Source organism: Natator depressus, chromosome 5 (assembly GCF_965152275.1).
Source record: "Natator depressus isolate rNatDep1 chromosome 5, rNatDep2.hap1, whole genome shotgun sequence".
Lineage (NCBI taxonomy): Eukaryota > Metazoa > Chordata > Testudines > Cheloniidae > Natator > Natator depressus.
In genome coordinates this window covers 16,121,489-16,230,388 of record NC_134238.1, presented here as the reverse complement: position 1 = coordinate 16,230,388, position 108,900 = coordinate 16,121,489, and the positions used below count along the sequence as shown (strand labels likewise).

The following is a 108,900-nucleotide window of genomic DNA, read 5'->3' as shown; positions in this document are numbered from 1 at the left end:
ATTACTTGCAAGCAGTTGAGTATGACTTGTCTCAGCCAGACTTATCTGTGGACACTAATCAGCAAATTTCTGAACAGGAGAGATTCAGAAGAGGTGTTTGATGAAATATCAAGTGAAGCCATTACCATAGCTTCAGAAAATGATTTGAAGCCACCTGAAGTTTGGGGAGTTCACAGTTGTGTACAATAGTTGCCTAAAAAACTTCAGGAAAGCATTTTGACTGAAGTAGTGTCAAGTGAAGAACATCCCCTTTTAGACAAAGGAGACTTCAGGAAACATGCCTTTTTGCTAGTGCTTAATCAGATAACTGGAGAACTTCAAAAGATTTTCTGAAAATAAATCTATTTTTATTGGTCTCAACTGCCTCAACCCAAAGGATGAGAACTTTCTTGACTTTCTAAAATTAAAGCCACTCACAGAACACTATGGCTGCAATATAGACAGTATGGAGACCGAGATAAAACTCTTGCCAAAAGTAATTGAACACTGTGAAGAACAGAAGAAATCCAACACTGACAGTTTGCTGCAGCTGCTAATTTTCTTAGATAAATACAAACTTGCCTTCTATAAACTGCATGCATTATGTGTGATTGGTGTGCGTATTCCTCTGTCAAGTGTTGCATGTAAAAGAACATTCTTATGCCTTGGACAGGCGAAAGAGTACCCGAGGAACTGCATGAGAAGTGACTGGTTAAGGGACTTGGCTCTCATGGCTATTGAAAAAAAAGTTGTTTAAGTCTCTTGATCGGAAGAAAGTTGTCAACAGATAATTTGCGGCTGCTCACAACGGCAGGCGTAGCCAGCTTCAATAAGGTCTTCATCACCCCTTCGTTTCCCCGAGCTAATTATTCTAGCATTGCCACTGCTCTCACTATGTCCCACCTGCAGATGTGGTGCTACCTCTTGCTGCTGCTAGCCACAATGCCTCTGATCCTGCTTTGGCATCTCTCATCTCACCACTCTGGTCACATAGAACCATGACTGCCTGGAGCAGCATAGCTCTAGTCATACTTCTAGGACTGCTGGGTATGAGGTACCGTGTTGCTGTGTCATTCACAGCTCAGCCTCAGTGGTGGATTAATGATTTTGCCGCCCCAGGCCCTGAAATAATTGCCGCCCCCATCTGAACTTGTTTTAGTTTTTTTACAAATTCGTTTGAACTAAAATGAACCTAAATATCATTAAAATAATTGAACATTTACAAGTTTTATTATAAATAAAATTACAAGTATATCAAATATTTATTTTTTATTTTATGTAGATACAATAAAAGAAATAAAAGTATGTGAGTAGTAAGTAGTTACATTTGTTTACGCCTATACTTTTGAGCGGCAAATTTATTAATTCTGTATAATCCAGAGAAGTTGTTAGATCCTTTTCAATTGTCAGGAGAGAAAGGGAGTTTAATTTTTCTTCACTGAGATTAGCCCTCAAATAGTTTTTCACCCTTTTCATTTTCCCTTTCTTTCTTTTGTGTTGCATTTTTTTTGAACTGAGAGCTGCTTAATTTCTTCCTTCCGGTCATATTATTAACATTTCTTCCTTCTGGTCATATTATTAGGATTGTCGCGAGTATGTTGACTAAATGGCATTGCGTCATCATTGGTATTTTCAAAACGCGCTATGATTGGTCGAATCACGGCGTCACTGATGCTTCAGTTTGGTGCGCAGTTACAATATGAACAAACAACAACACAGGCCTCCAACAGACCATGGGCTTGTGCAAAAATGCCACGATTACAAAAATGCTGCTATTATAAATTTGCCGCCCCTGCAGATTTGTTGGCCTACGCGATAATACGCCATTGCTCAGCCGGTCTGGTCCAGTCATGCAGTTTCATGAGCATCTAGCCCTGCTCTTAGGGATTACAACTCTAATTCACTGCTGCCACCTCCTCTGCTTTGCCTCGCACCACAACACCGTCTTCACCCCAGGTCTAGGGCTCTACCCTAGACCAGCTGTTAGTAACTTCTACTACAGTGATCACTGGGGAGAGAGAAAAGTCTCTCCGCTGAGTCTATTCAACCCTGTCTTTACGCTCTAGGGGGAAGGAGCATTGTGGTCGCTATATATATTATAAACCTCATCCAAGACAGAGCACAGTTGTGCCGGGTGTTGTACACCCACATATTGATACAGTCTGTGTCCCAAGGAGATGACAATGTAAATAGAGAAGACAGACAAGGATGGGAGGCGAAACAGAGGCAAAGCGACTTGCCCACGTTCAGAGAGCAGGTCAGTGGCTGAGCTAGGAACAAAACCCGGAGCAGCCAAGTCCCAGTCTATTGCTCTTCCCCATTAGGCCAGGCCCCACCATTGCATGACAGCATTGTGATATGGATATTTGTACGTTAGACTGAGACAAAAGCACTTTCACTTGTGACTTAAACTGGTGCTCTGTTGGTGGCAGTTTGTTGCATTAAGTCAACTTGCTACTAACAAGCCCAACCTATGAATTTCTAAACGAACTTCCGTGTGTTGCTGAAGAAATGCCAAAATCCCAGAGCTTCCCTGCTGACAGCGGTTTTCAGAATCAGGCTGCTTCAAATAAGAATGCTTTCCTGCAAATTGAAGGATAGACTTTTAAGTACCCGCGCTCTAGCCTTTTGGGCCTTACATGGCTGTATCCAAGTTCAGAAAACATGAATAAGTTACGACTCACCAGCTAAGTTCTTTTGTCACAAGCCCCTTTGTGCTATGCAGTCACAGTCTGCATTGCCACTGGAGTGGTAGCATCAAACCAGCAATCCAAATTCCCCTTTAGGGCTAGGAGAGCTTTGTCGGTACATGTAATAGCTCCTCTCTTTCAAAAACAGATTGCTTTTATTTCAGGTCAACACAAAGGTTAGTCTGATGATATTAATGCTTAAAAATAGATAGAGTGGGAGAAAGGAGACTTCCTAATTAGTTCAGCTTTTGTTAGTGACATTTCCTTTTCCCCTCACACCTAAATGAATTCAGAGCTTGTAAATGTATGGAATAAAAGACTTAAAGAGCCTGATCCTGCAACCCTTAATCTCATGTGCTTTCTCGCTGATGTAAAGCCTCTGGGCCAGATCTTCAAATGGTGTAAACTGGTGTCGCTCCTTTGAAAATAGTATGGCACTAGGGTAAGATTCTGTGCTGTGCCTCTGAGAGCTCACAGCCCAAGGAGAGGGAAGAAAGGCTCAGGTGCCTTTACACCACCTTTGTGCCCTCCCAATCCTGGGCTGCTGTGTGGGGTGGAGAAGCCCCTGGCATGATTTCCAGACCTGAGAGGCCTGTATATATCACAACAGCCTGCCTGGGCTGCCCTGTGTGCTGCAGTGTGGTCCACAATCTCCAGTGCTGCCTGCTGCAGCCCTGCCCATGACACACCCACCCTTGCACATCTCCTACATCAGGACTTGCAAGGGGCTCCTTGGAAGCCAGCCTTATGGGTATCTTCAAACAGTGCCTGCGCCAGTTCCTCCCTCAGCCAGCACTGGGATTTGTAGGGCCTCTTTCTGCTGCTCTGACCCCTTTACCTGGTGTAAAGGGGCTGGAGCGGGGGTTAAAGGGGTAGGGAATTTCATCACTAGCTCCTGTAATAATGACAGTTCAGTGAGCATAACATCACTTGATTGGGATGGGTGGTCAATACCTCCATTGTTCAAAATAAACAATCTGTCCACAATATCTACGGAGGTATTTACCACCATAGTGTCCCATCTGAGAACTTCCCAAGCGTTAAAAAAGAAGGAACAAACAATCTGCTTGTCTTCTTTCCCTGCTGGTAGGATTAAAATGAACAGTTGGTAGATTTTTTTAAAATGTTTTTGAATTATGTAAAGCAGTGGTTCTCAACCTTTTCAGACTCCTGTACCCCTTTCAGGGGTCTGATTTGTCTTGCAGACCCCCAAGTTTCACCTCATTTAAAAACTGCTTGCTTACAAAATCAGACATAAAAATACAAAAATGTCACAGCACACTATTACTGGAAAATTGTTTACTTTCTCATTTTGTCTATATGAAATTTTAGTTTGTACTGACTTCACTAGTGCTTTTTAAGTAGCCTGTTGTAAAACTAGGCCAATATCTAGGTGAGTTGATGTACCCCCTGGAAGACCTCTGTGTACTGCCAAGGGTACATGTGCTCCTGGTTGAGAGCCACCGATGTAAAGAAACTCCCAAAGATAAAGCCACTGGCAAGAAAAGGACAAAGCGCACACAAGCCTGATCAGCTATGCTACCCCTCCCTCACTTGGTCACCTCTCTCTCCTCCCCATTGCTTTTGAGTGGTATTTTCAAAATACCCCCCAAAAATTGTCTTCACAGACCATCAAAGAAATAAAGGGGCAATTGTCCACTCCAACCATTTTAACTCATCTTTTTGACCCAAACCAACCTCAATCTTCTCTTGAGAGGAAATCAGTACCTCTCTGCATCAGAAAGCCAGAGCTCTCCACTTCGGAAACAAACAAAACCCTCACAACTAGAGGCGGATGACAAGGGGAGGGCAAGGTATAGAAATAGATACAGCTTCTGCTGCCTTTACTGTACTTGTGCTAGGAACAAACAAAGCCCTTTCACTTCCCTGGCTGTCCAACCTGCAAGTACTACATTAATTTTACTTTGAAGTATTCTGAAAAGTGGCTCTCTGGACATGACGAATTTGCATTCTCTCAATGACTCCAAATCAAATTCGCTCAGTTTATAAGCCAAAACGTGATATTTTTTCTAACTGTCAGGGCTCCAAACTCCACCTAGGACCCGAAAAATCTAGCAGAGTTCTTTCTGCTGTTTACCCCATCATTGGTAGCAAAGATCTTGCAATCCTTTGTTGTTGATGCACGAGGCAGAGTTGAACCCAGTTCGCTCTTCTGTAGCTGTATTGGCTCTCCAGTGCTAACAGTCATACACTTTTATAGTTCCCCCAGTAAAAATAGCTTCATTTTGCAGAGCACTTTCATGTAAACAGTATTCCAGAATGTGCTTTATAAAGCTAATAAATAAAGTGGTTACATGGCTGAACTAAGAAATGACAGAGCAGTGGGAAGAAATTAGAAATAGAGCAGGGGCGGGCAAGGAAGATAAAATGTGTTTGTTGCTATTCAAGATGAGATGAACTGCAGAGGAGAAAGCTTTTGCAGGAAAAGTAGGAGAGTTGAGGAGTTGAAAAGTGTCATTTTTAGACCTGTTTCTGGCTAAAGCTAGACGTTACAATTTTTTTGAGAAGGAAAGTTCCCAAGTGAAATAGTTCTATACAGGTTTTTATTGCAACTGTATCACCATGGTATCTGAGTGCCTTCCTGCAGAGCATTAAGGGAAGAGACTGATTCCTGTCACATGTGGTTCATCCTCTCCCCAATGGAGTGTTTTGGTAGGGACTTGGGAGGGAGCTTTTTTTTTTTTTTTTTTTTTTTTTTGAGGTATATGGCTTCTTTGTGTTAGAAATGGTAGGTCAAAGACATGCTCCTTGCATTTGGAAAGGAAAATGAGGTTTCTTAACTATACAGAGAAAGCCAGCATTATGAAGCATCCACTATTCCTGTTATGGGACAATATGAAGGGAAATTCTATCCATGATGTCAGGAGGTCTTGGGGCTGCTGTTTTTCCATCACTGTCCAGTGATTTCATCGAGGGGCAGAGCTGGGTGGATTCGAAACATGAGTGCCTGCTGGTGAGTGGCTTAGTGAGGAAAAGGAGAGCTGTGATGGGAAATGCGGGGCCAAAATATCAAAGCAGCCTCGAAACCTGGGCAGAAACATTAATTCGGAGGCAATGGCTCATGGGAGCAAATGCAGCATTGTCAGCATGAACACATTTTTGGAGGCAAGATGTCTAATGGTTAGAGCACATGCCTGGCAGTCAGGAGCCATGGTTTCTATTGCCAGCTTGAACACTAACTCCCTGGGTGGCGTTAGGCAAGTAATTTAACCTCCCTGTGATTCAGTTTCCCATCTGTAAAGCAGAGATAACAACAATTATCCACCTTTATAAAACAGTTTGAAATCTTCACATAAAAATAGCACAATGACAGACTCCTTCTAAGACCCTCGCTAAACTAGGTGGCTGCTGCAGGAGTGTAAAGTATTATTAATAATTCCAAGGTCTCTTGTGACAATATTTGATATTTCAAGGCTATGCTCAGAGTGCTCAGCCTGTACAAAGGACAGCACCACCCTTTCCCGAAGGAGCTTACAGTTGGAGATATGCATGTGGCCCCATTACCACACTATCTGAGCACCTCCAAATTTTCATTGCATTTAGCCTCACCACACCCCTGCGAGATAGGGCAGTGCTGTTATCCCCATTTACAGACGTGGAATTGAGGCATGGAGAGGCTAAGTGACTTACTGAAGCTCACACAGGAAGTCTAAGGCAGAGAAGGGCTTGAACCCTGGTCTCCCAAGACGGAAGCTAGTGCCCTAATCAATGGACTATTCTTTCACCACTCTGGGTGGCTGCCGTCTTCCTTTTGCCATATAATCATTTAAGCTTCTGTAACCCTTCTGCCCGTCAGAATTGGCAGCAACAAGGGATGGGTTTGGTATCTAGGGGCTCCCTTTCAACAATACAACACAAAACCATCTTGAGCCCCAACCCAGTGACTTGGCACAATTACACACCACCCCCTGGGCACCTCTAAGAGGCAATACTGCCTCTCTTACAAGCACACAGTCTGAGTGTAGCAAACAAACTTTTAATAAAAAGAGGGAAGTAACTCAGCATTAATTTGGGGAAACACCACAAACAGGGCTCATAAACATAAACCATGAGCAAAAGACTCACCCCTAAGTAAGTTGGGCAGTGTCCTTTTCCCCTCTGGTTCTTAAGTCCAGCGACCTAAAAGTCCCTTTAATGTGCCTGTCCCTTCTCTGCACCCCACTCACAGTTGCTGTCCTTGGACAGTGCAGACCCAGAGTTCAGAGGTGCACCTGCAGAGTTCACCTCCCACCCTGGGTGGGGTGGGAGAGGTAAGGAGGCCCCTTACTCGCTCTGCTGCTCGGGCACTCACTCACCGCCCCCCTCTGCGGGGCTCAACTCTGCCTCTCTCCACCAGCCGCCTGGCTGGCCGCTCACAGCGCCTCTCCACTAGCCGCCCTGCTGGCCGCTCGCTTGCGTCTTCAGTGCCCACCACTTAACACAGCTCTCAGTGATTTCAGTTGTTAGTGGGGGAGCCTCGCTGCTGGTGCACACTGGGCAGTCTCTTGCATCAGAGACACCGTCCCAAAGCAGGTCTAATACTTAGACCTAGGTATCAGTGATTTCAGCTCTACAGCGTGGAACAAGACACTCAATTGAGTCTAAATAGCTCTATTATTACACAGAGGAGAGAGGAAGGGTCAAATGGTGTCTGGGGCCCTTAGGCAGGGCCCACAGTACCAGGTACAAGCTCACACTCCCTGAACAGTTTTTCCTTATACATGATTAATCTACTGCAGGCCCCTCTGCAGTCTCTAGCATCAGCCTGGATGCCCCAGCTCGCTGCTGCTGCTCTCTTAGCTCAGGAGCCTGTTTAAATTTTAAGTAGAGTGTATACATACACATTTATACACACAAAGCTCCTAGCGGACGTGTTGCCATGGTCTTTCTTCAACAATAAGAAAGATTCACTCTGAAGGTAATTGTTCTATCAGCAGTTCTCCTGCCACTAGCCGGTCTGCTTAAATGTCAGCCCCAAAGCGCCAGCATTTAACGAGCATATTATTCACACTCCACATAACTGAACAAAAACACCAGTTAATAGTCCAAAGTCATGAAAGGAAAAAATGGGCATATTTTTTCATTCACAGGATTTTAATGACTCAGTGACATTGCTATTCTTCTCATTTATTATCCATTTATCAAGTTGGGAGAGAAAATCCTGGAATGTGTCTAGCGATTCCTAAATTTTACCTGACTAGGGGAAAGCAAACATGGAGGAACATTGAATTGTTGACAGATGTAGGGAACACATATACACTGTTACAAACATCTATGCCACGTGCACTGGATATTTTGCACTTCCCCCACCTGTTCTGGAGGCTTAGCACGCATGCTGCAATCTAACCTGCCTGAAGGCATGTGTTCTCATTAGGTGCAAGAGGATTTGCGTCATTGCAATAATGATGCTGTCATGCAACATACACACATTTTTACTGCAATATTTTCCAATTAATAGGAACTTTAAAATCCAATTGGTGCTGCCTGTAGGGCTTACGTGGATGAGGTGGTGTGACACAGAGGCAAAAGGTTGAGGCAGTGCAGCCTACTGGATAGAACACTGAACTGGGACTTAGGAGATCTAGGTTCTATTTCCAGCTTGGGCACTGGGCGAGTCATTTCACCATTATGTGCCTCAGTTTCCCAGTGTGTTAAATGGAGCTAATGATGCTGACCTCCTTTGTAAAGCACTTTGAGCCCTATTGGTAAAAAGTGCTATAATTGTTATTTTATTTGATGGCCACATCAGTCCTGAATGCTCCCCAAGAGTGGTGAGATGCCCACATCATTCACCACTGCCACCCAGAGCACCGATAAAACCATGCCACGCTGCCCCACGTTATAGTCAGTACATGCCATATATTGTACAGAGATTCTATTTTAGGATTATTTAAGAGAGTTTGAAAATATTTTTACTGGGACTATTTTTGCATCCCTCCATCTGAAAAGCCAGTTGTTTTATTTCGTTAACATAAGTCCAGCTGTACAGAGTTTCTTACGGGTTAATACATTCTCCAAAGCAGATACAGAGCAACTATCCTGACATTTAATAACACAACTTTAAAGTCGAGTCGCAGTGTCCAAAATTATGCTATTCAACAATGGGAATGGTGGGGACTTTACTCCTTAAACCCCTTACCCCACAATTACTCAAAGGGAAAAAGGGAGCATGTGGAAGAAAACCATGCTAGAATGAGAGAGACTAAACATTCGACAATAAATATATTTCCAACCTGTAATAGACTCAGCATATTATTTAATTAAAAAAACCCTATTAAGATCACTGCAATTTCCCGGGGGGGGGGGGGGGGAATATTTAAATTGGTTAAGCAGCTTACACTTTGCAGCAGCTACTATAATCCAACAAACAAGTTCTGTCCCAGGCACTGAGATCAATTGAGAGTAATGATAGGATTAATATTTCTTTATGATACTCCTCCCCTGAAGCCAGCTTACGGGGTCACCAAGCAATCTAGATCACATTCACGGCATTTAATTATCCGAGCAGGCTGAAGAATTTCACGGTCTATAGCCTATTTACTCAGAAATGTTTAAATAACTAGCCCCAGCAACACATTTACGGGGGAGGGGGTGGAAGAGAGAGAGAGAGAGAGAGAGAGAAAATGAAGTATTGTATAAATCTAGAAAATTGAGTGAGCAAATTATAAAAACAATTTGATTTTAATTATGTCTGATGCTATGTAATGCTAGAATGAAAATATGCATTGTGATTTCATATACGTGGTTAAATTTAATATCTATCCTTATTCATTCTATTTCTCAAAGATGCATGGGACACAAGGGAATGAGTTTTAAAAGCTATGAAAATAAGGTAACTACTCAAGTTTGAATTAAAAACTCCATTGCGTTCCTCTTCTGTTGGTTTCATAACCTGCATTTCTTACTTCATTATAAGGAAAGGAAAATCTATTACTTAGCACAGAGATCTGTGGCTGAGGTTGTCTTGGGTTGATGCTGCCTGGAGAGACACGTGCTTACCTGTAATTGGAACAGATAGTCTAGTGCAGTGGTTCTCAAACTTCTGTACTGGTGACCCCTTTCACATAGCAAGCCTCTGAGTGCGACCCCCCCTAATAAATTTAAAACACTTTTTTATATATTTAACACCATTATAAATGCTGGAGGCAAAGCGGGGTTTGGAGTAGAGGCTGACAGCTTGTAACCCCCCAGGTAATAACCTCACAACCCCCTGAGGGGTCCTGACCCCCAGTTTGAGAACCCCTGGTCTAGTGGACTGATCTTGGAGTCGGTAGACCTGTCTTTTCACAACTCTGCCAGTGATTCGCTGTGACCTCAGAAAAGCCGTTTAGCCTCGCTATACCTTACTCCCTCCCTCTGTACAATGGAGACAATGCATGTCAACTTTGTCTTGCACTTTGAGGTCTATGGATGAAGGCTCCATATGAGTGCAAATTATTATTGATCATTGCCAAAAGGTGGTACTTAGAAATGACCCACATCTTCAGTTTGCTTTGAGATTCATAGATTCCAAGTCCAGAAGGGGCCATTGTGATCATCTAGTCTGACCTCCTGTATAGCATAAGCCATAGAACTTCCCCAAAATAATTCCAAGTAGATCTTTTAGAAAAACATCCAGTATTGATTTAAATCATGTCAGTGACAGAGAAATCACCATGGTGACCCTTGGTAAATTGTTCCAATGGTTAATTACTCTCACTGTTAAAAATGCACACCTTATTTCCAGTCTGATTTTATCTAGCTTCATCTTCCAGGCATTGGATCATGTTATAGCTTTCTCTGCTAGGTTGAAGAGTCCATTATTAAATATTTATTCCCTATTTAGATACTCAGACTGTGATCAAGTCACTTCTTAGCTTTGGGATGAATTTCAAAGGGATTTTGAATGAGATGCATGAACAATAAGTCTACCCTCTGTTTTTGCTATTATCCTGTGATATAAAATTCTGATAGAGGAGAACTGGAGGAGTTTTCCTCCCAATAAATACCCAGGATGAAGGTGCCGATACAGAGAGAGAGAGAGAGAGAGAGAGAGAGAGTGTGTGTGTGTGTGTGTGTGTGTGTGTGTGTAGATAGCTTGCACTGCATTTACCAAGTCTTTCTCCAGGCTAGCCCCCAGCCTACCTCAACACTAACATGGGAGGGATCTCCAGTAGGGGGTAGAAGATATTTTTGAAGCTATCCTGCCATTCAGTCCTGGTCGCTGAGGCTGCCAGCAAATATTCCAATTAAAGGTGGTGATCTTAAAATCCTGTTCATTAGAAACTGAACTGAGCTCACAATCTCAGCCATAGGCTGCCCACCAGCACACAAGCTGAGGCTACTAGACAACATATATAGGCCACCAGCCAGCCAGCACTGTCATGACTGCACTGGGCTGGATTTGATAGGCATCTGGAGAAAATGACTGAAATGAAAAGGACATAGTTGAGGACTTATATTTCAAGTCTCAGTCCCATCTCTATTCAAATAGTTAGGAGGGGAAAAAATAATACTGTGTAGACATAGCCTTTTATACTGGATGCTGACTCAATGGAGGAGCTACTGGGACAGTTTGGGAATGGAAAATCATATTTCTTTCATTCTTGTATTATACTTTTTCAAATGGTTCTCAAACCTTCGATCTATATTCTGCCAGGTTTCTGGTACTACAAAGTCAATCACATTCTTTCCTGCAGGAAGCAGATTAGTTACCAACTAAAGGCTCTTACTTCAATATTTGTCTTATAGCTGTATAAACTTCTGGATAATAGTATTTATCACCACCAAGACACTCACCAACAGGATTCTACAGAGAAGGAGAGGCAGATGGTAAAGGCTAAAGGGATCTCTTCTTTGCTGTTATTTTGGGAGTGCTCTTAAGGTGAAGAGGACGACATTTGAAAGTTAATATAACAGCACTAGAAACTGGACGTCCACATGCCAGACACAGTCAGACTGAGCTGAGTTAAGGAAGCATGATGTACTGATTAGAGACTAGGTCGAGGAAAGCAGGAGCACCTTAGGTTCTAACTGTAACAAAAAAAATTCTCAGTCTGAGCGCCGAGGAGGTTTACGTAGTACACTTCGCCCAGCTGTAATTGAGAACGAAAGCAGATCAGGAATACAAATCAGATGCTTTCTCTATTCTGGGAGTAAGGGAGACACACAGTCACTGATCGATGTGGCAGGAATTTGGATGCAACTTCAGATATAAAATCAATCAAATCTAGCAGAGGGAGCCTAATTCTCCTGCTGCCACCACAACATAAGAGTAACCCCCTGCTTTTGTAGTCAAAGGGAGCCAATTGTATCCTGAGCGTATGGAGAACAGGGCTCCTGGTTGGCGTTTACCAAAAGTCGTTTCAGCTTGATGGCTGCTCAGGAGCCTGGATGAAATGAGCTGGTGTTCTAAATCCATTGTCTAGTGGACACACCACAAAACCACCCCACCAGGCATCCTTACTGGGAGTCTCAGCATAGCTGCAAAGTGCTGTAGGACGCTGTGACGGTTCCTGGGCATACCCAGGGTTGGGAGGCACCTCACTACCACTGCCCTTATCTGTGCCTGCCAGGGGCCAGCTCCCTGATTGCACCAGGCACAGGCAACACAAGCGCTCCCCTACACAGGCTCCGCTGTCCCTCTGCAGGTAAGCAGTAGGCACTCTCCAACTTCCAAGACACCTGAATGTCTCCCTGGAGCATCCAGTCCCTGATCAATTGGACATTCCTTTAAGAATAGCAAATCTGTGAACAGTACATCTCAGCTTACCCATTTCCCATCAGGTGACCTCTCCGCTCAGCTCACAGCACTGAGATTTGTTTATAGTGAAAGCCATACGGTTATTTAACAAAGAACAGAGATTCAAATAGTAGCAAGTAGGTAGAAGTATTGTAAATTGTTGGTTACATCTGAAACAAAATCATAATACGCCTTCTAGAGCAGGGGCTGGCAACCTTCGGCATGCGGCCCATCAGGGTAATCCGCTGGCGGGCCGCGAGACATTTTGTTTATGTTGACCGTCCACAGGCATGGCCCCCCGCAGCTCCCAGTGGCTGCGGTTTGCTGTTCCCGGTCAATGGGGGCTGCGGGAAGGGCCTGTAGGGACGTGCATGCATCTTCCCTGTCCCGCACTGTGTGTTTCCTCCTGTAAATTTTGTGATCTCTTGTCAACTTCACAATCTTCCCTATCTGGCAGCTCTGTATCAAAAGAGACTTATAGTAAGACACACAGTATGCAATAGTCAGCCAGGGAGGCAAGCATCTCTTACCCCAGTCTGAACAAAATCTGTTTATCACCTTCTGGTGACCTGTCTTAATTTAAATACCTTAAGAACATAGCTTTAGTATAAATTCATCCTTAAATATCATCTGTACATACATCTTGCACTGATTAAGACAACCAGTGCATTACTGACTGTTGGTAGAGACCTTACGTCACCCTTTGGTGCACTCTTATGTAGACATCAGACCCAAGGGATCCCTCTAAATCCCTATGCACTCCTTATGCCCTCTGCCATTGGGCACCAAGAGGTCCCTGGGTCACAGACACAGAAATAAAACTCTCCTTTCGCGCCTAGCAGTAATCTCTCCAGGTCTCAAGGTACCTTGGCTGAGTTGCAGATATCCTGTCTGGATTTGAATACTCCCTCTTAAAGCGTTTGGAACCCAAACATTGCAGCATTATGCTGGTGCAGGAGAGCCAGAAAATGAAACTCACTTATTTTCGTTGTTCAGAAATGAATGTTTACTCTCTGCTTTCCACTAAGGATTGGTACTGAAAAGTAAATCAGATCTTTTCAATTTTGTTTTACTGAGCTAAGACTATTAGTAACATGGGTAAGGAAATTGGTTTTAAAATCATGCTTAAACATGACAGTGTCCCTTTAAAGTGCCACCTAACATGAAATACAGAGGTCTGTTTCACTAGTACCAGCATCTTAGTGTCATTTCACTCCTTTGAAACTAAAGGCTTTGTAGGATAAAAAAGTCAGTGCATTTCCAAAGGTTAATCTGATTTGCTGAGCCTCAGCTGAACTATTAATGAGCAGCACTGTGGTTTCTATTATGGAAATGCACAGCTCGCAACGCTATGCCAACAAATCTTTTAAACTGGAACAGCTCATGTTTACAAAGCATCCCATCTGACACCTACTTGTTCTGTTTAGACCACAGGGAAATGTAATTATTTAGGTCTCTCAGTTGCTGCACAGATATCAAATATAAAATATTAGTCTGTAATTGTAATGCAGCTGTTCAACACAGTGAGAGACACTTCACCAGCAGTGATGAGTCAGACTGAGACAGCCATTGTAAACAGATGTAATCATGATGTTGCCTTCATTTTTGGGTTGCTAGAGGATTTTGTTTGTTACAAAAAATTAAACTCGAACATTGATCAACTCACAAGGAGTTCTACTGAACACATAATAGGTTTCTTCAGGTATTAGCAGGATAGTCTCACTGACCTAACCCATTCCAGCTTTAAGAGACAAAATAGGCCAGTTTCCCAACGCTTACTTGAAAGTCATTGTTTTAGGTCTTCCCTCTTCTCCACAACCCAGAGGACAATTGTTTCAGAATTACACACTGGGTGAGTCACAGGAGTGACTAAAGCAGGGGCTGCTAATGCACTCAGTGGAAAGGGCCAAATTCTATTTTAATGACGTTCTGTTTCTGCAGTACAAATTTAGGACTTCAAATCCCCCTCAATCCATAGTACAACTCCCACTGATGTCAAGGGGGGATTTGCATAAAGATCCAGGATAGAATCTGGGTTTTATGTAGTTACTGAACTTTTAGTTATTACTTACTCCCATATGTGTTCAGTATCCTTGTGAATCACTGATGCTGTCAGCACACTGTGGAAGAAATCATGACCTCAGTTTAAATCTGGAAGGTTTTCGATGAAGCCATTAAGGCTATTTGTTACGCATCACTAACGGGCTCAGCGCTGCACAAGCAAAATAAAGTAAAGGCAGCCCTAGCTCCAAAGAGCTTACAGTGGAAAAAGTAGGCATTGGCAAGATGGGACACACTGGAAAACAGAAGAGGAAAAACAGGAAGGCTATTTTTTTTTGGGGGGTTGTTACAATTAATAGAAGTTCCAGTCTCTGCTATTCAGTCCTCAGTGTCAGTGACCAGGACATGGGCAATCTGGCGCAGTGGTTGGAGCAGGAGTATGTAGCCAGGAAATGGAGCTGAGGGTCAGGACTGGGTTACCTGGAATGAAGCAAGGCGGGGTAAGGCTGGGACCAAGGCAGAAGCAGGGCTAGGAACAAGCAGACACAGGAGCTATCACAACTGTGGGTGAACGCTTTGAGGAACCACGGAACTGCTGCAGAGCTTAAGAACTGGTCTGCTGACCAGTGTTCCCTCTAATTTTTTACGTTCCTGTGTGGAATGAGTTTTGTTATGTGCACCAATATGGAAATGATGTGTGACACATTGTCACAGAGTCACCAGGCGATGCTCTGGAACTAATCCATACAAAGCCAGTCAGGACTCTCCCCAGGGCAAGAAGCTTACACAACTTCGACCTTCCTGGGGCTGACCATGGAGCATTCAGCATCCCCGTCCACACCGTGCGCTTCCCACAGCAAGTCCGCACAGGCGGGGCTCCTGGGGAAGCCAGTGCGTCCTGCACCCCAATTCTGCAGTCAGACGTGACTCTCAGCCAGCCAGTAAAACAGGTTTATTAGCTGACAGGAACATGGTCTAAAACAGAGTTTATAGGTACAGAGAACAGGACCCCTCAGTCAGGTCCGTCTTGGGGGGCAAAGAGGCCAGAGCTCCATCTTAGCCTCTCCCAGTTTCCCCAGCCAGCTCCAAACTGAAACTCTCTGGCCCCTCCTCTTCTTTGTCTCTTTCCTGGGCCAGGAGGCCACCTGATCACTTTGTTCTCCAACACCTTCAGTTGGCACCTTTGCAGAGGAGGCGTCCAGGCCATCAGTTGCCAGGAGACAGGGTGTCAGCCATTCTTTGTGCAGACACCATCACATTGGCCCCCTAGGGCTCTGCCACAATCACACACCCTTATCCCACCGCCTGGATACTTAAGAACTGCATAGGGGAAACTGAGACACCCACACAGTATTCAGAGAAAACATTAAGAACATTCCCAATTCATCACACACATTACCTTCATATTGGTGCACATAACAAAATTCAGGTGGTGCGGGTGGGGCCAAGGGGTTCAGAGTGTGGGAGGGGGCTCAGGGCTGGGGCAAAGGGTTGGGGTGCAGGGGGAGGACTCTGGCTGGGGGTGCGGCCAGGGATGAGGGATGCAGGAGGGGGCTCAGGGATGGGGCAGCAGGTTGGGGTGCGGGCTCTGGGGTGGGGCCAGGGATGAGGGGTTTGGGCTGCAGTGGGGACAGATGACTCCCCACAGCCCTCTCTCGCTGCAGCAGCTCGGGGCCGAGGGAGGGGCTCCTCACCCCTGGATGCGACAAGTCTAGGGTAGGTCCGTGTTGGGGCTGGGGTTGGCGGGGAGGGGTGCCTCTCCCCACCGTGGCAGGTCCGTGCAGCTTAGAGGGAACGTAGCCGCTGATTCTTCTAGCCAATCAGGTGGTGTATCCAGTCAAGCAGACTACTACAGGCCAGCTATGTTCATTAGGTAGCCCAGAGACTGGCTCTGGTGCAGGCCCTGCTTCCAGACTGGCTTTGCTGCAGGCCAATTCCTGACACTCAGTCTCGCAAGAACATCAGCAAGATTGTCAGACAGTGTCAATTTTAGAGGCACATTTTGTGCTGTGGATGCTTGTCCTCTGGGTGCTGAGCTGAGATTATCGAACTTGTTTCACATAGTCCTCCAACAGTAACAAATTTTTGTCACCATTGACCTGAGCTGGATTTGAACTGGTGAACTGGATTTAAAAGGCTCTACATACCATTATCAGTCCAAGAGCCATGCTATCCCCTACTGATGGAGCAATGTATTTCTAAAAAGTAAGAGCCTGATGAATAATCCACAACTTCCAGCGTTGCTATCCCCTGTGAAGTTACATAGGTGATGGGAATTTAAGAAAAAAAGTCTAGTGTAAACTGAGCAAAAAGATCAATAGTTGGGGAAACCTGGGGATTCTTGAAAGTTAGGGTGAGTGTTGCCAACCGGAAGTGGCTCTCAAGGCAGGATTTATCTTTATGTGGCTGAACAGTTTTGTAATTTGGTTAAGAAATAAATAAAAGCATGCACACCTCTTCTGGGAGAGGGGATAAAAGGAAAAAACTTTATAGAAACTTGTAACTTTGCCCCTTTAGCCAGCTAACTGAAGGCTTGATCCTGCAAACACTTACACCTACTACCCAGTGTGAGTAGTCCCATGTGAGGAGTTATCTCAGGGCCAATCCTGCAGTCAGTTGCACAGCATGAAGCCCTCTGCATCCTTAAAGACTCTACTTCCAGCATTCACTTGCTTGTTAAAAGTGAGAGCCAAGATCTTTACCCCTAACCCAGAAAAGGTGGGGATTTTAATTTCTCAAGGTCCCTCATGTACAGTCTATCACAGGTTTCTGTATTTATTTATTGGTATTAATGATATGGGGTTTATGACACCCAGTGTTAATGCAAATTAAATACTCGCTTTATTCCCTCCCCCTGTCCACACAAAAAGAAATAGGTGCTCAAGTTGCTACATCCCCACAAGCTCCCAAAGTAACAGGAGGTTGCATATTGAATGAAATACTTACATGAAAACTTCCAACATTCACCTGCCATCAAAGCCTTCTGTTTAACCAAAGGCATTTTTACCACAACAGAATGGCAAACTAAATGGGATTTTTCTTCTCTTGTTTGACTGGTTCACTTTGTCTCTCAAGTTCTAAGACATTTGCTTGTGTTATTAACAAAACAAAAACTAAAGCCCACCAGAAACATGAGTGTGGGTGTCTGTGCTCTTTTAAACCAATAGTAGCAAGAAGCTGGGTAGATCATGAGAGAGCCATTTATGCACCACGTTTGGGAGAAGTCGCTCTTCAGCTTTTCCAAACCTCTCCAGCACATCAAGGATCTACAACCTATCCTGAAGGATGACCCATCACTCTCACAGATCTTGGGAGACAGGCCAGTCCTTGCTTACAGATAGTCCCCCAACCTGAAGCAAATACTCACCAGCAACCACACAACAAAAAACACTAACCCAGGAACCTATCCTTGCAACAAAGCCCGTTGCCAACTGTGTCTACATATCTATTCAGGGGACACCATCATAGGCCCTAATCACATAAGCCACACTATCAGAGGCTCGTTCACCTGCACGTCTACCAATGTGATATATGCCATCATGTGCCAGCAATGCCCCTCTGCCACGTACATTGGCCAAACCGGACAGTCTCTACGTAAGACTAAATGGACACAAATCAGACGTCAAGAATTATAGCATTCAAAAACCAGTCGGAGAACACTTCAATCTCTCCGGTCACTTGATTACAGACCTAAAAGCCACAATTCTTCAACAAAAAAACTTCAAAAACAGACTCCACGAGAGACTGCTGAATTGGAATTAATTTGCAAACTGGACACCATTAAATTAGGCTTGAATAAAGACTGGGAGTGGATGTGTCATTACACAAAGTAAAACTATTTCCCCATGTTTATCCCCCCCCCACCCCCGTTGCTCAGACGTTCTTGTCAACTGCTGGAAATGGCCCATCTTGATCATCACTACAAAAGGGTTTTTTCTCCCCTGCTGGTAATAGCTCACCTTACCTGATCACTCTTGTTACAGTGTGTATGGTAACACCCATTGTTTCATGTTCTCTGTGTATATAAAATCTCCCCACTGTATTTACCACTGAATGCATCCGATGAAGTGAGCTGTAGCCCACGAAAGCTTATGCTCAAATAAATTTGTTAGTCTCTAAGGTGCCACAAGTACTCATTTTCTTTTTGCAGATACAGATTAACACGGCTGCTACTCTGAAACCTGAATTTGTCTTGATGCCCATTTATGAAATACTACTGTAAAGAAACCATCTGAGGCAGACAATCATAAATCTCTTACAGGCAGTGGGATTAGGTCTTTTTCTTTCTGAAAGAATCCTTTCTTAGCAGCAGGAATAGTTTATTTATAGGCTTTTCAAAAGGTATTGATTGCAGTATCTGAGACCCTCAAACATTAATTAGGTACCTTATTCTGTATGGGTCAGCCACAAGAAAGCAACATTCCTCTAACAGAGTATAGGGTGTTTTAATCTTTGTTCTCTCCCCACAGTGCTCCATGTCCTATGAAAGGGTAAAGTGCTATTAAGTAAGTCAGGGTGGGTTGGATGTCTCTCAAAAAGGACAGAGGTAAGGTTGTGGGGTTAGGCTGGTGTGTATTGTAACTCTGTTTCCAAGTACAGGGGTTTAAGTTTGTGTTACCTCAATTGTGTTATTTCCTGATTTTCAGTTGTCTAAGTGTCAGTGAACTTGACATTCTAGAAAAGCACAAGTTAGCACCAGGCAACCTTAACTCTGCATTAATGAAGTTTTTGGGCAATTAATTATACTATGCCATCTCACCCATCTGCTAGGATTGCTATACAAAGGTTCTCACTGTAACATTTAATGTTGCTGCCAAATGGATGGAAATAAAAGGAAAGATATGGTGAGTGCTGACCAATCAAAAGGGGTAAATACATGTAAACTGGGAAAAGCTGGGTGTTTGTACTTCAATGACGACCTCAGCTAACTTACCCCTGTAACATAGTAAGAAGAGTGACTAGTGTAGAAACAAGAAATCGTGAGAAGGTTAAGAGACAAGATTGGTGTAATGCATTGGTGTCCCTGATCCAGCCTACAATTCCATGTGAACTGCCTACAGAAGAATATTACTATGGTTTTGCCATTGAATAAAGTGACTATGAAATAGCAGTTATATTTCCTCAAGAGAGTAACAGAAAAGTAATCTAAAGAGTGTGACGGGGCAAGGCCAGATGGCTACAGAAAAGTAGTGGGAGACAGATATATTAGCTCCAGGCTAAACAAATCCCTGGTACCAGGATGAGTGAAATGGCAGCTGCTCCAGGTCAATTAAGACACCTGGGGCCAATTAAGAACTTTCCAGAAGGCAGGGAGAATGCTAGGTTGATTGGGACACCTGAAGCCAATCAGGGGCTGGCTGAAACTAGTTAAAAGCCTCCCAGTCAGTCAGGTGGGTGTGCATGTCAGGAGCTGTGGGAGGAAGTTGTGCTGTTGGAGAGACTGAGTAGTACACACCATATCAGGCACAAGGAAGGAGGCCCTGAGGTAAGGGTGACGTGGAGCTTGAGGAATTGAGGGCTGCTGTGGGGGGAAGTAGCCCAGGGAATTGTACATGTCATGTCATGTTTCTAAAAGGTCAGCTACCATAGCTGATACTCTTAGGGTCCGTGGGCTGGAGCCCAGAGTAGAGGGTGGACCCGGGCTCCCCGCCTTGTCCCCTGATTAATCACTGAGACTGGGAGACAACAGAGACTGTGCAAGGAAGGATAACTTCTCCTCACCTCCCTTGCTGGCTTATGATGAAAATGGCTCAGTAGACTGTGACCCTTGTCTCTAGAGAGAGAAGGGTTATGTGGAGGGTCACAGTGAGCCTCTGAGGCTAGCGAAATCCACCAGGAAATGCGGGACCCACGGAGGCAAGGACAGAGCTTTGTCACAAGAGGTAGCACTGAAGCACTCAACTTCAGGAAAAGGGATTTTAAAATAATGAGGAAATTTTTTAGAATCAGCCTCAGGGGAAATAATTCAGGAAATTAAAAACCCAGAGTAACAGAATGAAGGCTGCTCACTAATATCCTGTTAATTACAGAAGGTGTGCATTCCCCAGAACAAGTGTTAAAAGCATTAGAGATAGGAAAAAAGCTAGTATGGCAAGGTAACCAAGCTTATGCAGTTCAAAACAAATACAATAAAAATGTAATGCAGCCAAAGTGATAATGATTGAACAGAACAAACTTTGTATGCGGTGTTGGTCAGGATATTAGTGACCAGATGCGTGAAGTAATATCTTTTATTGGACCAACTTCTGTTGGTGAGAGAGACAGGATTTCAAGCTTTCTGACCAGAGGAGCTCTGTGCAAGCTTGAAACTTCTCTCGATCACCAACAGAAGCTGGTCCAATAAAACATTATCTCACCCTACCTTGTCTCTCAGAACAAACTTTGGCAGGAATATTAAGAGGTTAAGAAATGTGAATAGGCAAAGATAATGCAACTTTATTTTGTACACTGTCTCCATTAGATCTCCTCCCCCTCCCCCCAAAAGACTTTCTTTGTGAGACCAGCAGACCTCATCTAGACAAGAAAAATGACATTGTTATCAGCAGCAGGTGCAGCTGAACCAGTGGTGAAGAAATCCAGCCCAGACTAAAACAAATCCAGCCCTACTGAGCGCTTACCCAGCCTTCTTTATTGACCTTTCAATAGTTAAAGGTTCAGTCAGGGTCTTCTGCTCTTTAAACTATCTCATTATTACTGGCAACATACAAAAAAAAGCTATTTTAGACTACTTGGTTAGTATAACAACAGGTGCAGGCTCAAGGAAGGAAAATAACCTTTGTCAAAACTTTTTCAAACAAAAACATCTTTAACTGCCTGCAACATTGGAATTTATTGCAAAAACAAATCTATTCTAAGATTGGTTATATGGAAGCTAGTGGGTAAGCAATGTTCTAGAATAAAAGCTGTCAGTGTTAAATATTTTCAAAATGGAAGCAAAAATTTCAGTTACATTATCATGGTTCTAGTATTTGTTTTGATTAAATGGGTTGGACTGAAGAAGAAATCTGACTGATGAAATGTGAAAAACCAGTAGATTATAGAACCATCATTATCACGTTTGGAAGCATTTATCCACCTCAGAACTGCATGCCTGGCTCATTTTGGAAACCCCAACTACAATTTTAGGATTAGAAGAGAAAGATTGTACAAAGTGGAAGAGTGGAAATCAGTTTGATGCATTAACAAAATGAAATGCATACCCCCAAACAATTACCCATTGTTAAAGAATCTCCATTTTATAAACACAAAAGCAGTATTACACTGCTGAGAATTCAGCTTTTCAGGCCACCACTTGTAGGGTGGCTAAGACACCTTTACCTGACAACCTCATGAAACCACTGCAACCACCGGGGTGTCGATTACATTCATTTCTACATTGGATTGGTTATTTATAAATGGGAGTAAAGGCCAGTACAAGACACCAGAATCAAACGACAGCCTAACTCAACAATTCAAATAAAAAAACTTTAAACATTTCAGGACCTTCAGATGTTTCTAATCCTGGAGAATGAATGCACATGAAAGCAGACTTGTAATTCAAAGTGGATGCCTGATCAATGAGTTAGATATTTGTTCATCATTTCTGTCATTTAGAAAATAAATTAGCTGAGTAGGGAATTTCTATGTATAGTGTCTTCCGACTTTCTGAAGGCAAACAAATCCTTATGCCTAACAAAATATTTATGCCCTTCAACCTGGGCAAAATCAAGTCCAAAACCATATTAGCAGATAACGTAACGGACGAGTCCTGCACCACGGACTTCCCGCACTCTCTGGCAATGCCGGAGGATGTTCAGAATGGTGTGAAAGCGTTTATCCACCTTCAGTTGTGTGAAGTCTTTTATATCAGCCTCCACGATAAAAAATTCACCTGGAGAACAAACATACCACATTGAGATGGAAACATATTTTATAGGATTAATTTAACATTTCAAAATGTAACACCCCAATCTCTTTCCACCATCACTTCACCTTGGTAATGAAATATACGTTCAGGAAGCTCCCAAGTGGTGCACTGGCATCACACTTTGTCACAAGAGTTCTGGTCCTGACCATTTTCTAAAATTAAATGCTGGCGGTAAACATGATTTTCTGCCACTGAAACTCTACAGCTGCTGCTGTTCGAAATGATTTGTCAGACACTGAACTAGAGATGCACAATGCCATAGATCTTAAAAAATCTGTGGCTACAATTAAGACCATATTGTAAACCATGCAGACATTTTGTTTCATTTTAGTCCTATACTGAACTCAACAGAACAGAAGGGTGTATTTTATAAGGTTCAAATGACAGCCCAACCGCTTCCATAAAGCCATTGCATTCTAGCCACTGACTTTCCACAACTGCAGACCCAGATCTGTTTTGTGGTTCAAGCTCACTTCTGTCTTAAATCAGCTTTTTTATAGATTGAGGACAGAATTTAAATAATGTTACTTTAGTCATAAAAGCTATTTATAGTCACAAATTCAAATTCAGTTTATACATCCAATTCTAAATTAAACTGCAGTATCTAGCAAGACAGTTTATTTCTTTAGCACAACATGAAGATGAAGAATAGCTGTTGCTATACCTGTTTGCACTGGAAGCTGGTTATGGGGAAACTGAAATGTGAAACTATCCAGCCAGACCACAAATCCTTTATCCTAAATAATACTTCTAGATGCTGGATAAAGAAGTCCACCAGGCAGTGCAAATACAAATAGGATTATGTGGCCCCAATGCAGAAGAGTTTACAGTCTAAGGCCCCAATTCTGCAACTACATCCACATGGGCGCTGAATGTATTTGCCAGATTGGGCTAAATTTATGTCATGATGCAACAAAGGAGTAAGACAGGTCAAGGGTTAAAGCAATAAGATTACATGGTTACATAGCAAAGTCTACTGCACAGCATGCTGGGACTGAAGGCCTATTGTTTGATTAGGTATTTTTAAAAAACAAAACAACCAAATAATACATCTGAGTATCTGCTGATAGGTACTGCAGCAAACATTTGATCCTTGTCCATTTTATCTGCAGTGACTAGTAGGGCCTGTTTTCATTTAAGGTTATCCAGTGAATGATGTCCTGGTCTCCTCAGAAACAGACCTCACCACTGCCATCTATACCTTTGTCACCTCCAGGTAGATTATTAAGGACTCTGGAGATTCTGCTGGTAAAGACTGGAGGGGCTGCTAGGACAATGAGTGACACTTCCCAGGAGTACCCAGGGCTGCGACGCACCTCACTATCACCTACCCTTAGTGGGAGACAGCCCTTTTCTGTGACTGCCAGGGATCAGCTCCTCAACTCCACTGGCTACAGACAACACAAGCACTCCCCTCTAGGCCTAGCAGGCCCTGCTGTCACTCTACAGGTTAGTGATATGCACATTCCAACCACCAAACCCTCCGAGCATCTCTATGGAGCATCCAGCCCCTGGTCTCTCGACACAGATTTGCTGCTTCCAAAGACCCTAGTTTACCAGTTCCACCTCAGATCACCACTTCACTTAACCCACAGAACGTAGATAGGTTTATAGTGAAATCAGGTATAAGTAGAGGACAGAACAAGAAGCAATGGGCTTAAATTGCAGCAAGGGAGATTTAGATTAGACATTAGGAAAAAAAACTTCCTAACTGTAAGGATATATGAGCACTGGAACTAACTGCCTAGGGAGGCTGTGGAATCTCCGTCATTGGAGATTTTGACAAACACCTGTCAGCGATGGTCTAGATCAGGGGTCTCAAACTCAATTTACCTTAGGGCCAGTGCCAGTCCTCAAATCCTCCCAGATGGCCAATAACGTCACTGAAGATGGTGTTCAGAAAAGAAAACGTTTATATTGTATTTTTTATTTCGAATTTCTTAGAAATAATAAAACTGTCATACAACTTTATACAATTCTTCACCTGCCAGTTCAGTTCTCTCAGTTTATTGATGTTTGGCCTCAGTGACTGAGCAGTTGAAACCTTCAGGATTGCAGCAAGGTGTGCATCAGAAAGTTGTGTTCAGTATTTTGACTTGTTTATAGTCATTGTGGAAAAAAAGTAATGCTGCCTCCATGGCTCACTCTGCCCTGCAACTAATGATGGTATCTCTGTACCTCTCCTCGAGTCAATGGGAGCTGCGGGGGGCAGCGTCTGCAGCAGACATTGTCAGCAGCGTGTCTGCATGCGTCTTTCCTCCGCGGGCCGCAGTGGGGAGGTTCTCGGGCTGCAGATGGCATGTGGGCCAGGACTTTGAGACCCTGGTCTAGATAATACTTAGTCCTGTCTCAGTGCAGTGGACTGGCCTAGAGGACCTATCAAGATCCCTTCCAGTCCTACATTTTTATTATTTCAACAGCAAGCAGAAGTATTGGAAACAACCATTTATTTACATATAAAATAAAATCATAATACGCATTCTACAGCCCAGACTTTATTAACTAAATTAGTGATACTCAGACCTCACTGGTACAGCAGCCAAATCAGCAATCAACATTACCCAAAAGAGCCACAGTAGTGTGAATATATATTATTCTCACAGCAAATAAATGAATAACTTAGTGCAAGTTAGTAACTTAAATGGTTAATAACATAGTAAAAGCATCCTGACTGGTTAATAATTAAATCACACAGTGTTTTAATATCGTGTGCTGCAAAGAGCCGCAGGAGATACATTAAAGAGCCATTTGCAGCATGCGAGCCTCAGTCTGAGTATCACTGAACTACATACTCTCATGTCTTGTAGAGTAACGCTCATCCAAAATCCTTGCAGCGCTTTATAGTCCGGTTCACTGTGACTCTCCTTTCATGAGACAGACATGTTGTCAGCTTGTCTCCTAGATGAACAATTCAGTGTGTTTCTTTCCCCCCCAAGATATACTAGTCCCACCCTTTGTCTTTACTCATAAACTGGACACAACTGCTATTTGTTTCATCTTGCACATTTCATTTCTTGTAGCTTTCACAATCTCTTATTTTGCCTGTGCCTCAGTATGGAGATAGGCATACAGTGAGAGTTATATCTCTCTCTCTGTCTGGCCATTTGAGTATTGTGTATTGTATCTGTTACCTCCGGCCTGAAAGGAACATTTCCAAGGTATGTCACCTCCTGGTGACCTGCCTTAACTCCAAGAGCTTAAGAACATAATATTAAGGAGTTATGTAGCGATACTAAAAATTATCTGTACATACACTTTACAACGATGATGACAACTTGTGAATACGGGCTCTCAGTAGGGACTTCACATGGCACCCTTCAGTAAACTATTATGCATATATCCGACACAGGGGATCCCTGTAAAACTCTATGCATCCACTGTGCCCTCAGCCCATTGACACCTAGGGGTCCCTCGGTCACGTCATGATAACTTGGTTCTGTGCTGGCTGCCTATTCTCATAGGCTCCTGGACTTTAAGGTCAGAAGGGACCATTGTGATCATCTAGTGTGATCATCTAGTCTGACTTCCTGCACATTGCAGCACACAGAATCTCATCCTCCCACTCCTGTAATAGACCCCTAACCTCTGGCTGAGTTACTTAAGTCCTCAAATCATGGTTTAAAGACTTCAAGTTACAAAGAATTCACCATTTACACTAGCTTAAACCTGCAAGTGACCCATGCCTCTGCCAATCCGACCTGAGGGGAAAATTCTTTCCCGACCCCAAATATGGCGATCCGTTAAACCCCAAGCATATGAGCAAGACCCATCAGGCAGATACCTGGGAAAGAATTCTCTGTGGTAACTCAGAGCACACCCCATCTAGTATCCCATCTCTGGCCGTTGAGGATTTTTGTTACTGGCAGTTGCTGATGGATCTCATCCCACTGTAGGCCGTCCCACCATACCATCCCCTCCATAAACTTATCAAGCTCAGTCTTGAAGCCGGTTAAGTTTTTGTCCCCATTGCTCCCCCAGCCTAGAAGGCTGTTCCAGAACTTCACTCCTCTGATGGTTAGAAACCTTTGCCTAATTTTGAGCCTAAACTTGTTGATGGCCAGTTTATATCCATTTGTTATTGTGTCCGCATTGGCACTTAACTCATCTCCCTCCCTGCTATTTATCCCTCTAATGTATTTATAGAAAGCAATCGTATCTCCCCTCAGCCTTCTTTTAATTAGGCTAAACAAGCCAAACTCTTGGAGTCTCTTCTCATAAGGAGGGTGTAATATATGCTGATTACAAATTGAGAGTCCTTAATGGTCTGGGACGCAGTTATTTGAGAAATCCCCTTTCTACCCATGTCCCATTGTGGCAGATAAGATTTGCTGGTCTTCTGCTGTGGATAGTGCCTGAGGGTGCCAGCAGGGCGTTGTCAGCTGAGTTTCCCTAAGCCCAAGTATGGTAACTGTGCACAGATGAACAACCATCTTGGCATATCTGCAATTTATAAATGTAGACACTCACCATCTGAGACTGCTTTATAACATGTCTAAGAGTCTCAAAAGTGACTAGAGATTTTGAATGCTTCAATTTTTGGGCATCCAAATTGAAAATTCTTAGAAGGGCCTAATTATCTGAAACCAATGAGCACCTTCTGAAAATAAGGCCCTTTTAAGGTGTTTGAAGTTGGACAACCAAAAAATGAAGGCACCCAAAAATCACTAGTCTCTTAAGAAAACCTTTCCCCCTTTCCTGTACATTTCTGCTACAGCATCTAGATGCTCTGATAAAAAAAAGTTACTAATCTCTCGTAATAGTTTTTCTTTGAGATGTGTTGCTCATGTCCACTCCATGTTAGGTGTGTGTGCACTGCACGCACAGTTGCTGGATATTTTTCTCTTAGTGGTGTCCGTAGGACCGCTCTAACACCTCTGGAGTTATACGCGTATGCGCTGGTATAAGGGGTGCTGCCAGCTCTGCACCCTCTCAGTTCCTTCTTGCCGATAACTCCAATAAAGGAATAGGAGGGTGAGTCATGGAATGGGCAGGAGCAACACATCTCAAAGAACAAAAGTTACAAAAAGTTAGTAACTGGTTTTTCTCCTTCAAGTCCTTGCTCATGTCCATTCCATGCTAGGTGACTCACAAGCAGTACCATCGAAGGCAAGCTTAGAGTTTATGGACGTGCTGACTGCAACACCGCTCTTCTGAAACTGGCATCGTCATGGGCTTGCTGGGTGATGGCATAGTGGAATGCAAAGATATGAACCTATGACCATGTTGCAGCTCTGCAGATGTCCTGGATTGGTATTTGCGCAAGGAACGCTGCTGACGAAGTCTGAGCTCTCGTGGAACGAGCACTCACGATGGCTGGAAGCAGAACCTTCGCCTGCTCATAGCAAACCCGGATACATGTGGTTTTCCAAGACAAGATTCTTTGGGATGACACCGGCAGCCCTCTTATCCTTTCCGCTACTGCCACAAAGAGTTGCGTAGACTTGCTGAAGGGCGTAGTCCTTTTGATCTAGAAGGCCAGGACCCACCTAACATCTAATGTATGAGCTGACGTTCCTCAGCGGTCTTGTGAGGTTTTGGAAAGAATACAGGCAGAAAAGTGTCCTGATTATTGTGGAATTGCAACACCACCTTTGGTAGGAAGGCTGGATGAGGGCGCAGCTGGACCTGGTCCTTCAAGAACACCATATACGGGGGTTCTGATGTCAGGACTTTGATCTCAGAGACCCTTCTGGCTGAGGTGATCGCTAAGGAACTGAGAGGGTGCGGAGCTGGCAGCACCCCTTATACCGCTAGAGCCAGTATTACAGATACCACTAAGGGAAAAATCTCTGGCAAGCATGCAATGGATATGAGCAAGCACTCGAAGAAGAACAAAAGTTTTATAAATACATACATTCATACATACATACATAAATTAAAAAAGAATACCTTTAGTATCCTTGGTTTCTTCTTCCAGGAATCTGTGGTAGAGATTTCTGACAGCAGAGCTCATAGATTTCATTGGCTGATGTAAGATCTTATACTTGCTGACCACTGCTTTATTCAAATCTTGAACAACTCCATTAATTTGATCATATGTTAAACGACCCCGCATGTACCTGAAAAAAAAATAATTAAAAACTGGTAAGAAGGAAATCACAGACTTGGAGCGCCTTTTGAGTCTATTTCCCTTTCTTTCTCTCCAATGATCCCAAATTCCTAAAAGTCACACCCAATTAAGAATTTCCTCATGTACTTATAAATACAAAAGCAGACAGCTCATTTCGATCAATTTCTTTGATCCCTTTAATAGCTATGTTGAAAAAAAACTTAGCATAACTCAAAAGAGAAAATCCAAACAAGATGAAAAAACTGTTACATTAAGGAGTGAAAAATATCCAGCGCCTAAAGATTGCCAGAAATATTTTTAAAATAAAAAGAGAAGATTGTGATTATTGAACACCCAGCTCATGCAACTACAGAAGCTAAATCAAGCATATCTTCTTAAGAACAAGGCAAGCAATAATTCAACTAGAATATTTAATTTACTTTAAAAGATAACGGCTTGCAATTTGGAGACCAAATGGTCTCCTTCTCTAATTTTCTAGGGGTAGTTACTTTACTTGTAAGTTATGGTTGTTTTTAATCGTGCTGGCTACCTAACTTTAGAGCTGGATATAGAGTTCTCCCTTACAAGATTTTAAAATACTTTGTAAAACTTCTATCAACCATGATCAGATTTGCTGACAACAGGCTATAGGTATAGGTAATACAGGAAGACAGAAACAAAATAATATTGAGATATTAGAACAATGAATTGCTTGCAACTAGGGGCTATTCAGTATTCATAAAGTCATATTCAGGGAGAGGAAATAAACACTACTGATACAAATTGGGAGACATTTATATAAAAAACAGCGAATCCAAGACAGATCTGGGCTGACTGACAGCCAACTTAATACAAGGTAAACTGGAAAGTCATTGCAATAAAAGCCAATGCTAAACTCAGAGAAAAAAAAAATAGAGAATTTATGTGGGTGATTTTTCAGCTGTTATTGCATATTTTGAAATGATGTGTGTTGTGAAACTGCCCTGCCATAACTTTTTCACATAAGGCTATTTTGGAAAACTGTCGTTCACTCTCCTTCATGTCTAAATTACAGTTATGAATAAATGAATTGTGAAAATAAAGCACAAGCCCAGAAGAATGGTGGCCGTCAATGTAACTTACCCCTGAAGCATTAAATACTTTCATATTTACCTGCTGTTTTGCAAGTTCAAAAAAATAAAGCTACTATTTAACAGCAACAATCATCTCTGCCCTCTCTGTAATTACAAATTAATTCTCCAAAACTTTGCAAATTGATTCAGCCCTGTTGAACCAGACCTAAACTGTGCACTAAAGGTCCAATCCTGTTACTATTAACTACAACAAAAGGAGGATTGAGCCCTTAACTTTTCTGCTATTGGGTATGTGGTTCCACTATGCCATCCATCAGCTGAAGTGGAAATCTTTTCAAAACTCATATCTTAAAGATAATTCCTTCCCACGTAACCTACAAACACTGTTTTAACCCATTAACCATAAAAACAAAAAAGTGAGATTCCATTTTCACTCAATCAACACAGCCCAAACACTAAGTATTGTGTCCCACTTGTTTTACATTTTAAAAGCTGGCAACACATTATTCCACATTCACTATCCTTTCTCTTGGACAGCATGATATATATATGCTATATTTTACCAAACAAGTATGATCTACCATAAACCATTCACAAGTTGTAAAATGCTGAGTAATCAATCACACAAGTTGAAATGTCATAACACAACTATGCAATACCTGCATTCCCACCCCCAACCCTCCCAAACACTATTTAAACTACTGTGCATATGTTCCCTGCCAATAGATTCATGGACACTGAATACAAAAGTCTCACAACCCGAAGTTATAATTTTCACTAATGGGTGATGTAAATATATGTTTATAATTTAAAATGCTTGACTTCAACATATTATTAAGATGCTAACGGATGATTCAAAGCTAGTACCAAAAGGAAAGTTTTAAAATTGTTACTGAAATAGCAAAGGTTTACATATCCGTGCACAAGACCAAGTGAAACTTGTTCTTAGCATCTTGATTGCCTTATGGTCTAGACAGCCATTAAAGAAAAGAAGTGAGATTCTGAACTATGCATCTTAGAGGCACAACACAGAACTTACAACCCAGAGGGAGGTAGAGGTTACTGTGGCTTTAAACCAATCTTACACCCTACTGGTTTGGGGCTATCCAGAGCAGCTGTGGTGCATCCCCCAGCATCATTTAGCGCAGTGGTTCTCAAACTTTTGCATTGGTGACCCTTCACACAGCAAGCTTCTGAATGCAACCCCCCACCTTATAAATTAAAAACATATTTTTTTTATGTTTAACTCTATTATAAATGTTGGAGGAGAAGCGGGGCTCGAGGGTGGAGGCTGACGGCTCGGGACCTCCCACGTAATAGCCTCACAACCCCCCTGAGAACCGCTGATTTAGAGTGTCTAAGTTATGGCAGCCTCCCCAAGATCTCTACAGAACTATCTGCTGTGATCCTTACTCCAACATACCCTTCCAACCCTCAGTTGCACCCTCAGTGCCTGTCCTTGCAAAAGGAGTCTCCAGAGAACAGTGTGTGGTTGTCGGCTTCAATTTCTGAACCAAGGAATTCTTCCCAGGCCAGGTCTGCAGCTTTTAGAGTTTCTTTATGCTGCTCTGGCCCCTTTACCCTGTGTAAAAGGGGCTGAAGTGGGAGTGAGATTCTCATCCAGTTTTCCACACAGATGAAGAGTACTGAATTAGCATGTTCTTTTCATCTGCATTAAATGAACTTTCAAGCAGAACTACCAGTAGGTAACATCCAAGGTCCTGAAGGCCAAAAGCCTGGAGGAAAAAAAAAAAAAATTATAGAATGTGTCCCTACCCCTTCTGTTTTAGGCAGTTGAAACATTGACAAGCTTACTATTTTAAACACTATAATAGCCAAGATTTTTCGCTGCAGAACACTCTAGACTAATCAGAAGGTAGTAAGGCATGCACAGCTAAATAAAAAATGAGATGGGAAGCAACAGACATGCTGTTTTAGCAGTAGCCAGCATTAATTCCATTTCATTAATTACTATGTCCTTATGAGTCATATTTCCTTCCACAATGTGTTCCCCACAGAGAACCCTGAAACTTGACTGGATTTAACTTTTAATTCTGTTCAGTACCAGTTTTAGGAGGATGTAGAAAAATATATATTTGTGAGAAGTGTCTGAGTTACAATCTAGTTTTGAAGAGCTTTTATTACTATTAGTGCTACAGCACAGTGAAGGCTGTAGGACAAGCAGATTAAATATGAAACAAATGCTGGAAAAGAAGCAGTACTCCATCAATTTAATCTGACTACAGAAATTAAATCTTTAGAAGATTAAAAAAGTAGAACATTCTGAAAACAGAGTGAAGGCAAATCAATCAGCATTTTGAAATTAATGGCACAAAAGCGTGAAACAGTATTACTATATGTCACACCTGAAAAATAAGTGACAGCCAACATTAAAGACAACAGAAAACAAGTCAGAATTATTTTGTTCATGGGATTGATCTATATTAGGTGCCAGGTTTCCAGAATCAGGACAAATATTCTGATTCCAAATTAACTTGTCCCTAAATTACTTGTAGCCAGTTATGTATCAATCAATGGCATTGTGTTTATACAAAAACCAGAAGCAAACCACAAGCCTATGGTGAAAAGATACTATGTGAATAAATAAGGAAATACGTAAGTAAAGATAAATTGTGCTCTATAAAAATCATACACAGGTTGTATAACTAAAACTACCTATTTTAAATTCATACAATTATTTTTCATTGAAAAACATACCACAACACTTTGCATTTCACTGGTGTGTATGTATATATAGTTCAACCACATTGGGTGTGGAGGTGTGCAAATAACAGAGAGCACAGTTGGAGGAGGATTATGTACTCTATATTTAGATGGACTTTTTCTATTTTGTGATTGTGAACAATACCTTGTTTATGTTCATTGACTGTATCTTTATTACTTTACATCCTATTTGCTTTTTTCTTTACCTGTGAGGGAGAATTTCTCAAATTACAAGAGTAACTCTGCAGAGTTTTTCTCTGCCTGATCCTTCCAAGTGTAGGTAGGAACAAGCTATCCCCTAATCCTCTTATGTTCCCATCTGACCATTGCTAAAATCCAGACACAGCAGAAACCTAACTGAATCAAGGTAACTATTATATTTTTAAGATCAGATTAATTGAAATTCTTCCATTGACTTTAATAAAGTTAAATCTCAGAGCTACGAGAATCCAACAAAAGTGGTTATGTGTACAGTATTATATTATGCCTAATTAGTTCCCTTTTATCAGACAAGCATCAGGCATAACAGTCTAATTTAAAAACAAAAAAAGCCATTTATTTATTACAACTGCATTTTTCCTTTTAATCCACAATTTATCATGAACAGCTAAAAAAAACCCACAACACTACTTTCCTCAAAGAAAGCAATTAATCTACCATTTATATCAGAGGAACAAATTCTTCCAACAGCAAGTCACCAAAAACAAAGTTTGAGAGCGGAAAATATTTTTTCTTCAGTTACCAAGCTCTGAAAATGAGGACTTATAACGTATACCAAGAACCTAAAAATGTCACAACCCCTAAGAAGCTTGAGAAAAGTCAAGGAACCACTTAAATCTGTCTTGAATTTAAAGTACACTGAGACATTTTACTTTCACTGAAAAACATTTTACATTTCACTTTCACTGACCTAGCTTTGAAGTTTATTCCAGAAGTTTTAACTTTACATGTACATTTCTCATTGAAATAAGATATTCTAAATGATCCAGATACTTTTAAATCTGTGCCCAAATGCATCCCATATCTTCGATATCTGCTGCTTTAAAATATTAAGGCGGTGCAGATTATACTATGACAATTAGTGCCCTAAAAATATCTCCTACATAACACATAACAGAGCTGGAAAAGCAGCTGGATCTTGTCAGCTGATAATGCCCACAGCCTGCAGGAGCTCTCAGCTGTCACAGAACCAGCAATCCTCTACTGGCATAATCTCTGGGGACCATTCCAGTTGGTGTATATTAGAGCAGATACTAAGCTACTCTATTGTACAATGGAACTGGGGCAGATTGGCTCAGAGAATCAGGGGCCTCTAACTAGCCCTCTGATTGCTAGTCTATAGGAACACTTAGTTTGCGGCAACCGTAGGTGTAAACCTACCTTGCACTACAGAAACACTAGGGCTATGTCCACACTGGCCCTCAGTTCGGACCAAGAGGATAGGAATAGCAATGTGAACAGTGCTGCACTATAACTCCCCTATGTGGATGCTGTGGGAGCAAACTAAAGGGTTTCTAGTTCACATTAACGTAGACCAGTTTGACAAGAACTATGTTAACATGAACTAGGAACTTTTAGTTTGCATCTGCAGTGTCCACAGAGCGGAGCTACAGCGCAGCACTTTAGTGCTAACTATTTATTCACAGCCCCATAGTCTGAACTTCGCAGTACAGACAAGCCTGAAGTATCTGTATGGGCCCTGCTAATGTGCATCGAAAGTTTGCTAGTGTGGTTTGATCTACCCTGCTTTGAAATGAAAGTAGATCAGAGCACACTAAGGAACATTTAGTGTGCAGCAGCAGGGCCCACACAGACACATGGAGCACGGCACACTAATGCAAGGTAGATTTTCACCCCAGCTTCCTCCAAACTAAGTGTTTGTGTAAATATGCCACATCCCCTCACTTCTCTGCTGAGGGTATCTCAGTGCAAGAAAGCATTCGGACTTTAATTTACGTATTAGAATATATTTCAAAACCTATAGTTGGGATATACAGTGTCCCAAAATTAATTCACAGAATTTCACTGTAACAATTTGAGAGTTCAGTTTAAATGGCATTCTGGCCAAGGTGTCTGTCACATGTTTTTTAATAATGATGGTTTTCTTCTGAGAGGCAGAGGACTAAATTAAAAACAGTCAAACAGCTTTAGAGGAAAGCAATATACAGACATATATTTGTTTTACATTAATTGCAAAATAAAGGTTGAAATTTTAATGGCAGAGGAATCAAACCTGAATTCTGCCCCCTGTAGGTGCAACTGGATCTTTCATTCCATGATCCCACAACATATGCAGAATTTTGCTTGTTTGTTTAAGGCTGTACAGAAAATGTGCAATTTCAACACAACAGTACAAACATTCTATTTAGTTATGCTGTCTTGCTGGAGAAGTAAAAAGTCAGCTTCTTTCCATTACAAACTTGTACCAAGGCCCGTCTACAACAGGCAATCATCTGAGTAGTTGTTTCAGACAGGTTTCACAGTATTTTATTATTTACTTCCCATGTTGTGTGATCTTGTAATGAATGCATGCTGTAATGCCCACACAGAGAAGAAGAGCAAAGGCTGGTTAAGCCTCCCTTACATTTGAATATCCTGAATCATGTATGTGTGTGTATATATATATATTAAAGTAAATTGACAACAATGTTGTATGCTAAGGGCTAAGCCTACATCCGCATTGAGCACCCGAATAAGTGGCCTAATTTCAAATGTACTGAGCACTCACAGTGCCCCCTGACCTCACATGACCATAAATGAAGGAATGAAGTAACCTCGGCACATAACCCTTGAAACATCCTATCTTCCTCTAAGGAGACAAAGAGGAGACTATAGGGCTTCAGGGCAGTGTAAAGTGATAGCAAGTATGCTGATGTCAGCAGGATTCAATAAATATTTTGTTCTTCAACAAAATTTTATAAGTATGGCAACAGTCATACTAAACTCCATGACAGCTGTACAACTCTACAGAGCTGGTCTCTTGGAGTCCTGGTGCTCGCAAACCTCTGGCACAGTTAAAGATTCCTTATTCAAGGGGTTGGTATTCTTATGTGTGTCATGTGGTCATTCCTGGCCACTACACAACAGTCAGAAACATGTCCTCTCACTGATAAATGAATGATCTGGTTTAGCTATAATAGATATTGACTCTGGGTTATACAGCATTAAAGTCATGCCTCCTCTCTGTCCCATCCCTGCCCCCCCCCTTCAACTCCCCCCCACCCAAAAGTATTCTTTATAGAGAGGTCACTGTGTAGTTTTATCTGGAAATGAAACACATACCTACATTTAAGTGTCTCATCCTAACACATCTACCACCAATAAACACATATCCACATATGCACCCCTCTGAGCTGAGGCCAAGCAGAATACATTTCAGACCAAGAGTTTAATAGTCTGAGAAAGTTACAATCAAATACACATTTGAAATGAAAATACCATCTCAGCCATAACTACTGCATCATTACCATAACACCATTGTATTCTTTCCAGATCACTAATTTTCTATAGAGATGATGGAAACTTTATCTCAAGCGAAAGACGTGATGTGACTTTGAACCCTGAATCACTTTGATATCTACTACTATTTAACAGAGAAGTTATTCATTAAAATTCTTTAAAGCTGCAGTATCAGATTAGCTTCTATAAATTTCTTACCGCCACCACAATGGCAGACGTAACTACTTAAATTCATCCGAGACATTTAATTTGGTCTATGACCCTTTGAAGTACTCTTTGAGCACAACAGGGCTGGACACAGGAAAGCCTGATATGCACGTTGATATTGCAAAGTGTTAAGACAAACTAGGAACCTCCAATTCAAAGGTGATCATGTGTTTTTAAAGTCACGCGGGAAGCGGAGTGCTCAGTGTATATAGCTCTCATCTGAGATTCCAGTCCAAATTATTAGGTACCAAGTGAAATAGTGAGTTTGATGGTTTCCCCAGCTTCACATTACAAAACTATCAAACAGAGAAGAATGTTTTTGTATTAATAGAAATTGTTCACAGTGACCCAAATCACCCCTGCCCCATGAACTGTCATCCGTTGTGCTATATAAATAGGCTTGGAAGGTTTAGATTTGTATTGGTAAATGTCAGTAAAAATCAATTTCACCATACACACACAAACTGACTTAAAGATATTTCCATCAATAATAATCGAAATTTACAGACAAGCAAAGAAAGAAAAATGCTGCTTGAGAACTTTACTACAGTTTGATTTAAAGATATTTACTTTATATATTTTGATGTGTTGTTGAAATTCTGTTAATTGTTATAAGCTTTAAGTTTTTGAATCTCAGTGTCTAGTCATTAAATAATTATCTGCCCCACTCCATAATTGAAATCAACAAAAAAAAAATTAAAAATGCTTACAACCCATAATTTTGCACAACTGAAAATTTTAATTGATAAAAATAGAAAAGGTTTAAAAATAAACATTGATATTTTCCGTCAAATTGATGATAAAAATTGAATTCTACCAAGCCTATCAATACAAATATTTCTATTTTATCAAACATTTGTATTGGACTGTAAATGCATACAGTACTTTAGAAACATACATAAACACACTCTGCCCTGACCAATGGTGAATGGAAACTGCATTTATTCAGCTCTTTCCATCTTCAAAACACTTTATAATCATCTTCACGCTGCCCAATGAGATGGGAGGGAAACCACCACCTCAAAGGTTAGTGGTGACCTGCCAAGGAAAATTATTGGGTCTGTGCCTTTTTTTGGTAAATGTCTAGAAAAAGACCTCTCTTAATAATTTAGCACCCCCGCTTCTTCAATTTAGGGTTGAGACAACTCATAAATCTGAGGCTGCCCAAAAATCTTGCAACAAAAGACAAACACCAGACTTAACATACCTGAAATTTAAACATACAAACAAACGAATAAACTTTCTGGCTTTCTTTATGCATCAATGTAGTGGGAGGGAAAAAGGCACAAACACAGTATTTTCCCTCTCTGCAGACTCATTACTTTTAGATCTTTTGTCCTCAGCCACTGAGAGAGAGAGTGTGAGAGAGAGAGATGGGCTTGTAACTTAGGAGGTTCTGATTCCCATTCCTATGCTCAGGCCACATGTCTAGTAACCAGGTATTTCATTACCAAGACCAAAAACCAGAAACAAGAGAACAATGCATCTTAAGCAGAAGCTACTTGGGTAATCAAGAGTAATATTTGAAGATTAAGAAAAACAGCAGCCGGTTCTCAGAACACCAGAGGGTGCTATTGCACAGTCAGTTAATGGGGGGAAAATCTCAGCAACAGCACTGTATGAATAGCCTTTCTTGCACTTAACAGAAGAACAGTGGTTCCAAGTTCAGGACACTAGGTCTTTTGGATGCAGATGACTGGAAAAAGCCTTCCACAGACTGTTCAGTATGTGGTCTGGGCTACATTCCAGAGTTCAGATGTGAAAATAACCCTGCAGCTCCCCAGCAGTATCCCTCCATGACAGTAAAGCACCATGCATGGTTGTTATTTTGAAAAATCTTTAGCAAAATCATGTGGCCTCAGGGAAGCTTTGCAGTTACTGGAACCGAGCCTCATGACCAAAAGCAATTTTAGTTTGCCAACGAAAGGATTAATAGTGAGAGTCATGTTAAAAAAAAAAAAATCGTACTATTACAGAAAAGCTTCTACATGCGTATTAAAACACTATAGGTTCTCATAACTGAATTTTCATCAAATTAATTTCTCTATCTGGGGTTTTTTTTACTTCTTTCCTCTGGGACAAAAAAACCCAAATAGTCAGTTGCCCTTTTATTTTATAATAAATTACCAGTGGAAAAGGATTGAAAATCAGAAAAACTGTTTCACAAAAAATTTCAGAGTTGTTTCCGTTTTGCATGGTTTGAAATGGACCCTTTTCTGCCAAACTGTCATGGAGCTTTTAAATTGAAATTTTTCATTTTCTTAATCATTATTTAAAAATTATTTACCAAAAACATTTGGTGCTACTTATATCAGCGCCATAGAACCACTTTAGCAGGTGGTTCTTAACAGGTAACTGTACAGAACCCTACCTGACACAGAGGAATCCAGGAACTGCAGTGATGCCTATATTAAGCACAGTCAATGGTGCCAAGTCCTCAGCATTGGACTTGGTCAGCTCAGATGGATCTGGAGACCTCAATGCCACTTTGACTGATCTGACCCTCAGCACTTGTCTTGGTTGAATTAGCAGATCCAGGAATTTTCATCTGCTCATGTTGCTCACAAAACCAAGTTGGTTCTCCAGAGATGACAGTGCTGGATCTTTGCTACCAAATTCAGTTGACCCAGATGGATCCAGGGACCTCTGCACAGCACAAGGTGGACACAGAATCACTTTGAGCAAGCTGTTCTCCAGAGTCCTTGCTGCTAGGACTCAATATTTGACTCCCATCAACCCAAATGGATCTGGTCACTAGTACCATTTTGGCCAGTGATTCTCTGGAGTCAAGAAGTGCCCTTCTGGCACAAACCAAACACTCAACCAAGACAGATGCACGGACTTCATTGCCACTTATGCCAAGCAGAATCTGAATTTACAGTGCTAGACTCACTTGACTAGGTCTAAAGAGCTTCCCTGGAGAGCAGGGGTGTGAAGTGACCTTTCTGCTTTCACAGCATCAGATTATTCCCATGCTGTATGGGCATCTTTCTCTACTCTGTATTTAGAAAAGTTTATTAATTGACAATCTAACGGTAAAAGAAAAATAGCCTCGAATGGACTGAAGAAAAAACAACCATGTAAGAGCTGAGGATACCTAGTGTGATCTACACTCACTGCACCGTTAATGCCTAGAAGGAACTGAAAGGCATTTGGAGCTACTCCCCATTTTATACCTTTGGAACGATCTGTAAAGGATGAGTAAGGAGGAGTGAGTGGCCCCAACTGATGCTGCTCACCAGAAGATTTTGAAAGCTCACAGTGCAAGCTCCTTGAAACCACAAGTAGGAGTATGCAGAAGACACTCAAATATGAACTGAGTTTTCTTACTGAAACAGTGGTTTTTAAGAAACAAAGGGGCTTGTCTAGTCAAACAGTTAGTGCACAGCAAGCTGGGTTGTAAATCTACAGTGCATTACCATGCCATATACTAGCTGTCCAAGTGGACCCTGCTACTGTGCACTAACAGTTCCCTAGTGCTCATTGACCTACTCCCGTTTCAAAGCAGAGCGGATCAAAGCACACTAAGAAACTTTTAGTGCATGGTAGCGGGTTCACATGGACAGCTTATACGTGGCATGCTAATGCACTAGAGATTTACATCCCAGCTTGCCGTGCACTAACTGCCTGACTAAACAAGCCCAAAAAGAGTTTCTATAATGAATTTAAACACAATTTTGATACAATTTTAGACTAAAAGTATGATGGAATATTTCATAAAAATAGAATTTTTTATGAAATAGTGTTGACATTACTGTAAATCTAATTTTTGGAAAAAAGCCTTTTTAAGGAAAGAAACTATGAAAAGTTTTGACCAATTCTACTTACTAATCAATATCATTTATGATTCTCAAATACTGCAGCATTGTGTTGATTGGGGTAAACACCATTTCCACTGGAATCTTAAACATTTCATAAAGCATTCCTGTCACTCATTGGTTTTGTAAAAGCTAATTTTTCCAAAACCTAAATTTGGCTCCCATTTGTATCTGGCATCATCTAGGAAAATGCTTGCTTACTTACGCAGGAACACCTTCAAATTCCTGTGCCGTTATTAAAGGGGCTTCTTTAATAAATTTTGGCTCTTTCGCGGGTTTCTTTACACATTCAGGTTCTGCAACTTTACTTTGTTCTTCCGACTTCACAGTTAGTCCCACAGTGCTGTAAAATGAATGAAAATTAAGTATAAAAATAGCTGATAATCAGTAGTTATGAACATACCAACAAGTTACAAGATCTCTACTCACACAAATCTACAATTCCTTTTCTCCCACTGATTGACAGGACAAAATTACTGCGTTTGCAATAATATGTACTTTGACTGTTCATTATACCTCTTCATTTTTCAGTTAGAGAGAGGCTGTTACCAGGCTCAGTTACAAGTTCAACATACCACTGTATTCCACAGAACATGAGAGGCCTTACTTTTCACCATTTGCTTGTGGCTCAAAAACACGAGGCAGGTTATGCACTTATTGGTCTCGTCATCAGACCCCTTTGAAACACAGGTTCAAAACTTGGTAAGACTGACTCACCCGTTTATCCTGTGATGCAAATAAACTGAACCTCATTGCAGCGTACTGCATAGTTCTCCTGGATGGGATCGGAAAAGCCACAGTTTCTCTGGGTGAACTTTACCAAACCCATGGTACCTTTTAAAAAATCTGCCCCACCAAGCTCCTCAGATCAATATCCTTAGGTAAAATCTGTTTCCCTTCTCCCCAGTGTTGTACTGCATGCCAGTCACTTGGCTGCCTCTGTTCTACACATTCCGGGCAGCAATATGAAGAGAATACGATTTATGTATTGTTTGCTACGTGCTATGGTATTCTGTGGAATGAAAGTTGCCACGTAAACATAAAAAAAAGTTGAAGTGTTACATAATGAAAGACTGACTTGCAATTTTGGTTCCAGTGGCTAACAGTATGAGAAAGTGGGCAAGACACAGCAGTCTATAATTATGTCCTGACGGTAGCAAAGGAGTGTACTATCAGTGCAGCTGATGATCTGGGTTTGATGTCTCATTTAAAAGAAGGCACCTCCACCAGTGCAGTGCCCCACCACGAAGATAACCTGCTGGAGTATTAGTTCAGATTGACTGAGGAGGATTAGTGTCACCTGCTGAATTAGCAATTAAATTCTCAAAAACTTTGTTTACACAGGGTTAAGTTTGCCCAGTTCTGCCTTTTGCCCTTCCAGAATGTAGACAATGGCTAAACTTAAACCTCTGGAAACTAGGAAACACAAAGTTAAGGCAACACAATCTCATGAAGCTGGCAATAGCCACTGGGAATGGTTCAGTAAGGATGGTGCAAAGGTTAAACTACCAAGTGAACTGATGGATTCACCACCTCTTGAGGTCTTCAGATCAAGTCTGGATGCTTTTCTGGAAGATATGCTTTAATCAAACACAGACTCAATACAGGAGTAATTGGATGAAATTCTATGGACTGTGTTATACCAAAGGTCAGACAGGTGATCTAATGGTGCCTTCTGGCCATAAAATCTATAACAACTTAATAAGTAGACATGATGGACTAAAAGAACATGCCAATGTTTGCACTGTGTTCATCAGATTTGAACTGCAACATTTGTCTGCATGGACTCCAACTTCATTGGGTGTAACTTCATTGAGTGGTGGAGTGATTGACTGGAGCAGCTTTGCAGAGCTGTGACCGTGATATGATGAGATATGCATGTGCAACTTACGGAATCAAGTATGCCCCATTTCAGTGCTGGATTTTGTAGACTGTGTCAGTTGAACTGCACAAGAGTATGTTCTTGTCATGGGGATTGTCAGCAGTCTGGTGGCATACATGATAGCGGTCTTTGAAGCTTAATGAGAGGTAAGTGAAGGCAATGTCTCAGACGGAATCTGGTGAGCAAGGCTGAAGGAGTAGAAACATTTAACAAGTCTGGGGTAGTTTGTGTGGAGCAGGTTCAAGGGTTGTATGTAGGTAGCTCCTGTTCACTACATCTGACCTAAACCTGAGTTTTGCCTGAGCAAAGAGAAGATGTTAGACTTTGTCCTACAGAGCTCATTTGCAGAGCCTTGTGCGGATAAAAAAATTTGTATCCACATCCGATCTGCTATCCACAAACGGGGTCCGTGGAGATCCGCAGATTTACAGGGCACTGCTCATATGCTCTGTCCCCAAAATGTTCTGTAGCATCTGTTAGGGTAGAGTGCTAGTATTTGTGCTACTGGTGTGTTGGGGCATCTCTTAAAAAGGACAGAGTTAAGGTTGCATTACGGGGGTGATGCACACCTTAAACTCTTCATTTCCTGGTTTTCAGAGGTTTAAATTTAGCCACTCTCCATGTTCTGAAAGGGCATTAGGCAGTACTGGGCAACCTTAACTCTGCAGTAACAAAGTTTTGGGGGTATTTCATTTCCCTGGTTTAAAAAAAAAAATAAAAAAAATTATCAGCATCTCCATGTACCACAGCCCAGCTCTTCCCCACCACTGCCTCTGGCTCCTTGTTAATGATTACCCTTTTAACAGAATGTGAACACCTCCACTTTTCCTGTATCATCCTGTCTCCTGTGTCTATGCCTGCCCCTCACAGCCCAGTTCTTCCTTCTCAGACTTCCTCTCCATCGAGAGACAGATGGCAGCATAGGACCATGGGCTGAGGAATTGGAGAGAGGGTGCAGGAACAGTGATAAAACCTAAATCAAGTCAGTGCATACATTTTTAGAAGGGAAGGTCTCTGACCCCTTCCTTACAACTCCACTTTTCCTTGCACTGCAACAACAATCCCCTACATTCCCCACTCCCAACTGCTCAGACTTCCCCACCACTGTTTGGACACTGTTCCACCTCTTGCAACATTCCCTCCATCATGCCCTTTGCTTTGACCACTCCCACAACTCTGGTGCTCTGAGCACTGCACAAATACAGTATGTGGTAAGAAGCATTAGCACTCTAGATCTAACAGGAATGCTACTAATATATAGAACTTGACTGAATCCCAAAGATTTGCAGTTAATATCTAGTACTAGGAGCAGAGATGTACAGATTTTTACACTGCCAGTGTCATCAGGAAATCTGCCTATTTGAGTAATACGCACCACTTTGGGATTGCTTTGGGCAGATGGGGAGGAATATTTTCACGGAGGTGCTGTGCTTCATTATAGTCCCTCTCAATAGACTCCTGCATTTCCTGAAAAGAAGAATATTGGACTCTTTCAGTATTTTTAGTTACCAAAAATGGGGCAATGGAAATGGTTCTGTTTACTACCTAGATGATGCGAGAATGACCCTTACAAATATGCCTTAATGTAATTAATGAACTTTGCTGTTTCTCCACTATAGACCCACACTCTAACTCCCCAGAAGCAATCAGTGGGGCCTAGAAATTTAACTGCTTTTCATTCTAAATAACTTGAGCCAGAGAAGCTGAGAGTGATCCAGTTACGGGGGGGGAGGAGGGGGGAACCTAAAAAGAAGGTGGCCGCTGTAGCAAATAAAACTCTAGTTGCCACTAGCCAGAGAGAGAAGACAGGAAGAATAAAGCTGGCTGCAATTAAGAGTCAAGGAAGGCGTTCCAAGGACTTCTCATTAGCATGCAAAAGAAGCCAAACTTCTGAGGTGAGGGCACTAGTGAGGTCACACCCAAAGACAGCTCTGAACATTTAGAATCAATTCTGCTCGTTTGTCATAATTTCATTGTTGTTCCTGACTTTTTATTACTAAGGACAGTTTTATGCAAACAGAAGATTTGTTTCTGAAGCTTTGTCTCTTCCTGCTCTTTATCCCTCAACCTGAAGTTATATTTTTGTGTGACATGATTATTTCCACAGCAACTAATTGCTTTTAGAGAATCATATTCCTACCAACACTGCCAGCAACTCTCTTGTAAATAAGATTTCAGTTTCAATCACTTGATTGACATGACAGGATACCCAAGGGTTGCCAGACTTACTAAACCAATCTCAGGGCATGGGGAAGTATGACAGAAAGGTACAGAAGTTTTACACAATGGATCTATTTTACATTACTATCTGGCTCTGATTTGGTGTCAGGCTGCCATTGTCTCTTCACATCCTAAAGTTTTTTTCCTTACATGATTTCACCATTTCCTTTTATAAAGACAGGTTTCAGAGTAGCAGCCTTGTAAGTCTGTATCCGCAAAAAGAAAAGGAGTAGTTGTGGCACCTTAGAGACTAAAAAATTTATTTGAGCATAAGCTTTCGTGAGCTGTAGCTCATGAAATCAGATGCATCCGATGAAGTGAGCTGTAGCTCACAAAAGCTCATGCTCAAATAAATTTGTTCGTCTCTAAGGTGCCACAAGTCCTCCTTTTCTATTTTCACCATTTCCTTTTAATTCTCCTGTAATTAAGTTTGACTATCACTGAAATTTAAGAAAAACAATGTGACAGTATTTTCATACTAGAACTACGCTCATTAGAGGAGATATGTAATAAGAGCAACACATTGAAAAGGTCACAGGAGGAGTCACAAACAAGTGAATACTCATGTATGAATTGTAGGACAAAGTGTCTACAAATCATTTCATTGTCAGAGCCCAGATAACAGTGCTAGCAAATAGTTGTAAAATGAAAGAATATTCTGGGCAATGACATACAAATGAGCACACAACTTGCACCGTTGGCTTCAGAAATCCTGGCTTCAATAACGGTTTGAGCAGATAACATGGACAATTATGGACACACATTTCAGTTCAGGTGCAGATTTCTTCTGCAGGAGAATAAGACTGCATGTGGCTAGCTGTGCCAGGAAGAAAGAAGAGTCCATTTCATAGGCAATATTTCCAGTCTGATGAGGGAAGAAAGGCCTGATCCTAAGCCCATTGGCTCAGTTCCAAAATGCAAAAACAACAGTGATCAATATTTTGTTGTTGCAATGAATGCATTATACTTCTCTGCTCAACTCACTTGCTATAACATTCTCATAACTCAAAGACATACCACCTAACAACCCAGAAAGGAACCATTCTGGACAGGTCTGAAAGATTCCTTTAAAGCTTCCCATTTTTATATTAGGATGCTACAAGCAGAACAAAATAAGATTACCTTGAGTGAATTCTTTAGTTTTTCTTGGTGCTCAACTTCTATTTCCATTTTATTGAGGAGACCACTGAGGAGAAACATCTCATGCCCTATTTTACTGAGCACAGATTTCAAGGATGGTTCCTGACCTGTCAGACAGAGAGAGAGAGAGAGAGCATACACGTAAAATTTAAAACAAAAACAAAAACAAAAAAACCCACAAGTGCCTGGTTCACACTATACACATCTCCCATCTCTATCTCCAAAAATTTTCTGCATTCCTTCCCTACTCCCTGAAATTCCATATCATAGTTCCCAACCTTCTGGCACAGAATGGAAGGCACTGTTCTCTTTGAACAGGGGTTATTATTCTGTGGCCTAAAGTGCTCGGTGCCATCCTAGCAAGGGGGATGAGAGCTGGAAATAGAATGAGTTAGATCTCAGCAAAACATTAAAACGCACTGCAAAAAAATCAATCAATCAATATCACACACACATATAAACCCGTGTTAAAAGAACACTACTAAAGTTGCAAAGTCAAGCACTCAAAAGTTATGAAATGCCAGAATTAAGGTTGCCTGAGCAACCTGAATTTGGCCCCCTTGGTATATCCATTATGGTCCAGTCTATAATCAGATGATCACAGACAGTAGAATCTCAGAGTTACGAAGACCTTGGGAATGGAGGTTGTTTGTAATTCTGAAATGTTTGTAAATCTAAAAAAACACATAGTTGTTTTCAAAAGTTTACAACTGAACATTGACTTAATACAGTTTTGAAACTTTACTATGCAGAAAAAAAAATGCTGTTTTTAACCATCTTAATTTAAATGAAACAAGCACAGAAAGTTTCCTTACCTTGTCAAATCTTTTTTTTTAAGTAGTTTACATTTAACACAATACAATATTGTATTTGTTTTTTGCTTTTGTCCCTGCTGCTGCCTGATTGTGTGCTTCCGGTTCCAAATGAGGTTTGTGGTTGACAATTCGTAATTCTGGTGTTCGTAACTCTGAGGTTCTACAGTACTATTTTTTCCACAGGACCCCTGCCTCATTCAGCACACAGGACGAACTCGCTCTGGGGACCAATCCAGATTGTGTAGTACAGGAATCTTGTCCCCAGTCTCCTTGCCCAGTTAGTTCTCCTGACTCCTCATCCAATCTGCCTCTCTGCTTTCCACTACTGGCAAACTGCAATTTATCGAAGGCTTAGAATTTGTCCAAATTTGGGCATACTTTCATGGGGATGGCAAAAGACACATCCTTGCCACAAAGGCTGTCCTCCTGCTCCAGAACAGGGGGGCACTAGAGCTATTCAAAGAAAAGTCGGTCTAAAGAGTGTTTGAACATGAGGAAAACAATGTATTTTCCCCTAGCCTTGTTCTCAGATATAGTTGAAATATTTTGCTCTGAAAATTGTCCTAAAAATATCAGCTTGAGGCATACACCCCACAAGAAAAATTTCAGCCCAAACAGTTAAAGCTTCACAGAGTTATAAGCAACTGAAAACAGGGTTTTACTATGGGAAGTGATGGGCAAACTTAATAATAGGCAGTACTACCAGCCCAATCTATAATGTAACTATTTACATAAAGAAAAAAGCCAAACAGTGAGATACAAATTTATCAATTAATAAATGGCTGATATTCCTAAATATAACTACTTATTTTGGTAGATTTTCCCTAGATAAAAGGAAAAGGGATAGAATCATTATCATCTCCTATTTAAGAACATATTTAAGGCCTCTCTGTTCCAGCTTGGAGTCAGAAAGAATTCTGCTTAACTTCGACTCACGGCCAATTCTATGGTACTAAAGAATTAAAGTACTGCACTTTCTCACGCTAAAGAAAATAAAGTTCTATGTGAGACTTCCCTTCTTCCCACTCTCCAGCCCCCCCTCACCTTTCTCAACCTCTAACTCCCACAGGTTCCTTCTCCCCACACTATAGGGAAGCTAAGGTCTTCCCCTCCTAAAAGATAATGGATCCTGGATCCTTCATACCTCTACAGATGTTGCCCAGACTATCTTCTACTCTTCATCTCTGAACTCAGTGAATGCACTGTCTACAACCACTGCCTTGAATTCCTCTCCTCCAACTCCATCCATGCCCCTCTTGCCTCTGGCTTCTGATGTCTCCACTCCACTGAAACTGCTTTCACTAAAGTTTCTAACGATCACTTCATGGCCACATTTCACCTCAACTCTAACATCTAGGATGGTGGAAAAACTAGTTTGACAGAGGGAGGTCAGATTTCTATCCATATACCTGTACTGTTTAAGGATGCTGGGGTTTTTTTTGCTTTCTGTAACCATATGCAGTATTAACATTTTAAAAAAAAACCCACAGCAATAGAACTGCCCCTTCTGTTAGAAGTTTGACAGAGAAGCCAAGGACTTATCATGCACAGACAATTACTTACTCTTTTATGCCTACAGGTGATCTCCTGGGGGTTAGAGTAGATGCATTTTAGGTGGGGCAGTATGGGAAAGCTTACTGTGCCACTGGCCATGCTGTATCTGTTCTGTGGATAAACCATCAGTCTAAAAGGCTGTCAGACTAGATCCATTCACTTGCCCAGGTTCTGTTTGGTATCCCCTGTAGTTCCCTGTTATTGTTCCTTTGATTCCACACTCTTGTCCCTGCCTTTTTCTGGTTGTCCTCCATATTTTGTCGTCTTGTGTCTATTAAGCTCCTCTCATCTACTCAGAGAGCCCCAGCCCCTTCAGGTAGGTAAAGGAGACTGGCATGTTACACAAACACTAAATTCTTGCATTTCTCACAGAGAAACATGCAATTTGGTCTCATGTAGGAGCTTGGTTGGTTTCCTCAGATTTACACAGTACATTTCCAAAAGAGAACACAGCTATGGCAAGAAGATCAGTGTAGTGGGGTGGTTGCCCCACTCCATGAGAAAAAGGGCTAGAACAAGCCAGAGAGGCCGCGCAGATCAGCAGCCAATCAGCTAGGGCCTGTGGAGAGCCAATCAGGCCAAAGGGAGAGGCAGCCAATCAGGGCCAGGCTAGGTCCTATATAAAGGCTGTCTGGCAAAGGAGAGGGCAATCTCTCCCTGACTAGCAAGGGAGGAGGACTGGCCCCTGAGGTAAGGAGGTAGCACCTTGGACAGAGCACTGCTGGGCAGGCTCAGGGGAGTGGAGGAGAGCTCCAGCCCAGTTAGCTGCCAGGCTGCGACCCCTGCTAAAGAGGGTCGAGAAGGTGCACAGGGCTAACGGGGAAGTGGCCCAGGGAAGATAGGCGGACAAGAGGGGAGCAAAGGAGGGCAGAGAGAGGCTGCTGCTAGAGGGTCCCTGGGTTGGGACCCAGAGTAGCGGGTGGGCCTGGGTCCCCCCCTTCCCCTCCTTGCATTGCACCTGGCCACAGAGGAGTGTGGCTGAGACAGATTGCAACTTGCCCCTGAGGTGAGGGGCTAGACTTTGGGGTTGTGGTTGGCAACTGAGGCAGGTGCTAGATGAAGGACTATCGTTATCTCCCCCAAGAAGGGGGTGAGAACAGAGTATGGGGCACTGCCGGAGGGCAGTGTCCTAAAGGGAATGCCTTTGAGCAGGAAGCAACGTGGGTCCCAAACCAGCAGAGCAGACAATGGGCGAGACACCACGCACAGAGGGCGCTCCACAGCTGACTAGCTAATTCCCAGAGCAACCAGCAGGAGGTGCCAGGAGGGGCGAGTCGTGACCCCGTTGCATCAACAAAAATTATCCCACAGTTGTACATAATAGTAAAATATCATCTTGAGATGAGCATTTAGATCTTCAATTCTTGATGGAAAATCCTTTACTAAATATAATTCACATACCCAGATACACTCCCCAGAATATAAAAACACGTACTGAGCTCTCTTACCCATGTTTCTTAACTGAAGAGTCTTTTTGATAGTTGAAATCTTCGTGTTGATGTGAGAGCATAAATCTTCCAAATCTGAAGAGGCCATATTCCACTACTGCTCTACAAACCAAAAAAAACCCATTGGTACATTTAAGATATCCACATTATAAGTACAAGCTTTTTTGATGGACTTTGTGCTGTGTATGGCCCCAAGTGCAACCGGCTGATCCCTCTATGCACAATGACAATGGACAGCAATCGACAAAAGGGATATACTTAACCGGTGGACAGAACATTTCAATTCGCTTCCTAATCACCCTTCCATATGTCTGAGGAAGCAATTAATGCTCTTCAAGAACACTGACTAAAAGAATTTGCATTAGCCACTACCTTATGAGATCATAACAGCAATCAAGCAGATGTCACAAGGAAAAACACCTGGAATGGATGGCACTCCAGCAGAGATCTATAATCAGGGTAGCTACCATACTACAAGGCACCTCTCATTGCTCTTCTGCATTATCTGGGAGCAGAAGTCAGTGCCAGACAGTTTTAAGGATGCCAGCATTGTCTACCTCTATAACACTAGTTCTCAACAGGGTGGATTTGATTTAAATCCAATTGATTTAAATCACTAGTCAGGAAGACTATTTAATCATGGACTTCTACATAAAAGTGCATTCTTGTTGGTTGATATAACCTTAATACATATTCTTCACAACTCAGATGTAGGTTTCATTTTTAGAAAGTACACACTATACATTTTTAAAGTGATTTATTTTGAAAACTTTTCAGATTAGTTTTACAGCTATATCAGAAAATGAATGATTGTTTGGTTATTTCATTTACCAAAGGTAATTGAAGCAGATATTTATGAAGTCATTGTGAACTATCATTAATATTTGGAGGATTTTCTTGCTATGCTGTATTAGGAGGAGGAGATCACCAGACAAACATTTAAATAGTTTTATTTAACTATTTCTCATCTCCATATATTATTTGTTAATTTAAAAACATTTTTGCTGTTAACAAGCATGTTATCTCTGGGGACACAAATCCAGTTTGAGATCTGTAAAACTAAGCATCTGTCAGGGTTCATTCTGAACTCTGGGGTACAGATGTGGGGACCCGCATGAAAGACCCCCTAAGCTTATTTCTACCAGCTTAGGTTAAAAACTTCCCCAAGGCACAAATCCTTCCTTGTCCTTGGATGGGTACTGCTGCCACCACCAAGTGAGTTAGACAAAGATTCAGGAAAAGGACCACTTGGAGTTCCTGTTCCCCTAAAATATCCTCCCAACCCCCTTCACCCCCTTTCCTGGGGAGGCTTGAGAGTAATCTACCAACCAAATAGGTAAACCAGGTGAGCACAGACCAGACCCTTGGTTTTTAGTGTCCTAAAAAACAATCAGATTCTTAAAAAACAGAACTTTATTATAAAGAAAAAAAAGTAAAGAAGCACCTCTGTAAAATCAGGATGGAAGGTAATTTTACAGGGTAATATTTAAAACACAGAGGATTCCCCTCTAGGCAAAACTTCAAAGCTACAAAAAACAGGGATAAAGCTCCCTCTTAGTACAGAGAAAATTCACAAGCTAAAACAAGAGATACTCTAATGCATTTCATTGCTATTACTTACTATTTCTGTAGGTTTAGATGTATCATTCAGTAGGAGCTGGATTACTTGGCTTCGTCTCTCTCTGTCTCCAAAGAGCACCCAAAAGTCCAAAACAAAAACCTTTCCCCACAGATTTAAAAGTATCTTCTCCCCTTATTGGTCCTTTTGGTCAGGTGCCAACCAGATTATCTGATCTTCTTAACCCTTTACAGGTAAAGGAGGAAGTTTATGCTACCTGTAGCTGTATGTTTATGACCGCATCACTGATATCTTCTAGACCAGGGGTGAGCAAACTATGGCCTAGGGGTCGCATCTGTCCCTCCAGATGTTTTAATCTGGCCCTCGAGCTCCCGCCAGGGAGTGGGGTCTGGGGCTTGCCCCACTCCGTGTGACTCCTAGAAGCAGCAGCAGCATGTCCCCCCTCTGGTTCCTACACGTAGGGGCAGCCAGGGGGCTCTGCATGCTGGAAGGAAGACTTCTCCATGTTCTCCCAAGGGGAGGTACAGGGTGGTGCCTGTGGATGGGGAAGTGTGCAGAGCTGCCTGGCCACGCCTCCGCATAGGAGCCGGAGAGGGGACATGTTGCGGCTTCTGGGAGCTGCTTGAGGTAAGCACCTCGTGGAGCCTACACCCCTGACCGCCTCCCGCGCCCCAACCCCTTGCCCCAGCCTTGATCCCCCTCCCACCCTCTGAACCCCTCCAGCCCAGAGCACCCTCCTTCACCCCCAACGCCTCATCCCCAGCTCCCCCTAAAGCCTGCACCCCCAGCCATAGCCCTCACCCCATCCTGCACCCCAACCCCTAATTTCATGAGGGTTCATGGCCCGCCATACAATTTCCATACCCAGATGTGGACCTCGGGCCAAAATGTTTGCCCACCCCTGTTCTAGACTGAGCACTGATAGAAAGATTAACCTAAATCTATACAGAAGTCCCTGGAATCCCATAAGATTGGGTCCCTAATCCATGAACTATTGGAACTCATTCACAAAACTTCTCTTAAACACTACATGAATATATTGTCTCATACTATAGAATTAGAATTTATAATCCCTATTCCATGATGAGATATCTTTGAGCTATAATGTATATCTATCTTTAATCGGATTTTTTTGATAAAATGCTTTGCGGGAAAAAAGCAATTTAAATAAAGTTTTTTAAAAAAAATTTTTAAAAAATCATTGATTTTTATCCATTTTGGTTCTCAATCTATTTACCATTGTAGGCCGCATATGCAGCTCTCTGTGTTGTATGGACCTCATCCACACAATATATATACTACCTGTATGGCCCTGAGGCTGTCACATGGGCCACAGCTGTGTGCTGATTGGGCCACAAGTGGCCCGTGGGCTGAGAACCACTGCTCTATAAAAGATAAGACGCTAGGACAACTCTCTGTTGCTGGGAAAATTCTTGCACAGGTCATTTTGGATAGACTTAACACCTATCTTGTGGAAACCATCCTCCCAGATTCTCAATGTGGATTTCAGTCTGGAAGGAGCACTATAGACATGATCTTCACAGCCCCTCGGCTTCAGGAAAAATGCTGGGAGCAGAACCGTGGCCTTTATATGGTGTTCATTGACTAAACTAAAGCTTTTGACTCTAAGTTTTGAGAGACTCTGAAAACTTCTGTTCATCTTGGGAGGTCTTGCAAAGTTTATTGCTTTCATGCAGTCCTTCCATGATGAGATGATGGCTGGAGATATGGAAAATGGTGAGATATCAAACCCCTTCTCAGTGCCCAATGACCTCAAACAAGGTTGCATGCGAGTTCCACACTCCTTTCCAACCCTTTTTTTCACAATGCCTATGGATGTATTTCATGACATTGACAGTATTTATCCAGTTCCACACTGATGGGAAGCTATTCAAATCTGCAACGCTTCTGTGCTCGCACGACAATGGAATATTTACGAATTAAGGAGCTTTTATTTGCTGATGACTGTGCGTTGCTTGCTCACTAAACTGATGACATTCAAGTTATAACCGATCACTTTGCTTGTGTAATCGATCATTTCAGTTTCACAATCAGCCTAAAAAAAACTGAAGTACTGTACCAACCTGTGCCAAGGGGATGCTCATACCTACCTTATTAAGATAAACAAAGCTCCTCTCAAGTTCATGGAGAAGTTTTGCTACCAAGGGAATATGCTGTCACAGAATGCCACAATTGATGAGGAGATTACCTATCCCATTGTAATCGTGCCTTTGTGGGTCACAACTGAGAATACCAAATTCAGGACAAACTACTCCAAAACTGATATATATTCTCCTATAAAATATACCAAACCAGCAACAAAAGTAAACTTCTGTTTCACCACACTGACAAGAAGTCAGAAAAGCAGTTTTCTTAGATATTCCAGTCCTTTTATCACCACCAAAACCACTAGACTTAAAGATGAGGGGTTCTTTAAAACCAATTTCATCAAATGAAAGGTTCTTCTGAGTCAATAGGACCAGTCACACACCCAGGTCAATATATAACTCAGATCTTACCCAGTAATCATGCTGTTGCCAATCCTTTAGTATCTAAAAATCTAAAGGTTTACTGATAGAAAAGAGTTAAAATTGGTAAAAAGAATCAAATACATATAATAATTGCAAAGTTCTTGGTTCAGGCTTGTAGGAGTGATGGAATAAACTGCTGGTTTAAGTCAAGTCTCTCGTTGCTTCCAAATCATTGGAAGGTCCTCAGTCCCTTGGTTAGAATGCTCCCATTAGCGTAAGTTCATAGCCCAGAGGTCTGACCAGGAAAGAGGAAAAATTGAGATGTTTCCAGCGTCTTTTATAGCTTCTGCCATGTGGAGGGAAATCCATTGTTTCAAACAATGCCCTCAGCACAGTCAGTGGAAAATTACAGGTAGCAAGATGGTGTTTGGAGTCACATAGACAACATAGACAAGTCACATGTCCATGCATGATTTTGCTTGGCACAATCATCTTTAGCAAATCATAACCTTTCCATAAACACCTTGCTTGACATGATTTGTACAAGATTTGTTGCAATTATGTAACAGTAATAGCAACAATGATCTACATGGTCATATTTAATCAGTCACACACACATCCAAGGCCAGCTCCATGTCTGGAATGCTGTCACACCACCGATGGAATGATAGGGGTATCAAAATAAGCACGAAGTTAAATTTCTATTCTTTTTCCAACTCTTCTATATGGTTGTGAGATGTGGACAACATATCAAAGGTTCATATGTGCTGTCTTTGGTCTGTTTGCAGGGTCAAATGGTGGGACAAGATTTCCAGTACCAAAATTCTTAATGTTGTTGGATATCTTGCATTCAAAGCATGCTCATAGAAGTTCAGCTGCGTTGGTCCGGGCATCTTGTTCATGTGGTCAATTTGAGCACACCCAAGGCCATATTTATGGTCTGCTAAAGCAAGGGACCCATTTTCATAGTGGCCAGTACAAACAATATAAAGTATCAGGGGGTAGCAGTGTTAGTCTGTATCCACAAAAACAACAAGGAGTCCAGGGGCACCTTAAAGACTAACAGATTTATTTGCGCATAAGCTTTCGTGGGTAAAACACCACTTCAGATGCATGGATTGAAAATTACAGAAGTTACACAAGTTCTCACTGGTTCTCCACTTGTGAGGTAACTCCCTTCCCTTCATGTGTCATTATATAATGCCTCCATCTGTAATTTTCACTCCATGCATCTGAAGAAGTGATGTTTTACCCACAAAAGCTTATGCCCAAACAATATAAAAACACACTGAAGTCAAACTTGAAAGCATGTCCGGCTCACCCCAGCAACTGGGAGGCAACAGCCCATGACAGGGCAAGGTGGCAGAAGATGTGTCATGTCACCACTAACTGCTCTGAAGCAAGGCACATTAACACTATGTGAAAAAACGTGAACAGCACAAAACAAGTATGCTACAGACTGCAATGGTCATGGACAGTCTTGTCTGTCCCACATATAACCGTGTTTCCAGTTCTCACATTGGTCTGACCTCACATATACATGTTCACCAATGGCATTTGCTGAATCCTCATATGTTAACATCAACATGAACTCCAACACAAGTACTAGTTATACAAATAGAATTTAAAATGTACACTGCTTAGACAAAAAGTGAAAGGGAATTTCACCTAGCTTTTCCTGAAGCAGCAGACATAGTAAACACTATTTAGCTGAGCAAACAAAGCAGGGCAGGGAGTATACTGAGGTAGATGGTAAACTAGAGAAATCTATGTGCTTGAACTCTACAGATAAAATACTAGTATTAGTCCTTAGATTTATGGGACTGTATTGGCTCCCTCTAGTGGTTAACTAGAACTGCAAATTACAGGTTTGGTGTGGTTGGTTTTATAACTCACACACTAGTGCAGGGGTTCTCAAACTGGGGGTCGGGACCCCTCAGGGGGTCGTGAGGTTATTACATGGGGGGTCGCAAGCTGTCAGCCTCCACCCCAAATCCTCCTTTGCCTCCAGCATTTATAATGGTATTAATAAATTAAAAACACTTTTTAATATATTTAGGGGGATCGCACTCAGAGGCACAATCAAGGTGGGCCACTTCCAGCATAAATTAACCAGAAGGCCGGGGGGGGGGGAGGAAAAAACAAGGGGAAATAGGCTACCTTGCATAACGACTTAGCCACTCCCAGTCTCTATTTAAGCCTAAATTAATAATATCCAATTTGCAAATGAATTCCAATTCAGCAGTTTCTCGCTGGACTCTGGATTTGAAGTTTTTTTGTTGTAAGATAGCGACCTTCATGTCTCTGATTGCGTGACCAGAGAGATTGAAGTGTTCTCCAACTGGCTTATGAATGTTATAATTCTTGACATCTGATTTGTGTCCATTTATTCTTTTACGTAGAGACTGTCCAGTTTGACCAATGTACATGCACATTGTGGGGAGAGTGGTCAGTTTGGATGAGCTATTGCCAGCAGGAGAGTGAGTTTGTGGGGGTGGGGGGGTGAGAAAACCTGTATTTGTGCTGGAAATGGCCCACCTTGATTTTCATGCACGTTGTAAGGAGAGAGTGGTCACTTTGGATAGGCTCTTACCAGCAGGAGAGTGAGTTTGTGTGTGTGGCTTTTGGAGGGGGGTGAGAGAACCTGGATTTCTGCAGGAAATGGCCCACCTTGATTATCATACACATTGTGAAGAGAGTGGTCACTTTGGATGGGCTATTACCAGCAAGAGAGTGAGTTTGTCTGTGGGGGGGCGGAGGGTGAGAAAACCTGGATTTGTGCTGGAAATGGCCCATCTTGATGATCACTTTAGATAAGCTATTACCAGCAGGAGAGTGGGGTGGGAGGAGGTATTGTTTCATGGTGTCTGTGTATATAATAATGTCTTCAGCAATTTCCACAGTATGCATCAGATGAAGTGAGCTGTAGCTCACGAAAGCTCATGCTCAAATAAATTGGTTAGTTTCTAAGGTGCCACAAATACTCCTTTTCTTTTTACACTCATATAAGAGACAGCTTATTTAAGAAAATTCAGATGGGAAAATCTTAGACCCTAGATTCCCAGTCAAAAAACTTAGAGGAGTTAAACTTGTAAATATGTATAAGGGAAAAAAAAAATTTCAATAAAATCACTTGGGGTTTAAGAAACACAAATGCTTGAGAGCCAGGATTCATTGTGTGTGTGTGTGTGTGGGGGGGGGGATTCCTAAAACATAATGGGTAGCATGCACATGTTGGAACTCTGCAGTTTTAAAAATGTATATATCAACCACTTTTAATAACTACAAAATTCCCCTACTTATCCTTCAAGTAGCCAAAGGCACTACTCCTCACCAAGGACGACAACACACGTACACAAATTTTGAGTTTCCAGGCTAAACTATTTTGTATATTACAAGTCAAAAATTATTTCTCCAAACTTGTTCATCTTTTTAAACCCACATCTCTCAAACGCATTGCCCGATTTACCTCGAACTTTCCTGGGGGTGGGAGGAGAGAGGGGAAAAATCTATCCCGCCATAAAAATCAAACGTGAAATTTCAGGTAGATTGGTTATGACTAAGCCAAAGAAACAAAGGGAATTGGTGAAAGTGGCAGAAAAATCTATAGTGTAGACGTGGCCTTTGGATTTACTGACTCAGTCTTATGGTCAGTCTGTTCAAACGCAGTGATCTATTCTGACACACCAAAACCCTATTTAAAAGAGAGGAAGCAGCTGTCAGAGTATTTACAATGAGGGGCCCTGAACTTTGGAATTCACATCTCCCCTTGATCCAAAGGATTCCAATTCTGTCAATCTTCATGGCACACCACTATGCTCACTGTCTCCCTCGGGTTTTTAGCTAGGGAGTGGTGAGCTTAAGACTGGGATGTCTCAAAAACTGGCATTTACGTAGACTGCTGAAAGGATTAAAACTCTGAAAATATATTTAGAATAGAATTAGAAGACCAACTGATTTATTACAGATACAGACACAATGCAAGATATACAATAGAATAGTTACTCCTATGCAACTAAATCTCTCCCCATGAGTATCTGGGACGTAGTGCTAATTACACCTAGTTATTTCTATTGGACTTGCTTCCTGTTTCCTTACAAAACCTTTTACTATATATTCATTCTTGCTGACACTGAATATGCAATCATTCCTAGAATATATATTCTTAATGAATGCCTATTTATTCTGCCTCAAATCCCATATGCTCTTCTTAGCCTTTTGAATGCCACAGTCAAAACAGCCAACTTTTCACATATTAAAGCGATGAGTGGTGTTTGTGAATTAAGATTAGGGCCAAATCACACTATTTCTTCAGGTTAAACTTCCGCTGAAGAGACACGGGGGCCCTAAATAAAAATTACCTTTGGAAGTGATCCAAGGTTTATTTTCCACACCTAGACTTATTAGGATGATGATCCTAATAAGATTCAGAATGCACCTGGCTCCTCTGTCAGTGTCCCACACTTGTTCCCGGTTCTAGCAGCATTGAGCCCATTGACATCACACTGTGTCAAGTCTTTTTTTTTTTTTTTTTTTAAAGTTGTCATTTTAATGTCTACTGTAGTCAAGACAGTTAGGGCTATATCCTATGTTCTCAACCTACCCCAAAGCTCCCAGTTTTAGACAGTCAAGTAACTCTTAAGTGGACCTTCGTACTTAAATAGCTAAATGCTTTCCTAAGTTAGTACCTTTCCTTTGCCAATATACCACTTGTAGGAAAGTAGCATGACTATTTTGGAGTACAGATTTAAGTTTTTGATCTATCTGATGTAAAACTGAACCAAAGCTCATTATAATCTGCCCGTTTGACTCAAACTCTAGTTAGGATACAAAGTTTTTTCTTGACATCCAGGGTACATTAAACTTTTTCTTACGACATTTTAAAGAACTTGAATTACAAGAATAATTTTAACACAGATCATTCAGAACAAGAGAAAAACAATGTGTTGTAATACAACCTAAAATATAGTTCTACACAAAGAAGAACTTTATTAAATTTATTGGTTAAGTATTCTCTGTTAACAGCTGCCTGGTTCAGTAGAAGATGTATAAAACCAGAACACCACTCCCTAAAGCTTGTTGATAATAATCTTAACATTCCACACAGCACCCAGATGCTATTTCTATTACCACTTTGTAATGGAAATGAGAATGTCTTCCACAGCCACTGGAGAGAGAGAGCCAAAGGAAAATAAGAGTGAAAGCGCAGACCTGAGCATAAACAGTTATCATTAACTCAACACCACTTAGAATTTATGTAATACTTTACCAACATTAATTCGTCATTACAAACCTCCTGTGAACTAGGCAATATCTGCATTTTTCAAAGAGGCAGAGCACAGAGGCAAGGATGCCCAAAATAACCAAGGCCCAGATGTTGGATTTGCACCAGTGGAATCTTGCACTCACACTGAGCTGCACTGACTTCACTGGGGCTCTCCTCACATGTAACCAGGTGCAAAATCATGGCCCAGCTCAGTCACAATGCTTGCATTACAACTCAGGAATTGCCAACTCCCAACTCTATGGCTATTTCTCAGCAGGAATGTACACATCTAAAAACAAACGCAGCAATACAAAACAGAACTTGTACAACACAGTGATTCAGTTTCCTACAAGAAACTCCATTTTCTGACTTGTGAGCATAGTTCTCAACCTTAACATTACATTCACTTAAATTTTTGTATTCGAATTTACATTTTCCATGCCCTACAAAAAAAATACAAACTATTAAAAAGACACTGTCCATATGGGAGTGTAAACTTCAAAACATGAATTAAAAGTAGTTTTAGGTGCCACATCAAACCTTGAGTCTCTGCCAGTTTTTGTAGTTTTAAAACCACATTGTCCGAATACTACCATGTTTTCTTCCCTTTGTGGCTGTGTGAGTGGCCCACACAAACAACAGGGAGAAATTGGCAGATATCTACAGAGTAAAGCTGATTTTGCACAAAGTGCTTTTGAACCTATGAAGTAAAAAAGTGAAAACAATATTTTTTCCCCTCTAACTCCTTTCACAGGATCGTAGAAATGTAGGGCTGGAAGAGACTTCAAGTGGTCATTTAGTCCAGTCCCATGTACCGAGGAGGCAGGATTAAGCAGACCTAGACCATCTCTGACAGATATTTGTCTTTCAGTTTATAGCAATCGTAGGCCAGGTCTAAACTACGAACTTTGGTTCACACAAGTGCCCATGAACAGAAAGTAGTGACATCACTGACTATCCAATTTCCTTAGGGCACTGAGGATGTTGCTCATTTTCTTGTTTCTCCTCCATCTGGATGCAGAGCTTTATGGCCTGTTAGTGTTCCAAGCTGCTACTATTCTCCTCACCTGCGACCCCCTTTCCTCTTCCTCCTCGCTGCCTTGCACGCTCGCTCTGTCCGTACTTCCACTGGAGAAGGAACACGAGAGAGGGAGGCCAGCAAGCACAGCAGATGATTTCCTGTCTCCCTTCTCTCTGTTACACAGATTGTTCAAGACCAGGTGTGATTCTCCAGGCGGCCAGCTGGGATCCTGTTGCCTGCCAGAGAGGCTGCTCTTTGGCACAGGATACGTAACAGAGGGGTCACTTGGTAGGATGAGAAAGCATGGAGCTGTAGGTGAGTCCTGACTTCATTTCTTAAGTTACCTAGACCCCCCGTGAAACAAAGAAACAAAGACTGAAATAAAAAGCCCCTCACAAAGGTATTGTCTCATCCAGTCCTTCAGAGCCTTGGAACCACGCCTGTAACAGAAGCAACCATTGAAAACAAAAAAGAAATGTTCCTTTTCTATAGTTTTTAGAGCTTATGGCTGAAAAGAAAATAGGAGATTGTCTCTCTTTCCACCTCTCCATATCATCAGTAGATGAGTCAGAAGAAAAAAAAAACGTTCAAGTTATGGGTTGCAGCCAACACGAAACATTCAAGTCGATCATTTCTCTATATACATTACAGGTGAGACATGGCCCTGCCCGCTGGGACTCTCCCTTTCTCCGATGAGGCTGCTGTTCTGATCCGCTTTTCCACCGAGTACATTGAGATGTAGTAGTCTTTGCTTCCAACTGCCAGGCGAGGCCAACGAGGATGGAAAGCCAGCCAGCTGATGGCTCCGACTCTCCATCCCATAAATCCATCATAGTATTTGATATTGTTGATCTGCGCTCCATTCCCATTATAGATACATACATACAGCCCCCAAACTTTGTTTATTGCTTATGCGTACTTGGCTGCTTGCATCAGCACTGCGCATACCCTCCAGGAGGACTTGTGCCAATGCAAAGTGTGGTGCACAATGGGTAAGTATCCCAGTGTGCCATCCAGTGTGATGCCTTTTGGAAAATGTTCACAATATGTAGTGGGATAGAAATGATTCACTTAAAGACCTATAGAGAAGCTAGGAGTCAAGTTCCAAGCATGTACCTTTCTCCATCCCATAATCCCATCCATATCCCATAATTTTCATGCCTTTTTCAAAAATTCCACAAACCCATGTGGCATTTTTCAGCATCTGCCATCTCTGGGTACCTTGCCCCAGGGTACATCAACACAGGACTACTTTTCTATGGTCATACAAATATTGGTGAATCACCCGGGACACTTCACTGACATCAGTGTGGGCTAGTCACAGTTATCTTTAAGGTAACAAAAATTGCTTAGAAAGCTGCCAGCATAATGTTCTTTCCCCATTGGCAGATCATCACTAGCGATATGGAAATTCACCCAGTAATTCTGGGGGACTTAGCCTAACCCTGGCTCATAGAACCATACGCCAGCCACCTTAACACACCAAGGAAAGATTCAGCTACCTGCTCAGCAGGTGCAGAATGACTGTTGAACGTGCTTTGGGTAAATTGAAAAGATTTGGATCTCAATGAGAAAAATATCCCAATTGCTGTAGCTGCCTGTTGTGTAATGCATAACATGTGTGAGGAAAAGGGGGGAAAAAGCTGCCCCCAAGGTAGAGGTGGAGCAGCTGCCTGCTGACTGTGAACAGCCAGACACAACAGCCATTAAAAGAGCTCACCATGGAATTACATGATTGACAGAAGCTTTGAAAGAGCAATTGAATGGTCAGGCACAGTAGTGTTCTGTGCTGGACTGAGCTTTGGGTGTTGCTAGGAATTGTTTAGCATTTGCTGAATTTATAAAATGCAACTGTGTGTGTTCCTGAACCTATGAGTTATGGGGTGCTTTCTGTGCATTTACAAGTACTGTGTGCTGTCAGCACTGCTATGCATTCTGCAATGTCCATTGTGAACGAAACAGTTTTATTCTCCAAAAATAGATATGTATTGAGTGGCAAAAATAGTGCAAAAGAAATGTGCAAAAAACAACAAACAACGCAATACAAACTTAAATTAACAGAATGAGACTATGAAATAGGAGAGGAAGCAAACATTTCTGTCCATATCAGTGCAAAAAATGTAATTAATTGTGGCTATGCATACACCCTCCGTAGTTCTTATAGGTGAGAGTATGGGAAGCTGTGATTTTCCTTGCTGTCCCACAGTGTGAACTGATGGGGTAGTGATGCACCCCATGATGTCATGAGATGGAGGGCAGGTGTATGGGTAGGGAGCAACAACCATGGAGTTCTCCAAAGACTGCAAAGAGTGGGGAGTCTGGGATGTTTGGACCTATAGGTCAACTAGAGTCTGCAACATTTGTGTTCTCTGCCTGAGAAAATCCATTATGCCCTGGTGCATCTTCTCCTTTTTCTGCACCTTCTTCCTGTCTGTTCTTTACCTCTCCATGTCTACCATTTTGGCACTATAGTCCCTTTGTTCATGGTCTGATGCAGTACTTGCTTGCAGGCTCTCACTGAACATGTCCTCCCTACTCTTCTTTCTTCTCCTCATCAGAGTCAGGCATTCTGCAGGTGTGGAGGGAGCACCTCTCAAGGCTGCAACAGCAGCAGCTGCTGATAAAAAGCAGACAGATGTATACTTGGATTTACAGTCACAATGGAAAGGGAAGTTTCAAAACTCCCTTATCTTATTCCCCCACAAAAACTTTTAATAAGGCGTGTCGACACTTCAGCTTTGAAGCACCTCTGCACAGCAGTGCTCTCCAGCCCCAGCCATAGTGAGTATGGCTGGCCAAGGGCAAGGAATTTCAGTTGCATGAAACAATAAAAGTTTGGTCCCTTTTCCATGGGCACTAGTATAGGGCAATGACACTGAATACTGGTACCATTTTCCACAGGCTGTGGTGTTTTTAGCTGATATGTAACTCCTGAGGGTAACAAAGGTATACATAACACAGCTGCTGCTGGGGTCCCAAACCTGCCCAGAGCCATATGCTGCTAGCCTGTTTACTGCAATGGTGCCAGGTGAACTCATCGTGGAGTGGCATGGGAAAGCATCATACCACAAAGGAAGAAATAAGACAGCCTTCGCTAGAAACCTTAGAGAATGAACTGCAACGCACCACCATGAAAGTTTCATCACGATAGCCCAGGAGGAGTCAAGAGACATCTCTATGTTCATAAACAAACTGCTCTGAACCCCTGACCCCCCACTTAACCCAACAGGGTCATGAAAAGCAGATGCCAACCCTACCTCCATTTGTTGTACCACTACCTCCTCTTGTAGGAGTAAGACAGTAAAAAGTCCATACCGGTGTCTGGTTAAATTTGGGATGGGATGGGCACCATCTTTAAATTTAAATATTGTAAGAAAAAATGCATGCATACGCTTACCCATGGTCCCTTTCCCTACATAGGGGTAATCCATGCTTGGCTAGGGAAACTGGGTAGACCATGGCAAAGTCTCAAACAGGTCCTGACTTGTGGCATGGTTTGAGCTCCCTGCCATGTCTTGCCCCCTCATCCTCTTCCTCCTTGCTGTTCACAGCAGCGAGTCTCTTGTCTCATCCGTGGTGGTCTGCAATGTGCTGGCTGGGTCTCCACCAAGTATGACAGGCAAGTCACTGTAAAAGCGGCAAGTCTGAGGCTCAGCCCCAGATCCATTTTGCACTCATTGGCTTTGTGGTATGCCTGGCATAGTTCCTTCACTTTCATGCTGCAGTGCTGCTGATACTTGGTATACCGTTTTCCTGCATTTCCTGTGCAATCTGTTAGTAGATATTCACATTTCTACTGCTGATGCATAGCTGTGATTGCACAGCTTCTTCTCCACATAGGTCCATGAGATCCAATACTTCTTGCCTGCTCCAGCCAGGAGTGTCTCTAGTACATGGAGCTGGCAGAGTCAGTTGCATACAACAAGGGAGCACTGCTAGGTGTGCTTGCCAAGCTGGGCAATCAGAAAAAAGCATTTCAAACATGTGTGGTGGGGTGCCTTTCGGTCTCGGGGATCACCTGGCAGTAGAGCAGAGAGGTCACTGTTGCAGAGAATGGGGCATTGTAGGAAAGGCACTGGAGGACTGTTCAGGTTGACACAGGTCATACAGCGTCTACACACTTGTACTATGTCAACCTTAGTAGGTTGACTTCAGCTCCATGCCACTTGGAGAGATGGTTTTACTGCATTGCCGTAACAAGTCATTTATGTTAGGCAGAGACAAATTTAAGTAGACAGACATGTACAAATAGGTTGACACAAGGCAATTTATATTGACTTAACTTTGCAGAGTATACCAAGCCTTAGGCTTTGATCCTGTAAGCACTTATACATGTAAGGAAGCCTCACCAGGTTCAGTGGGACTATTCAGATGCATAGTGTTTGGAGGAACAGGGCTTTATGTTACTTTTAACAGCAGGGGGGAAGGAGGGGAGAGTCACATTTGCATCTGAAATATAAATTGATGGGCTTGCTTTAAATATAAAGGAGTTTTCAAGCTTTACCAGATTTACTAGAGGAGTTTAGATGCTCTTTGAACCTCACCTACTGGGGTTGTATAGTTTACTCAGGTCTCCCGAGTTTTTTGCTAGTAGAACTTGGAGAACATAAAGAAGGGCCATACTAGGTCAGACCAAAGGTCCATCCAGCCCAGTATCCTGTCTACCAACAGTGGCCAATGCCAGGTGCCTCAGAGGGAGTGAACCTAATAGGTAACAATCAAGTGATCTCTCTCCTGCCATCCATCTCCACCTTCTGACAAACAGAGGCTAGGGACACCATTCCTTACCCATCCTGGCTAATAGCCATTAATGGACTTAACCTCCATAAATTTATCCAGTTCTCTTTTAAACCCTGTTATAGTACTAGCCTTCAAAACCTCCTCAGGCAAGGAGTTCCACAGGTTGACCGTGCGCTGTATGAAGAAGAACTTCCTTTTATTTGTTTTAAACCTGCTGCCCATTAATTTCATTTGGTGGCCCTTAGTTCTTATATTATGGGAACAAGTAAAGAACTCTTCCTTATTCACTTTCTCCACACCACTCATGATTTTATAGACCTCTATCGGCAACGTTTGGCAGGCCGGGCCCGTTTGTTTACCTGCCGTGTCCGCAGCTTTGGCCGATCGCGGCTCCCACTGGCTGCGGTTCACCGCTGCAGGCCAATGGGGGCTGCAGGAAGCAGCCTGGGCCGAGGGATGTAAATGACACTGCAGGACCACAGATATCATGAGCAAAGAAAGGGAAAGTCATCACTGTCACAGCTTCTATCCTGAGAGAGATGGGGGGACGACACTGTTCCCACACCAGTTTTCAGCCCTCACCTGGAAGGAAGGAGGCAGCATGCAGGAGGAGGAAACAGTTTGAGGCTGCTTAGTGCAGCAGGGCTCAGCACTTCCAACTCCTCATCCAGCTGATTGGACTTGGGGTGAGAGGAGCTACAGAGGACCAGAGATTGGGGGCATACACAGGCTTAGCGGTGGAGTCTTGTGGAGGGAATATAAAGGGTGGGGGAGGCGGGAGAGGAAGGATATTTTGGAGCTGGACAAAACTCAGCACCTAGGGGGCCAGTAGGCTAAGGGATTAGTGATACTATAATGTTCAGTGCCCCCCTGCAAACTTTACTAACTAACAGGGGTTCACACTAGCGGTTCATCTCTGATTAACTTACGAATGGCTGAAAGGCTTTTGCTCAAACTTTCACAGCTCCAAATTGGGGAGAAAAAAAAAATCCCTCTGATTGATACCCAGCATGGATAACTTCATCCTCAAAAGAGACCATTTTCCAGAAAGCTATGGACATATGGAAATAGAAGAATATAACAGTAGTCCTGGTGAAGTATTTCTTCACACAACGCACAGTCAACCTGTGGAACTCCTTGCCAGAGGATGTTGTGAAGGCCAAGACACTAACAGCGTTCAAAAAGAACTAGATAAATTCATGGAGGATAGGTCCATCAATGGCTATTCGGCAGGATGGACAGGGATGGTGTCCCAGGCCTGTTTGCCAGAAGCTGGGAATGAGCGACAGGGAAAGGATCACTTGATGATTACCTGTTCTGTTCATTCCCTCTGAAGCATTTGGCACTGGTCACTGTTGGAAGACAGGATACTGGGCCAGATGGACCATTGGTCTGACCCAGTATGGCCATTCTTATGTCTAACTTCAACTACAACACTGCCAAGCTCCTACTATAATATACATCATATCGGTATATGGTATTCCACATACATAAGATGCAGCTCCTGACAAGCATATTACCATCTTATATCTGTCTGATGTGCAAATTACAGCTCAGTGAGTGAGTGGAAGACAGAAGGGATTAAAACAGAGGGGCTAGAAGTGCAGCTTCAATGGCAGGGAAAGCAACAAGGACGATGAGGGGAGGGCAGTGTAAAACTATGAGCACCCCCTTCTCCTTCTTTACATTACACCTTCTCCAACCCCTTGGCACGTGATGTACACCAATGGAAACATCTGTGTGTGACATCAGACTTCTGAATTGGGTCCTGTATCACAGCTGCTGCTAGCCAGGCCCACCCCCTCCTCCTCAACCTGTCCAGAGATGGCTTACAAGACAGGCTGGCACAGAGCCCACGGGAAGGACCCTCCCTGAGTCTGCAGGAATGTGCAACAGGACAAGGAGAAGGGGTGGGATGTACCAAGCTACCACAGTGGGTGCCTAGCAGAGGGGAGGGATCCGTTGTATTGTGCCCCTTGCCTAGGTAGGCAGGGAGTAGAGACAGGCTCCTCCACCCAGAGCCAGGCTCCTGCGGCCCACCCTCTTCCCCAGGCCCCTCTCACCCCTCCCAAGGCACTCCCCATAGCCATGCTGGGGACCACCACCCCACTCCCTGCCTCCTCACCAGGCCCCTTTTACTCCTCCCCCGCAAGGCATTCCCCATAGCCATGCTGGAAACCAGCCACTTCCCCTGCCTCCTCACCAGGCCCCTCACCCCCCTTGCCCTCCCCCATAGCCATACTGGGGACCACCCTCATTCCCCGCCTCCTCACCAGGCCCCTCTCACACCCCCCACAGCCATGCAGGGGACCACCTCCTTCCCCGCCAGCCCCTCTCACCCCTCCCAAGGCACTCCCCATAGCCACGCTGGGGACCAGCCACTTCCCCTGCCTCCTCACCAGGCCCCGCCCCACGCATCTCCAAAGGCCTCTCCCCTCGCAGTGCCCCAAGACCCCGTCCCGTCCCCTCCCCTCAGACTCACCGCGGGAGGCTGGGGCCCGTAGGAACCGGGAGGAGAGAGGGGCGCGCCCGCGCGCTGTAGCCGTTCAAACCGCCCGCGTTCGGCCGTGGCAGGTCGCGCGAGAAGTCCAGAGACCCACTGCGGTCCTTTCAGGAGCGGCTCCAGGGGCATGCGCGGCAACTCTGAGCATGCGCAGCTCTCGCCTGTGCCCGCCCCGACAGCTGCCTCAGACCCGGGCTCCGCGGGGCTGGAGCCGCGGGTCTGGCGACTTCAGTTCGGGGGAAGCGGGTCGGTGCCCAGTGGGGCGTAAGGGCAGGAGGAGCCCGTTAGGGAAGAGGGAGGGTCGCCTAAGCTGGGTATGGGGCGGGGGAAGAAGCGGAAGGCTCCCCGGATCTGGGTTGTGGGGTCGAGGGGTAGGAGCTGGAAGGCTCCCCGGATCTGGGTTTGGTGGGCCAGGGGAGGGCAGAGGAAGGCTCTCCCGAGCGGGGGCAGGAGGGAGGAACAGGAGGGATCCCTGGAGCGGGGTTTGGAGTGGGGGAAGGTGCAGGAGCTGTTAATGGAGCTGGATTTTGAGGGGGGGAGGAAGAGGAAGGGTCCCGAGAGCTGGATTGGTTGAGGAGGAGGAGAAGGACCCTGGGGCAAGAGCAAAAGCCCTGAGGCTGGGCTTAGGGGAGGAGGGGCCTGTGGAGAGAGCAGAGGGGCTCCAGGACCTGGATCCATATGCAGAGGAGTGGTTTCTCTCAGACTTCCTCATCAGCCTCCACCCAAAGTCCTGGCACTGGCCCAGTTGGCCATACATCAGTTCAGGAGGCGGAAGCCGGACGGAATGGTTCTTTGCGAAGGTGGGGCCTTTTTCCAGTCCCTTGTCTGAGCACACATCTAGGCAAAGTACCTCTGGGTGGTGTCTGGCATCCGCCGAATTCTTAGACACCTCAGAGCAGTAGGCATCATGCACAGCTCTCTGTTTGCTCTGACCTGCAGTGTTCCTGTGTGATGCCAGTCAATTAGCTTAAACCAGACTTTTCAGAAATAGTTACTAATTGTGTCCTTCGTTTTCTGGGCACCCAACTTGAGACAGAAGCCTGATTTGCAGGAGTGCTGAGCATTCACAGTAGCAACTGGAATCACTGAAAGATATTCTTTGAGCACATAAAGTGCTACAGAATGCTCAATATTCTGAGAAAATCAGGTTCTGCACATTTCAAAGAAGGTACCCAAAATAAGGGGATACTTTAAAAACTTAATTCCACTGTGCCTGAGCTCCCCATTTGTAAAAAGTGGATAATAGCACTCCCTCACTTTAATAAATTTATTTTCTGATGTTTGTGAAGCACTCAGGACCAGATCCTCAAAAATGTATAGGCACCTAACTCCCACTGATCTCATGGCCTTAGATACTACAGCCATGAGCACCATAAATCAGCCCATGAAGAAATGAATTATTCTGTCTTCAAAGCAGGGTTTGAACAGTGTGCAGTATAAATAAGGCCCGGGGGGACACATTGCATGATAATAAAATAGTGACTAACAGTTCATTCGGGAAGCACGAGCTATCCTATGCTTGGAATGAGGTGGGTGATGTGTGTGTGGGGGTGGGGGGGTGGAATATCACAGGGTCATGCAATTAAAGATGGCATCATACTGCTGGTGCCCAAAAAGGGTGAATTAAGCACCCAATTTTTATTTATTTTAAACAATTTTGTTTTTAAAGCCAGTCCCTGATTCTGGAGGCAGCCTGATCCATGATTTTCAAATGCCTCATCTTAGCAATGCTGCTGGGTGCCACCTAAAGTTCCCCTTATGCTGGGGGACACATGCCAAGAAACACTCTGTGTATGTACCCTCTTTTGACCTGGCAGATGCACAGGCAGTATTGGCTTTATCAGAATGTGCAGTGACGTTAAAAACAATTCATCTCAAAAGGGGTTCTGAATGCATTCACTACCTTCAGCAAGGATAGCTGCCTTCACTGCAGGTAGCTCCTGAAATAATCCAGGAGTTTTGTCAAGCACTTCAGCAGTCTGATGCTAAAGTTCTTAAAAATTCCTTAAAGGTATTCCCTCTCAGACCCTCACTGTTGGTGGGGGGGATTTCTGTGTAGGCAGAATGGGGCTGCCTCCATCACACCTGGGAGAGGAGGGGGGCACTACTTGTGCTCAGGGTCCCTGGCCTGGCAGGGATAAGACCCCTCTTGCTGTCTCTGAGGGTTCCCTGCAAAATTCTTCTGCTGCTAAGGCCCCACCCTCTTATCTATCCCTTGTGCTCCCAAATGGTATCACTTCCCCCTTAAGGTGCCTTTCTGGATTGGCCCATGTCACTCTGACACCACCCCATTCAGCTAGTTTATTTCTCGGATTGGCTCCCGAGGCCTCGCCCTATCCCACCTCCTCAGCTGTAGTCCCTTTACAGCTTGTTCACAGTGCAGCCCGCGGAGCTCCCATTGGCTTCTGGCACCGTCACTCGGGGCTGCACTCACCACCCATCACCCCTCCCCGGAGAGAGCATTGCGGAGCTCCTCCACCCTTTGTCAGTGTGCGCTGGACCAGCCTTGGCTTTCTTCTCAACCCGTCTGGTTGCTCCTGTGTTCTGTCCGCACTCCAGTCCAGGACTGCCCTCTGGGCCTGAGCCCTGGTATCTGAGCCAGCCTAGCATCCCCCCGCCTGCTGCCAGGGACCCAAGTGACCTTCACTCCTGACCGTGTTAGTCATTGGTTGTCCCCCGTTTTCAGTTGATTCCTGGGTCCAGTGGTCCCTCCCGCAAGGCTGGGGGAGGGGCCTTTAGACGTGGCCGGGCTTGCGCCCACACCTCCAGGATTTCCAATAAGGCCAGGGACCTGAGTGCTGAGCCTAGGTGATGCCCCATGGCAGGGCCCCCACCCCTGGGTCAAACCTAGCATTCCCTTCCCACCACTGTCAGGAACCCCAGCCCGCTCTCAGCCAGACACACCAGTGCACACTACTCCCTCCTCCCCCAGCCAGGCACATCTGTACCACCAGCCAGATACACCACCATTCATACCCACACGTTATATCTATCGCAGCCAGACACAGCTGCACCCCACACACACACTCCAGCCAAGCACACTTGCAGCCCCAGCCAGGTGCCCCTGCACACAATACATGTACCCTGCCACTCTTACCCTCAGACTACCCCCCATCACAGCCTGTTATCCTCTCCCCCCCAGCCTGTCTCACACTCACAGTCTCTCACATCCACACGCACACCAGCCAGTCACAAACACTGCTTTGTAAGGCACTAGTAGGCTTCTTTCACTGAGCAGAGCATAAGACAGGACTGCCTCTTTCATTGCCCTAGCCCAGGTACTTCTGGAAAGGAAATGTTTTCTCTCATTGAGAATGGCCAGGCTTACATCGTTCGCCTAAATAATTTTTAAGAAGGAATGAAATGTAGTAATGAGTGGCATTTCTGAATTGGTTAAAATATATTCCAGAAGGGTTTTTTGTTTTGGCATTAACAGAAGACAAAGCCCACAATACCCAAATGTTTAAATAAAAGAAAAAACAAAAAAACCCACCATTCGTAACACACACATCTACACAGGAATATACTTAAGTCAGCAGTTCCTCTTTCCATCTCGTGAGAAAAAGATAACAGACTAAAAGCTCACATTCAGCCCATACTCCTTTTTGACATAGCTTTAGAGAAACACACTCTATTCTATTCCTATAGCAAATGTTTGCCTCTCTCAAGAGGATTTCTGCTGTTTCTTTTCTAACAGTCTGTATCATCCAGACTAATCCCTCACCCTGGTTTAAAAAGAAAAGAAACACAAGGAACAGAATAATTTCAAGGTTGACATTTAAAACTGTTAAGAGGGATTTTTGTTGCTGTATGTGACCCAAAAGGTGATCACATTCCGCAGACCTTCAAAAAAACAAAAACAACAAAAAATCCTAATGACTCAAAAAGAGTACTATACAGAATTGTTTGCCATAATGTAATAGGTTCTTGAAATTGTTTGGTCACCCAGAGAAGCATGAAGAAAACGTGTAATCTAACAGTAAGAAATCTTCTGTGCAGCCACTTCCATTAGGCCACCACTTTAAATGACAACTCTAACATATCCCCAAGACTCATATTTTCAGTGGAACCAATCCTGCAGCAATTCATGTAAATAGTCCCACTGACTTCAAAATTAATTATAGGAGAGACAAATAGAAAAACATGAGTACAGATAATATTTTAGAACTTAGTATCAAAATGGGAAATATTAAGTGCCTTGCCTCAGAAATTCTTGATCTCAAATTAAAAGAACCAGAGTGCTAACTTCTTGGCCTAAGTGATAAACTTCTAATTCAGACTTCCCCAGAGTTTGAAGATACTCAGATCCAAGGGGTTGATTCAGCCCGTTGGTAGACAAAAGAGACAGCTGCAAACCTCAGATCTGGATTTTAAATTTGCCCAAAGTTCAGGGATGTCTTGGTCTGAGGATATGATTAATGCTCGTCTTTAAAACAAACTGAATTACACCAGTTACAAATTGGAGAGAAAAAAACATGCCAGCCACAGTGAAATGTACCCTTGAATAATAATGCTTATAAACAGGAATATTCAAACCTTCTGTTTACAGATTTCTTTTGCTGCTTGAACATTTGTCATGGGAGTGATTTCTTGTTGGAAATATTGAAAAGAGTCTAGAATGCACCATGGCTGCATTATCAGTTTAACGGTTTAAAACAATTTCTTCTATAAGTTTCAGGTTACAAATAGGTCTGACAAATGTAAAACTTGCAAGAAGTAGGGTTTCTTTTTGGAGTCTATCACACCATCTGCTGTCATTTTAGGGAATGTCACACATGCAAGTGTGAAACAGCCCTAAAGAAAGTCGAGGTACATGGAATCAGGTTGTTACCAAGGGACACTGCACACTGAAGCTGTCATTTCACATGGTACACTTAAAACCTTTCCAAATCTTAACAGTGTACTTTCTGCTCACGTAAATAAAATACAGTATTTAACAAAAGGGTAATACATTGTCCATTTGGGGCATCTATACCAATCCATTTGATCATCAAGAAGCGATGAAAAATGACCTTTCCATCTTCTTATCAAGCAAATACCCCTGAGTACAGGGGTTGGTAGCCATTGTCTTCCCTCTTGCATGTGAGCACACAGACACTCAGCATTCCAAAGAACTGAAAAGGAAAAAAGGGATCTTTAGCTTTACTGTTTCTTTTGGAGGTTGAATTTATTGTATGTTTTATCTATGCTCGAATTAAATTTAACCTCTCTGTGGCGGGGATGTTGCCTTCTACATATTTGTCAAGTGCATTGTATATTATAGAATCATTGAATATCAGGGTTGGAAGGGACCTCTGGAGGTCATCTAGTCCAACCCCCTGCTCAAAGCAGGACCAATCCCCAATTTTTGCCCCAGATCCCTAAATGGCCCCCTCAAGGATTGAACTCACAACCCTAGGTTTAGCAGGCCAAAGCTCAAACCACTGAGCTATCCTTCCCCCCTATTAACAACATAGTACTGAGAAAATAAATGTATTGATGTTTAAAGGTGTCTTTAAAGGTCACTTTTAAATAGTGATATGGACTCTGGATTTTCTCCCACTGTTTTCCCCATAAATTTACTCCAGAAACATTAATTCCTAGGCAGCATCTACTGTGACTATGGCTGTGCTGGGTTTGGAATGTAGATTTGCAATACGTTTAAGCATGTACAGGTATCCAATAAAAGACAAAACATATTATGCTACGACAATTAGAAGAGAGCAGAAGTGGTGATTGATGGAAGACCTGACCACAGTTAATTACAAATAAATAATAGTGATGAGAAGATAAATTTTATCAGACTGTGGAGTAATCAGAAGGAAGTGGTGGAAGCCCCTTCACTGAAGTAATTTAAAACTAGACTAGAAAAAAATGCTAGAAAGTATACTCCAGATGCCAATCATGCCCTGACAGTGGACTAGGAAAAGGAAACTTTTGACTTTATCACCAAATCAGGCCCTCCTCCTACATTCAGATCTGCATTGATGGATCCTTGCTCCAACATTAATCCAAGTGTAGGACTCAGGCATTAAATAGTAACAACTGTTACAACTCTTTTATAGCATGTATATACTTTAAGAGAACATTTTGCTGCCATTGATTTTGACATGTCCTCCCTAGTCAATGGGGAAGAGGATAGGAATCTCAGAGAAAAATGATAAAAGGGACAATGATAAAGGAGAAATTATCAGATTAAAACTCAGAGACCAAATCTTCAAAAGTATGGAAAGTTTAATGCCAGGGTTTAAAAAAATCTAATTTTTACTCTATGCAATTTGATTCTTTTTTCCCATTTCTTTCAGTTTGAATAATAAAAACAAGCTAGTCAGTTTTGTGCTTGCTTGTATTTAATTTAAAGTCAATTTCATTCTCAGATTCCCACACAAAGGACTATTTATGTGTTTTTTAAAACAAAACCTTAGCTTTAAAAAAAAATTCCATGGAGACATTTGTTCTTAAGTTATGGAAAATCTTGTATTTAAAAAAGCTACATCGGGGCCATAGCATCCATTTAAAAAAAAAAAATTGTAAAAATAAATAAATAAATAATGCATCTCTTAGCAAATGACCAATATGGTTCAGCCTTCCACTTAGTCCCATCAAGTCTTTTTCTAGTTTTGGGCAGGATCCTCCCATCCGCTCATGCAGGCAGAAAAGAGAAAACTGGTGCAAAACCAAGGCACGAAGTTAGAAGTAGGGATACAGCAGCTCCTTGGCATGCTCCCTCTTCGTCTCCCTCAGCCTGTCAAAGCCCCTCCATTCAAAGACCATGCAGCGGGAATGCAGTGGATTTGGTTAGTGTGTTCTTGCAGCCTCCTTTCTGATCCAAACAATTTCCAAGCAGAAATCCCTGGGAAAACTGCTATTAGAAGCAGTATTATCCCTCTCCCCTCCTATCTACCCAGTTTTGCTCCCCTGGAAAGGGATGTCATGCAATGCCATGGAAAGAGCAACCGACTGCAGCAAAGTGACTTAAGGGATTGTGGGAGTGAGAGCCCCAAGGAGAGGAAAATGGCACTATTTTCTGTGGGGGAAGAAATGTATGTCTTTACAATTAAATACCTTTATGATGGCAAATCCTAGGATTACGAGCATAGCATAGCTCAATACAGCCTGTAGCCCATATTCCACTTTCTCTGCACAGCCCTGTGGAGATGTAGAAAAGGAAGATTTAGCTGCCATTTGATTACACTATTAAACTGAGAACAAACCATCAAATCCAATACAATGGGGCAGGTTTTGCACACAATCTCACAGGGGCAAGACCTTGTGTGGCCCTGCTATGACCCATGCGGCCAATGGCAGCAGCCTTGATGGCCTTGAAACAAGCTACTGCTCTTGCACTGCTCGGGAGATGCACTCGACAAGCTAATAACTCTGTCATCTGTAGTTTCTATGAGTCTTATATGGCTCCATTCAGTTACTGTATAAAGGAAGTTGCCACATACAGAGCCATGAGGCCTGTGGTGGTGTCCACAACGTAAAATGACGGTTTGTGGGGTCCCAAAGTGGAGAAGATGGGTGCAATTTTTTTCTGAATTAAACCCTATGAATACTGAATGAATGTCATAATTTATTCCAGAATTTGATGTAAAATCTAGGGTAGGTAGGATAATGCTCCCAAGCTGAAGGATTGATTTACTAGTGAGGTAGCAGGGTCATCTACCAAATCCCCAACACACTTCCCACAGCAGCTGGGTTTTCCTAGGTTGTCTCCTATCCGGTACTGATCAGGCACAGATTATGAAAATATTATTACTCATATCATGATGGTGCCTAAGGGCCAACCGAGAATGAGGCCCCATTGTGCTAGACACAGTAAAAACATAATGAGAGACAGTCCCTGCCCCTAAAAGCTTACAATCTAAACAGTCAAGACAGATAAAGGGTAGGGGAAAGGGATATAACATACAGAGTGAACATAAGGACAGCCATACTGGGTCAGACCAATGGTCCATCTAGCTCAGTATCCTGTCTTCCAATAGTGGCCACTGCCAGAATGCTTCAGAGGGAGTGAACAGAACAGGGCAATTCTGAGTGATCCATCCCCTGTCATCCAGTCCGAGCTTCTGACAAGTTGCCTTGGAGGTGCAAATGTGAGAACAATGTGATGGCTACAAATGTCACCTTGTGTTTTTATTTGTTTTAGTGCTTTTATTATTGAAATCCTTTCAGTGGGGTTATGTAAGGCCAAGTCTACACTACAAGCTTTTGTTGACACAAGTTACGTCAGCATACAGTCGCTGCAGTTAGTAGACTGCTTGCGCGCATGCATACTTGGTTCCTTTTGTTGGCGCTGTGCATACTCACCAGGAGTGCTTATACAGATTCATAGTGCAATGCACCATGGACAGGTATCCCAGTGTGCAACCCACCACTATCCAGTCTTTTAGGAAGTGTTGGCATTGCACAGTGGGGCAGAAATGAGTTGTGCAGGGATGAGTGGGAGCAAGGGGTCAGCTTCCCAGCATCTAACTGTCTCCATCCCATAAAAGTCATCTATATCCCATAATTTTCAGGCCTTTTTAAAAAATCCCATGAACCCTCGTGGCCTTCCTCACTCTCCACACAGCTCTGGACTATTGTCATAAAGTGTTGCAAGCACAGGATGCATGATCCTCCGGTATTTTCAGAGCCACAAGAAGAACTGAATCAGCGGTTTTGTCAAGGTCAGTTTGCTGTGAGACACAGCAAAAACCAATTCAAGGTTGCTGGTGGCGTTCACTGAGCAGCTGCAGACAGTGGAGCGCCGCTGCTGGGCCTGAGACATGAGCACTGACTGGTGGGATCACATCATAATGCAGGCTTGGGGTGATGAACAGTGGCTGCAGAACTTTTGGATGCACAAGGCCACATTCCTGCATCTGTGTGCCAAGCTCACTTCAGCCCTCCAGCACAAAGACACTAGAATAAGAGCTGCACTGACAGTGGAGAAAGCAGAGAAGTGGAGTGGAGATCGCACTGTGGAAACTTTCAACACCGGATTGCTACCAGTCAGTGGGAAATAATTTTGTAGTTGGAAAATCCACTGGGGGGGATGCATTGTAATGCAAATGTGCAGGACCATTCATCATCTGCTACACAGGACTGTGACTCGAGGCAATGTTCAGGACACATTGGATGGATTTGCGGCAGTGGGGTTCCCAAACCTGTGGTGGAGCGATAGACGGCATGTATGTCCCTATTTTGGTGCCAGCCCACCTTGCCATAGAGTACATCAACAGAAAGGGCTACTTTTCTATGGTTATGCAGCGTTGCTGGATCACCAGGGATGTTTCATCAACATCACTGCTGGCTGGTCAGGGAAGGTGTATGACGCTTGCATGTTTAAGAGCCCAGGACTGTTCAGAAACTTTCCTTCCTGACCGGCAGATTACCATTGGTAATGTTGAAATGCCAGTAGTGATCCTAAGGGGCCCAGCCTACCCCATGCTTCCCTGGCTCAAGAAGATGTACACCAGCCTTCTTGACAGCACCAAGGAAAGATTCAAATACTGGCTCAGCAGGTGCAGAATGACTGCTGAATGTGCTTTTGGTAGATTGAAGGGATGCTGGATGCTGGTTTGTTTGCAAGATTGGATCTCAGTGAAAAAACATCCCAATGGTTACAGCTGCCTGCTGTGTCCTGCATAATATCTGTGAAACAAAGTGGGGAATGTTGCTGCCGGGATGGAGGTGGAGCAGCTGTCTGCTGGGTTTGAACAGCCAGACACAAGGGCTATTAGAAGAGCTTAACATGGAGCTATACGGTTCAGGGAGGTTTTGAAAGAGCACTTTAAAAGCAAGCCACAGTAGGTCGTTGTGATGTACTGTGCTCTATCTGGCCCTGCTGTTTTGGGGCCAGTCAGGAATTGTGTGATGCTTGGCGTATGTCTATGAATAGAACACTGTCAGTGCAGCTATTAATTTTGCGGTGCTTGCTGTCCATTTATGATTATTACACTGTGTTTGTCACTGGTTCTATAAGTTGTGTCAACGTGTACAATAACACATAAGTGGGCGGTTTCAGTACCATTAGATACTCTGCAGCATTTAAAAACAAGTTGCACAAGCACCTGTGAGAGACAGTCTAGTAGTGATACTTGGTCCTGCCACAGAGCAATATGCTGGACTTGACTTCTCGAGGTCCCTTCCAGCCCTACATTTCTATGATTTTGTGACATGCTGTGAATTAATAAAGATTAATTACTTTCCAAAGAATAGAATTTTTTGAGAAACAAAACCAGGGCAAAGAAAAATCTGTGTGATTTAAACACAAACACATTAAAAACTTAATAAATTAATGGAACAGAATTTTAACAAGGGGAAAGAACATTCAGGTCCATTTTAGCTGCACATACAGGAACCGTGGCTTTCACAGGTCAGCGTCTGTGAAGCTGTGGTTGTCCTTACTGTCCCCTGGGGCAGAGTGGTAGGGGAGGGAGGCCCTGATGCAACATGGAATGCTGAGGTGCCGAGGAGGTGTATCGAGGTGTTTAATGGAATTTTCCACAGACTGCAAAGGGAGGCGAGCCCATGACTGTAGATTCACAAGAGTCTGAAGTATCTGTATTTGCTGATGGAGAAGCCCCGTTATGTCCTCATGCATTTCCCACTCCTTTTCCTGATGGTGCTCCTGGGCCTTTCTACTGTCAGCTCTTTCCTTCTCCACACTGTCTGCAACATTCATCCTCTAGGCCCCCTGCTCTCAGTCCGATGCAGCACTGGCTTGCAGGATCTCATTGAATATGTCATCCTGAGTCCTCTTCTTTATCCTCCTTATCTTGCTCAGGTGTTGCACAGGTGTGGAAGGGGAACTCTTCAAGGCTGCAACGGCAGCAGCTACAGACAAAATACACAGAGGAACCATTGTCAGTATAGTCACAATGGAAAGCAAAAGTAAAGATTCAAAACTCCCTTCCCTTGCTTCCTTCAAGTTTTAAACAATACAGGCTTATTGACACTTCTGCTTTGGCGTGCTTGTTCATGGCACAACTCACAGCTCCAGCCATGGTGAGAACGGCCCAGAGGGTGAAGGAAATGAGGAAGGAATTGCTTGGTTGCATGAAAATGAATATATGACACTGAATACTGGCACCATTTTCCACAGGAAGTAGAGATTTTAACTGACATCTCACTCCTGAGGGTGACAAGAGCACAGTTTCTGCTGTTGTCCCAAAGCCACCCGGGCCCATATGCTGCTAGCCTGTGTACTGCTGACAGACATGGGGAAGTGTCCTACCACAGAGGAAGAAATAAGGCTGTCATCCCTTGAATCCTTCCGGAGAAGATTGCAGAGTATCTCCATGTAAGTTCCATTGAGATCTCTGGAAGATTCAAGGGACATCCTTGTGTACATAAACAAACTGCACCCCAAGCCTGCCTTCCTAACTCTAGAGGGGAATGAAAAGCAGATAACAATGCTACCTCTGTGTTGTGACAGTGTGTATCCCCAACACACCCCTTGCACACTACTGTAATAATCTTTGTATAAAGGTATGCCTTGCGAGGTATTGTTTGAAAACTCAATTTGTTGGTCAGTATATTCAGATAAAGAACGTGTGGCGACAGGGTATGCAAAGTTATAAGATTCCACTGTATGGTGTTGTTAGCACACGTTCCAAACCACAGTGCTGCCCAGACAGAAGCTGACAAACAAGACTGTCTCAAACGAAAGAATGTGTGCTGTGCTTAATTTTCATTTAAGCAGCAAAGAGAGTCATCAAGCACAAGGTGGGAAAACCAGCAGAGGATATCCTCCATTGTAGACTTTTTGTCTCCTGAAACTCAGCTGGAAGAGAAAACTGACACTGTGAAAATGAGGGACTAACCCCCCCCAAGACACCTCTCCTCCTTTTCCTCTCACTCTCTGTCCATTGATTCACTGCACCAGAAGGAACAAAGGACACAACCATTACACAGAAAAAGGGGTCCTGGCCTAGAAGTTTGGACAGTAAAACTGTTGAGACCATGTGATGAGAGAAACTTTGCTTTGAATTTAACATAGTTTGTTATGTTAGGCATGAGTTGCATTTTATCTTTATTTCTCTTGTAACCATTTCTAGCTTTTTTGCCTCCTTACTTGTATTCACTTAAACTCTCTCTCTCTGTGGTTAATAAACTTGATTTATTGTTTTATGTAAGGCAGTGTGTCTGAACTTAAGTGTTTGGGAAACTCCATTTGGGATAGCAGGATTTGTGCATATAAAATGCATGGACTTTATATAAGCTTGTATTGTCCAGAGAGGACTGGGCAGTACAAGACGTACATTTCTGGGGAAAAGTCTGCACTGGGAGTGTGCTGGCGTCACCCTGCAGTATAACTCAAGCAGATAAAAGCCCGAGTGTGGCCAGCAGGTTGCAAGTCGCACACAGACATAGCTGGGAGTAATTTACAAGAGGCTGTTTGTGAGCAGTCCAGGAGTGGAGGCAATAACAGCAAAGGCATGCCACATTAGAGGGCTGGGGCGACACAGCTGTTCATTAGTCTAGATTGTACCCTGGGTATGTCTCGTTGTACTGCTACCTCTTCTAGGATGAGTAAATTAATTAAAGTCAATAGCTGTGTCCTGTTAAGTTGGGGGTGCCATCAGCACATCATTGTAATGGAAAATGCAATTACACACTTACCCGAGGTTCCATTCCCCGCACTGGGCTCGCCCATGCTCGACTGCTGGGACTGAGTAGACTGCAGTGAGGCTTCAAAGAGGTCCTGGCTCGCGGCGTAGCTGTACACCCTCACTCACATGTCCCCCATCCTCCTCATCCTCGCTGTTCATGGCAGGGGTCTGTGGTTAGGCTCCTCGGAGGTATCCACAGTGGTCTTCAGGGGTGGGGGGGGGGGTGTCTCCACCAAGTATGGCATGTAGCTCTTTGTAAAAGCAGCAGGTCCGGGTTCAGTCCCAAATCGACTGTATGCCTCCTTGGCCTTCTGATATGCCTGATGCAGTTCCTTCACTTTCACACAGCACGGCTGCTGGTCCCTGTCGTACCCCTTCTCCTGCATCCCTCATGGATGTCCACGTTTCTATGTCTGGGCCGTAGCTATGCTTGCACAGCCTCTTCTCCCCACAGGCCCAGCAGATCCAATACATCCTGTCTACTCCAAGTCAGAGCATGTAGCTACCATGGTCAGCAGCACAGTTACACACAACAATGGAGAGCTGCTAGGTGTGCTTATCAAGCTGGACAATCAGAAAAAGATATTTCAAAATTTGCAGGGCTTTAAAGGAGGACGGGCCTTCCAGTCTCTGTGACCCCTGGCAGTGGAGTTCACAACTTTGCCCAGAGTGGTCAGTGCTAGACATTGTGGGACAGCCATTAGAGACTGTTAGGGTCAACATAGGTGCTGCTTCGACCGCAATACATCGAGGTGGTGTTAGTGAGTTGCTGTTACAAGGCGCTTACATCAGTGGGAGACAAATTTAAGTGTAGACACATGCCCAGCTAGGTCAATGCAAGGCAATGCAACCTAACTTTGCAGTGCAGACCAGGCCTAAGGAGGGGATTAGCTAAATGGAAAGACAAAGGAAAGGAGGGGGCAGAACAGGTTGGGGCAAAGAGCCAATCAGCTCAGGAAAAAGAATGTTTAGACTAAAAACCATAGAAAATAGTCTCATGAGATCCTCAATGTCTGTGAGTCCCTGCTTGGACTGCTTTTTGCAGCTGCTCTGCTAGCTTCAGCCTCTGGCTGGCTCAGAGGAATCTAATGAGATCACAGCCCATGGTGGCAGTTTCCAGTTTCAGGGTAATTTATCCTCACCTGTGTATTGAGATCCTGTGGCTCATTCAGTTGTCCTGTGCAGTTCTTAATATCTTGTTTGCAGCAGCTCAGAGGAACACTGTTATTGCCAGTGGTATTAAACCACTGGGTGGTTGTCCAGTCGGTGTAGTTAGTTACTCCACAACATCGAAGCTGTGAAACAACAAGTAACTAAATGAATGCAAACCGAGCTAAGTTCTACCATTCTTAGGAATGTCATGCAGGTAAGTCTCTGCAAGATGCTGACTAATAAAAAAATTACAGTACTCTAAAGTAATCCATCAAAACAGCACAGTCACACTGTTGTAAGGTGTAGTGAATTAGACCACTACAGTAGTGGGGTTTGTTTGTTTGTTTTTTAAAGGCAAGTGCCCTCCAGTCCCATTGAAATCAGAGTTCAGAGCTCTCAGCCCTGCACAGGTTTTGGCCCCTACAGCACTTTTCTTCTGCTGCTACTGTACATAGTCTGAAAATAATGGAAGGAGGAAAAGGGAAGTTGCTTCATCAGCATATGAACTACAGACAGAACACAAACAACATCAGAGGTACATCCTTTTCTTTTGTTAGTAATATTATTTGTGTGGCTACAATCACAAGGGAGTGGATTTATACAAAAATCTCAGTACATCAAGAAGCTACCAGTAGATAAAACAGACCAAATTTCCACAGTACAATAAAAATTCCTAATATTTATTCATTAGGGAAAGTTCAGATACTATGGTGACACGTAGCAGCATAGGACCTAAGGCAGAAGAAATTCCTGTGGACGACCATTTAAGCACACTCATTTAGGGCCTGATCTATAGCCCATTTAAATCAACAGTAGTCTTTCTTAAGTCCGTTCACTTAAATGGACTTTGGATCAGGGCCCTATGGTTCAAACCTGCAATGAGCTGAGTACTCTCAATTGCCACTGACGTGAATAAGGACCGACAGTGCTGAGCATTTTGCAGAACGGGTTTTAGAAAGTAGCAGGCTGATTTCCCCCCTAAAGGCTGCATGCATAGTTTAATGTCTACTGGATATTTTTAAATCATTCTCAGCAGCAGATCAGAAGTTTTCCTACCTGTTCTTGCAAGTAATCCACAACACCAGACTCTGGATTTGTCCCGTCATATTTCTGGAAGACTGTGTGCATTGTGCCTTGCACATCTGTTTTTACCTGAAATGAGAAAACACAGTGCATATTCTGTATCAGGACAGCAGCTCAGAAACTTCTAAAATGGAAACTTTAGAAGATTCCTAGACCCAGCAAAATTGAGTGCAGTGAAAAGTGAAGTAGTGCTTTTGGTAAAATACTGGTGCCACTTAACCCTGCTGGCATTCTTGGACATAAATAATTCTCTTATTGACTTTCAGAACCCTCTTCTGTGAACATTCATGACAGCAAGCTGATTAGAAGGTTGCTCTGATACCTAAGCTAAGTACTACCCGTCTCCATCTTCTTTCAGAAAAATCCACACATTATTTAAGGTTTCGTTCTACACAGCATGTGTCTGGGTACAACCCTATTCTGTACTCACTCTCCACCCTTCTATCCTGAAGAATTGAGAATAAAGGATCAGAGGTGAGAAGATGGGTGGGAGAAAACGAATTCATGAAGAAAACGAAGAAGGAGATTGTGACGTTCTGCTCAGGACACTTAGAGCTGTAAGCCACTGTGTTACCTCTCTGCCTCAGCAAGAGTGAGGCTTTACTGGAATTTAAACTGTCTCAGCTCCCTGCTACACCAGTCTATTTACCTCAGCAGCAAATTCCTCAAGACTCTTCCAATCTAAACCTTGCTTTGCAGGTAACAATGAGTGAACCCCAGTTCCTGAGTTCTCCCAGAGACATCTCTCTGCAGTGTCTAGTCCCTGTCACTGTGACACTCATAGAAATTAAGTTTGCTGCCTCCAAAGAGACAGGGTACACACCAGCCTGTCAGTTTAGTTGAGAACTCACACTTGCTTCACTACAACAGCACTGAGATGGTCTACAGTAAAACTAAGAATAAGTTTATCAGCAAGAGAAAAAGAGACAGGTTACAAACAAAACAAAACGCAACACACTTTCTAGTGTCTAAAACTTAATTTTAGCAAGTTACAGTCTTTGCCTAGCAGTTTTCTTACTTACATCAGGCTAGCAGCATCTCTAGCCCTCCAGGCTAGGGGATCCAACTTCCACAGGACCAGAGGGTACTGTATCCCATGTCCCGTAAGTGATGGATAAACAAAATCTCTTTTTGCTCCCATTATATTACCCAAAGTCCATTGTCTCTGCCTCAAGAGCCGGGAGGGCTTCTGGAGATGCAGACTCTGACAACCGGTGAGTTCACTAAGCTCCTTCCGCCATTGCTTGTTAGTTTGTTTGCTTTGTTTACCTCATATGTAAATGTACTTTCATTGTCCTCTGCCTGTAACCATGTTAGTCAGGCAGGGGAATCCACATTCCTTTGTCTAGGACAGGCTCAATGTATGACTCCCAAACACATTTTAAGAACATATTTCCAGCACACATACATAACTCTTTACACGTCATCCATACATATATCACACAATGATATTCATGACCAGTGTGTCCCCAGCTTTTATATGATACCTTACTCAATACACTTTTATAGAACAATAAAGTTATATACAATCAGTTGATTCAACTGCTTTTTCTTTGGGGTCCAGAACCTCATTTCTCACCCTGAAGTGTCTGGACCCTGATTGTCCCAGAGAGCCCTTCTTTTTCTTCGGTATTAGAATAGACGTACTAATTTTTAGCTTACCTTTTCTCTGTAAATGAATCCCATAACAAAAGCTGTCACTTCTGCAATAAAGATAATCAGGATAATGACCAGGAACTGAAATCAGAAGAGAGGTACGGTAAGGAGGATGGCCAGAGTGTTTGAATCAAAATGAAAATTTAGTGCTAAACAAGCCAGGCAAAGCATGTTGTTATTATCCAGTGTTGTCTCTCCAAACAGAAAGAGCTCCAGAAATTTCTGTGAAACAGCATCAGAATATAACACCTGAATGGGTTAATAATCAGGGCTTCATGGGATTTCAAAGACTTATTTCAAAGAATAACTACACCACAAAAAGTATATTTACACTAGGAACATTTATCAACCATGGGTTACTGTGAAAGGATGCATCAATTTCACAGTGGCCAGTAAGGAGTTAACTAGTGTCTCACATCTCTATTAGCCCCATCCTGTTGGAGGATGTGTTAAGCTCGGGGAGGAATAAAAGGAAGGAGCCCAGTGCAGCTGGGAGAGGGAGATCTAGGAGAGAGGTGGTCTGGAGCCCCCCTCTGTGGAAAGTGCCTGATAAGAACCATGCAGAGGGAGAACTGTGAGAAAAGCTACAAGAGCCGAGAGAGGCAGAGTTGTGAAATGTTGTGTCATGCACGGCACAAAGGGGTCCTCGGGGATGGTGACAGTGCCCTTGGCTCTTCCTGGAGTTGAAAACAGTTTGGCCAACAGGGTAGACAGAACTAAACTGTCTTCAGCACTCATTCAAAAAAGCATGCTCCACCCCTAGTGGGAAGATTCTGGTCTCTGACCACCCAAGACTTTGGAAAGAGGAGTCTGGCATACTTTCTGCAAAGGATTCATTCCTGGTTATACTATGCAAGAAACCTTTTCCCCCTTTGAGGGGACCAGGAGGGGCCTGTGGTTAACATCTGTTGACAACACAGGTCACGCTCCTCCTGCAGATGGTGCCAAACTGTTCTTGATTTTCAAAACCAAGGGCTAGATCCTCAGCTGGCAAACACTGGTATTGTTCCATTGAAATCAATAGAGCTGTGATTATTTACACCAGCTGGGGAGCTGGACCTGATTGTGCAAAGTTCCTTTTAGACAGAAGAGCGGTAAAGTTAATTGAAAATGGCTGATCTGCAGCTACCTTTCCAGTTATCAGGTACAAGACGGAGCTGCCTGAGAAAACACAGCAGCTGTGTTGCTGCTGTTTGTTTTGTACCATAGAACAGCAGATCTGACTGATAAAGTGTGGGTCAGGAAACTACCTTTTTGTTATTCACAGGCAGCTGTAGCCTGATGCAAAGAGCCATTTGCAACGGCCTGAGGAGGAGCAAGACTACAGACCAGGTTAGGATGGCTGGTCTACCCGTAGCTACTGACAGGTTCACCTTCCTCTCAATCAACAAGCATTGGTCACTGCCAGAGGTAAGACACAAGATCAGACGAGTGCTTCATTAAATCCAATGTGCCAAATCCTCTGATGCTAGTATAAAAGACTTGTCAGTTTTGCAAGAACACTGTACTTGTTATTGAGGAACTGAAAGCTAAGTAACCATTACTATTTCCTCGTTAAATATACAGACAGTTCTGTGTACCTTTCAAGCTTATCCTACACCATGGCTCATTTTCCCTAATCTCACTGCGAGAACTGCCCATGTGCTTAAATTGAGACAGTTTTCTTTTCCCTAATACAGGAAAAGCTTTTCAATAAAGAAACCATGGCGCAAAAAAGAAACCTGGCACTTCTTGATGATCAGATCCCCTCCCTTGCAACGTGACTCGGGGCACTGAACTGAGGGTTGAGGGGGTCAGAAGACGTACATTTATGCCTGGCTCTGCTAATGATTTGCTGTGTCACTTTGGGAAAGTCACTTCAATGCTTTGGATTTCCAGCTCCCCTTTGCAAAATGGGGACAACAATACATACACACCTTTGCAAAGTGCTTTGGGATCTGGAAAGATTGTGAACTAAAGCAATCCATTTTACCACAACTGTCAGTCATAAGATGAGGCTCAATTTATTCCTACTCCTAAAGAATGAGGCATGGAATGGAAGGTGGAGAGACCACCTTCAAGAAACAGGTTACCCCTGGGCCCTCCCTGCAGCCAAGAACCACGGCCACCAGTTTGTGTGCTGACCCAGTTTTGAAAGCTAATAACAGAGTTGCCTATCATCCCCAAGTTTTCAAGACAGTCCCAAATTCTGTGAGTCTGTCCCATGTCTTCCATACCAAGTTTATCGAGTGCTTAATGAGCCTGAGATTTGTTATATTATACAGAATATCAATCCTTTGTGATCCATTAATATTGCAGGATGACACAGATGTTTCACTGCACTGTGATGTCACAGAGATTGAGCTACCCATCTGGGTTAGTGGCCTATACCTTAGGACTTAAATACTCGAAGCTCATGCAAACCAGAGGTTCAGATCCTAGTAGGGTTCTTTCAACCCTTCATTTTTTCTGAAGTAGAACCGAATTCCATAATTTACTCTGAGGATCTCTCTGATGATGCCTTTAAAAAAACACAAGGTCTTCCTCTGTGCTGTGTGGACAATGAGGATCCCACTGCACTTTTTACAAGAATGGGGGTTTGCTCTTTGTGCCTTTGGCCAAAATTAACCAATCTCTCATCCCTGATATTGTGCAGGACCCTCTATCCCAGAAGGGTCTTTAGTGATGCAGCAGGTATTTATGACTTCAGATTGGTCCTCAGCTTCAGAAATTTGCACTAGATTTGTGGAAACTGTTTACACAGAAACTGCAAACCACCTAAAACGTGCCTCGTTACAGGTTTTATTACAAGCTCAACACAAAGATCTAGACTACACTAGGAAAGGTTTGCTGGTATAGTTATCCCAACAAACTATTACTACCCTACCCTACCCAAAGAGGGCTTTTGTCAGTATAGCTCATAGTAGTTCTTCAATCAAAATAAGTGACACTGGCAAACAAACTCTTGCTGGTATAATAATGTCTATGCTAAGATTTTGCTGATGTAAAAATGTCACTAAAAATTACACCCCTGACCAATGTCATAAACCAACATAAGTTTTAAGGGTAGACCTGGCCAAAAACTAGGTTCTTTAAAGCTGCTTTGCTGAAGCAGAACAAATGGACTGAAACCAAATATTTGTGAAATAGAAGAGCTATATTCCACACAGCACTGCTCTGGGCACCCCCAAATTATAATGTTCCAAGTTTTCTTTCTGTGCCTGAAAAGTGGCTGTCAGTCTATTTAGGTTTTACACAGTCCCGTCATTGTAGTACCAATCTAAGGCTGCTTAATGAAGTGCTGAGTCATCTGCAGTAGAACCAATACATTGCAGTGGAGCCTGACTCTGCCCCGCACCTCATTTAGCCAGCTTTCGGGATACTGTATGAAACGGATCATGGCTGAATGCGCAATACTTACAAGTCCTAGCCCAACACGTGACTCCCGGATAGTGGCACAGCAGCCGATCAGCCCAATGATAAACATCACTACAGCAACACAAATGATGATCACTGCTGGCAGCATGGCGTACTTGTCCTGCACGAAGCTGTCATAATTCTTGTAGGTGTTAATAACATATCCCCCAACGTAGCCAAGACCAGCTGCTGCGCCCTGAAATGCAAAAATAAAATACCCAGGGTTATCTGTTAAATGTCTTCCTGGGATAATAAATGCAGAAAATATTGGCCTTTTCATTGCAGTCACTATGCAATGAAAAGACCTGGAAAAACATAGGGGTCTGAAAGTAGCAACTAAACCAAACTCTCACACATTGATTAAATTCAGTTCTGGTGTCAGCAGATGCAACAGCTAGTATCATTAGTGGGAGCTGTACCTGCTTGTATCAGTGCTGAATTTGCCCTGGAGTCATTAGATCTAATTTTCAGGAGGATTGTTGAAGAGTAGCACAATAAACAAGTACAAAAAGTCCAGGGTATCTTTCATACGGACTCGCCTATTTCAATTGTCTGTATTATTTTAAAAAAAAACCTAATTTATAAAATAATAAATAATAAATAATAACTTCTGGCCTCAGCTGAGCTCTCTTGGACCTGCAAAATTAGTTGGGATGTGTAGATCTGCTAAATCTCGGAAATATGTAAGAATTTCTAAAAGTTTTTGTTTATTAACTATGTTTGTGGTCTTGTGATGGAGTGGGGGATTTTCTTATTTTCTTAATGGTTTGCATGAAGAGTGTGGGTGACTCGGTTTCCCTGTGTGTTGCTGGTTTAACAAGGTGGTGGAAGAGGGTGTTTGCTGTTACAGAGGACCAGGTGTGACCTTGCCTAGCAGGCTGGACCCTGGACAACAGCCTGGACACAGTGACCCAGAGGCTGCCCCATTTTGGCAACCAACCAGTTCTGGCCAGTGGGAGGACAAAGGAGCTGAGGAGAGAGGGCCCCAGTGAGCTGAAAGGCAGCCGCAGCCATAGGTGCTGGAACTAGGGGTCCAGGGGGTGCTGCAGCACCTCCTGGCTTGAAGTGGTTTCCATCATACACAGGGTTTACAGTTTGGTTCAATGGCTCTCAGCACCCCCACTATACAAACTGTTCTGACCAGTGGGGCAGAAAGGACGGAAGAGAGAGGGTCCAAGTGATCTGTTAAGGCCAGGAAAGAAGACAAAGGACAGAGGAGGAGTTCAGGGGGGAAGTGATAAAGGGTAGCTGGCTGGAAGGAGAGGGCTTCTGGACTGGGGACAAAGAACAGCCAGAGCCCATCAGGACTGGGTCAGGACCAGTTGGGCTGTACTGAGACTTGCCAGGCTCGAGGGACCTGAGAACTTTCTGTGCTGAGTTCGGACCTTCAGCAAACTCTTCTGTTTTATGCTGGCTGAGAGTCACTGCCGTCTAGAGATCAGGGTTGCATTGTTCCCTCTGGGTGTGGAGGCCCCGGGGAGTCCAGAGCACGTGGCTCCCTGAGGGGGCCCACGGTGAGAGACAGGCATGCTGAAGGCTCAGAGAGGTATGGTTCCGGGAGCTGCTGGAGCACAGGGCTTAACCCCAGAGGGAGTGTGACCCCCAAGAAGGGCTGTCACACTGAAGGGGGTTCCTCTCAAGGTGAGATGAGGCGAGGGAGCTTGGGGCCTGTGAGTCCATGACTCCTGTGTCATAGCATTTTCATGGTACAGCATTATTGTTCGGTTGTATCAGAGTTCAAGGCATTCCAGAGGTTTAGCTATCATATTAAATAAAGAAAAACCCAACACTACAGCATACACAGACAGAACAATTTTCAGATAATTAACAAGCGCCTTAAGGAGCCTCAGGTCTAGATTAAATGAAAAACATGACAAAGAGGACACCTCCCATTCTCAAGCTGGTTTCTTGTATTTTTATCTATGAAAAAGCACCTTGAGAATTGCATGTGTCGTCTTTGTCATGTGTCTGATTTAATCTAGACCTTAAGCTCCCCGAGGCACTTATTATTTACTTGAGAACTGCTATATCGACCTAGGACCCAGTCACGCAGGGTGCTGTGCTTTCTCAGCTTCCATTTCTTTGAATAGATCAATCCTCCATATGTACATGGAAATGCTATAGGCGTATGATCCATTAATATCAATGGGGGTTGTGGGTACTCAGCACGATGGGGTTCTATGTCGACAGGGTGACTTTCAAGTCAATAGCAGATGCCTTGAGGAGCTCAAGAGCTAGAATAAATAAAAAATGTTTCCTGATTCTTAACCACAGCTGACTGCAATGATCATGGGGATATTTCTCCATGGCTTGTTGCATCAAGATTCTTGCCTAGTACAGTGAATCCTTTATAAGCTTAAAGAGCCCTCGTGTTGTGTCTCTGGTCCCATCTTAAACAGCTCTTCTACTGTGCTCATGTTTATCAGTGGTATTACTGATCTTAAATCTACATAGTGCTTCCCTCATCACAGATTATTCCAAAGCCCTTCACAGAGGCTGGGCCTGTTCATGACCGTGCTGAGTGCCCACAACTTCAACTGGACACGATGCTGCCCACATAAAAGTCAATGAGAGTTTTACCAAGGATCTCAATGGGAACAGGACGGGGCCCACGGAGTTCAATGGGAGTGGATGGTGCTCAGCGCCTTGTACAAAGTACTCATCACCTCACAGAACTGGGTCCTTTGGCCTAATGCTGCTCTCACTGAAGTCCCAGCAAGAGCTTTGCTACTAATTTCACTGGGAGCAACCCTGGGCCTGTAGTGAGCTTATAGTCAACCTAAACCCAGGGATCACTCACCTCCTAGTCAAAAGAAAAGGAGTACTTGTGGCACCTTAGAGATTAACAAATTTATTAGAGCATAAGCTTTCATGAGCTACAGCTCACTTCATCGGATGCATACAGTAATAAATTTGTTAGTCTCTAAGGTGCCACAAGTACTCCTTTTCTTTTTACGGATACAGACTAACACGGCTGCTGCTCTGAAACCTCCCAGTCAAAGGCAGCCTCTGCTGGGGTGACATATAAGTTGAACAGTGCACCAGCAGCTCAGCTGTTACCACGCACTCCCTACTCCTGATGACACACATTCATTTTAATTGCACTCAGAGGAATTCACTTTTAAAGGAGACAATCACGATCGCAGGGATGCTGTTGTCTAAGAAACAACAATCTGATCCCTTCCACGCCCCCACCAATATTGCACTTCGCTGTGGGAGAGTTCTGAAAGCCTGTGGGGGTGTTTAACAGCCACTATGGAGTTCTGCATTGTTTTTAAAGATGATTTTCTTCTAGAATTGCTCTATTATTTAATCTCTAGGAGCTTCACAGATCATTTCATTCTTTTTCTGAAAAGGGAAAAGCCAATGCTCACGCAAGTTTTCAAACATCTGAAGAAATCCTTCTGGAGAGTAATCCCCACCTAGGAAATCTGCATCAAAGTAAACATAAGAACCATTCATCAGAACAGCTCAGCTATCTTTAAAAGCCATCATCACCCTCACTCGCAAACGTGAACAACGGACTCTCAGCCCAGTGAAATATGGTATTTGCTTTTCATGAGGAAGCAGATTAGTGCATCTGTCCACATACAATTGTGTTTGTAAAGAATAAATGAAATAAATGTATGTGATATTATTACTGATGAAAGATACCAGATTATCAGCCTTGGAGATTGAACTCCTTTAGCTAAAGGATTGCAACAGCATGGGGCATAACACAAAAGCTTCCCCGCAGTGTCCTGTCAACGTCTCAGAATTGATGTGGAGAGACCATCTCTCCGGTTAAGGTGAGAGTTCATTCTTCATGCCTCCATTCAATCATTGGCCTCCCTGCTGAGACCACTAATAGGGTGCCAATGATTTTTGTGTTGCTGGCACCTGTGCATGGACACTGGATCAAAGCCACCATGTTCATGTCATGTAGGCCACACCTGGATTTGACTGTGCAACCTATGGTCCATTAGGTTTGCCAGTTGACATTAATTTAAAGTAATGTCCTTTATATTTAGTATTAAAACATGTTGATAGTTTCCACCATGTGTTAACCTCCTTTCCCCAAATCTGCTGCATGTCCCTCCTTTATTTTCAAGTGCAAGGCACATCATTCATTTTAGACCTAAAGCTCCTTTCATCCCACACAACTCAGGTTTTATAGTTCATTGCTCATACCTACACATTACTGAGATCAGATACATTGAGTCATTAAACTGGGGTTGAACTAAACCTTATGTGTATTAAAGGTTTCAGAGTAGCAGCCCTGTTAGTCTGTATTCGCAAAAAGAAAAGGAGTACTTGTGGCACCTTAGAGACTAACCAATTCATTTGAGCATAAGCTTTTGTGAACTACAGCTCACTTCATCGGATGCTGTAGCTCACGAAAGCTTATGCTCAAATGAATTGGTTAGTCTCTAAGGTGCCACAAGTACTCCTTTTCTTTATGTGTATTAAAGACATTGCTCCCATGTCATTCCAAGACTCCTGCTCCATTGGGGCTGAATTCTGGGAGTTCCTTCGCATAGTATGATGGTGAAGGAACAGGGAGAGGAACCACAGGTTCACTGCTGTTGCACCTCCATCCTGGTTCCTCCAGAATCCTATGAGTTGAGATCTGCAGCCCCTCCGTGCGCTAAGCCACAAGGCAGTATTTGAGGATCAAGGGTCAATTGAGGATGTCTGCAATTCTAGCACATGCCTCCAGCTCTATTGGTGGCAATTACCTACTCTCCCTTCTTGGAATAGTTGTGGACCTGGCGTGAGAAACTTGCACAGGAAGCCATGAAGGGAATTGTGCAGGTTCACTTGGGCTAATATAAAATATAGGCTGAGCAGAGCACTCATTTTGCAGAGAGGAAGTGAAGAGAGTCAGAATTTGATGGCTGGTGTTTGCTTTGAGTCTTTAGCATACATTTTTATGACTAATGCTTTCTAGGACTATCAGGTAACACACAAGGTCCAAAAAGCCAGTGCTACACATTTGTGGCTTTGAGGGGTAAGTAATGAAGGCTTGGTTCCAAAGCCACTGACATCAATGTAAATACTCTCATTGACTTCAAGAGGCTTTGGATCAGGCCCTACACACTGGCAGTACATCTGGTCAAGGTTGAATGTAAAATCTGTATATTAGCCAGTTGTTTTTTAAAAATCGAATTTCAGGTTTATTTAAAAAAATTCAGATTTTACATTTCAATGTTCCTAGTCGGGGAGAGAGAAAAACGTCACTCTCCGATTGTTATGCTAGAACTAGACTTCATTGGAGAAGGATGTCAAGAGCTCACTGTGCAGGAAAGTTAAAAGCCACCCGGGCAGTAGGTCATCCAAGTGAAATAATTCCTTTAAGAGTATCCAGCATTGTGTGTTCTTGAACATGTCGGATTTAGCAAAGTTTCTGCTTTTCTAATTCCCTTTCAGGTAAGTGAAGGATGCAAAGAAAATTGAAGATTCAGAAACTGAAAATCCGTCAGGGAAACTGTACTTTTCCACTGTCTTCCTTACAAGTTTTACAGCAATAGATATGACAAACTATAACCACATGGGTAACAGCAGCATACTGAGACAGCCTCGCTAGGGTGAGTTAGGGCAAAAGGGCCTGGGGTATTTTGCGGGGGCCAGAGCAAAGTGGCCCATGGAAGATTTTAATTCATCCTCTGCCTAATTTCTCTTTAAAAAATACAAAACCACAACAACTGTGTGTGAATTTGGTGCTTGCTGTTTTATAGTTCTCGTACAATATTATAATCCAGGATTTAATATTATACTTAATTAATTCTGAACTGCCTTAATCAATAGGCAGGAGTCAGGCGAGAAGGTGCAGCACATTTTGTTAACTACACAATCACTTATCTCAGTCTGACTCTAAATATGGAGGTTGGGATTTTCAAACACGCTCAGAATTGGCCTCTCTCTGCTCTCTGCTCCCGCCCATCCACTTCCACAGGAGCAAAGCTAGGCCAGTGCAGAGCACTCTTGAAAATCTTCTCACACACCCAATCCCAGTTCATGCAGAGCACAGTCAAAGGCATAACACAGATATTGGCATAGTTACTGGTAACTTGTACCTCTCCTTTTTACTTGCTGTGTATTTCTATTAGTCAGAAGTGACTCAGAACAAGCTGAAGGTGCAATGCTAGGGGAAATTGTGCTCTGCAGCTTACTGTAATTAAATCTGGGTGTGCCTGCAGAGCAACAGGATGCTGGCTTCTGATTTGTCTGGGAACTGGTAAAAGAGGCTTGTTTGCTCTCTAAAACTCCTTGAGATTGTGTGTTTAAGTATTTCTGGGAAAGTCCAAGGAGGTATGTTGTGATTTATCAGTATATGTCAATTGAAGAAAGGTGCTTAGTTGATAGCCCTGAAGAGGGAAATCTTCTAGGTACAGTCTGGCCAGTGGGAGTGGTTCTTGAGATACTTGTTCCACCCGAGGCGCTAAAAATGAATCCTGTTGTGAGTAGCACTAAGTAAACCACTATTCAAAACACACACTGGAACTTCTACGTCTTGCTTCTGGTCATGCTGGAAATACAGGGAGCTGGGTTGTTCTCATAGAATTTCTGCAGTTCTGCTTCCAGGCAAAAATGGGAAGTGTAGTGACACTTGAAAATGAAAGAATGGGTAAATACATGGTTTTAAAGTCATTAAGTGAATATTTTGAAGCCCCAGAGAAAAAGGTGACTAGGTTGAAAGCAAAGTTAAACCACAATGGTCCAAATTCCAATTATACCAGCTTCGTCTGTCCACACTGTGGTGCAGTTACACCAGCAACTAACCACTGATGGCTGAAATCCCAAGTCTAGACAAGACTTAGGAATGAAGTGAGGCTGGGTGTAGTTGGTAAAAGAGAACTTCTCACTGAGCAAACTGATTATTTTGTTACTTCATTTTTGTTATTGTTGTTCTGATCTACCTAAAGCTATTGTAGCTATTTGAAGAGGCATTACTGGCTGACTGCATTTTGGAAGACATGACAACCTAACACTCCCCCACAAAAACTCCCTAGTCTGATTTGTATTCCCTTGATTGCCTGCTAGGGCTCCCCAGTGAAACACAGAATCATAGAACCATAGAGTCATAAGGAACCGCAAGGGTCATCTAGTCTAGCCTCCCACCAAGAAGCAAGATTTGTTGTGTCTAAACCATGCAAGCCAGATGGCTATCCAGCCTCCTCTGAAAACTTCTAGTGAAGGAACTTCCACAACCTCCCTAGGCAGTCTGTTTCATTGTCCTACTGTTCTTACAGTTTTTCCTGAGATTTAATCTAAATCTTCTATGCTGCAGTTAGAACCCTTGTCTTTTGTCCTGCCCTCTGTTGCAAGAGAGAACTACTTCTCTCCATCTTTCTTATGGCAGCCTTTCAAGTGTCTGAAGACCACTATCATGTTCCCCCTTAATCTCCTCTTTTCCAAACTAAACATATCCAGTTCCTTCCGCCTTTTCTCATATGGCTTGCATTCCATCCCTTTGATCACCTTTGTCGCTCACCTCTGGATCCTTTCAAGTTTCTCTACATCCTTTCTATACATTGGTGACCAAAACTGGACAGAGTAGTCCAGCTGAGGTCTAACCAATGCCAAGTTAGAGAGGTACTATCACCTCCTGTGCCTTGCATGCTATGCCTCTGTTAATGCAACCCAAAATTGCATTTGCTTTTTTTGCAATAATGTTGCATTGCTGACTCATGTTGAGGTTGTGAGCCACCACAATTCCCAGATCCTTCTCAGTAGTGCTGTTGTCACACCACTTATCCCCCAATTTGTATTAGACATTTAGTTTTTCTTCCCTAAATGTAACGCTTTACATTTGTCTTTGCTGAATTTCATTTTGTTGTCTGTAGCCCAGTTCTCCAATTTATCAAGATCCCTTTGAATTTTAGCTGTATCCTCCAAAATGTTTGCAAACCCTTCCCAGCTTCGTGTCATCTGAAAATTTTATCAGTACGCTCTCAGGTCATTAATAAAGATGTTAAATAAAATGGGAACCAGAACAGAGCTCTGTGGAACCCCACCTGAGACCTCCCTCCAGCCCACATCATTCCATTAATAGTTACACTTTGTTTGCGGTTGTTTAACCATTTATGTATCCACTTAATGGTAGTTCCACCGAGTCCTCCAGCTTACTTATCAGAATGTCATATGGGACTGTGTCAGAAGCCTTGCTGAAGTTCAGGTATATTATGTCCATCACATTCCCACATCCACCAAATCAGTTTCCGTGTCGAAGGAGGAAATCAAGCTGGTTTGGCATGATTTGTTCTTGGTAAATCCATGCTGGATGCTAGTGATCACCCCTTCATCCTCCAGGTATTTTCAAATTGAATGTTTTATACATTGCTCAGGTAGCTTCCCAGATATTGAAGTCAGGCTGACTGGTCTATAGTTGCCTGGCTCCTCCTTTTCCCCCCTTTTTAAAGATGGGCACTATGTTAGCCCTTCTCTAGTCTTCCAGGACCTCTCCTGTCATTCATGAGCTTGGAAATATTGTTGCTAGTGGCTCCAAAATTTCTTCAGCTAATTCCTTCATACTTTCAAACTTGAAGAGCAAATCCCTGAATGAGCATTCCCACAAAAGAAGCTAAAGAGATGGATGAATGAAATCTCTATGTCAGAAGACTTCTTTCACAGCTGATCTGAGAGACAACAAAGCTGTGATTATTGCTGCTTCCCCAGCCATAATGGCTTGGATTGTTCACACAGCTAAAGCCAGAAGGATTTGTTTTTCTTACCCCGTGCCTGCATTAGTCTGATTGAAAGGAGAGATTGTAAATGATTTGAGAACCAAAAAACCCCTACTTGGAGTGGAGAACATGGAGCTAAGAGAGGGTGAAGCAATGGTAATCTAATCTTCCTAAACTGATTATCAGTGAGGAAGGGTGCAATCTGATTCATTGGGGCTGATTCTCCAGTGCCCTACACCTGGTGTAGTCAAGACAGTCATTTGTAAAGTGGGGGTAAAACGCTGCCATTCTGATATGGCATAAATGACCACACAAGGTGCAGGGTAATAATGAATTGGAACCATTACCCGCTCCCTCCAAAACAGTATGACCAGAGTCCCTCTCTAACCCATAATACACACAGTAGAATCATAGAAGACTAGGGTTGAAAGAGGCCTCAGGAGGTCATCTTGTCCAACTCCTGCTCAAAGCAGGACCAACCCCAACTAAATCTTCTCAGCCAGGGCTTTGTCAGGCCAGGCCTTAAAAACCACCAAGGATGGAGATTCTACCACCTCCCTAGGTACCCCATTCCAGTGCTTCACCACCCTCCTAATGAAATAGTTTTTCCTAATATCCAACCTAGATCTTCCACACTGCAACTTGAGACCATTGCTCCTTGTTCTATCATCTGCCACGACTGAGAACAGCAGAGCTCTATCCTCTTTGGAACTCCCCCTTCAGGTACCTGAAGGCTGCTCTCAAATCCCCCCTCACTCTTCTCTTCTGCAGACTAAATAAGCCCAGTTCCCTCAGCCTCTCCTCATAAGTCATGTGCCCCAGTCACCTAATCATTTTCGTTGCCCTCTGCTGGACTCTCTCCAATTTGTCCACATCCTTTCTGTAGTGGGGGCCTCAAAACTGGACGCAATACTCCAGATATGGCCTCACCAGTATTGAATAGAGGGGAATAATCACGTCCCTCGATTTGCTGGCAATGCTCCTACTAATGCAGCCCAATATGCCATTAGCCTTCTTGGCAACAAGCGCACACTGTTGACTCATATCCAGCTTCTCATCCACTGTAATCCCCAGGTCCTTTTCTGCAGAACTGTCGCTTAGCCAGTTGGTCCCCAGCCTGTAGCAATGCAGCCTGCCCCTTTCCAGTGATATCTTACAAGACCCATATTTCATAAAGTATATCTTAGTTATACCATATTCATATCGTAACCATATTTCCATAAAGAATATGGGGCGTCACGTCTCACAGACTTCTTGGCTGTTGGCAGTTTCATGCAACATTTTCCTCCAAAAACAACTTGTTTTCCTTTTTGTCACCTGTCAGTGACCCACAGCGGAAGGCAGAATGCACTGGTCTCCCTTGTTCTGTCTGTGCGCTGTTGTACTGTCAATACACACATGCTCCAGCTGCATTTTATTGTTCCTTAGTCTGTTTCCCACCAGATTTTTGCTTGCACTCCCAGGACTGGATTCGCAGAACTTCAGTGATGGCCTAGCTCTGCTCCCATAGAAGTCAATGGGAGCTGTACCACGGGAGTCAATGGAAGCAGAGCTACGCCAACATTCTGAACTTTTGAAAAATCTCTGATTTTCTGCCTGCCTTAACATCTTTTTACTCATGTTTAAAAATCCATCCATTTTTTCCTGTACCTTCTTGAGCTTTTTCCTTAAGCACTTCCTTTGCAGTCTATGGCTGCCCGAAGTACTGATTCTGTTGTGTCACAATGCCTTCCGGTTTCTTAATTTTCAGCTGCCAATTCCTTCTTAGTAGCACCACTTTTGGGGCATTGTTTTCACCTATGCATATTCCCCAAGAGTCTGCAGGCATATCTTCATAAACCTCTCTGTTTTCCTCTTCCAAGGTATGCCAGTCCTGATAGCTGCAAGCTCCCCGCACATCAGGTAGCTTTGTGTGAGTCAGTGTTACCCTCTCCAATAGCTATTGTGGGACCATTTGGCATTCTCACATTCTTGGCTGTACATCCCCCTTGTACATAGTAGATTGCTTTCCCTTTTCCTGTCTTGAATTTGAATTCTGCCATCTGGAATGGGCATGGTGCCATAAAGTGCTTGTCCTTGACACATCTAGGGCATTCCTTCCCAAACGCTGAACTCAGAGTTCTCCAGGGTGGGGTGCGACCCACTGTACTCCCTGCAAATGATTTGAGTTCTGACCTGCTGGAAGTACAAGCTTGTGTGCCATCAGTGTGCCAATCAGACAGACATGCAGGGTTACTGCCATTTAGAGCACAGCAGATTTAACTCCCCGCCATGGCTTTGGACCCCCTTGGAGAGACAGGTGATGCATAGCTGCAGGGCGGAGGGAGTAGCTAATGACAGCACAACCTTCAAGGCAAGGGGAGCTTCAGAGAGCAGCATGGGGAAGGCCATCCCAGGGGTTTGCCCAGGAGGCACATGGCTTTGTTCTACTTTCTCTGCAGATCCGTAGCCTGCAAACCTTGTGAATCCTATCAGAAGCACATGGCTCCAGCTTTTTTCATCAACTTTTCCTATTGTTTTTCCACAGGATGGGATCATCAGGGCTAAGAATTAAATTTAGTTTCCCCACAACTTTCTGAATGGGGAAAAAAGAAATTAGGGTGTGTAGAATGAGTGATATTAAGCTCAGACATTTAGCAATGGTTGGTTTGGGGTTATAGGATCCTAATCAGCACTCCTGACTTTCAACTGGCAGTTTCAGCAGAGATTTACCTTTGACGTCATGCAAATAACCAACCAAGATCAAACACTGCTGAAACCTTCATTAAACCTCGGTCCCCTCATTTAAAATGTACAGTAGGAAGGTAACTGAAAAAAAAAAAACGTATTGAGCTTATTTGTACAAAAGCATGAAGGACTCTTCAGACCTGTGCAAACAAGGCACAGGTTTCAATTGGCCTGGAAAATATGCCCCTCTACAACTGGCCAGGCGCAGTAGGTGACTGGTTTTCTTTTCCCTTGCCTGCCTCAAAAGCAACAAGTCATGGCCACAGGGTTGTGGGAAATCCAGGCTGATTTTCAGGAACAAACCCAGGTGTTTTCATTATTTTCTAACTTCTGTGTCAGAGATATTTACATGAACATATCACTGGAAACCTGTTTTGAGACTAGAAACACTAGGCTCTAAATTCACTAAAAGCCATTAACTATTTTCAAAAGTTAAAAGTGAAGCAGCGAGAGCTTCAGAGGTCTTGTTACACCTCTTAGGAGACAATGAACTACAGGACTGGTCCTAGCACTGACAGGCTAGCCCCTGATTCAAGTGGAACTTTACAAAGGTATCATCAACTTCATTTTATTGATAGAGGAAATAAAGCACAGAGAAGCCTGGAGCAAACTGTGCGAAAGTGCCCACTGATTTTTGGGAGCTTCCATTTCTTGGATGGCCAACTTGAGGTATCTGAGGTCTCATTTTCATAAATACTGAACTCCTGCATCAACTTTTACTTCAGGTGGAGCTGTAGATTCTCACCATTTCAGAAATAAGGCCACCAGGTGTCTCAAGTCTGGCATTGAAACAAAGCTAGTGGCACTCAAATTCACTCTGAGTTTAAGTGATTTGCTGAGAGCCATACAGTGAATCTATGGCAGAGCTGGCAATAAAATCCAGGTCTTTAGACTCCTAGTCCAGTGCCCTTCACACTAGAGCGAACTATCCACCAGACCATTTCCTCACTAGCTTTAGCAGCCTCTTGGCTAAGCCACAGAGCAGACCCTGGAGTTCTACATTCAAATGATGTGTAAAATGGAGTACAATCAACCGCACTTGTGCGGTTAAAGATTGCACCCTTCGTTAAAGATGGCCACTCCAAGTCAAGATTTTAAGATGTTTCACAGGAACAGTTTACATATCCCTACAGAACATTTACCCAACCTCGCCTGCTCCTAAAGTACACAAAACACTTTTTGATCTCAGGCAGACATGAATGAAAGGAACATTGCTACTGCGCAACTGAAAGGGGGAAAAAACCTTATCACTGTTTTATTCATAGTATTTTTAGATAAAGTTCTCACGTGTTTCATGTACTAACCCTGAAAAGGTAAATGGGCTATTTAATGGAGACAACTCTATTAGCAAGTGTTGAAATCAGGACTGCAAAGAATTAACATCACTCCAACTGTCACAAGTAGCTTGTCACATTCCCATCCACAGTCGGCTCCAAATTTTCTTCTTACTCTTTGATCTACTGGTATGTGTAAGGACTGGAGAAGGGCAAACATAGTACCTATCTTTAAAAAGAGGAACAAAGAGGACCCAGGGAATTACAGACCTAATCAGCCTAACGTCAATACCTGGAAAGATACAGAAATAAAGTATAAACTATCAATTTGTAAGCACCTAGAGGATAACAGGATTATAAGGGAGAGCCATGATGGATTTGTCAAGAACAAATCATGCCAACCCAACCTAATTTCCTTCTTTGAGAGTGTTACTGGCCTCGTGGATAGAAGGGAAGCAACAGATGTGATATATCTTCATTTTAGGAAGGCTTTTGACATAGTCTCACATGACAGCCTCATAAACCAACTAGGGAAATGTGGTCTAGATGAAATTACTATAAGGTGGGTACACAAGACTATACTCAAAGAGTAGTTATCAATGGTTCACTGTCCAGCTAGGAGGGCGTATCTACTAGGGTCCCACAGGAGTCAGTCCTGGGTCCGATACCATTCAATATTTTCATTAATGACTTAGATAATGGAGTGGAGAGTATGCTTATAAAATTTCCATATGACACTAGACTGGGAGGGGCTTCAATAATTTAAAATGACTTTGACAACTTGGAGAACTGGTTTGAAATAGATATGATGAGACTGAATAAAGACAAGTACAAAGTACTACACTTAGGAAGGAAAAATCAAATGCACAGCTATAAAATGAGGAATAATTGGCTAGGTGGTAATACTTCTGAAAAGGATCTGTGGGGGGTTATAGTAGATCAGAAATTGAATGAGTCAACAATGTGATGCAATTGTGAAAAAGGCTAATTTCAATCAGGGGTATATTAACAGGACTGTTGTATATAAGACAAGGGAGGTAATTGTCCTGCTCTACTCAGAGCTGGGGAGGTCTTAGCTCGAGTACTGTGTCCAGTGCTGGGCACCACACTTTAAGAGAAATGTGGATAAACTGGAGAGAGACCAGAGAAGAGCAAAAAAAATGAGAAAATATTTGGAAAACCTGACATATAGGGAAAGGTATAAAAAAACCCCAAATACCTGGGCATGTTTAGTCTTGAGAAAAGAAGACTGGGGGGGGCCTTGATCACAGTCTTCCAATATGTTAAGGGCTGTTATAAAGAGGACAGTAATAAATTGTTTTCCATGTCCTCTGAAGACGGAACAAGAAGTAATGGGCTTAATCTGCGGCAAGGGAGATTTAGGTTAGATATGAGGAAAAACTTTCTAAAACTATAAGAGTAGTTAAGCACTGGAATAGGCTTCCAAGGGAAGTTGTGGAATCCCCATCTCTGAAGGTTTTAAAAAATGTGTTAGAGAAACAACTGTTAGGGATAGTCTACGTTTCCTTGGTCCTGCCTGAGCGCAGGGCACTGGACTAGATGACTTCTTGAGGTCTCTTCAGTTTCTATAGTTCTATGTTTATGTTTAAGAACTGCATCCCTTATTAAGCAAGTAGTGTTTCCTCTGCTGTTGACTTCAACAGGAATAGGGCAGGACTTGTAATTGGTTAGGATTATTTCTATGAGACCAAGTGTACTTTTTGTATCACAACATTTAGTACTAGTTTACACATCTGTCATAAATATAAAGGGAAAGATGACCACCTTTCTGTATACAGTGCTATAAAATCCCTCCTGGCCAGAGGCAAAACCCTTTCACCTGTAAAGGGTTAAGAAGCTAAGGTAACCCCACTGGGACCTGACCTAAAATGGCCAATGAGGGGACAAGATTCTTTCAAATCTGGAGGGGGGGAACAAAGGGTTTGGTCTGTCTGTGTGATGCTTTTGCCGGGAACAGATCAGGAATGCAGCCTCACAACTCCTGTTAAGTTAGTACGTAATCTAGCTAGAAATGCGTTAGATTTCCTTTTGTTTAATGGCTGGTAAAATAAGCTGTGCTGGATGGAATGTATATTCCTGTTTTTGTGTCTTTTTGTAACTTAAGGTTTTGCCTAGAGGGATTCTCTGTGTTTTGAATCTGATTACCCTGTAAGGTATTTACCATCCTGATTTTACAGAGGTGATTCTTTTACCTTTTCTTTAATTAAAATTCTTCTTTTAAGAACCTGATTGATTTTTCTTTGTTCTTAAGATCCAAGGGTTTGGGTCTGTGTTCACCTGTACAAATTGGCGAGGATTTTTATCAAGCCCTCCCCAGGAAAGGGGGTGTAGGGCTTGGGGGGATATTTTGGGGGAAGATGTCTCCAAGTGGTCTCTTTCCCTGTTCTTTGTTTAAACGCTTGGTGGTAGCAGCATACGGTTCAAGGACAAGGCAAAGTTTGTACCTTGGGGAAGTTTTTAACCTAAACTGATAAGAATAAGCTCAGGGGGTCTTTCATGCAGGTCCCCACATCTGTACCCTAGAGTTCAGAGTGGGGAAGGAACCTTGACATAGTGTGTTTTTCAGCCAAGGATCTCAAAAAGGCTTTAATAATGTAGGAAAATCACTTATCCCCATTCTTACAGATGAAGAAAAAGAGGCACGAAGAAATAAGGATTTGCTGAAAGACAGACACTAAGTCAGCCAGGGCTAAACTGGGAACAGAACCCATTCTCCTGATATCTTGACCCATCCCCCAGACCACACTGTCTCACTTAACAAAAGCAAATTCAATTGCCATTATCAAAAGTCTCCTGCATGGTCCTTACTGTTCACTCAATTTTTAATCTGAAGCTCTTCTGGAGGATTTTTTTCAGAATCTCTCTGGTGTCTTGGAGTGAGGCATTCGAGTAAGCTTTAGTCGAGCCTGCACACATCCAAACCTGTTCTGGATTTTGGTGGATGTTTTGGGGTATACAAAGAATGCAGGGTCAGACCCTAAAGGGATGCCGGACACAAATCCTCTTAACAAAAATAGCTCAGCTCCTCCATGCAGAAATATATTGGATTCATCAAGTGTAAAATGCAAAGCACTTTCTCAGCTCTGGTTTGAAATTCAGTAATGTCAAGATGCCAGAAGGGTTTTGAGGCATTTTAACATTTCCCAGAACTAGTCATGTGGGCAGGGAAGGTGTTCACAAATGAAGCTCCCCCACCCTACCATTACTAAAAACTATCTGTGACTCAGTATATGCCTTTCATAGGGCACTGTAACAGGATGACCAGCTGTGATTTTCAAAAGTTAATTCCAGAATATTTCAGCAAATATTCTTTGTAACAATATTGATTCTGGTAAAAAAAGTCAGAAAACCAGAAAAGCCTGATTTCCACTAAAACCAGGCCCATAGAGTGCCCATTTGGTGCCACGGGCCACTTCACTGAAAGTCCTGTATGTTGTCCAACATTTCTACTGCAAAGAAAGGCAGGGAGAGTGGGAGGAGGAGAACTTGTCGGAGTGGGAAGTCAAGGGGCCCACCTGTGTTGTGGGAACAGCTTGGAGTGAGGCCTGGCTGTGGGGATGGGTTGAAAAGGCAGGTGGTCCGAGAAGAAGCTTGAGTGTCAAGTGTGCAACCCTCTAGGAATACAATTGAGAATAATTCACCCCTGATGTGCTGGTGCTGTGTTAAATAAAGTGACTCCTAATTAGAGCTGAGCAAAGGTCCGATGTAGTCATAGTAATTTACCTTGCCCTCCTACAGCACCTTTCATGAGAAGATCTCAAGTGTTTTAAAGACATTGAACCTCTCCAGACCCCATGTGAGGTAGATCAGCATTATCATTTCTGTTCACAAATGTGCATCTGAGGCAGAGAGAATTAAGATTAAACATTTTAAAATTTGAAACTATGTTCATAGGTGCTGGAACTAGCGATTCTAGGGGTGCTGCTACATCCCCTGGCTTGGTTTCCATCATATACAGGGTTTACAGTTTGGTTCAATGGCTCTCAGCACCCCCACTATACAAATTGTTCCAGTACCCCTGACTATGTTAAGCTACTGAAGTTAGACATTTCAGTCTATGGTTGGGCCCTTAACTAAGTGACCTGCTTTCAGAGGTGCTGAGCACACACAACTCCCAATAAACTCCCCTTTCACAGTAGCAATACCAGTATGTGTTTTGACATCAGCATCTCCTTTAGGGTAGTCACTTAATGCTGTATTTTTGGTAAGTAAGTAAAAGAGAAACTAATCTGTTATCTCTTTATTTGTAATAGTCACATGTAGACAGGCATTACGATAATGATCTGGGATCTCATACAAGGCTTACTGCATTTTTTAGACAGCATTTCAGTTCACCTCTACACAGTAATTCCTACCAAGGCATTGTAACTGCAGCTTCTATTATGTAGGCGTAAGTTGAATTATTTCCCACAATCATTTTCAATCTGGGTAAGATGTGCAGTTTTTCAGTGCTTGGGTAAGAGAGGTATTGCTTACAGGTGAATTGAAATGCTGTTTGTAAATCCTGTAGGAGTTCTTAGATGATTATCAGAGCTACATGTAAAGACCAATCTATGGCAAATTAACATATTCTAAAAGCTGAAAAATCAGTTCCTCCTTCACTTATCTGCCAAAACCTGAATTCAAGGTTCTGCATTTCCCCTGCAGGAGCTGAAGTCACTAACACATACAATGGTAATCATTAACAAGTTAGCATGTTAACCAAGTTACCCCACCCTCTTACCCACATACAACAGGTTGTCATGTTCTAAGGCTGTGCCTAGGAATAGAGAGCTTCTCTGCGGCACTGTAAGCTCACATGCTAGAAACCTGCAAGAAAACCCTAAGAACAGCCAAAATTAGACTGAAGTTTATGCTGCTGGTGGTTATTTGAGTTCCAATAAAGACAAACCCAGTAAAGGAGTAAATCTGAGCTATATATATTGTGTAGTTCCTCTCAAAGCAGGGGTAATTTCCATCTGCTTACAATGAAGTACTGCAGCATTTCCCTATGCTTCAAACAGGAAACAGCACACAGCAATTATAATTAGCTGCACAGCAAACTAACACACTTCAATGGTTCCTACTTTATGCACTGTATGAAAACAGGACTGTAAAACCAGACACCAGGTTTCGGGGCTCTTGACCTCCTTTCTTTCAAGTGCTGAACTGCTTGTTGGATCACAGTCTCAATCTGGATACTTTCTCTTGCACATGCTGAAAACTTTAGTAAACATTTGATATTTCAAAAGTGTCAGTCCCATTTTCACACATCATGCTTAACGCTGCCCTCTCTCTAATATTTGCACACCAATCCCACTAGTGACAATACAGAAATATCCGTAGAAGGATCCAAGAGGAAGAAAAGTGCTTCACATTAGAAATGCTGATGACTTGAAGTCAGTCAATGGGAGTTTCATGCATGTCTCTGGGGGGGGGACACACTTTGGCCTGTGAAATCCAAGCTTTGGTTTCCATTGATGATCACAATGAAGGTATGAATGTTAATTCAAAAAGGGGAATTCTCCATCTCTTCTGTCCTCCCCTAATGTACATTCATCAACAGATTATTTCATTTTAACAAAGGGAGTTGAGTTCCTTCTGATTTTGCTACATTTCAAGCCCTGAGCACAGCTCACCACAAAGGGGTTTATTTCTGAAAAGCTCACTTCTGTGAATGAAGTGATCTATCCGGTTCATTTCTTTCAGTCTATTACTGAATTACTCAAACTTTCCCACTTGGCAGGAAAGTCCCAAAATACTGACTGGAATCTTTATTGCCATTAAATTATATTACTGCAGTCACACTCACATGAGTTTTATCCCTAAAAATAGCAGAGAATCATAACTGAAAGCTGTAGCTTTTATGTGGACTTGTTGGTCACTGTTAACAGTGAAGGGATCTGAAAAGGGGGTGGAGGGTACTGGTCACAAATTTTACACCAATTGACCTACATTGACTTTACTTACATTCATACAACCTGAACCATTTCCCTCCCCCGACCTGTTATTTTCCTGACTAATACTTTCAAAAAGATGTCATGTACTGTTTGTGAGGCAAACATTGGCATCTGTACTCTAGCTATTCAAAGATCTTTCTACATGATGAGAAAATTATAAACCTGAAAATTCTTATGGAAAATGAGGTCTGAAGTGCCCCTGGAAACTGATAAACCCACATAGGAGTCCAGTACTCCAGCTGCCATGAGACCAACTGTATACTATACCAGCTATACTTTTACTTCTCAGTTTTTAACAGCAATTTTACCTTCAGAAACACTAAAGACAAACTACTATATGGTTCAAAAAGTCAAAGTAATTTTTTACTCACAAACTTAGCAGATATATAACTAAATCATAATACTCTATGAAACCACTTCAGCAAGGACTTTGTACACAAGTACAGCATATTTAACCACACCCTGGTTAACCAAATGTTTCTTTAACTGGTTGGTTGAAAGTCCTGGTTAACCAAAATGTGGTCATGTCCCCTAACACAATGTGCACGATTCATTGCTCCCTCATTCAGCCAACCCCCCATTTAGTCAAACGGTTTTGATGTTGCAACCTGCACAGTTCATTTATATGTGTCCACTAACCATTTAGGAGCTGCAAGACTAAAGAAGCTGCCAATGCACTGTTTCTATTTGAGCATGTTCACATACTTCAGAACCTTAAACACTTAATTGGATCCTCTTAATATCATGCATTTGTCTTGGGTTCTGGAACTAAATGTTCTCCATATAAAGTCAAAAAAACACCTGGTAATATGCCTGGGATGTAACATTTGGATCTAGATCTGAACTGGGTGTCCAGATCTGGGCTTTTGGTTCAGGACTGCCTGTCTCCAGAAAATAACCATTCCATTAATTTCATTCGTATGAAATGATCAAGTGTGCTACACTCAAACTTCTAAGTTTCATATTGAAAGTAAATTAAGAAAGCCCAAAATCAATGTATACAAGAAGCTGTGTCAGCTATGGTGCTAGACACACTCCAGGCTCAGCAGAGTCCAAAAATCAATGCCTAATGAACAGTGAAACTTGCATTTTTACTTGAAAGTGCTTCCAGCACTAACACATCTGAACTGCTTCACTGCTGGAGCAGAAATGAAGTGCAGCAGCCGGAACCATAAAGTAGCATATGAAGATTTTTGTCTGCTTTTCCTAGGTTGTAGAGTATGCTGCAGGGGTTCTCCAGCCATTTCATTCCATTCACCATTTTATAAGAATGAAATCCTCTCATGGACCTGCTTTCCCTTCCATCATCCCGTTCTGTTTATTGCTTGGCTCTCAGACCACCAGAAAGGAGTTCATCGACCAGGGTTTGCGAACCGTGTATACTTTGGGTCTAATTCTCCTAGTAATCTCCATTAACTTTTAGCGTTATACGGTCTATGGCACAGGAAATCAGTTCTCGTTCCAGCCAGCAGAGAAGAGCATAATGAAATGGCTAGCATGTATGGATACCAATATAATTGCAAAAGTAATGGATAAAATAATGTGTACAACATTATAATATCCTCACCGTTTAAATGTTTCTTCTTTAAAACTAATCAATCAAAATCTTTCTTCTTTGAGTTTAGAATGAATTAAAACTCAGTTATATTGATCTGAATTTCATAAATGAGCACAGGATTTTGTTTTCTATTAAAAACAATTATTTTACAAATTCTCATGAATTAAAAGTTAATTTTAAAGAAAAACTTTGTGATAGCGTTTAAAGCAAGAGATTAATAACTGTGTTAGCTACAGTTCAGATAAAGTCATGAACCACAAACATCATTTTTCAGAGACTGAAGCCCATTACTTACCTAAAGATTTTAAGAGAATAAGAAACTTTGTGCCCAGTTCTGATCTCCCCTACACTGAAATAAATAGAGTGTAGCTAACACTAATGGAGTTACACCATAGTACAACAAACATTAACTGGAGAAAGCCCTATCTATGACCAACATCCCAGGGAGGAAAGTCTGCTTCCCACCTGGCAGTTCACCTCCAGTCTCTGATATCACACAATATTCAGCTGGAGCTATGCTGCTTTACACCAGATGGGTATCTGCCCCCCTAACTCTCTGGTGTCCTCACGTTCTGTCTTTCATAAAATCTCACTTCATTACTGAAAACTCTGATATGGAATCTCTAGCTTACTACCCTGAAGTGACCAGTTCTGGGCAGAGGCAGAAACCACCTGCCTTTAGTTAACATTTTTCATTGTCTTTACATAGCCTCTTGCGCTTGGTTTCACTAATAAAACTACTTTTAAAAGTTTAGTTGGAAAAAAAACCAGTTATGTGTACAAAATTACATTAGCAAGTTTGCTTCCTTGCTGTGAGACAAAAGTAGATCAATGGACTTAAATGTGCATTTCTACACCAAATCCCCCTTCAGTTCCTCTTTAAGGCACTTCTGCTTTGTACTGACGGTCACTCATTGCTCTCTGATCTTTCTTTAATTTGCCCAGTAAAAACGGACAGTTGATCATATTAGTGTTAACACTCTCAAGGCAGTAATAAGAAGTAATAATGCATAACAATTAACGTTGTTTCTAGAGCATGTAGCATACTAAGTTCTTTACAGTAAAAGAAGTACAGATACTGACCCCAATCCTACAGTTCGTACTCAGACAAATCTCCCCATCAGCTTCAGTGGGGAGTTTTGCCTGAGTAAGAACTGCAGGATCAGTCCCTGAATATCTGAAAACATCTGCAGTTAAATCAGGTCAGTGAAGAGAGAAAGGGGTGAGGACTGTCACAGGAAGCTAGTAGTGGCACCAGCCAGAGGACAGTCTGGGAAAGTTATCAAACTAGAGGTTCTTCTATCAAATTACCCAAAAGATGAGGCTGAGTAGCAGCAGCACTGTCTTGGAGGTGATCACGCCACAGTCCATGTTTCCTGCTGGCCTTGCAATCGAGCTGTGTGTAGAAAGATCTGGTGGCTTCTGCTGCCTATTCAGCAGAGTCTGTGTGTGTCAGATTTCTGTAAGCTTCTCTCCCACACCTCTCAGCTTCTTGTCTGAGCCTGCTCAGCTATCACATGATTTGCAAGTCGCTGGACCAGTCACATGCTCCTTAGCGTACAGAGCAAAACAACATCTTACAGTAGTGTCCTATCAGGACCCTATTCCTCTTTATTACTGTATGTAGTCTGACAGTCTAAAAGAGATTACCGTAAACTCGCTAAACTAGCTCTGCAACTACAACTAAGTAGCTTACCATATACACACTAATAGCAGTGCCACCACAACATAATCCTCGCCAGCATTGCCACACTTGCAGGAGTAGATCAAGACTAAGGCTCAAATCTAACAGAACTTTTAAGGCCATCCTGAAAGCCCCTCCCTCTGAGCCAAGTCTCTGCTTACATACAGCTAGCCATATGGATTCTTGTCCTTCAGCCACTCTTGAGTCTGTGATCTTCCTGAGTGAGGCACTCTTAAAGGGGCCAGTCACCCTGTCACAGGTAATAACCCTTTAAATAGTTTGTGATCCCTGGAGTGATGCTCACTGCATTTTATGTTTTACAAGTTGCCAGAAACCAGTCAAAATAGCAGTATCTATTAAGTAGGGCTTGCATGCTTGTGTGTAGCAGCCACAGTTCTTTGGGATCCAGATATATTTGGGAGCAATATTATTTCTGTTGTGTAAAGCGCAAAAGACACACCACCTCTTTTAGCCTTTTCCCTCTATGCATCCCTCCCTGTGTTTATTTCTCACACCTTTGTTAGGTTTTTTTCACTCTCTCTCAGTTCTTGCCTAATTTATCCTCCTTCATTTTCTCTTTCCATCTTTTCCCCCCACATTCTCTCTCGCCTCATTTTATAGCACTTCTTCCTTCTCCATCCATTCCTCTCCCCATTCCACTCCGATACCTCAATCAAAGTCTTGATAGAGTCAAAAACCCCTCTCCATATAGAACCACAGAAACACAGAGCTGGAAGAGACTTCAAGAGATCATCAAGTTCAGCCCTCTGAACTGAGGCACGACCACATAAACCTCGACCATCCCTGATAGGTGTTTGTCCACTCGGTTCTTAAAAACCTCCAGAAGCCTATTCCAGAATTTAACTACCTTTATCGTTAGAATTTTTTTCCTAACAC

At 42.8% G+C, this 108,900-nt stretch overlaps 2 protein-coding genes across 3 annotated transcripts; both read right to left on the bottom strand.

Annotated features, from left to right (window-relative positions):
• Positions 1-20,438: 20,438 nt before the first annotated feature.
• On the bottom strand, positions 20,439-66,412 carry SKA1 (spindle and kinetochore associated complex subunit 1). 2 transcript variants are annotated; one of them, XM_074953891.1, is made up of 7 exons: positions 66,246-66,412; positions 48,687-48,788; positions 44,852-44,976; positions 42,885-42,976; positions 39,833-39,970; positions 28,187-28,356; positions 20,439-22,261 (listed from the first exon to the last, which is right to left on the bottom strand). In XM_074953891.1, the coding sequence occupies exons 2-7, from the start codon at positions 48,772-48,774 to the stop codon at positions 22,113-22,115; spliced, it is 762 nt and encodes a 253-aa protein (XP_074809992.1). In that variant the 5' UTR covers positions 48,775-48,788; positions 66,246-66,412; the 3' UTR covers positions 20,439-22,112. The 2 variants fall into 2 exon arrangements, with proteins under 2 accessions (XP_074809992.1, XP_074809993.1); XM_074953892.1 differs by having other exon boundaries at positions 48,687-48,783.
• A 4,107-nt stretch (positions 66,413-70,519) lies between these two features.
• LOC141987215 (tetraspanin-36-like) lies at positions 70,520-107,948 on the bottom strand. The gene is made up of 7 exons (XM_074952360.1): positions 107,631-107,948; positions 86,139-86,330; positions 82,745-82,819; positions 81,056-81,151; positions 79,990-80,142; positions 73,311-73,394; positions 70,520-71,380 (listed from the first exon to the last, which is right to left on the bottom strand). The coding sequence occupies exons 1-7, from the start codon at positions 107,688-107,690 to the stop codon at positions 71,294-71,296; spliced, it is 747 nt and encodes a 248-aa protein (XP_074808461.1). The 5' UTR covers positions 107,691-107,948; the 3' UTR covers positions 70,520-71,293.
• Between the last annotated feature and the right edge of the window lie 952 nt (positions 107,949-108,900).

Excerpts from the sequence above, each read along its gene's own strand:
- SKA1 (XM_074953891.1), bottom strand. The coding sequence starts at position 48,774 with ATGGCCTCTTCAGATTTGGAAGATTTATGCTCTCACATCAACACGAAG. Across the intron at positions 39,971-42,884 it reads CCCAAAGCAATCCCAAAGTG|CACTGTGGGACTAACTGTGA; the intron begins GTGCGTATTACT and ends TTCATTTTACAG. Across the intron at positions 22,262-28,186 it reads AGAAACCAAGGATACTAAAG|GTGAATTTTTTATCGTGGAG; the intron begins GTATTCTTTTTT and ends TTTGTTCTCCAG.
- LOC141987215 (XM_074952360.1), bottom strand. The coding sequence starts at position 107,690 with ATGGACTGTGGCGTGATCACCTCCAAGACAGTGCTGCTGCTACTCAGC. Across the intron at positions 81,152-82,744 it reads GATTCATTTACAGAGAAAAG|GTAAAAACAGATGTGCAAGG; the intron begins GTAAGCTAAAAA and ends TTCTCATTTCAG. Across the intron at positions 71,381-73,310 it reads TAGGATTTGCCATCATAAAG|TTCTTTGGAATGCTGAGTGT; the intron begins GTATTTAATTGT and ends TTTCCTTTTCAG.